This window comes from Nyctereutes procyonoides, unplaced genomic scaffold, assembly GCF_905146905.1.
Source record: "Nyctereutes procyonoides isolate TBG_1078 unplaced genomic scaffold, NYPRO_anot_genome, whole genome shotgun sequence".
In the NCBI taxonomy this organism is placed as follows: domain Eukaryota; kingdom Metazoa; phylum Chordata; class Mammalia; order Carnivora; family Canidae; genus Nyctereutes; species Nyctereutes procyonoides.
The window spans coordinates 5,921,398-6,050,166 of NW_026575151.1; the positions used below are offsets into that span (position 1 = coordinate 5,921,398).

At 38.9% G+C, this 128,769-nt stretch overlaps 3 protein-coding genes and 1 pseudogene across 16 annotated transcripts; 3 read left to right on the forward strand and 1 right to left on the reverse strand.

The window, feature by feature from the left end:
• Window positions 1-12,658: 12,658 nt before the first annotated feature.
• Window positions 12,659-30,354, forward strand: ABRAXAS1 (abraxas 1, BRCA1 A complex subunit). Of its 5 annotated transcripts, XM_055313073.1 has the most exons (10): window positions 12,740-12,799; window positions 13,255-13,336; window positions 15,100-15,190; window positions 18,776-18,812; window positions 21,744-21,810; window positions 24,427-24,620; window positions 25,633-25,752; window positions 26,702-26,786; window positions 29,317-29,431; window positions 29,817-30,354. In XM_055313073.1, the coding sequence occupies exons 3-10, from the start codon at window positions 15,160-15,162 to the stop codon at window positions 30,248-30,250; spliced, it is 1,083 nt and encodes a 360-aa protein (XP_055169048.1). In that variant the 5' UTR covers window positions 12,740-12,799; window positions 13,255-13,336; window positions 15,100-15,159; the 3' UTR covers window positions 30,251-30,354. The 5 variants fall into 5 exon arrangements, with proteins under 5 accessions (XP_055169046.1, XP_055169050.1, XP_055169048.1 ...); XM_055313071.1 differs by lacking the exon at window positions 13,255-13,336 and having other exon boundaries at window positions 12,659-12,799; XM_055313072.1 differs by lacking the exon at window positions 12,740-12,799 and having other exon boundaries at window positions 13,008-13,336.
• Window positions 30,355-33,715: 3,361 nt separating this feature from the next.
• MRPS18C (mitochondrial ribosomal protein S18C) lies at window positions 33,716-38,249 on the reverse strand. The gene is made up of 6 exons (XM_055313077.1): window positions 38,039-38,249; window positions 37,331-37,383; window positions 35,794-35,877; window positions 34,719-34,776; window positions 33,914-33,973; window positions 33,716-33,830 (listed from the first exon to the last, which is right to left on the reverse strand). The coding sequence occupies exons 1-6, from the start codon at window positions 38,136-38,138 to the stop codon at window positions 33,754-33,756; spliced, it is 432 nt and encodes a 143-aa protein (XP_055169052.1). The 5' UTR covers window positions 38,139-38,249; the 3' UTR covers window positions 33,716-33,753.
• A 402-nt stretch (window positions 38,250-38,651) lies between these two features.
• HELQ (helicase, POLQ like) lies at window positions 38,652-84,976 on the forward strand. Of its 10 annotated transcripts, none has more exons than XM_055313169.1 (18): window positions 38,652-38,953; window positions 40,117-40,834; window positions 44,483-44,661; window positions 45,260-45,460; window positions 45,891-45,963; window positions 48,201-48,298; window positions 49,348-49,446; window positions 50,908-51,053; window positions 54,686-54,925; window positions 57,599-57,740; window positions 58,691-58,795; window positions 69,229-69,451; window positions 71,180-71,337; window positions 72,530-72,628; window positions 75,446-75,619; window positions 76,700-76,813; window positions 78,186-78,320; window positions 84,741-84,975. In XM_055313169.1, exons 1-18 carry the CDS (start codon window positions 38,762-38,764, stop codon window positions 84,843-84,845), a joined length of 3,201 nt encoding a protein of 1,066 aa, XP_055169144.1. In that variant the 5' UTR covers window positions 38,652-38,761; the 3' UTR covers window positions 84,846-84,975. The 10 variants fall into 10 exon arrangements, with proteins under 10 accessions (XP_055169144.1, XP_055169145.1, XP_055169149.1 ...); XM_055313170.1 differs by having other exon boundaries at window positions 75,449-75,619; XM_055313174.1 differs by lacking the exon at window positions 76,700-76,813 and having other exon boundaries at window positions 84,741-84,976.
• Window positions 84,977-110,137: 25,161 nt separating this feature from the next.
• LOC129501757 (5'-nucleotidase domain-containing protein 2-like) lies at window positions 110,138-125,332 on the forward strand (annotated as a pseudogene).
• Window positions 125,333-128,769: the final 3,437 nt, after the last annotated feature.

Below are 128,769 nucleotides of genomic sequence, written 5' to 3' on the forward strand. Positions count from 1 at the left end.
GAATTTTCTAGTTTTCTTTCTGTTATTGATTTCTCTAACTGCATCCTATTGTGGTTGGAGAAGATACTTTGTATGACATCTATCTTTTTAAATCTGCTGAGACTTAAGTGCGGCCTAACACAGTCTTTACTGGAACATGTCCCATGTGCACTTGAGAAGAATGTGCAAACTCCAGGTGCTGGGTGAGGTGTTCTGCACCGGTCTATTAGAGCTACTTGGTTTATTGTGTTAAGTCCTCTCTTCTTCCCTCATTTATCTTTTATCTGGTTGTTTCATCCATTATTGTGAGAGGGGTATTGAAGTCACCAATTCTCATTGTAGAGCTGTCTATTTCTCCTTTCAACCCTGTCAGTTTTTGCTTCATGTGTTTTGCTGGTCTGTTGTTACATATGTAAATGTTTCTAATTGTTATATCTTCTTGCTGTGTTGAATTTCAATTAATATATAGTATCCTTCCTTGACTCTTGGAACCTTTTATGATTTAGTCTATTTTGTCTGATATTTGTATAGCAATCCCTGCTTTCTTTTGGTAACTATTTGAATGGAATATCTTTTTCCATCCTAGCTCCTGCAATATGTGTGCAAGCTGCTCCAACAACACATGTATATCTGGCTGCTGGGGGGCTGGGAATGGGACCCTGCAACTGCTACTATGCTAGGAGCTGAAATGGACCAATTACTCTAGGTAGATGGTATCAGAACTGAATTGAATTGTAGGAAACTGACTGGTATCTGAGAATTGTCTGATATGTGGAAAACCCACATATCTGGTGACAACTGTATTGACATCTATCTTTTTAAATCTGCTTTTTAAATCTGCTGTATTGTGTAGCAATAGTATGAGAGTAAAGGAGAAACATGCAGGATAAGTGTGTTTTGTCCATGCATGTGAGGGTTATGGGTTGAATTGAGTCCCCCAAATTCATCTGTTGAAATCCTAATCTCCAGTACCTCAGAATTTGCCTGTAGTTTGAAATAGAGAATTTAAAGGGGTAACTAAGTTTAAATGGGGCCATTAGGATAGACCCTAATCCAATATGAAAAGGAAATTCTAATGTAGACATGCACAGAGGAAGGACTATTCGAAGACACAGGGAGAAGATGGCCATCTCCAAGCCAAGGAGAGAGGCCTCAGATGAAACCAATCTTACCAACACCTTGATCTTAGACTTCTAGCCTTCAGAATTGTGAGGAAATACGTCTCTGTTGCTTAAGCCACTCAGTCTGTAGGATTTTGTTCTGGCAGCCCTAACAAACTAGTACGGTAAGCATAGACCATTTTGAAAATTTGGGAAACAGTCATAAAGAAGATCACAAATTATGGCAGAATTCTTTGAGTCCATGAATAAAAGTCAACAATGTACTGTAAGCTAATAACATTCTACGCTTATAGATGGAATAAAAATGTTTTCTGATTTTATCTTTTAGAAACCTTATAACTCTATTGGCATATTGTACTATACACTATGTAGTGACCTTGAGAATGACTTTGTATAAAGAAAATGTAGTGTATATACACAATGGAATATTATTCAACCATAAAAATGAAAGAAACTCGACCATTTGCAACAATATGGATTAACCTTGAGGGCATTATGCTAAGTGAAATAAGTCAGAGCAAGACAAATACCATATGATCTCACTTTATGTAGGACCTAGAAAAGTTGAATTCATAGAAACAGTGTTGAATGGTGGTTGCTGGGGCTGGGCAGTGGGGGGAAATGGGGAGATGTTGGTCAAAGGGTACAAACTGTCATAGTTATAAGATGAATAAGTTCTGGGACACTAATGTACAACATGGTGACTACAGTTAACAATACTATATTGTGTACTTGATATTTGTGAGGAGGTAAGATCTTAAGTGTTCTTGCCACACACACACACACACACACACACAAAGCCAAATATATGAGGTCATGGATGTGTTAACTAACTTTATTGTGGTAATCATTTTACCATATACATCTACATGAAATCACCACACTATATACCTTAAATTATACAATTTTCTTTTCTGTTTTCAAAGATTTTATTTATTCATTTGAAAGAGAGACAGAGAGAGAGAGAGGAGAAGCAGGGGAGGGGCAAAGGGAGAGGAGAAGCAGACCCCCATGGAACAGGGAGCCCTTTTCGGGGCTCAATCCCAGGGCCCTAAGATCATGACCTAAGCTTAGGTCAGAGCCTTAACCAACTGAGCCACTCAGGCATTCCACAATTTTATTTTCAATTATACTTCAATAAAGCTGGAGGAAAAAAGAATGACTCTGTTTTGACCTGCATTATGTTTATGCTGGATCACTGATTGGAGATTTAAAATAAAAAACACTGGCATGAATTTGGAAATGGAATCTTTGTGGCTCAGAGAGACCTTCACGGGTGATATGAAAAAGCAAGCACTCTGTCCATTTGGATCCTGAGATGCAGACACAAAAGCAGGATTAGATATGAGATAGCCATATTGGGGAAAATACCTGTGAAAGGTAAGGGAGAGACAGATGAGTAAGCAGGGAGAGGCTTCATAAAATCATGCATGTCTGACACCAGGGAAACAAGTAATGGAAGGAAGGAGGATCATGGAGGAGGAGTCTCAGATGCAAAACAAGTTAAGAACATCTCCACCAGGCTGATAGGAAATTCTTGAGCCAAAGTCCTCTGCCAAAGGAATCTGGTTTCTCATGAGGATGGGCCTTCATTAGTTTCTCCATTGTGCACGCTGATTGGCTAGGAGCTGCCAGGGTAGGGAAATGTGGCCACAGCATTCACAGAGTTACAGGTGGAGGTTTTCAGTCAACTCCCTCCCCCCATAGGTTCCCTTGAAGACTGACTGGAGTGGAGCATATCTATGGCCACACACCTTCAATCCCCTTTGAGAAAGTGTATAATTAATGATATGCTGTTAAGATAACTTCTATCTTCCTTTATGATACTTACTTATTTTTATGCACATTTGTTCAAAATTTGGTCCATGTCATGAGCACAACCATTGCTTTCTATATTCCTGTTATGATCCTTTTTATGGGAAAAAATGGTTATCTAAAAATGCAAATAGAAGTGTAAAAAAACACATGGTTTTTCCTTGAAATTATTTGAATTTGCATTAACCCACCCATTTAAAATGCCACATCTACTTAATAGAGATAAATATTATTGGGTCCCAATTTTTTAAAAAAGATTTTATTTGTTTATTTATTCATGAAGAGAAGGAAGCAGAGACATAGGCAAAGGGAGAAGTAGGTTCCCCACAGAAAGCCTGATGCAGGACTTACTCCCCGCCCTGGGATCACACCCTGAGCCAAAGGCAGACGCCCAAACTGCTGAGCCAGTCAGGTGTCCCTGGTCCCAATTTAAAAAAATAAAAAATATATTTATTTGAGAGAGAGAAAAAAAGAATAGGGAGAGAGGAGCAGAAGAAGAGAGAATCCCAGGTAGACTCTGCACTGAGTGTGGAGCCCAATGTGAGGCTTGATCTCATAACCGTGAGATCATGACCTGAGCCAAAACTAAGAGTCATTGGCTTAACGAACTGAGCCACCCAGGTACCCTCCTATGTCTCTTTTCTATTTTCAATGTCTCTTGGGTTTCTTTAAGGCTCTGCAAAATAACAGTAATAGCAAGAAATTATTAGAGGCCTAAGTCCAATTAAGGCATGTTGATGTGCTGGGATTGATATATATATATATATATTATAGAGTGTTCAACTAATCCAATAGCTGGAAAATCCAAAGGTTGGAAAGTCCAGTGGTCAGAAAGACTTTCAGTCACTTCAATTGTTTCAGAATAAAATTTAGGGATTTTAAAGTTCATTGCCAGATCATGGATCTTGATCCAAAGATCATGGAGAAAGATTCTGATACCAAGAACTATAAAAACTCTTGGCATTGGGGCTCCTGGGTAGCTCAGTCAGCTGGGTGAGCAACTCTCGGTTTCATCTCAGATCATGATCTCAGGGTCGTGAGACTGAGTCCCATCTTGGCTCCACTCAGTGCAGAGTCTGCTTGTCCCTCTCTCTCCTGCTCTGCCCCTCCACCCCCACCTCTACTCCCATGCACGAATGCATGTGCTCTCTCCCAAATAAAGAAATAAATAAAATCTTAAAACAAACAAATAAAGACTCTTGGTTCAATGACTCCAATCCAAACCCATTAACTAAGAGGCTTGATCAAGCTCTAGCATGTTCCTTTCAGACTAAGGCCATGTGTCTGGGATGACCACCCCTCTACCATGGAAAAGTTCAAGACTGCCAAAAGAACTTGCCATTTGTTTTAGCCAATACCTGATGATAGGCCCTTGACCCTCCTTTCTTAGAGCATTTACTAAAAAGGACTTCCAATTATAAATCCTTCCTCTGTCCCTTTGAGATATATTTGTATTTCCTATACCGAGGAATCTTTCTCAAGGATGCAAAAACCATACCTTTGAAATGTAATCATCAGGAAGGATAAGATCTTTGCCTCCCAGTCTTTTGGGGGAGAGAGGGAGCCTAATTTTGATAACTGTTAGTTAGCAGAAACAGATGGTCTAATGATATGTTGACCAACACTTATCTTTTTTATGTAATTGTTCACTTCCCTGACTCTGCTCAAGCCTGTACTTGCTCCCCTCCTTATTTCCTCATTTTTCCTTAAGAAAAAGAGAGAGAGAGAGAGAGATTTATTTATTTGACAGAGAAGAGAGAAAGAGAAATAAAGAAGGTGGGGGGAGGAGCAGAGAGAGAGAATCTCCAAGTAGATTCCTCATTGAGTGCAGAGCTCAACACAGGGCTCAGTCTCACAATGCATGCCCTATCACCCCTGCACAAAATAGAATGGATCTCACTTATTTCCCCTATAGTACTGGTTACTGAATAAGAGCTGCTTTTCCACTTTAACCAATGCCCAGCCTTGTTTATATTTGACGATACCCAATGCCATCTTTTGATATATATAGTGTTGGAGATCGATTTCCACTTTTGGAGGTCTTCTGCTTATGGAAACCACCTAATGAATCTCAGGATCAGATCTCCAGTGGAGCTAGATATCTGGGATCTCAAACACAGGTTGTTGGTATGGACTGAATGGTGTCCACCCAAAATGCTTATGTTGAAATGCTAACCAACAGTATCTCAGACTGTGATTATATTTGTAGGTAGGGTCTTTAAAGAGGTAATTAAGTTAAAATGAGGTCATTAGGGTAGGCCCTAATCCAAGTGACTGATGTCCTCATAAGAAGAGGAAATTTGGATATGCAAGAAGATCCTAAGGATGCACAGAGGAAAGACCATGTGAAGACACAGCAAGAAGGAAGCCATCTGCAAGCATAAGGAAAGAGGCCTGAGAAAAAACAATCCTGCTGGCACCTTGATCTTGGACTTCTAGCCTCCAGAACTGTGAGAAATCAATTTCTATTATTTAAGCCATGGTGTCTGTGGTATTTTGATAGTAGCCCTAGAAAACTAATACATAAAAAAAAGAAAGAAAGAAAGAAAGAAAGAAAGAAAGAAAGAAAGAAAGAAAGAAAGAAAGAAAGAAAAGTAATACATCTGGGAAGCACATTCCCACAAGAATACACATTGGAGCTTAGGAAACCTATATAAGGTCCAAAATGTTCCTTTGTAGTATGTTTTAAGGCTGACTTCTATTGGTGTCTCTTATATCTTATGGTAGTACATGAAGGAGGAGTATGTCTAGTAATGATAGTTTTGGAAATCTATCTCATATATATTGGACATATACTACGAAAATGGTATTTTGAAAATACTGGACAATATTAGAAATGTACCAGGGAGGAAACTGTTATGGCGGGAGTCAAACCAAGCTTCATGAGATCTTCCTATAAAAGTTTCATATGGTGAAAGTTTATGGAGAGTTTGAGGTAGAGATTGTATTATTATTATTCTGGAGTAAAACTTTAAATGAAGGAAGATTATGCATTTTATGAAATTCAAACTGTTTTGCTACTATACTACTGTATAGTAGATCATCTCATTTTATCTTCTTAGAGTTTGGGGAATGAGATGCACAATGACTTTCTGAAAGTGTCCTTCATAGTTCCTTAAGCATTTCACCTGTAAAATGGGGTGTTTTTAAAAATTATCCTTAATATAGTATATTAAAGGAATCCCAATGTTGAAAAAACAAGAGTATATATATTTAGCAAAATTTAGAGCATGACAGAAAAGTTTCAATATGACCAGAAAATTTACAAACTGCTATTCAAACATATTCAAAGATTTATAATTTGGGTAACTGGAGGAGGTCCATTTGTAAAAAATTTTTAAAGATTTATTAATTTATTTGAGAGAGCATGCATATACAAGCAAGGGAAGAAGCAGAGGGAGAGAATCTCAAGTAGATTCCCCACTGAGCATGGAGCCCAACTCAGAGCTCAGAGCCCATTGAGATCATGACTTGAGTCCAAACTAAGACACTGAGCCACCTAGGCACCCTTGTAATTTTTTTTAAATTTTTATTTATTTATGATAGTCACAGAGAGAGAGAGAGAGAGAGAGGCAGAGACACAGGCAGAGGGAGAATCAGGCTCCATGCACTGGGAGCCCGACGTGGGATTCGATCCCGGATCTCCAGGATCGCACCCTGGGCCAAAGGCAGGCGCCAAACCGCTGAGCCACCCAGAGATCCCAACCCTGTAAATTTTTAAAATAGTTCTAAAGTAGAGACTTGGAAATTTATTCATTTTCAAGTTTTCCTGAGTTATTTATGCTAATTATAGATAAAGCAAACTAAAATCAGGTTAAAAATTTTTTCAATGGTACTTCAGTATTGTTTGAATCAGTTTGTCTCTGTCATTGTGGATTATTCCTTACAGCATTTAGTTGTCCAGTTTCTTTAGTTGTATTTAATCTATTCTCAATCTTTGTGTTTCATGACATTGGCATTTATGAAGAGTACAGAATCAGTTATTTTGTAAAATGGTCTTCAATTTGAGTTTGTCTGTTGTTTCCCTGTGATAAAATTCAGGTTATGCACTTTTATTTTTTTATATTTTATTTAAATTCAATTTGCCAACATAAAGTATAACACCCATTGTTTATCTCATCATGTAGGTTATGCACTTTTAGCAAGAATATCACAGATATGGTGTTGTCTCAGAGCATCACATTACAATGCATCTGATCTTGTTTTGACTCTTTACTGGTGATGCTAACTTTTATTATTTGGTTAAGATGGTATTTGTAAAGTTATTTTTTCTCCTGTCATTCATAACTGTCTGTTACTCAAACTTTATCCACTAGTTGTAGTATCTGTTTCCTGTATTGATTATTATTATGATGATGATAGTTGTCAAATGAGATTTTATGATTTCTTCTACTTTTATTAGTTGGCATTCTACTGAAAGTAAGAGCTTTCTCTTACTTTAATTATTTGTTCATTAATTTATATCAGTTTGGACTCAAAGATTCCTATTTTATTTATGGGACATAATCCATTACTATCATAATTTTGATAGTTAAATTGCCTCAGATTTGGTCAGTACCACCCTTTCCCACCTGACTCTTATGTCAAGTTGACTATTTATACCATTCTTTGAGCCCATCTTTATTTTCTGGGATTAAAAAAAGTTCCAGGCTCATCTTGTATTTTCTCTGCTTCAGTCCTTGCAAGCAGCCTTTTCCCCAAGGAGTGCTAGATCCTTTCAGTGAAGAAAGGTACCAATTATCATTTTTTATAGTCTTTTTTTTTAAGATTTTATTTATTTATTCATGAGAGACACACACAGAGAGAGAGAGAGAGAGAGGCAGAGACACGAGCAAAGGGAGAAGCAGGCTCCATGCAGGAAGCCCTATGTGGGACTCGATCCTGGGACTCCAGGACCAATGCCCTGGGCCAAAGGCAGATGCTCAACCACTGAGCCACCCAGGGATCCCTATAAAGTCTTTTAAAAACAATTCTATTGTTTGCGTGAATCCAGTATTTAAACTTTTGGTAAATGATCTCTTTATGGTTCCATTGACCCAGTGACATTAGTACATTAGTCCTAACTAGTAATTAACTCTTATTTAAAATAATGTTTTTTAATCATAAGACAAGGAAGTGTTCCTAAATATGATATCTTAGAAAGATTAAGAACATGAATGGAAATTTTAAATAAAAGGTCTTAGATTTTTGTATTAAGAATGATTACCTTAAACACAATCAGAAGTTAAAAAGCATGTGAGAAAAAAATACTTTGAATATTTGACAGACAAAACTTAATACCTTTAATATATAAATGCTCTTTTAAATCAATAAGATATAAACAGCAATAGGAAAAGAGCAAATATATATTGATGTAATTTATGAAAGAACAAATAAAAATGACCAAGTAATGTCTCAGTTTCATGAGCAAGCAAAGTACCAATTATAATAATTGAAACTACCTAAAAGGAAATATTTGACCCATAACATTGTCAAAGACTCCATTTAGTGACAATTTTTTCAAGGCACTCATTTCTTATGAAATTGTAAATTACAACAGTCTTACTATAGGACAATTTGATGGTATGAAGTAAAACCCTTAGCAGGTTTTGGTTTTACAGTACCAGGTGTAGAGACTGCTTTTAGGCAACCAACTTGAGCAATGAAAATCTGAGAAAGGTAAAGGGGCTCACAGTGACTCCAAGGCTGAATATAAACAGGGCCATTAGGTGACCCACCTCACAATATCTATAAGCCCTAGCTGACCAATGGGCACAGGTAACAGGAAAAAAACAAACTCTCATATTTCCTCACCTGCTCCCCCTTAACTGTAGTCCCCCCCACCACCACCACCACTGCCTCCTGGCAGACACTCTCTCCTGTGCTGTACTGTGTGTGCTGCTCTCTTGCAGTGTATTCAATAAATTTCTATCTCCTTTGTTCTGCTTTGGGTGAATACTTTTACCTCCCATGCTGCTAGTGACCTGATCAGGTCGCCCCACACTATGTAGGAAAAGTGTCCCCTAGTCAGATATAATGTTGTTACAAAACAAAATTCAACTCAGTAAATTTTAAAGATCTTATTGGCTTTATTCAGCAATTCAGAAATCAGGGAGCATCCAATCTAGCAGATAGAAAAGAGTTCTGGGGAGCTGTACAAAATGAAATAGTTTTTTTTTTTTTAATTTTATTTATTTGGGAGAGAAGCGTGAGATCAGGGGAGGAGCAAAGGGAGAGAGAGAGAACCTCCAGCAGACTCCGTCTGCACTGAGCACAAAGGCCAATGTGGAGCTTGATCCCAGGACTCCCAGATCATAACCTTAGCCAAAACCAAGAGTCAGACGCTTAACCCACTCAGCCATCCAGGTGTCCCCAGAATGAAAGACTTTTCTGGCAGAAGGAAGCAGAAACAAGGAAGTTATACTAGACAAAAAAAAAGTAGGTTAGTTATTGCAAGGCTGCTTTCCTTTCGGTATAGCAGAGGTCTATCAAGCAAATTGCCTAACCAGTGCTAATTAGGCACTAGTTTAAGATTCCATCTCTGGGGGAAAAAAAAAAGATTCCATCTCTGGGAGAGCAGAAACTAAGTTAAGTTTCAGTTTGGGCAAGGGGCTTTGCAGAAATGACTCCACTTTAGGCCTGTTGTCTTGTTTTTAACAGTATCTTTTCCCATAAAACATTCAGATAAAGGAGACACAACCTCTTCACATAAAGCCTGTTGAAATATTACAATTTTCACTCAAACTTTTACCTTAATCCTATCAATTCTTACATTTCTGTATTCCTTCAATCTAATTACAGCCCACATTAGGGTTTTACCAACAGGTGTCGGTACCACAATGCATGTGTCTCCTGTGTCCAGGAATGTCTGATACTTCTTTTCTTCATCCTCCCACCATTTACCCATTCCTGAGTGTTAAGCTTTGGGTCCCAAGCCAAGGGACTCTGGCCCTTGTGCCAATTTTCATCTTGGTTCATCTACCTGACTATTGCCCCAGGTGATTCCAGGCCACATCTCTCTTTGGTTTCCAGCTTTTTAAATTTCTCCAAATTGGGGTAAATAGAGCAAACTTGTTTGGGGGTATTTTAATGTTGGGGAACTAGAAAGGGGTTCATTTGGTTCACCCAATCTTCAACACTGCTATATTAAAAACCTTTTTAACCCCATCAATGTCTTATTTCTTTCATTTTTAAAAAATGTTATTTATTTATTTGAGAGAACAAGAGATAGAGAGAAGGAGAGGGAGAAGCAGACTCCCCATGGAGCAGGGAGCCCAACAGGGAACTCGATCTCAGGATGTCAGGATCATGATCTGAACTAAAGGCAGATGCTTAACCAACTGAGACACCCAGATGCTCTATTCATGTCATTTCTTAATAACCATCTAAAGATTTCCACTTTACTGGGAGAGTTTTTTGACTCTGCCTTTCCCCATTTCCTTGTTAACTAATTTGTTATATTAGTCCCTGAAAGACCTATAAGAGGAAGCTGAGACAAATTTTATAAGGCTGCCTAGATATTTGCTTGCTTTTGCTCAGGGAAATCCCTTTAAAAAAAGATTATTTATTTATTCATAAGCAAGCAAGCAAGCAAGCAGAGAGAGAAAGAGGCAGAGAGAGAAGCAGGTTCCGTGCAGGGAGCCCCACCTGGGACTCCATCCTGGGATTCCAGGATCAGGCCCTGGGCTGAAGGTGGCGCTAAACCACTGAGCCACTCAGGCTACCAGTGAAATCCTATTCTTAAGGATTTGTAATGGAGGTTTCATTACTTAGGCATGATTGAATTATTGGCCATTGGTAATTAAACTTAAGCTCCAGCGCCTCTCACCTAAGAAGTCAGGAGTGGAGCTAAAAGTTCCAATCTAACCAAGGTCTGGTCTTTCAGGCAACTAGCTCCCATCCTTGCACTACCTAGCTCTCGCACCCTAAGAGTCACATTAGCAAAAAGATACTTCTATCACACTGGGAACTCCATGAGTTTTAGGAGCACTATTCCTGGATGCAGGGACAAAGACCAAATATATTTTTTATTATACCATTGCCATCCTGATGCATATGAAGTAGTATCTCATTGTGGTTTTGATTTATTTCCCTAATGATGGTTATCTTTTTATGTGCTTATTGGCCATCTGTGTATCTATTTGGAGAAATGTCTATTCAAGTTCTTTGTTCCTTTTTTAATTGAGTTGTACTGTTGTTGAACTGTAATATATATTACATTATATATATTATTATAATAGTATAATATATTATTATTAATATATAATTATAATTATATAATTATAATATAGCTATATAATATAGAATATTATATTATAAAATTATTATTTATATATATTATATATTATATGTATTATATATAATATGTATATATTCAGGATATTAATCTCTTATCAGATACTTGGTTTACAAATATTTCTCCAATTCTGTAGGCTGCCTTTTCACTCTCTTGATAGTATCCTTTGACAGACAAAGATTTTAATTTGGTGAAGTACAATTTGTATACTTTTTACTTTGGTGTCTGTGCCTTTGGTGTCATCTAAGACATCTTTGCTAAATCCAATGCCATTAAGGTTTTCCCCTGTTTTCCTCTAAGAATTCATAGTTTCAGGTCTAAATGTTGACATCTTTGATCCACTATGAGCTAATTGCTATCTGTAGTGTAGGAGGCGCCTATATTTATTCTTTTATATTTGTTGAAAACACTGTCCTTTCCCTAATGAACGATCTTGGCAACCTTGTTGAAAATTATTTGACTTTATTTCTGGTCTTTGGAACAGTGTTACATCTTATTTTTTAATACTTAAGATCATTACCATTCATAAAACAGAAATTAATTGAAAAACCTTTTCATAAACAGTAATTTTGCTTAAAAAAGGGGGGGCAAGATAATTTTAGGTAATAAACCCAAAATTCTATAAATCTGTTTTCAAGGTGTTACTCAGCCAAACATGGCTGCCACACAACAAAACCCAGAAATGTGCAATGCTAACTCGATTCAGTAGTCTGATATTTTTGCTGACTTTTAATCATTTAAGCTTTACCCAGTATTTGTGGGTGGAATATTGTCAAGCCCTGGTCATCCCACTCCCCTTACCATTGATATCAAATGACCCAACCCAGCGTGGCTTACATACCATTTAATGCCAGAACAATGCTTATCATCAGTGTATTCCTGGAATTACTGAGAGTCCTTAGTTTTCTAAAACTTAGCAAACCTTCAAGGAAACCCAAATCGCCCCACCCCGCCCCCACGGGATGGAACATCACTGAAGAGTTCTAGAAGAGACGATTTCTGACAGGGTACTAGTATTCTAGAAGTTTCAACGAGCAGAAGGCAGTATCATGCACTTTGAAACCATAAACACGGCACTTCTATTGTGCTATTGCAATGACACAAGCAACGCTTCTGTCCGCAGTGTTCGATCTTTACAATCTGCGTAAGTGCCGCGATCGCTCAGCAGCAGCGGGCCACCCAGACGCACAGGCGTCCCTACACCCAGCGGCCTTTAGGGCCAAGTCTGCACCTGCGCGGGCGCCGCTCTGGGGCTCACGCTTCGCCGCGCGGGAGGAACCCCAAGCGCCCGGCCCGGGTTACGCAGGACCCGCCTGGCCGCCGCCCCGCCCCCCGCCCCGCCCCACCAGCAGAGGGCGCCCACGCCCCCCCGGGCCCGCCCCCTCGGCGGCGGGCGCGGCGTCCTGTGCGCAGGCGCAGGCCCCGCCCCCCCGCTCGGCCCCGCCTCGCCGCCGCGACGCCGAAGGAGCCGGCCCGGCGTGCCCCGCCTCCGCCCCCTGGCCGGCGCAGCGCTCGCGGAAGCATGGAGGGCGAGAGCACGTCGGCGGTGCTGTCCGGCTTTGTGCTCGGCGCGCTCGCGTTCCAGCACCTCAACACCGACTCGGACACGGTGAGCCGAGGGGCGAGGCGGGCTCCGGCGTCGCCCCGGAAGAGGCCCGGCGCGCGCGCCCCCCCCAGCTGCCGTTGCCCGGGCCGCGCCCACGAGCCCGCCGACGGCAGCCCGCGCGCTCTCTGCCCTGGCGCTCCGCCCCCTGCGCCCCCTGCGCCCCCTGCGCCCCCTGCGCCCCCTGCGCCCCGCGCCGTCCTCGGTGTGCCCCCCCCGCCCACCCCCCCGCCCGCCTGGGCGGTCCCGGACGCGCTCTCCCTCCTCCTCCCCGCGGCGTTTAATTCCCCCCGACCGGAGGGTCCCGCTCGCCGCCGCTTCTCTCTTCCAGCAAGCAGTCCCCTTTTCTCTGGTGAAAGTTGGTTGTGGAAGGATGGCGAGTCCGCAGAGCGCTCTCCCAGCCGCGCCGGGAAGGGGGCCGGTGACCTTCCCGTTTCTGACGACCGGCGGTGGTTTTCCAGGACCGCCGGGCTTCGCGTGCGCGGCGGCGGCGGCGGCTGTGCGTGTCTGTGGAAGCGGCGCGCTAGGGAGCAGTCGTACAGGGTGCGTCCAGTCAGGGCCGCGTCCCGAACCTTAGTGGGCGAGAAAGTCTGACCTGGCAGAGCAGGTTGCTGACCCTGCTTGCAGTGGCACCAGATTGATGGAATTGTGAGGCCTCTGATGCATTCAGCTGTCATTGAAATACTTCGGTTTATCCTCGAGTATTAGTTACTCTTCTGCTTCTGCCAGGTTCAAAATCTCCGGGTGAAGTAGTATTGTAAGTACAGTACACGTCTTAAAAAAAAAAAAAAAAAAAGACTTTTGGGAAGTCAGAGAAATACTATAAAACTTTGAGCCTGAGAAGCAGTGTGTTCTATTTAAGTGCTTAGTACGCTAGTACAGTTTAGAAGATGCCATACCGAACAAAGCCTTCTAATTTCTGTTAGATGATTGTGCCCTTCACTTTACAAGGTCTGTTTTATCCAAAATTGCTTTTTGGCACCATCCTGATAAGGTTGGAATTGGTATCTTTCATGTCTACAATTTTATTTTATTTTTTTTTTTAAGATTTTATCTATTTATTCATGAGAGACACAGCGAGAGGCAGAGACACCGGCAGAGGGAGAAGCAGGCTCCACGCAGGGAGCCCGACGTGGGACTCGATCCCGGTCTCCAGGATCACGCCCTGGGCCGAAGGCGGCGCTAAACCGCTGAGCCACCCAGGGATCCCCCATGTCTACAATTTTAAATGACCTTGTAAAGTAACACGTAGCTAACAGCAGATATATGGCGATTTAAAATGTGGCGCTGTGGAAATTATTTTGGAATATCTTACTGCGAATATAAACAGAATGGATCCTTAGTCTCTGTAGCTTAAAATATTAGCCCTTGAGAAGTACCATGGAATTAGAAAGGCCCTTATTTCTTACATCTTTAAAAGGTGGTTTTCCGGATAGCTGTACTTGCATTGACCCTGCTTCCTTTCCCAGGGTTTGTCTAGAACACTGAACTATATAGAGTTCTGGATTTTTCCCCCTAGATTCCAGGAAAGACTCACATTATTGAAACATTCTGTTTGTGGTTTTTTTAACCACAACAGTTAAATGATGGTGGGTGGGGGGCAGCATTTTTAACTACTCATAAAGAAGTTAAAACCTTTATCGCCTCTTAAGCATATTGAGTCTTTAAATGTGCCAAGTAAAATATTTGAAAAATCTGAAATTCAAAGACCTCATTACTGTTGTGGCAAATGTCTGCATTTTTAAAACAAACAGGGCTCAACAGCTCCCCTTTTAGAAATCAGACTGAATTCCAGATGTTTAATATTTTGTACGATTTTTTATCTAAAAACGCTAATCATTGTGTTACTTAATAGCTCAGAAGCATCTACTGGCTGCTAGAAGAAGCACATGCCAGTAATCCAGAGTCCTAGTCCCAGAGACTAGTTACTTGGGATGTCCCGTTATTGGCGCTACTCCTATTTATGATTTCATTACTCAGAAAAGAGAGACTTCTCTGTTCAAGGCAAACTGCTCTGCTCCTCCTTCTTCAAACATTGTATGCTCATTCCTGGCTTTAAGCCTTTAGTGTTACAGGTGTGGTAAAATCATGGTATTTACAATCTCTTCTCATTTTATTATTTTATTTGCAGTCTCTCTACTGTTCATGTTTCCCAATTACACTGGAAGTGCACCTGGTCTTTTACATACCTGGAGCTGTAGCACACACTTTGTATACATTGTGAAACACTTGGGAAGTATTGGTTAGTTAAGTGAGTAGTAAGTCAATCACGGTATTCTATATACTGCTTATTTTTATCCTTATAGGAAGGTTTTCTTCTTGGGGAAGTGAAAGGTGAAGCCAAGAATAGTATTACTGATTCCCAAATGGATGATGTTGAAGTTATTTATACAATTGGTGAGTCATTTATTTCTGTGTCTCTTACATTTGGTAGTTTATGCTGAATGGGATCAGCATAAATTATTTTTTAAGTTGCTTTAAAAAATAAATAAAACATTTTAAAGCAGATTTTACTGCATTCATTTCTCAATGAAAATTATGGCTGTGGGCTGCTGAAGCAAGAGTGTGGGACATAGGATGCAAATAAGACTACTGTGGGGAAACAAGGATGGAGTAGCTCCTGCTCATATTTAAGTGTCAGGAAGATGGCCCAGCAAAAGGAGAAGGAACCAGCAAGCAAGACAAAAATAAATAAATAAACAAACAAACAATTCAGACAAAAACATTGAATGCTGCGGAAAAGTTGGAAGAGGAGAAATGAAAAAAAAAATGGTGATTAGATCACTGAAAACCCTAAGTAACTTGTGAATTGTAATGAGGGAAAGGCCAGCCTACAGAGGGGTTGAGGAGAGGGCCCTGAAGCACCTGCAGCAGATGGTAGCTATTCTCTCAGGAAGAAAGGGAAAGGAGAGCTTTAAAATGTATAGGGGGTTTTCTGATTATCTAACATATAATTTTTTCTAAGCATATTTTGAAAAACAATATTGGTGGTGTGCTATATAAAAAAAGTGGCATCATGACATCAGGTTGTGTCATGACCACTTCCCCATGTTAGACAATCCTGTCATTTTTTATGAATGCATTGTATTCTTTAGTGATTTCAGCAGTCCTTTAAATTATAATCAGTTGTTTACAGTTTTTCATTGTCCTAAGTTACACTACAGTGAACATCCTTATACATTTTCTACATTTGTTATACATAGATTCCTGGGGTTGGTATTATGGTGCCAAAAGGTATGAGCATTTTTAAGGTTCTTGATTAGTATTAGCAAATTGCTTTCCAGAAAGATTGTATCAGTTTATATTCCTGTATGTCATTTTTTGTTTGCCACTTTAAAAGGTTAAAAATGGAAGCATATGTGTAAATTTACGTATGTATATAAATGTATATTTATGTAAATACAGAAATTCAGTCTCATTAGACTCTTCTGTGGCAACCACTGTTTTATAATATTTTTTTGCTCATTAACAAAACATAAGTATATAAGTGTGTATATATTTTTACTTACACAAATGGGATTATACTATTCCCATTGGATAAATAGTTCCAAGATAAATATCTCTATGGATACTGTTCTGTTAGGACAGAATAGTATCATTGTGTATAGCCTGCCCTTCTTTCTAATGGCTCTATATTCCCACTGTATCTACGTTCCATCACTTATGTAATCGGCTATGAATGACTTGTTGTTAATACAAACAATATAATGATAAACAGTTTGCCTTGAGTCTATTGGAAAGTCAAATTCCTTGTAGACCATTGTCTTTGGAAAAGTCATGCTATCTAAAGACTCCACAATATGTAAAAGTGCCTAGGTCCCCATACTGTTCCCACCACTAGGTATTATATTACCAATCTTTTAATCTTTGCCAGTTTGATGAGTGAAAAGAAGTAATTTTAATTTGTATTTCTTAATTACAGACGAGGTTATGTGTTTATTACTTTGGGGGCAAGGACAGGTCTATATTGCACGCTTTGTATTTCTGCTGAAATATTTTGGTTATTCTTACTGATTTGTAATACCATGTTACAGCTTAAGGTAGTTGGCCTTTTGTCATGTGTTATCCATGTTTCTATAGTTTGTGATTTTACTTTGTTATTATATATTTTTTTTCTGTTCAGACACAGCTTTATTTTTTAGATTTATTTATTTGAGGGAGGGAGAGAAAGTCTTAAGAAGCAGGCTCTGCACTCAGGTTGGAACTGACATGGGGCTCAAATCTCAGGACCCTGAGATCATGACCTGAGCTGAAACCAAGAGTCTGGTGTGCTTAACCAACTGTGGCACCTAGTCGCCCCCAGACACAAGCTTTAGAAACCAACTCATGGTGCATATTTTCCCTCTAGCTGTAATTGGCATGCCACCCAGGGTAATCAAACATATTTTGAGGAGTTTAATTAAGTAGCCATTTATTGAGCAACTCCATTATGCTGTGAACAGTGCTAAGCTTCAAGGTATTAGGCAAGTGCTGTAGGAACATGTAAGTATTTGCTCAGATTATTTTAAAATGTTGGATCATTAACGAGTAAAATCCAAGATCTACAAATTACTATACTGCTTTGGTTAATGAGGTTTTCATCATTTTTTTATTTTCCCTTATCTATACCAGTGTATATTTGGCCAGTTATCAGTAACAAAGACTGTTTCTGTCAGTTTTGTTTTGTCCTCCACACAGGGATTTATCAGGGTAACATACATTTGCTAGAAGAAAAATGTCTAAAGAAAATGATCACTTTTCCTTTTTTAAATAGAATTATTTTTATTAATATACACATAAAGTTATTGAAATGATGATTTCATGATTTCATTCTCTCTAAAGATGGCACTTGCAGGTACAAACCTGTAGAGGTATCTCCAGCCTTCAGATGTTTACTTGAAGAGATTATTCAACAGTTTTGATAATGGGTTTCCTCATCTAGCTGAAGATTCACAGATTCTCTGTAATCAAACTAATGTCTTTGATTTAAGTGACTAAAAAAATTTCTAGTAATCTGGCTAGGATCTGACCAAGGAAGAGACACATAAATAGAACATGTCACAGGAACTATCTCAAATAGATGATTGTTGTTGCAGTGATCCAGAAAACTATGTCTGGTAAATTTGTTTTTTGACACAAGGGACACTTAAAAGTGGGAAGCCTAGAAGAACTTGTATTGTCTTTGTTGTTGTTTTTAAAGTAATCTCTTCACCCAGTGTGGTGCTCAGATTCACAACCCTGAGATTAAGAGTCACCTGCTCTGCTAACCGAGCCAGCCAAGTGCTCCAGAACTTCTATTCTCTTGATAAGTTTCTGTGTTACCAGATGTGGATGTTTCACTCCTGTTTTTCCTTGAATAATTTTGAAAGATCTGAAAGTTTGGAATGATCGAGGGGACACCATATTTATCTTGATGCTTTTTACAAGATTTATAATGGTGTCTTATGCAATAGAATTTAATCTTCATTGCACAGCATCTGCAGCTACCAGTATTTAGATGTATTTTTATTAACAAGAATAAAACTTACTTCCTAAAAGATACCATTTTTTTTATTCTTAGTCTATAGTTAATATTGACAAATCCTTTATGAAGGAACTACTTGGAATAACAAAAGATAATCCCTTTAACAGCTGTTGTTGTCAATGAGTAAAACTAGAGCATAACCTTTTTTAGAATTCAATGAAAATATACCAACTTTGAATTGATCTCTTGTGTTGCTGTTCATTATTATTAAACCTGTTTAGAGGGAATGTAGTGTTCTAGTTAAGCGTGAGACACTGGGTTTGAGTTTTGGTTCCACCATTCTTTCCGCCTATTACCGCATCTTTAAAACAGAAGAAGGAAATGATAAAACATCTGTCTCATAGGTTTGTTGTAAGGATTAAATGAGATCATGTTAAAGTACTTCTTTGAAGCTATGTGCTATTTATATATGAAGTGCTCAATATATACTATTTAAATGATAATTAATGTAATCATAGCACAACATTCCTTTTTTCCAGACATCCAGAAATATATTCCATGCTATCAGCTTTTCAGGTAAGTAGTAAGAGGCAGTAAATGATCCATTAAGAAAATTACTGTCTGTAAATGAAGTAGTTTTTAAAACAAATACCTTAATTATCCTTTTTACATAGTGCTACTGATAAAAAATAAAAGACTTTTAAAGGAAAATACCTGAAAAGTCACTTGTTCATTTCAACTCTAATAGTTCTTTCTCTGTATTTATATGCTTGCTTTAGCTGTTCTCCACACACTCTCTCAGGTACCAGTTTACCTAGAAGATTGCTTTTCTCACACCCAGCACCTCATCGCATATTATAAATTCAGTGACACATTCTCATACATCAACAGCAGCCCTCTTTCTACTCTTTTATTTGGCTTATTTCATCATTTGTCTTCTCACTTATCACATATTTATTAATCTTTTGTCTGTTATTTGATTAGGTTCTTTATCCAGCCTGCTTCCTGTTGCCTTCCTATGGTGAAAATTTGTGTTTTTAGTCCTACAGATAGTAATAGTCCTAATAGGCTATGATATTTTTAAAAACTTTTCACTGAGGTATAACATACATACAGAAAAGTACACACATAAATGAATTTTCATAAACACTTGTAACCATAATATGTAGTTTTGATGAAATAGCTTTGATTTCTATAAAACGTATTTGAAAAATCAGCATTACTATCTTATAGTCACACTGTATGTACACATTGCTAAGGTTGTGTAAGAATTGCAGTGGAGCATGTGGTAAAGGTGAAAAAGATCTGTGGTAAGAGATGACAGAAATGAAGACTTTGGTCTTAAACTGCTATACCAGAAAGAGATGAGCTTGGGATAGTGTTTTACATACAGTGGACATACAAAAATATTTGTTGAATGAGGGGTTCTTGGTGGAGACTCATAAAAAGTACTTCCTTGGGGTACTCTGGACCAGCAAAAGAATAGGAAGGAAGAGTGAAAAAAAAAAGTGATTCAATATTTACTGGCAACTGCCTTAAATAACTATGCCAACTTAATAAAATCTTAGAATGGAGGAAGCCTATCTGATTCTCAGCCTTTTAGCTTTACAAGATAAAGGGGAGGGGAGGCATAAGGAGAACCACCTGAGAAGGCTGTCATTCAGCAAAGTTCATGATATAACCAATGCCACAGAGCTGGTTAATGGTAGGGCAAAAACTAGAAGAATGAGGATTTCTTCAGTTCTAATCCAACAGCATACCATGGTGTTTCTTTCTCGTTTTAAATAATAACAGGTAAACATGTTAAAGCCTTTTGATACATACTTCTTGGAGTCCCAGTTGGATAAGCTTTAATACCCACTTTTTATGTACCAATACAGAGCATGGCAAAGTATGGCCCATTTTTATAGGGCCGTCTATGAATAGTTAACATTTTTTAAAAAATATTTTATTTATTCATAAGAGACACAGAGGCAGAGACATAGGCAAAGGGAGAAGCAGGCTCCCCACAAGGAGCCCGATGTGGGACTCGATCCCAGATCCCGGGATCAGGACCTGAGCCAAAGGCAGACGCTCAACTGCTGAGCCACCCAGGCATCCCGAATAGTTAACATTTTTTAAGGGTTGTTCAAAAAACAAAAAGAAAAGAGGAATATGCAGCAGAGACTGTGTTCAGCAAAGCCTAAAATTTACTATCTGGCCCTTTAGAGAAAAGTTTGCCAGCCCTGCTTTAATAACATTGCTTCTCAGTTTTCCACTGAAAAACACTGAATCACTTATCAAGAATCTAAAGGATAAACACCTGGAAAACAGTCCACTAAAACTAAACTTAGTCACTTAAAAAATTATGCATGAATTCTTCACAATATATATTTCTATATAAAAATGCCCCCATCCCAGGAACTTAACATAAAATCAGTACTTGCACAGAATGTGTACACTGTTATCCTATTATTTCTTGGTGTATTGCCTTATGTCTCAGTTTGAGAAGTGGGAAGTGGATCATGCTAGATAAATACAGGAATAAACTCTTGTATTCAGAGTATTCATGTTAGAATAAGTAGGTAAAGTGGAGGGATATGTTTGATCAGTTGAAATCCCCTTTGGGTAGGTGGAGCACTTCATTTTGCCTATTTTCTCATTAAAATTTTTTGATGGAAAATTTTTAATGTCTTTGTAAGTTTAAAAAAATCGCTTATTAGGATATATTTTTTTCAGTTTGACATAACTAAAATTTTCTGAACACATTAGAACTGCCAGTAAAAGCCTATTATGGTGAATATTCTTTATAAAGGATTTTGCATAACATATTTCACCATCATAGAAAAGAATATTGTTGATCACAGTGAATGTGAAAGGGAGGAAAACATTATCTGCAATCCCTGTTATTGGAGAGGGAAGAAAGCTGGAATAAACACTTTAGAAAATTTTAGAATTATCTTTCAATTCTCCCTACATCTTTGACTTTCCAACAGAACAAAGACCACAAAACTAAATCAGTATCTAAACCGATTGCTCCCCTCCCTCAGCCCCAAAGACAACTAACTCCTAAAGCACTTTTCAACTTGATAGAAGTAATAAAGCTTTTGGAATTTGCAGTGAATAAACTGTCTTTTTGTTGTTGTGCTTCATTACTCATACATTCTTTTGTATGTATCAACAGTGTAAAAAAAAAAGTTTTAAGTAAATTGTGAATGAACTGTGAACTGGCTATGCAGACTTTAAAACTTCTTATATTTAATGGGTAGTTTGTTTTAAGTTTAATGTGATGCCCAGACTTCTTGAAGTTTCTCCACTCCTTTTCCTTTCTTGTTGCTTATGGGCCTTATATTTCTACCATTTTAAGTTTGTTAATTTGAGAACTTTCTCTTTTAATATTTTTAGAACTTCATCTGACTAGCAAGTGGATATATGGATTTTGGTTTGGTAAGGGGTAACTAAAATTAAAAGTGCCAATAAGATCATATTTTTAGCCAATTTGAAATCCTTTTATTTTGGCTTTTACAGCTTTTATAACTCTTCTGGTGAACTAAATGAGCAAGCACTGAGGAAAATACTGTCGAGTGTCAAAAAGGTATTCCCTGACTTAACCTTTTGTTTTTTGTTTTTTTTTTTTTAATTTTTATTTATTTATGATAGTTACACAGAGAGAGAGAGAGAGGCAGAGACACAGGCAGAGGGAGAAGCAGGCTCCATGCACCGGGAGCCCGATGTGGGATTCGATCCCGGGTTTCCAGGATCGCGCCCTGGGCCAAAGGCAGGCGCCAAACCGCCGCGCCACCCAGGGATCCCAACCTTTTGTTTTTTTGTTTGTTTGGTATTTATTATTTTCAGCTCCTAAAAATGTATAATACTTTAACAACTTTGAAGCAGCATTTGTCTTCACAGTGTCCTTTAAAGCAGGTGAGGAAAGGCTTGTTCTTTCCAGAAATCCAAAGTTTTGCCCTGAGAGCAAAACTAGTGATTTAAAGTATTGATTTTGTTCTCATCCTCAGCTATTCTAATTAGCATCAATCTTTTCCTCTTCTGCATCCCTACCATATCCTTTGCTAGTATCATTGATCCTAGGACTTAATTCATTACTCTTTTTTTACATGGCTACAGTTACTAGCACTTAGCTACATAGAACCCTCCACAGCATTTTGGTGTTTATTTAAGACTTGTTGAGTGATCAACAAGTATTTTGTATTTTCCAAACACAATATGGGGAGGGGGGGTACTTAAAACATTTTGATCTCTGAATTGAGAATAAAAGTAGATTCAGTAAAAGAAGTTTTCTTTTCTTTTTTTAAGATTGTATTTATTTATTCATGAGAGAGAGAGAGAGGAAGAGACACAGGCAGAGAGAGAGCAGGCTCCATGCAGGGAGCCCTGGCCCAGGACTCCAGGATCACACCCTGGGTGGAAGGCAGAAGCTCAACCGTTGAGCCACCCAGGCATCCTGTAAAAGAAGTTTCTTTCAAAAAACATCCTTTGATGAAAATGCTTTGGGCTTTCCCCCCAATTGTATTTGGTTATTTAAAATGTACTTCTAGGGGCAGCCCCGGTGGCTCAGTGGTTTAGTGCCAGCCTTCAGTTCAGGGCGTGAGCCTGGGGACCTGGGATCAAGTCCCACATCGGGCTCCCTGCATGGAGCCTGCTTCTCCCTCTGCCTGTGTCTCTCTCTGTGTGTGTCTCATGAATAAATAAATAAAATCTTTAAAAAATAAAAAAAATAAAATGTACTTCTAAAACCTGTTTAGTTTTAAAAAGAGAATCCAGTGTTCCTGGGTAGTTCAGATGGTTAAGTGTCTGCTTCTTCTAGGTCATGATCCTAGGCTCCTGGGATCGAGCCCCATATTGAGAAGGGAGCCTGCTTCTCCCTTTCCCTCTGCCTCTCCCCCTTGATCATGTTCTGTCTCTGTCTCAAATAAATAAAATCTTTTAAGAAGTCCTTTTAATTTCCTCTGTTAAAAGTTGCTGAAGTTGTCATACACATCTCTAAGCAAAGTGGTTGCTTTTATAATTATTTAATTCTTGGTGAATGAGATTTATTTTTCCAGTTTAAAAAAAAAAAGTTTAGGGGGATCCCTGGGTGGCTCAGGGGTTTAACGCCTGCCTTTGGCCCAGGGCATGATCCTGGAGTCCTGGGATCTAGTCCTGTATATCGGGCTCCCTGCATGGAGCCTGCTTCTCCCTCTGCCTGTGTCTCTGCCTCTCTCTCTCTCTCTCTCTCTCTCTCTCTGTGTGTGTCTCTCATGAATAAATAAATAAAATCTCAAAAAAAGAAAAGTTTAATACTAAGAAGTTTGTTCAGATGTTAACAGTTTATAAAACCATTTCATATGATCTTACTCAATTTTGAAACCAACTCTGTTGGATAGGTGATAGCAGTTAAAAGTTGTTGGATTCAGTTTACTTATTTAGCAGACCAAGTACCCAAACAGGAAGTTAACTTGTTTTCATTGACATTTTCTCTATTTAAAGATTTGACTAAAGACTAAGATTTTAAGATTTTTATTTATTTGGCGGAGCTAGAGAGCATAAGCAGGAGGAGCTGTGGAGGGAGAGAAAGAAAAGGCTCTCTCTTGGATTGTGGGGCTCAATCCCAGGACCCTGGGATCATGACCAGAGCTGAAGGCAGATGCTTAACTGACTGAACCACTCAGGTGCCCCTAAAGACTAAGATTATAAAAGAGCAAAAATAACCATAAAGAAACTAGAGGAATTTGGAATTTTTTTTTCTCATGTATACTGAGTAAAATCGTAGCCCTGTAACTGAATGGAAAGTAATCTGACTGTAAGTCAGTTTGCCTACTTTATAAAAGTAAAGTGTTAGGGGTACCTGGGTGGCTTAGTTGGTTGGGCATCTGCCTTTGGCTGGGGTCATGACCTTGGGGTCCTGGGATCAAACCCTGCTCTGTTGGGTTCCCTGCCCAGTAGGGAGTCTGCTTCTCTCCTCCATCTGTTCCTTCGCCAGCTCATGCTCACTCTCTCTTGTTCTCTCTCAAATAAAATCTTTAAAGTAAAATTTAAAAAAATAAAGCGTATACTTAAGTTTGCACTTTGTTTACATATGTCCTAAATCTTGCTAAATTTAAGAAAGCCATTTTTAAGGCTGTCAACTTTATTGCTTAATTATGATAGTAAGACACATAATAATTGTAACCATTAAGGTATACACCTGATATTTTTCTGTATTTTCTCTCAGGCTGTGGTTGGTTGGTACAAATTCCGACGTCATTCAGACCAGATCATGACATTTAGAGAGAGACTGCTTCACAAAAACTTACAGAAGCATCTTTCAAGCCAGGAACTTGTTTTTCTACTGCTAACACCAAGCATAATAACAGAAAGCTACTCTACTCATCGGCTGGAGCATGCCCTATATAAACCTCAAAAGGGGTAAGTGTTGGCCAGTCACTGGCTATTTTCAGTTAATAAAAAAATATACCCTAAAAAAAATAATAAAATAAAAATAAAAAAGTATACCCAATGTTTTTTTTTTTTTTTTTAAGATTTTATTTATTTATTCATAGAGATGCAGAGAGAGAGAGGCAGAGACACAGGCAGAGGGAGAAGCAGGCTCCATGCAGAGAGCCTGACGTGGGACTTGATCCAGGGTCTCCAGGATCACGCCCTGGGCTGCAGGTGGTGCTAAACTGCTGCGCCACTGGGGCTGCCCTACCCAATGTTTTCATTTACTTTTTGCCTCTTATCAAATATTTTCAAATATTTTTGCATTACATTATAACAATAACCCTCTGAAGTTGGACTACCATATTTCTTTATAGATGGAAAAATGAAGGTTAGATAAAGAAATTAGAAGCCCAGTATGGAATGGGTTTCTTTGTTTTAGGCACTGAGGATTTGTTATTATTTACCATAAGATGGAAAAAATAGGTATACGTTAGATACTGGTTGCTAAAAGACATAGTATGGAACTAAGCCTTGGTATTTGAGCAGGTTTTCTCTAACCTCTGCAAGGAAGCAAGGTCGTTCTTGCTGACCCACAAAAATGAGTTAGCCACTCCCCCCCCCCCAGATTATATAAATAACATTCTCATGGAATATGAGGATTAAGTAAAAGAGTACCAACTAAAATTAGTTTTATTATTCATGGAAGACAGAATAAATCTCAACAATACTGCCTATTTTTACATGTTAAAATAGCCATTAAAGTACTATTTTCACACAACTATCTTAAGGCTGTGCACATTTCACCACTTTTAAAAGGCATTTGCCTCAAGTCAGTAAGTTTTATCTTGAGTAAGTAGTATAGCATGGGGTTTTTTTTGTTTTATGATCTTGTAGGGGATCTGTACATAATATATATAAGTATATATGCATTTATAATAGGTGGATAGTAATATTTCACTTTATTCTAAGTTTATACTTCTAAATTTTATTTCTTCAGGCTTTTTCATAGGATACCTTTAGTGGTGGCCAATCTGGGCATGTCCGAACAACTGGGTTATAAGACTATATCAGGTTCCTGTGAGTCTACTGGTTTTAGCCGAGCAGTAAAAACACATAGGTGAGATTCTTCAACTGCTTCCCCTAAATTTACTCCTATTTGTTTTTTAACATTAATTTTTTATTACATAGAATAAAAATGAAAGGAAAACTAATGACCATCTTCCTCAAGTAAACCAGAGTTTTTTTCCTTTCTCCACATTTCCTTCCAACACTTGTACATTTATAATATACAAAAAAAGGGAAGGGGGGTTGTTGCGTAGCCTGTGTGTGTCAGCATGTGTGTTCTAAGAATAGTAGCTAGTCTCAAAATAATTTTCTAAGGCAGCAATTTAGATTATAAAAAGGCATGAAATTAGACTGAATATTAAGTAATGACAGAATATGAGGCTTTATTCATAGGCTGTTAAGCTATAACTTTGTGTTTATTAAGGGAATAGTTAATATCAGAAATAACACTGGTAGTATAGAGGGCTTACTAGAGTGGAAATTTAGAATAAAGGACTAGATTTTTATTTATTTTTGTGTTCCATAAAGATTAACAGTTTTATAGAAATTGAATACCACATTTCATTGATTCTGAGGTGCAGTTTTACATTTATCTCAAATTGGATATTTTACAAACTATGCCTTCACCTTTTTTTTCTTTTTGGTATATAAAATAATGTTCCCACTTTGAATCAGTGATGACTTAAATTCATTTAAATATTTTAAAAATTGACTGGTCCCCATTGCCAAGAAAGAACCCCCCCCCCCCACTTCAGTATTTATTTTTACTTAACCTCTTTTGAGTCCTGGCAATAGTACTTAAGAGGCTTCAAAGTCTGCTAATGTAAAGACGTACGAACTAAGTTTTCTAATTGGCTTTGCTGTGAACAAGGAGGTTGACAAAATATGATCCCTACAAAACCAGTATAAAAAGAATCTTTTGCTCAACTACAAATAAGTTTTTCATTGTTGCATTAAAATTAGTTCTATATATTTGCCTGACAAAATGGTAATTTTTACAGCTCTGAATTTTTTACAGAAGATGGATCTTTAAAGGAGGTACATAAAATAAATGAAATGTATGCTTCTTTACAAGAGGAATTAAAGGTAAGTTAACATTCAAACACTTAAAGACTACTTCTAGAGTTCATATCAAATTGATAACTGAAATCTTTTAGAGACAACTTGACATTTATTTGGATTTATATTTTTGTAACAGTTTAGGTTCAGTAACAAAGACCTCAATCTCAGTGGCCTACAAAAACAAAAGTTGTTTCACTAACAATATACCTTGGCTGTAGTTTTGCTCCTGGTATAAGTGCCATCTTCATTCTAGGTTCCAGACTGAAGGAGCAGCCCTCATGTGGGATGTGGTCTTCTCATGACAATAGAAACAAGCAAAAAAGCTGGTAGAAATTCACAACAGCTTTCAAAACTTCTGCTCAGAGCTGGCATGTTATTTCCACTCACATTTCATTGGCCAGATTATATATCCCCATTTCGTGGTGGTAGTCAAGGATATATAATCCTTTTACAGGATAAAAAGGGAAGTAGTATTTGAGAACAAAACAATCTACCACAGTACTAAATTCTATCTCATTGTATCAGTTGAGAAGTAGACCTCAAGATGGGATTAGATATGTAAGAGATTTATTAGGCCTGAGAAGGATAAAGGGGGAGGAGCAAGAGCAGGCAGGGAGACTTGTAATGCTGAGTCTGACACCTGAGAAAGGAGAGAGTAAGGGAGGACAGGAGGTTAGAGAGAACTTTAGACTGCAGGGCTAGAGAGGTCTCAGCCAGTCTGATGGGAGTCTTAGCAAAGTGGTCCTACAGGGATGGATTTGTACCTAATACTCCTATTGGTTAAGAGCAGCCTAGGAGAAGTGTGGCTTTAGTGGTGGGCCCAAAAGTATGGTCGCTGGTACTGTTACTCAACTACTCAGATTTCCATTTAGAGATAGTATATTCCATGGCCACCATACTCATGGATATAGTACATGAAGATAATAAGTTAATACATTTTACACTACTAATATTGCACACTATTTTTTAATGTGAATAATACAGGAATCTTAGAGAAACATCCAGAATCCCATTGCTGTAACATAACTATTTTCACTTTGCCACATTTTCTAGTTTTTTCCAAATACATACATGCTTTTACATAGTTGACAGTGATGAGGACTTACAAACTTGTGTCATGATTTTTATTTTATGTCATTAAGCATTTTTCATTTTAAAAGCATTAAGCATTTTTGCTATATATTCTCCAGGATCACGCCCTGGGCCGAAGGCAGGCGCTAAACCGCTGAGCCCACCCAGGGATCCCCATATTCTGTAGTTATTTTTAATGGCAGTATATTTCATATAGCAATATATTAGAACTCCTATCTCAAAACTACTAACTTGGGCTAAAATAGGGAATGTAAAGGTATGTTACAGAAACTGTAGGCAGAAAGCAGCTGAGCTTCAGGAAAGAATTAGAACCAGGAGCCTGAATGCCATCAGAACTTACTTTTTCCCTTTTTGTCTATACATCGGTTTCCTTCATAGTCTGTACAGATGTTTGTTTATTCCTTAGCCAGCCAGAGGACCGCATTGAGATCTATTCAGAAGGTATTAGGATTTGCCAGCTGGCTATGAGGTAGCTCTGCTTGGGTCAGTTAGGGTGAAAGCTGGTCAAGGAGTTACTGGTGAACTTTTATGGCGTGGTAGACAAAATGGTGAGAAGTAGGCTGGGCAGATATCCTAAAATGTATCCATTTTAAAGCTAAGTGTGGAATAAAAAACTAACATTTTAAAACTAGATGTAACAACCTATTACCCAGTGATTAGAAATTAGTTACTTTTGATTTGGTATACTTAGAAACATTATCTTATATAAATTTATATTATTTACTTTAAAATATATTCCCAAATGAAATCAGAGTATTTAATTAGTTTTTAAAATTGATGACATGTAAGGCCAGCCTGCTTTTCAAAAGTAGTTTCTTTTATACTAATTAAAAGTCTTTAATAGTTTTCTTTCATAACAAAACATAGTTACTTTTCTTTATTGTCAGTTTCTTAAATGTTTGCAGTAAATATGCATCTCTCAAAATACTGTTATTTTTTTTCTTTCAAAATAACAAGGTTTTTTTTTTGGTTTTTATTTGTGTATTAAGCAGATAACTTGTATAATAAAGCTGTGTATAAATGGGAAGTTAATACATCTGGAAAGCATTTTATAAATATAAAGCACCATATAAGTGCTTGTTAAGTTCTTTCAGAAAATAGCAAAACAAAATAAAATATTTATAAGGGGCCAGTAAGGGGCACCTGGGTGGCTCAGTTGGTTGACAATTTGACTGTTGGTTTCAGCTCAGGTAATGATCTCATGGTTGTGGGATTGAGCCCCAAGTCAGGCTCCATGCTCAGTGTGGAGTCTGCTTCAGATTCTCTCTCCCTCCCACTCTGCCCTTACTTGTGTGCTCTCTTTAAAAAGGAAAAAAAAAAAAAAAGATCTTGAAAAAATATATATATATAAAGGCTAACAATACTTGAGACTGTGTCCACAAAGGATTTTCTATAATTTGTGAACCAAGTTGATTCCTACACAACTTGGAATTTTATCTATGCCCTTAATTTCATTTTGCAGAGTATATGCAAGAAAGTAGAATACAGTGAGCAAGCAGTAGAGAAACTACTAAAGGATGTAACCAGATTGAAACGGGAAATTAAAAAAAGAAAACAGGCACAAACCCAAGCAGCACGTAAGTAAAAAGTACACATCACTACCTTTTGTGCTTTAAAAGAAATTCTCACTGATGTGAACTATGGATGAGCTGGCTACAGTAACTGATGAACTTATCAACCTTAGGGTTAAAAATAGTAGTTTTATTAATACTTTTAAATCTTGTTAACAAAGAACTTGGTATTACTGTAGCTTTACTATATTGTTGATATTAAAAAATACAACTTAAATTTTCTTTTAGAATATAGTGGCATGGAAATTAGAATTTGAGATTATGCATACCACTTTTCTCAATTTAGAGGATTTGATATAACTGTTCAGTTGAAGTCTTTTTGACATTACCAACAAATAATACAAAAGCTTTGTAGAACAAATATTATTTTGAATTGTCTTATTTTGTTTAGGTGAGAACATCGAAAAAGACCCTCAGGAGAACATTTTTCTTTGTCAAGCTTTACGGACCTTTTTTCCAGATCAAGAATTTCTTCATTCATGTGTTATCTCCTTGAAAAACAGGCATATCTCTAAAAGTAGCTGCACTGCCAACCACCAGCTCAATGTGATAGACAACCTGACCTTAATGGTAGAATACACTGATGTTCCTGAAGCTAGCCCAGCTAGCGGCACACCACAGATGCTTAAACGTAAAGCTTTAGATACCGATGATGGATGGCAATTGAAGAAGTCACGGCTGTTAGAGATACAAAACAAACCATCTAAAACAGATCCTGATAGTAGTAATCAAGAAAAAGCATCCACAATGAGCAGCCCGGAAACAGATGAAGACATTGAAAAAATGAAGGGTTCTGGTGAATATCCACAGTCTCCTACATTTTGATCCTTTTAGGTCAAAAGGAGATTTTTAATTAGCTGAAGGGTAAAGCCATTTATATTGTTTTTACCAAATCCAGGTATTTGCAGAAATACATACATTCTAGTGCATTTATTTCTTAAAGTACTTTATTTTAAAACCATAACCTTTTTGCCCCCCCCCCTTTTAAAGATTTTAAGTAATTCCTCCACCCAACATGGGGCTTAAACCCACAACCCCAAGAGCAAGTCACACATTCCACCAACTGAACCAGCCAGGTGCCCCCTGCCCCCTTTTATGAAACTCTTGAGGGAAAAGCTTAAGTGATATTCTTTTAAACTTCTATAGCATTCTTTTTTTTTTTTAAGATATTTTTTTAATTTTTTTTTTTTTACTTATTTATGATAGTCACACACAGAGAGAGAGAGGGAGAGGCAGAGACAAAGGCAGAAGGAGAAGCAGGCTTCCCGCAAGGAGCCCAATGTGAGACTCAATCCCAGATCCCAGGATCACGCCCTGAGCCAAAGACAAGACGCTCAACCACTGGGCCACCCAGGCGTCCCACTTCTATAGCATTCTTTAGGATTGGAAAAGACTAGCCTTATTTTCATGATAGGAAAAGAAAAAAAAGATGTCTAAGGTAATATGAAGTGTATTTCATTTTTAAGTCATAATTCCTGCTCTTTAGGTTATAAATGGCTGGGGTTGCCAGATAAAATACCGGAAAACATGCAATATTAGGCATTAAAAACTTACTCATTGTTTAAGTGAATAACTGAATTTGAATTCAAATTATGGCAAAACTATAATGCAGCAGCACAAATACCTCTCCCTAGTCTAGAGTCCTCTACACAAAATTCAGTGAATCCAGAATTTGAGTACAGAACAAGCCTGGTAATGCAGTGTGTCTGAGATCAGCAGCTGGTCAAGTAGCTGAAAAGGCCAGTTCAAGTAGGGCTCAAAAATGGAACATATGTGTATATATGTATACATATGTCTATCATAGATTTCACTATAACATAAGGCAGAATTGTACCTTCATTTGCCAACCTTTTGTTGTAGAACTAGGAACTTTTCTGGGAGTATATTGTTGTTCCTATGTAAATCATATTCCTTACTTAACCTTTACAATTCCCAGTTTTAGTTTCTTTAAAGTGAATTAATTTAAAGAAACTTGAAAGCAAAGCAACCTAAGTACAAAACACTACTTTTTTCATTTCACAGCACCCTCCTACTTCCAGCCTTCAGTTGTCCTAACCACACCTAACTTGACAACTATTTTCTTAAAGCTATTTTTTTTACAAGCCTTTCAAAAGCATTTACTTCATTTTCATTGCAACAATAACTTTGATGCTTATACTTCGTTAATACAATGACAAACAAGTGACACAGGTCTGGGAACAAAATAGCTGACTCTTGGTAATGTAAAACTCAATAGGTTTGAAGAGTCATGGGCTTCACTATGATTTTTGATGATGTAAAGCCCCAGTTTAATTCAGTAAGTTGGTTAAGTGGAGGTTGGCTAACAGAGCTTTTATTGTGCTTTTGTATTTGTCTTTTCCATAATTGTGAGAATTTTCCATCAAGCCTATATATCTATGAAGCCTTCATGTTTTACTCAGTGGATGAAATACTGGACATAGACTTTGACCATTGCTTTTCTATCTGCTACTTCCTAAGTGACAACAAATTCATAGCTACTATCAAAACTGTCTTTTATCTGTGTTAACATGCGTTAGTTACCATGGGGTGCTAACGAAGCCCATGTAACAGTAGGGATGGCCTGTACAAATAATGAGTTTCTGTTGGGATTGCTTAACTGGTTGCCTAAGAAGCACTGTAGTGTAACATCACCAGGCAGAGGGGTAATATGTTGGCTGTCTGAAGCCTAATTTAAAAATAACCACAAACATCACTAGAGCATATAGAACACCACATAGAATGTAGATTAGGACTAAATGCAATAAACAACTACTAGAGGTCACCAGAACACAGGACTGCTGGTTGACCTGTGAGCTGGATTGAAGCAAAGATTCTTCACCCCCTCCTGTCTTTGGAATGTACATTTTGCTTACTGTTGACACACTGGGAGCTTTTCCAAGGACATAGACTTTTAAAAAAGTAAGGTGTTGACACCATTTGGGTTGTGTGTGTGACCGAACCCAGTTAAGGTCTCAGTATAAACTTTTAAGAGTGGCAGGCAGGTGCAGAGATCTACTTGCCTTGTGGCTACCCAAGACAAACTTCCTACGTAAGTTACCTGCCCCCTAGACACCTGGAGCTGTCTGCCACTTCAGTCCTTCCCTGCCCTCCATGAAGCAGTTTATAAACCAACAGATAAAACAGGCCAGACAAATGCAGAAGCAGTAAGTAACCAACATAAGCAAATGTCTTCTGAAGACCATAGCTTAAGATTTTTCGAAGACTGCTTACAAACACTCTTCAGAGTTCATTTTGTTAAAACACTGTATAGAATGTTACTTGAGTCATACTCGTACACAACAATTCATCTTTGAAGAAAGATGCTAAACTTTAAATCAGAGAATCTTGCTGAGGTCAGTCAATACTGGCCAAACTTCCATAATTAAGTTTCATGACCCACATTTCAGGGTATTAAATGAAAAGAAGGAAAGGGGTCCTTATCTCCCCCCCAATTATCATCTTTGGGCGATTAATTTGTATCACTGGACTAAGATACAACGACATAGTCCTAGACCATCTACCTATGGATCATTTTAAAAATGTGCCATCAGTTTTAGGATAGACTAGCCCAGGATTAAATGTTAGATCCTGTGACTGTGCTACTACCCATCCCCATGTAAGAGCTCTACAAAGGGAAGATCCATTGTCCTAGCCAGGCAAACTTCTATTTGTTAGTTAGAAAACCTGAGCAATTTCAAATCCACACCCTGTCACATGGAATTTGTACATTGATACAAGCATTCCACCTTCATGCACCCGTAACCCTTAAATCCTATTTATAAGACAGAATCTGGGCCAGATGGAAAATTACAATACAAATCATTCCTTCCATATTTAAAATCCCAATGAGTTGTTTAAGCTAACTGGGACCATTGTACAGTACCTATTTTTAAAATTTGTATGTATGTATGTAAAATGTAATAAGTATTAACGTTTTAAGTAATTTGTTTTCTTTAAAACAGTGAAGAGGAAGCTTTACTCAAATACATTTTCCTTATGAGATTTCAATTATTAATTAAAAACAATACTTGGGGATGCCTGGATGGCTCCGCGGTTGAGCATATGCCTTCCACCCAGGGCATGATCCTGGAGACTTGGGATCAAGTCCCACACCGGCTCCCTGAATGGAGCCTGCTTCTCCCTCTGCCTAGGTCTCTGCCTTTCTATCTCTGTCTCTCATGAATAAATAAAACTTAAACAAAAGCAGTACTTTGATAAGATTTAGCCTATTTTCTACCCAAAGTTTATTAAATCTTATCATTTGGATCAGTATTAGAATCATACAACCACTTACTGTAAAATATGTTTATTGATAAAACTCATGTAATTTACTCCCGATACTTGATGTTACAAACTTTAGGGTCTTTGAGAAATGCAGGATCCTTGTATGTAACTGGCATAAACCCTGTAAAAAAGATAATGAAAGTGCTTCACAAAAGATAATGAGCAAAGTTTTAATTAGCCCAATTCAGTTTTTCAGGTGCTTACCCATTATTTGAGCTCTCTTAATTGCTTTTGTGATTTCTTTCTGTTTCTTCCCACAAAGACCTATAAAAAATGCTTTCATATTCATAAAAAATATCAACACTCAAAAAATGCATAACAACTAGGGACACCTGAATGGCTCAGTGATTGAGCATCTGCATTTGGCTCCAGGTGTAATCCTGGGATGCAGGATCTGGAATCCAGGATCCTGCATCAGGCTTCTTGCAGGAAGCCTGGTTCTCCCTCTGCCTATGTCTCTGCCTCTCTCTTCTCTGTGCCTCATGAATAAATTAAATAAACAAATAGTCTTTTTTTTTTAAAAAAATGCATAACTACTTATCTTAAGGCAAGGTTGGAAAACCTGTAAATTAGCCAGGTGGTAAATATATTAGGCTTTGCGGGCCATACAGTCACTGTCATAATTACTCTGATGTAGCTCACAAAGCAGCCATAGACACAATGTAAACTAAGCTACTTACAAAAACATGGCAGAGCAGACTTGGCCGTAGCGTAGGCCCCTGGCTTGAATAAGTAATCCAGGAATTATTACAGTATACTGTAAAACATCAATGCAATTTTCTTAAGTCCTAATTTTTTTTACATGTCCACCTATAGTTAACTCTGAGCATAAGACGACATGTAAAATAATAATCCTTTTGGCTTACAAAGAGGCCTTCTCAAAGTACCTGTAGTATTTGGTCTACTATTGATTTATAGCACAACTTGAAAATTTGACAAAATTTTTCTTAAATAACAGAGGTAGATATGTATAATCTTTTATAAGTTGCTATAATAGAAAACAAAATACCTGTTATGTGCCTTCCATAAATGCATCCAGTAAATGGAGAAATAAACTGGGACAAAAGCTGTTTTGAGTTTTTTTTGGAGGAGAAAAAAAATTTACATCAATACATTTGTTTAACCTTGGTTATGTAAATTAAAGAATTATATATTACTTTCAAGTTATGTAAAGGTTTATTAATTTCAGACAAATTTCATGAAATAAAAATACTAAACTGTGCTCATTCTATTAATAGATCATCTTTTTAAATGAAAAAAAAAATGACTACTAAAGTTAACATCTCTTATCCAGTGTGTCAAGATAGATTGATGTGCACATTTTTTCAGTACTAAAGCTGTTTTCCTGACTTTTCCACAGATACTTTCCTAAAATACTATTGTTTCTAACAAGGCACTAAGCATTTCATCTGTCATGATAGGCTACTACATTGTGTCAGACTACATACAGTGAGGTCTTCAAGAGATACAGGTACATCAGGCCACTTGCCATAATTTATGTTTTACTAATTTAAACTCTAGTACTTTTCAGGAACTGGGCACTGTTCCTGGCACTACACATAATGCTCCTGATACAATGCACCTTTAAAGTTCTTGGCTTTGCTCCTAAGGCAGCTACTAACACTTTATGCTGTCTGTCAGTATACTAATTCCAGCACCATTCTCTCCCCCAGATTTGCCACTTTTAATTTGCTGAGCCCTGGACAATAGATAAAATTACATTTGAAGCAGTTATATCAGTAGTGTTATCAGTACAGAGATCAAATTTACCAGAGGAGCTTTTTCTAAACTGTTCAACTCTACCAACTAAGAGTCACTGTATAGTAAGCTATTGGTGACCCTCAGGGCAGACAAGGGAAAGAAACAATGACCTGAAGTAACAGTGGATGAGGGAGAGCCAAAGGGCTCTCATTTGAATAGAGATGCCTTATACATAGAAAACCATATTTGAAATTATGAAGTTACTAAAACAGGTGCCTCTACACAAAGCCTGTTATAAAACTGACTTGATTCTCCTTAGTTATGACTAACAAAGGAGCAAATCCTAAAATCAAATGTCATAGTGAAGTAAAACCATATCTCACCTGTACATTCTTATAATCCACACGTTTTCCACACAAGATACATTTTTTAAGAGGCTCCTTATAAGGATTTTCCATTGGAATGGGCTAAGATAAAGGAAAGAAAAAAAAATCGGATAATACAGCTTAATGTGTTAAATTTTTAAAAATTAAATCTTAAAGATACCAATTTTAATCTATCCAAAGGATTAGTTGTACCTTTCTCAATATGAAAAATAAATGCAACAGCTTGGGTTACAGAAGAAAAATTGGTGTTTCTGAAAAGGAATCACCATTTTAAAGATTTCAGTGTGTTCATATTTTGTACAAGTATTCTGGTTTGGCTAAAGAGGAATTAAATCATCAAGGAAGATTCTGGTATAAAATACAATCTTTGGAGAAAACAAAGGTTTATCAGAGAGTAACTTTTATGGCCCCAGATTGCTTTATACATTTATGTCATCCTTTTTGGTTTCTCTGTCTTCACTACCTATCTATAATCGGTATAGGCATGTCTCCAATCAAGAGATTCTTAATCTAGAAATGGCTTTAAAGCCCTTAGCAAAATTTCAACTGTATGAGACTGAGCGTTTTTTCTGAGAGCCTGTATTTCATCAGAACCTTAGGGGGAATTTATAATCTATAAAAGAGCTCTAGTAATTTCCTTTACTCTCCTGAACTATGGTGTGCATTAGATGGCCAAGAAGGATGCTCAAGGAACTAGAGGAGTTATGTGTTTTCCAACTCCTCAAACTTTCTTAATCTAATTTTTATGCAGGTCACACGTAATGACTATGTCTCTTCTTTACACCGTGCTAATTGCTTTGCATGGTTTGACTAGTGTCAAATCATCTTTGCAGGTGGCAAGAAAACCTACACTGGCCAAGTCCAATGCTAGTACTTGAAACCCATAAAAATATACCTACAGGCTAAAAGAAATTGTATTTAATATCCTAGTATAGAACTGTAATTTTGATCCTTCACTTACTCAAATACCCACTCCCCACTCCCAGTACTAAATGGGACAGAGAACTGAATCTACAATAGGGAAGAGAGCCAAGGCATAGGTATACATTGCAATTCCTCTGTTGGATATTCTGCAATTATTGCACCCACCAAAACTACCTTTTTTAATTTCCAAAGCACATATTCTTAAATTTAAGATCTAGGAAGAAAAATATGGTGTTAGACAAGTGATGCTTATTAGGAATCTAGGTTCTCTTCAAATCTCCTGACAATTCACTAGTGAATTATAATTTTTAATCTCAGATTATCCTAATTGTTTTGTCCTCCAGATGAACTCTATTCAAATAGTTAAAAAGTAAGGTAAGAGGGACACCTGGGTGGCTCAGTGGTTGAGCATCTGCCTTCGACTCCGGGCAAGATCCTGAAGTTCTAGGATCGAGTCCCACATCGGGCTCCCTGCATGGAGCCTGTGTCCCCTCTGTCTGCCTATGTCTCTGCCTCTCTCTCTCTCTCTCTCTCTCTCTCTCTCTCTCTCATGAATAAATAAAATCTTAAAAAAAAAAAAAAAGGAAGGAAGGAAGGAAAATAGTCTTACCATATCCTCACTGCTGGCTACCTGTTCATATTGTGAACAACTTCTCCAAAGCACTGCAATTAAACAGCAACAAACCAGTTATTTTTGTTAGCTCAGCAACTTCAGAAAGATGTTTAAGATGAACGTGCTTTCCAAGGCTTTGGGGGAAAGGCACGTATTTCTCCACCCCTACCACGTCTCACCAGCTCTCTTCGTGAAATTTATTTTCCCTTCACTCCATGGTTAGAGACGGACTTCAAGGCATATACTTACGGGGAAAGCAACAGAAAGGCACTGTTACACCAAAGGAAAAATGTAACAGACCCCCTAAAGAGCAGTTATTGACGAAGAAGATAAAATGCAGAAAAGAGAGCCCATTGAGAGCCCCTGTCACAGTGTCACCCTGATCTGGGACTTCAGACCGCTCCCGTGCTCCTGGGTGACTGGGGATGTCTCTTCCTTGCCAATTCTACCTGGAGCTCTCGGGCAAGTCCCTGCCTCTTTTTGAGAATCACGCGGTCAGTCTTTTCTGGACATTCACGCCTCCTTCTGCTCTTAAATACTAGCCATGGGTCATTAAAGATTCCCCCCTATCTTGGAGAAGCTCTTAATCGCCTCGACGCCTAGAAACCGGCGTCGTTTAGCTAACAGGAGCAAGTCCCCCAACCTAATCAGCGCTACGGCAGCAGCTGCAACGGCGCACAAGAGCGGTGGATATGGAAGCTGTACCCGCAGGAGTCCCAGGATCTGTGAGGCAGAGAGCAGCCTTTAAGCAGGGCGCCGACCTCTTCCTCCGCAGAGCACCGCACACGGCAGCCAGAGCCGCCATGGCTCCTCGCTCCTCCTCTTCCTTTCCTCTTTCCAAGTCGTCCTGACAAGTCCCCTCCGGTGCTCTTCCCCTGTTGGCCCGGTACTCGGTTCAAAGGTTCCGCCCGCCAACAAGAGAAGACTTGGGAAGGTTTCTTTCTTCTTTTCTTTCTTTTCTTTTTTAAGATTTTATTTATTTATGCATGAGAGACACACAGAGAGAGAGAGGCAGAGACACAGGCAGAGCGAGAAGCAGGCTCCGTGCTGGGAGCCCGACGCGGGACTCGATCCCGAGCCTCCAGGGTCAGGCCCTCGGCCGAAGGCGGCGCTAAACTGCTGAGCCACCCAGGGACCCCCTCGGGAAGGTTTTCAATGCGCCTGCGCAGCACCGTTGCTTTCTGACCCTCACCGCCACTAGGCCGAGACACTTCTGATTGGACAAGGAAAAGGCGGGCCCCACGCTCGTGCTTCCACTTCCGGTCTGGGAGCCGGCGTTTGACTTGTGGTGGTAGCCTCAGGTGGATGGAGAGGCGAGTGCCTTTCCCGTAGTTCCTGCCCGCGCCCTGCCCCCCACGCTCTCTTCCACGCGGGCTCGGCGGCCGGGTCACGCGGGACGAGGTTCGGGCGGGGTCCTTGGCGCCTGCCATGGATGAAGGTGGTGCCCGCATCCGCCGGCGGGTGCGTGTTCGCAAAAGGAACCGTCCCAGCCTAGGGAGCGTTCTTGCCGCCCCCACCGCGGCCGAGCTCGAGCCGGGCGATGAGGAGGAGGAAGGGGAGGAGAAGGAGACGGTGGTTGGGAGCCGGCGGGAGAAAGCCGTGGAGGTGGAGCCGGCGCAGGTACAATCTCCTCGGCTCCCAGATTCCTTGAGTTCCTTGTCTAATGGCCCGCTTTGGGGGAGATGATACAAACGCAGGTCTCCTGCCGCGCGTGCCCACTGAAGGAACGCGGAGACCGGCTGTAGAAGCCAGGGAACGGGAGACTCCAGAATCTTGGCCGTTCCCTTCCTCCGTGCAGACAGTGCATCAGCTGTCTCCTAGCCTTCATTTGCTTCCCTCGACTTATTATCGCTGTTAATCCTCACTTGGGAGGTATTGCTTTGCTGTCCTCTTATTTATTTATTTATTTATTTATTTATTTATTTATTTATTTATTTTTATTTATTTATTATGATAGACCTAGAAAGAGAGAGAGGCAGAGACACAGGAGGAGGGAGAAGCAGGCTCCATGCCGGGAGCCCGACGTGGGACTCGATCCCGGGACTCCAGGACTGCGCCCTGGCCCAAAGGCAGGCGCTAAACCCCTGAGCCACCCAGGGATCCCCTGCTATCCTCATTTTTACAGAGATATGAAAAGTAGACCCCAAGATATAACAGTTCATGCAGCAAATAAATGGCATGGTTGAGACGTACATCTAGATTTCCAAGTTACTGCTGCTCCTACTGTGAATGTGCCTCCCATTTATTGCACACCCATTGTGTGCTGGGTACTTTGTTAAGCTACATTATCTAGATTTGACAACAGAAGTCAGGCCCTAAGAAGTTAAACTACACTTCTGACTCCAAATCCTGTTTTCTCAATTCCAAATTCCTAGTAACAAAATCTCCTTGGAGTGTCCAGTCATACAAGCATGTTTTTGTTACAAGCCAGCGTCTGTAGATTGGAGTCTGGGCAGGGGAAAAGGTGCTGCAGTTACCAGAAACTTCTCATGAGATGACAGACCAGTAGATGGCTAATGGTCTTGCTACCTTTTAAGGATTTAGACCTGGTTTAAGAATTAGGATCCCAGTATCACCATACCCTAGGAGTGCAGCTTAGGCAAATCACTTAAACACTCTGAGCTTCCATTTCTTCATCTGTAAAGTGGAAACGATATTATCCGTTTCAGGATGATTTACATTTAGGTCTCTGATCCATGTAATTATCTACTTGGTGTAGCTCTACGTTGTAATTTTTATTCTTAAGCTAGAATTGACTTTAAAGCTTTTCGTTTTCTTTCCAGAATAATGACAGTGAAGAGGACATGTTTGGTGACTATGATAGCTTTGCTGAAAATTCTTTTTTAGCTCAAGTTGATGACCTGGAACAACAGTATATGCAAATTCCTCAACTTAGGAAACATGCCTCAGACCTTACCATTGAAGATCTTTGTTCAGGAAGCATCAAACACAACAAACTCAGCATTACTACTGTAGGCAACTTTACTGAATTAAAAGTGGATGAGCACACAAAGAACCAAAGTAGGCACAAAGATGTCTTTATTGAACCTGAACCTGATCTTTTGTATGATGTACCCTCTTCACAAGTTTTATACTTTGAAAATTTGCAGAAGTCTTCAAATGAATTGGGCGATCAATCTACTAAAGAGAAGGATTGGAACTCATCCTCTCACAAGACTGGGAATGAGGAATTACCCCAGAATAGCACAGAACACCACCAGCAAATTGATGATCCCTGTTCTAAAGTCGGAACTAGTTCAGAGGAGAATAGGAGAAAAAGTCTTAAAGAACATCTAAAAAGTGCCATGACTGGAAATGCCAAGGCCCAAACACCAGTATTTTCTAGAACTAAACAGCTCAAAGAGACTCTCCTATCTGAAGAAATTAATGTTGCTAAGAAAGCAATTGAGTCATCATCAGATGACCTTGGTCCTTTTTATTCATTACCCAGCAAAGTGAGAGACCTTTATGTTCAGTTCAAGGGAATTGAAAAATTATATGGTAATGCTTTTTGCTGAAATGAAAAAAAAAATACCATTATTACCATAATACCAGTGCAAGTCAATAGAAGATATGCTTCTGTGGTCCTATATCTCATCTTAAGACAGAATATCAATCCTTTCAACCTTCCATCCCTATCCTGCTGCTACTGAACCTCTTTCCTTCCCTTCATGGTCACATTCTCAATTTTTTTTTTTTTTTAAGATTTTATTTATTCATGAGAGACACCAGAGAGAAGGCAAAGACATAAGCAGAGTCTGGAGAAGCAGGCTCCATGCAGACAGCCCGATGTTGGACTCTATCCCAGAAACCTCGGGTCGCCCCCTGAGCCAAAGGCAGACACTCAACCGCTGAGCCACCCAGGTGTCCCACACTTCGCAAATTACCCTTGCTGCCTCCCTTTCCTCACCTTAAATAATTCCCAGCCCACTCCAGCTCTGGGTTCTGTGCTCTCACTCAAGATACAATGATGAGGGTATTTAAATCCATTGATATTTTTAGTTCTTACTTGCCTGACTTCTCAGTAACTTACATGACACAATTGACCAGACCCTTGAAACACTTGTTTCTGGGCTTCTTGACATTCTACTCCTGGTTTTTTCTCTGATTGTCTAGCTGCTTCTCTGTTTTCTTGGCTGGTGTTTCTTTAGCTCTGTCTTCTGTACCAAAACCTGAAGTTCCTTTGACTACTCATGTCCTAAGTGAGTGTCAATATTAGTAATACCATTGATTAAACTAAACATCTTTAGAGATAGCTGAAGAGTTACATGCAAGGAGATAGTATTAATAACAATATATGTTGTGATGTTTTTCAAAAATCTTAAGGCCTTGCGTATATTTCAGATATGTGTCATTTTAGACCAGGGACAGTTGCTGCCATCCTCAAAGATGAGCCTACGGACCAGTCACTTCATGAGTATTTCTCAAACTCCTATGTTAGTGCCTTATGAACCATATGAAAACATGGTTCTCACCTCAGGGAGAAGACAATCAGGTGGAAAAATAGAACTACAGGAAATAAAGTCTAATATAAGACTACAAGAGTCTAATAAATTCTAAATTGTGAGGTTTGCAGTTAAAGAGCTAAAGGTGTGTATTGCCCTTGAAGTAAGTGTTAACTTTCTTCCCTCTGCTTTTCTCCTTGCACTTTGTTCTTTGTTTAATCTGCATCTCCTGCAGTGAGTACCCTGAGGACAGGGCTCTCTATCTGACTCCTCTTTTCTTACGTAATTAGCACTGTGGCTGGCATGCTCTGGTAGGTTCTCACCTGCTGGGGTTCATCAGCCTAGTTATGAAGTCTGGTCCTGTCACTTAAACACAAGTTTTGCACTCTGAGCCTTAGCTCCTAATATATTAAAAAGGAATAATCATAACAATAATGGCTGTTTTGTAAGTTACGTTCTGTGTCAAGGATGTGCCAAATTAGACTGTGGTAATGCCTGTTAGTAACTATATTGGTAGCTTCTAAGTAAGAACTTCAGCAAATAAGTTTTTAAATCTCTTTTTACTTATAAATCTGGCTTGATGACATGACCGATTTAAAGTATAAATAGTGTGCCAGTTTTCATTGCACTAAAGCAATGGTTCTCAAAGTGTAGTTCCTGGACCCCAGCATAGCATCACCTGGAAACTTGTGATAGACATTCTCAGGCACCACCCCAGACTACTGAATCCACCTCTAGGGGTGTGACCTGGCAATTGCCTTTAACAAGCCCTCCAGGGGATTCTAATGTGCCAGATGTTTGAGAACCACTGAGCTTGAGAACCTCAACCTTATACTGTTATTTTTGCTTTTTTATCATAGAATTGCATGCTTAATGTGTTTTATATAAATGTTGAGAACCAAGTTAATATCATCTTTTTTAATGTGTGAAGATAAGTGATATCACTAAGTATTTGTTATTTTGGTCATTTTATACTTTAAAAATCTGAGTTGGATAAGATGCAGAAACAGTCAAGTTATATTTTCGCACAAATGTTTGCAGTTTCATATGTAATGGGTAATAATACCAGTCTGAAATATTTTTAATATGTATTAAATATTAAGCTTAAGTATTTTTAAAGTGGAAAAAAGTCATTTGCAAGTATTTGGGAATCCCCAGACTACAAGAAATTAAAGTCACTTGGCTGTCATTCAGATGTAACTATTTTTAACACCTTTGTAATATATTCTATAAGTCATTTTTTAAATTTAATTTTTTTGAAAAATGTAATACACCCAAGTCCAACTTTTTATGTATATATTCTTTTCTAATATCTGTACCACAATTGGGTTTATATGATCCGATACACATTTATGATCTTTTACCTAACTGTATATTGAACATGTCTAAAAATCAGTCTACTGCCTATTTTCAAGCTGCAAAGAATATCATATAATTGTGCAATAATTCATTTAACCTTTACCCCTTGATGGCTCTTTGTTATATATAAACACTGCTATGCTGAACATCTTACACATAATCTTTCTGTCCTTGCTTTTATTTCTATAAGTGTAGAGAGCTAGAACTGACAATGTGCAGTTCTGTTTTCAATACTGTTAGTTTGCTTCCCAAAAAGATGATGGTATTTTATGCTCTCAGCAACCACACACAAGAATGTCTATTTGACCCCAGTTGAGTCAGCTCTGGATTGTCCATATGTGGGGCTTTTTTTTTTTTTTTTTTTTTTTGTGGTAGTAGTAGTAGTAGTTACTTGTGTTTTATTTGTGTATTTATTCTGCCAACCCAGTAAATAACAGTTGAACATTTTTGCAGGTATTTCTCCCTGCTGTGAAATGTCTTATTATATCTTTTGCCCATTTTTCTAGTGATAGAATATTGATGCGTGTTTTAAAGACTTTTGATGATGCACATTATTAAATTAGCCTACAGAGTACTTAGACTAATTTTCACACTATGTTTTGGATCTGATGTGATCCTTTTCATCAATTCCACCTTGCTAAATTGTGGAACTCCTAGATGTGCTAGTTAATAATCTTAGTCCTTTATATTATTTTTTAAAGATTTTAAGTAATGTCTACATCCAACATGTAGAGATCTTACAACCCTGAGATGAATAGTCACATGCTGTACTGCCAGGCACCCCAATCCTAGCCTATTGTGGTTTAAATATTCTTATAGTTCAAAATGGTATTCAGACCAGAGTTCAGCTCCCCATGACAGCCAGTTGAATAGTCTTTCTTAGTGTGTATGAAACCTCATAGATTTTTGTTTTCCTCCTTTCCCTATTTCTATCTATGATATTGTTTGTGTAGATTAGGAACGGAAGCTTAAATAATCTTGCAGAACAAAGAGGAAAGAGAAGAAAGCCTTAGAATCCACACAGATCCTCATACTATGCTGTAGTTCCTCTGATGTCTCAGATGATGTCCCAGGCCACTTGGAATCTTAGACCTAAGTGTGCACCTGACAAATAAGTGGCCTAGTTGCCCACTTCACTGCCCAGGCCTGAATTAGAATTAAACTCTCACTGGCTGTGTCCACTGTGCCCTGGGGATGTTTGACATTCAACATTAATGTATAATTACACTCATCATTATTAGAAGATTGATATACAGAGTGGGATTTGATTTTTCCTTAGGAAACTTTATTGAGACTGAATTGTAGAAGGGAAAAGTAAAGCTTTTTTTTTTTTTTAATTCCACAGAATGGCAACACACATGCTTGACATTGAATTCTGTGCAAGAAAGAAAAAACTTAATATATTCCTTGCCAACGAGTGGTGGAAAAACTCTTGTGGCTGAGATTTTAATGCTACAAGAACTGCTTTGCCGGCGGAGAGATGTTCTGATGATCCTACCATATGTGGCAATTGTCCAAGAAAAGGTGTGATTCTTTTTTTTAACAAGCAGTATTTGCTAACATTTTCACATTCAAATATAAAAGCTAGCATAAATATAACTTTTTATTGACTGCGAAGAGATAGAGAATATATAAGGATGTGCAAAAGCAGATGTAAGACCTACCCAAAATCTCTTCTAATACTAATTACCTGTTGCAAAAAGAATTCTATTTTTTTTCTAAACTGGTGGATTAAATTCCACTTTAATATTGTTATTTAATATATTGATAGTTAGCCTTCCTTTTCAAGCATAAAGTAACCAATTATTTTATCAAAATAAGTTATTCTGGTTTTTTTTACATCAGAGGAGATAGTTTTAATTTACTTATGTAGTTAATTTACATAACTACGTAATTTAATTATGTAGTTTAAAAGTTCCATTCATTTTGTAAAGAGCCACACACATTAATTCCACACACATTAATTATGACATTTCTTAGATATATATGTCTTATCTATGACCTTGTTCTTATTCATTGGTATTATATGCTATTTTAGATTTTTAGAAAATCAACATGAGCACTTGATAATTGAGTTATTTATCGGACTTTTTTTGTTTGTTTATTTTAACTAATATTCTAGATTTCAGGTTTGTCAAGTTTTGGTGTAGAACTGGGTTTCTTTGTTGAAGAATATGCTGGAAGCAAAGGAAAATTTCCTCCAATTAAAAGAAGGGGAAAAAAGTCTCTATATATTGCCACTATTGAAAAAGGAAATAGTCTGGTGAACTCCTTGATTGAAACTGGAAGGATTAGTAGTCTGGGTCTGGTTGTTGTAGATGAGGTTGGTAACTACTTTTATAATTTGTCAATATTTTTTATTATACTAACATTTATTATTTATTATGTGTATCTGCTTCATACCTCTATGAAAATAAGTAGTTTATTTTATTAATACTGAATAATACATTTCATACTTGGTAATCTTAAATTCAGTTTTGTGTCAAGTATTTTTTGAAGAGTGAATATATGTGTATATATGTTGAATTTCATAATGGTACTTATGAATTCTAGATATGTTAGGATGTTGTGCCCAAACCTCATTAACCAAAATACCAGTGATATAATGCATATGTACTCTAGTTGCTATATCCAAAATGTGTAAGAGTTATAAAGCAAAGATTACTTCATTTCATATAAACACATGCAGGTTCTATATAGGTATTACATGCAAATTTACTTTTCTCCCTCCCTCCTTTTTTTAAATCTCAAAGTTGCACATGATTGGTGAAGGGAGCCGTGGTGCTATACTGGAAATGACCCTAGCAAAAGTCCTCTACACTAGCAGTAAGTATTTTTTCTGTTATGGTCACTAACTGATTTATACTCAGGAGGCCTATGAAAGACTTAATTCTATCGCTATCTGGGCTATGTAACCTAGAGTAAGACACGTAAGCTTCCTGCTTCGGTTTTTTATATCTAAAGTAAAGATAAATTTTTGTTGGAAGAATAGGTATATGAACAGAGTTGTGAACATGAAGGAGATTAACATTTGAGGACATCCCGTATTATCCTCAATTTACCAGCTATAAGTGTGTAGGCATATGACTCAGCCTTTCTATTTCTTTATCTGTAAAATGGGGATAATGATGGTACCACCCTGAGGGGATTGTTGTGAGGATTATATGAGTTAGTGTAAAGCATTCAGCAATTGCCTAGCACATAGCACTCAATAAGCATTTCTTGCCACTGGTATCATCATCATCATACCAATAAAGCAGTAAATGTAAGTGGTCACTTTAAGGAGCTATTTGCAACATCAGATGGTCTTTCAAGGTATCTGAAATATTTGCTCTAAATGTCTTCTTCCCTATCTATAGATATGCTCTTATAATAACTTATTGAGTTATATATTGCAATAGCTTATATATGGGAAAATTATTAACTATAAAGTTTAAATATTAAGAATTATTTTTAAGGGGTACCTGAGTGGCTCAGTCAGTTAAGCATCTGCCTTTAACTCAGGTCAGGATCTCAGTGTCTTGGGATCGAGACCCATGTCCAGCTAGCTCCCTGCTCAGTGGGGAGCTCTTCTACCTCTCCTCTTCATACTCTCTCCCTATCTCTGTCTCACTCAAAATAAATAAATAAAATCTTAAAAAAAATAATTATTTAAAAAATTTTGATAGCAGTGGTATTTAGGCACATTGTAGCACTTTATAATCATTCACTGAAAACATTGAGTTTCTACTTTGTGCCAGACACTATTTTAAGTGCTAAGGATATAGCAGTGAATATCACAAAGCCCCTGCCTTCATGAAACCTGTATTTTAGTGAAAGTGAGTAGACAATAAACAAATAAACAAGAAAATATATGGTGTGTCAGATGGTGACAAATTCTATGGAAAAATTATAGCCAAGGAAAGGAGGAGAATCATCACCTATTTGTCAAATCCAGTGTACACTGACTGTCCTGGTCTTATTTTTCTTCAGCATTTGGTTGTTTATCATTCTTATTTCCTTTGAATGCTGAAGTACTCTCTCTTGCTTTCCCTGCTGTCTCTATGGGGGGATCATGTGTTACCACTGAGAGATAGCATAGCATAATGGTTGAGGACATACTCTGGAGCTGGATTAAAATTCAAACTTACTTTTAACCACATATGTGACCTTGAGCAAGTTATATTAACTGTGCCTCTGTTCCCTTAGGCATCAAAAATAGATAATAATAGAAAGGGCAAAATACATGAAGGTAATTAAGAGGTACAAACTTACAACTATAAAATAAGTCATGAGTTGAAAGGTATAGGTTGAAAGGGAATATAGTCAGTAATATTGTAATAGTGTTGTAGGATGACAGATGATAGCTATACTTATTGTGGTGAATAGTGTGTAATGTATATAATTGTGAAATCACTGTGTTATATACCTGGAACTAATATAACACTGTATGTCAGCTTTACTTAAATAATAAACAAAACTTTATAAAATGGATAATAGTAATAGAACCTGCCTGATTGAACTGCTTTCCTATGGAAAGCAGCCATTTTATACTGCCCAGAAGGACATGCAGCTTCATGACTTTCATTCCACCTTTGTGGAAAAAAAAAAGTTGACAACCTGATCACAAAATCCCATAAGGGGATGATTTTGGCAAGAGTTCAGGACCTATTCAGCCCTGCATCCTACTCTGTACATCTGCCTATAGCCATACCTGTGGGACATATATTACAACTCTTCATAACAGTGGTCCAGATATCAACAAGCATATTTATACTCATTATTGTTGCTTAGAAGTCTTGGTAAAGAGCTGACCTTTTTGCCAAGGGTGAAATTTTGTAAAATTCCAAATAGTGACTGTCAAGATACCTAAAAGTTTTCAGCTTTTGATTGCCAGAATAATACTCTGCTTATATCTTCATATTTTTCGTACCTCCTCCCCACTCCCTCCTTTTCCAAATCACTCAAAAAGAATCCAGAACACAAAAAGGTTGCTAAGATTACTATTGTGTTAAACTTAATAACATTTTCCTCAATCTTTTTTGTTTGTTTTTTTGTTTGTTTTTTGTTTTTTTTTTTTTTAGAAACAACTCAAATTATTGGCATGAGTGCAACACTGAACAATGTTGAAGACCTACAAAAGTTCCTTCAAGCCGAATATTATACCAGTCAGTTTAGACCAGTATGTACCTAAGGTTTGCATGTATGGATATTTTTATATATCATCTTACTTAGAAAGAAAAGTAGCAAACATACTATTTAAAAAAAAAAAAGTCTATAGAGTAGTGAAGGGGCATAACTCCACCCCCATGGCTATATGTTAATAAGAGTTTATGTACAGAGAATGTAAACTGTTAGGGATCTTGGCTTGAGTCGCTACTGTATCTGTAGCACCTGGGACAATGCTTGGCCTGTGGACCTTAACTGAATTTTTATTGAATGAAATTTTCCAGATGCATTCTATTTTTCCACTCTTCTTATTCTGTAGGGGTGAATTTTTTCATTTGGCCAAAATTTAGTCACGTTTTGAGTTATTGGCCATAAAAACATTTATCTTAAAAGTTAAAATATTTTCAAATATTTATGCTTTGGTAGTTACAGTGTTCTTTTAATAAGTTAAGACTTCATGTGGATTTAAATTTAAGCCCATAATAATGGTATTCCCAAAAAGACTTAAGTAAATAAATATAATTTATAGTTATTTGAAAGTCACTTATAATGAACATATACTCTGCAGTGCTAGTGTGCATGAATTTTTGAGAGATATTTGCTGACTTTAATAGTCAAATTAGACACTATTCTTTCAAAAGTGCAATGAACTATTTATAAACATATTTGGCTACAAATGCTTAAATTAAAAATAATATGGTGGTATTTAGAATTAAAACTGGTGTCTGATAAGACAGAAAGTTTTAGATCTTGAGGAATAACACAAGACAATGTGAACATTGACTTATTTATACTTGTAACAAATACAAGTGTCTGGTTTTCTTTTAGCTAGTGGCTGTTTAAAAGTATTTCTTCAAGGATTTAATCCCTATTTTGATTGAAAAAGGAAAAAGAGACTTAAAGAAATGGTAAAAAAAAAAAAACAACTTTTAAATTGAGGCATGTTTTACATACCTTATAAAAGCTCAATTTTGTCCATTTTTACAACATTTTACAAAATTTAAAACTCTGGAAAGAGGAGGTTACATATGGTATTAACTATAAATGTCCTTCTAATTCAAGGTTGAATTAAAAGAATATTTGAAAATAAACGATGCAATATATGAGGTTGACAGCAAAGCTGAGAACGGAATGACTTTTTCACGTCTCCTTAATTGTCAGGTAACATTGATAACCCTGGAATTTGAGCTTTCCAGACTTGATGCCCTGGGGCACCACAAAAGATTCACAGGGTACTATGAGAAAGTTTAGATATTTAAGAGAAACAGCTGGTGCTTAACCTCTTTTGGACATCATACAAACTACTGGTTCTAAGTAGTTTCCAGTTTGGACATCAGATACACTGTATTCCTTTCTATGATAACATACCTTAGTGAAGTTTTTTGTTTGTTTGCAGTTACTGTAAACAAATACCATGTGAAAATCCATGTGGGACAGAAAAAGGGTAGTCATGTCCAATCTGATTCGAAGATTTGAAAGACTTCAGTGCCCAGTTGTGAACACATCCTGTTAGTGGGCTATTGTGGTTAAGAATGAAATAATATTTTCTTCATTCAACTGATGTGTGTTATTTATTCAAATGGCTATTAAATTGTGAGGAAATTCATACTTAAGTTGTCTATACCTAAATACCTAATAAACAAAGCTGTTAGGTATTTCTTTTGGCCCTGGAGCTCCATGAACCAAGAAAATCTGGAGACCTCTGCTTTAAACGTTTATTCATTCAACAACAAGTACAAAACAAGAAGAAATTTTTGTGGGCTATGTAGTTCAGGTACTGGGTCTGAAAACGTTAATGTCTGCTATGTTACTGTTCTGTGACTTATATAAAGGATATTAAAAAGGGGAGAAAGGGATTTTACAATAGTTTTAGAATTCTATAAAAATATATTATTCTAAATCTGTATCTTAGTTTTCAGTAAAGTTGAAAGAAGTGAGAGTTTTAAATGATTTTATATTTTTCTTTATTTTGGGTTCCTTGTGTCTGCTTGATGAATACATTTTCTATTTGTGAAAATATATCCTGTAGTATGATTGAATCTATGTTTATGAAAACTGCTAGTAATAGTAAAAGATATATCTTGTTTATGTGGTCCTTTGACCGTTACTAGGACCAATCTGTGTTTCTCTCTGTGGACTTTTTTGTTTTGCTTTGGTGGAGATGAACGTACAGGAGAGGCTATTAATAACATTTACTCTTTTCACTTCTTTAATTTAAAACCAAATATACCCTAAAACCCTAATAACCTAAAAGTGGGACTTAACATTTTGATGTTTCATCTGTATCTTATCTTTTCTTTTAAATGATTAGATTTGTTAAATGAGAAATTCACAATTACAGATAGTTTCCTTACCTTTCAAAGCACTCTGGTAAGGGGATCCCTGGATGGCTCAGCAGTTTGGTGCCTGCCTTTGGCCCAGGGTGTGGTCCTGGAGTCCTGGGATCGAGTCCCACGTTGGGCTCCCTGCATGGAGCCTGTCTCTGCCTCTCTCTCTCTCTCTCTCTCTCTCTCTGTCCATCTCTCATGAATAAATAAATAAAATATTAAAAAAAAAGCACTCTGGTAAGATGATAGGTTTTCATGGTTGCTAACTGCGTCTTTCCTGCATCTTGTTGTACAGTATTCTAATACCCTGAAAAAGATGGATCCGGATCACTTGGTAGCATTGGCAACAGAAGTTATTCCCAATTATTCCTGCTTAGTTTTCTGTCCCACTAAGAAGAACTGTGAAAATGTAGCAGAAATGATATGCAGATTTTTAAGCAAGTACGTTAATCTTTTAAAAATACTGTTTTATTTTATCATGATTTATATGCTGTGTATTCTGTTTATTCAACAAGCACTAATTATTTCTGGTAGAACATCATATTAAGTTGCTACTCTAGATTCTAAAGGCCTAACCTTGAAGAAAGTTTAACTATAAAATTCATAAATGTGAAATAGTCAAAGAAAAATTCTAAGGCTTATAAGAGAATGCTTTATAATGGCTTAGATCAATGATTATCAATCTTAACTGCAAATGAATCCTCTCAAGGACTTTTAAAAATCCTAGTCCCCACATTACATCCCAGACAGATCAGAATCTCTGAGGATGGGACCCAGGCATCATTATTTTGTAAAACTCTCCAAGCAGGTTCAACATGCAGCCAACATCAACCATTGGCTACAATAGCCAAAGGACCAGTCACTGATGACTGTGAATATGAATCATATCTTTAGTTTAGCCTTCTCTATAATATAATACTGCTGCCTTTGTTTTCTTAGTAAACCACGCTTAAGCTGTATGGACAGTTGAATTAAAATTCTAAAGTAATTAAGAAATGTATTAGTTTGTAACTTGATAGTATTTTAATATTGGCTCTGTATACTCCTAGAGATAAGTATAAAGTGACCTTAAGTATGAACAGTTCAGTTTTTTTCTGTACCTTTGTCCCACGTGTAGGTTTATTGGATTTTTCAGACTTCTTTTTGGCCCCTTAGCCAAGTCTGTTTCACCATAGACCATTATTACCCTGGATTCTAATCTAGTGAGTGCCTACCTCCCCTTCCAGTCCTACTCTCATGGATTGGTCTAAGAGAGTTAAAATTATTGACCAGCACAAAGACCTAGATGTTTGGGATAGAGTCAGGGAGTTTCCCATTGCATTAACTAATAGTCTGCCTTTGCAATGATGATACTGATTTTAAAAATCTAAGGAAATTAAATTATCGAGGTAGTCTCAGTAAATCATTTGTTTAGTAGAATAATTTAAGGGAATTTTAGCACTGGCTAAGTGATGTAGAAATTTAGAAACTAACATTTGACTGGGAGACATGCAATTTATTAGCTGTACCTCTGACTTATTTTGCTTTTTGATGATAATAGTTTATTTTGATCATAAATGTTGATGTTTAACATTGAAGCACTTGAAAATTTGGTTTTCCAGAATGCTTAGTTAATGAATTGTAATGGATACTTGCTACTTTTTTTTTTTTTTTTAAGATTTATTTATCAGAGAGAGAGAGCAAGTGAGCAGTCAGGAGGAGCAGAGGGAAAGAATCTCAAGCAGACTCCCTGCTGAGTGCAGAGCTGCAACTACTGCTTTCTCATGACCCTGAGATCATATCTGAGCCTAAGTCACAAGTCAAATGCTTAACAAAATGAGCCACCCAGGGGCCCTAATTACTTGATACTTTTTCTTAAAGATATAGGATTCGATACTTTTTGAAGGAGAATTTCCTCTAAAATATATTTTGCATATTACTGCTTTCATAAGCTGAATATTCTAAGTATAGTTTAGCATCCCTTTTTTGTGACTATTGATTAGAAAATGGTGAATAATGTTTTGAGCATTCTATTTGATATTCTGTAATTTACATGTAGATGAAGTAAAATCTAGAGCTAAATGGCTTCTGATCTGAGCAATATCTTTAAAACATGATTTCTTTAGAGTCCTGGGATATTCACTGTATCTTAATTATTTGCTTCCTTATTATATATGGCATGAGAAGCTGATATGGTAAAACCACTTGGGCAGTAGAATATGGCTCTATGTCTACTTAAGGGCAAAGACTGAAACTTTTGTTTTTAACTTTTGTTTTTAAGATTTTATTTGTTTTATTTGAGAGAGAGAGCAGTCAGGGAGAGGGGCAGAGGGACAAGCAGACTCCCCATTCAGCAGGGAGCCCCAGGTGGGACTCTGTTCCAGGACCCTGAGATCATGACCTGAGCCAAAGTAGGATGCTCAACCTACTGAGCCACCCAGGTGCCCCTGAAACAGATTTTTCCAAGTGATTATCTCAATCTCAAGAAAAATTATCATCTTTTTTATAGCTGTCACTACCTTTGACTTCTAAGAACGACTTTTAAACACTATTTGCCAACAACCGTCAAAGATCTAGTCCTATCACTTTCCTTGAAAATCTCCCCCAGAATGATACTAACACAGTGCTTTCTTAGTCTAGAATTCAGGCTGGGATCCAACTTACTTCTCCCTCCTTATTTCTTCTACTCTTCATTGACCTTGCAACTCATGTGAACTACTCATTGTTTAAGCTTTGAACTTCTCATTTTGTACCTTTGATCATGCTTTATCCTTTGCCAGGAAAGGTCGCTTCTCTGCCTCTTGTCACCTCTCTGACACTCATTCTTCAAGACCCAGCTCAGATCTCAATTTCTGCCATGTAACCATATCTTACCTGATCAGTTCTAACTAGTGTCTCCCTTATCTAAAATTATATGGTGATTATCCATATTTTCACCCCATGTAAGACATAATTTCTTAAGAATTGAGTTCATCCTATACATCCTTCCCAAGGCCCCACATGTTGACTAGAAAGTGGTTAACAGAGTCTGCTGTTCCCTCCTCAGCTGTCACTTCTAATTCTTGTGCCCATAACATCTGACCACTCTCTTGCCAATTCTTTATTGTTCTTTTATCTCCTTGTACCATTTCTCAGCTTCTTATGAAGTTATTGGCCTCCTACAGTTAACAGCAGACTAATAGAGCCAGAGCTTTCTGTCCTTTCCATACAGCACACTGAAACAACACAGGCTGTGGGTATAATGTGTACATCATAGACTATATTTTTTTGCTACTGGTATTCAGAAGTCAGTTCCTAATTAGTTTTACTTACTCTTTAAGTCCTTTCTCTCTTTTCAAAAAGGAATTTAAAATAATAGGTGCTTTTAGATACAGAGATAATGTGGGGTATCATTAAAACTTCTAAAATACTAATATTTAGGGACGCCTGGGTGGCTCAGTGGTTGAGTGTCTGCCTTTGGCTCAGGGTGCGATCCCAGGTCTGGGGATCAAGTCCTGCATCGGGCTCCCTGCGGAGAGCCTGCTTTTCCCTCTGCCTATGTCTCTGCCTCTCTCTCTCTGTCTCTCATGAATAAATAAATAAAATCTTTAAAATGCTAGTGTTCAGATAGTGTTTTACATAAATACAAATGATTTGATAGTATGTTTCCATTTTCAGAGAAGAAAATTTATGACTTAAATTTTTTTAAATCATCAATAAAAATGTATGTTCTAATGAAAAAAAAATAACTGTACCATCTACCATCTATAGCAGGTCTCTAAACCTAGCATCCTTGGATTCATAGGCAGTATAAGAATGAACTTCAAGAAGTCCATGTCCATGAACTTATAAGCAAAGTGTTATGTTTGTTATGTTTTTTTTTTCCTTAGTTTTAATCAGATTTTCACAGGGCTCTGTGATTCACAAAAAGGTGGAGAGACCTAATAGTTGATGGAATCAGAATCAAAATTCTAAGAACATTTTTATACCCTTCTGTTAATGAAAGTAATATGTTTTTCAATAAAGAATGTTCACGTGCATCAATTAAATTAAAACAGGCACTTTGTCACTGTAAGATTGAGGGTTCATATTTCTAACAGATCTTTTTTTCCTAGACAATATCTGAAACACAGGGAGAAAGAAAAACATGAGGTGATTAAGAACTTGAAGAATATCAGCAGTGGCAACTTGTGTCCCATTTTAAATCGCACCATCCCTTTTGGTGTTGCTTATCACCATAGTGGTTTAACGAGTGATGAAAGGAAACTCTTGGAGGAGGCCTATTCCACAGGAGTTCTGTGCCTTTTTACCTGCACATCCACTCTAGCAGCAGGTGTTAATCTGCCAGCTCGAAGGTAAGATATAAGTAGCTATTAGCTAGGCTCAGAACTTTTTAAAAATTCTTAGCTTGCCAAGAGTTTTGTTGTTCTATTTTTTCTCAGTAGTGGTTGAGAATTTATCAGATACTTTTTCATCATTTGCTGAGTTGATTGGTTTATTTCCTTTATCTTACTTATTTATTCATTTGAGAGTAGGGAGAGGGGCAGAGGGAGAAGGAGAATCTCAAACATACTCCATGCTCACCACAGAGCTCAGTGCGGGACTTGATCTCATGACCCTGAGATCACAACCCGAGCTGAAATCAAGAGTTGGCTGCCTGACCAACTGTGCCACCCAAGTGCCCTTGGTTTGTTTCCTTTAATATTTTAATGAAAAATAACTTTAGTAGATTTCCTGATATTAGAATTCCTTCTTTGGTGCTCTCCCTATCTGGTTTTGACAGTAGGGTTTATTTTTCTAATTGTAAACAGTTGGCAAGCTTTCTACCATTTTTTTTTAAATTTTTATTTATTTATGATAGTCACAGAGAGAGAGAGAGAGAGAGAGGCAGAGACATAGGCAGAGGGAGAAGTAGGCTCCATGCACCAGGAGCCCGACATGGGATTCAATCCCGGGTCTCCAGGATCACGCCGTGGGCCAAAGGCAGGCGCCAAACCACTGCGCCACCCACGGGTCCCTCTACCATTTTTTATGATCTGAAAGAGTTTATTTAACATAGAGATTTCCTTGAAACCTTAGAGAAGTGATCCATAAAGACTTCTGAGTCTAGTATCTTTTTTCAGAGTAGATCTTTGATTATCTTTTCATTATTACCAAAGCTATGGACCTGTATAGCTATGGGCCTTTGATTTCTGCTTTTTATAATTTTTATTTTAAAAATTTACTTTAAAATTTGTGATTTTTTTTTTCCAAACATGTGGGTGATTTTTAGAAATCATCCATGTTAAAAAACATATGTATCTTCTGCTGGATGTGCAGTTTTATACATCTCCAGGAGATCACATTTTTTAATTATGTTGTTAGCTCCCTCAGTTTTCTTACTGTTTGTGGTTCTGTGATCTGTCAATTTCAGAGAGTTGTGTTAGTCTCCCATTATTACTATGGAGTTGTCTTTCTCCTTTTTGCATTTCTAGAGGTTTTTGCTTTGTATTTCAAAACTGTTAAGGTATATAAAAGTTCATTTCAAATATCTTACGCTGAATCATATCTTTTATCAATATAATAGATCCTTGTTTTTTTTTCACTGAGTCATTTCACTTTGAACACTAGGATTACATTTTCTTTGCCAAGTATATCTTTTTCCATTCTTTTATTTTTGATCTCTGTCACAGATTAAATTTTCCATTTTTCAGACAATTGGAGGATAAAAAAGGAAGTTATATATCTTATTTTTCTTATCCCAGATGTTACTCTTAAAATTGTAACAGTTGTAATCAAACATGCTTTTCTGCCATTTTAGAATTAATCGATGACTGTATCCCCTCCTGAACATAACAATAGTCTTAACATTTGGGTATTCTCCTATACTGCCACTGTATGTTGCAACTACCTAGAATTTTACTGCCAGGTTTTCTTTCATCTTATAGTACATAATTATTTAAAACTTCCTGTCAAAAATAAATAAATAAATAAATAAATAAATAAATAAATAAATAAATAAATAAATAAATAAATAAATAAATCTTCCTGTCAATTATGCTTTTTACCACTGCCTCTTGTATCCCATGGCTCCCTTCCATGATTTATTTTTTATTTTGCCATCCTTGAATAATTATATTTATTATTTTTATTTTTTTAAGATTTTATTTATTTATTTGAGAGAGAGAGGGAGAGGGAGAGGGAGAGAGCATGAACAGGAGGAGTGGCAGAGGAGAGAGAGAGAGGGACAAGCAGGCTCTATGCTCAGAAGTCAGACACTTAACTGAGCCACCCAGGCGACACCCAGTTAGAACTTTTTAAAGTTCTTTCTGTTCCCTATTTCTGTCAGACATTTATTCTGTATATTCTTTGCTTTTCTTTTATACCCTTAGTTTTCTCCAAGTGTTTAATCCAAGTTATAATCTTGGCTGTCCTTGAGATTTGTAAAGGAGTAGGTTGATTAGCAGATAAATGACATAGGTTTCCTCTCACTTTTAAACAGGAAATCTGGCTATAGACTTCTATATACATGAACAGGGAAATGGCCTTATTTGTAGGTCAAAAACAGATGAAACCTGCAATTTTATGTAATTGACAGTAATATAAATAAATTAGTAAGTTGGTGATGCATGGTCAGATTTTTCGTTTATGGGGTATCAGAATCAGTCTTTGGAGACTGTTGCTCTAGTAACAATTTGAATTGTTTGAACGTGGCATTCAAACCATGGCCCTGGTAATTATTAGTTCTGTGGGTTGAGGTAAGCCTCTTAGTTTGCCTGTGCTTCAGTTAGCCTCTTTGTAAAATAAATAAATAAGTAAATAAAATAAGGTAAAATAATAAAGAACATTATTACCAAGAATTTTGTAAGAATTACTGATAATGTACATAAAGAATCTAGGACGTTGTTGGTTCTTGTTAAATAGCAGTTACTTATTATTTTGAGTTAACTGTCATTAAATTTAATATCACATGTAATGAAATTAAATTTTTAAAATAGATATTATCATAAATGGATTATTACTTTTAATTAATATTATCAATTCCATAGAGTTATTCTAAGAGCTCCCTATGTTGCTAAGGAATTTTTAAGGAGGAGTCAATATAAACAGATGATTGGCAGAGCTGGCCGTGCTGGAATAGATTCCATTGGGGAGAGTATCCTTATACTGCAAGAAAAAGACAAGCAACAGGTAATAATCTGATTGTTGTTGGCTTTTTGTTTTGTCTTTTTTTGTTCTTTGGTCTAGCCCTTTTATGATATCATCTTTTAAAAATTAATTACTAATATTGTTTTCTTTTTAAAGATTTTATTTATTCTTTATGAGATACACAGAGAGAGGGGGCAGAGACATAGGCAGAGGGAGAAGCAGGCTCCATGCAGGGAGCCCAACGTGGGACTCAATCCCAGGACTGCAGGATCACGCCCTGAGCCAAAGGCAGATGCTTAACTGCTGAGCCACCCAGGCATCCCACTAATATTTCTTTAAATAATGATTCTTTCTCCTCTGTGATTAAGAATTAGAAAGAGGGATCCCTGGGTGGCGCAGCGGTTTGGCGCCTGCCTTTGGCCCAGGGCGCGATCCTGGAGACCCGGGATCGAATCCCACGTCGGGCTCCCGGTGCATGGAGCCTGCTTCTCCCTCTGCCTGTGTCTCTGCGCCTCTCTCTCTCTATGTGACTATCATAAATTAAAAAAAAAAAAAAAAATTTAAAAAAAAAAAAAAAAAGAATTAGAAAGAGTACAACAAAAAGTATATTTATCTTTCTCCCATTTTCATGAGAACACCTGCTAAATTCTTGTTTGTCTTTATGTTCTTAACACCACCTGCTTCTATAAGATCTATACAAAATATAAAATTTTATATGGAGGGATCCCTGGGTGGCGCAGCGGTTTGGCGCCTGCCTTTGGCCCGGGGTGCGATCCTGGAGACCTGGGATCGAATCCCACGTCGGGCTCCCAGTGCATGGAGTCTGCTTCTCCCTCTGCCTGTGTCTCTGCCTCTCTATCTCTCTCTCTCTCTCTCTCTCTGTGACTATCATAAATTAATAAAAATTAAAAAAAAATACTTTGTTAAAAAAAATTTATATGGAACGCTTTATTTTTTTATAATAACACAAAACATTGCTTTAACTTTTATAGGTATTGGAGTTAATAAGCAGACCGTTGGAAAACTGTTATAGCCATCTTGTTCAAGAATTCACCAAGGGAATCCAAACTTTGTTTCTCTCTTTGATTGGTTTGAAGGTATTTTTCATTATTTCTAAATCTTATTACCATTACCCAAGAAAATAGAGATTTGAAAGTTATGAGAACTGTTAGTATGAAAACAAATGTTAGCTTCTAATCTAATGTGGAAAAGAGCAGTCTGACATGAGAACTCTGAACCTAGATTCATACATACCTTTTTAAATGCTTCGAGTTGTATGAAATATGAAAAATCAACAAATCATAACTAGGCATCACTACAAGTGAGAGACTTTTTGGATACTCTAGAGGATATAAGAAACTATAAGGACATAGGTCCTGATATGGGATAATACATCATCCCTGCCCTTGTTAAGAATAAGGTTCACCTGTAGCCCTATGATCATTCTAAGATATTGTAAACATTTGTGAAATCAGTATAGCCTTTATCAGGCAGAAAATTAAAAAAAAAAAGGACAGTAGGAAAACTTCTTTTTCTTAGACTTTAGCTCTCTTTTAGGATTACTCTTGAATTAAACTTGTTACTTTTTTTTTTAAGATTTATTTACTTATTTTAGAGAGTTCGCGTGAAGTTGGGGAGGGGCAGAGGGAGAGAGAATCTCAAGCAGACTCCCCACTGAGCAGGGAGGCCAAGGTAGAGCTCTACATAGGGCTTGATCCCATGATTTTGAGATCATTACCTGAGCAGAAATCAATAGTCAGACACTTAAACAATGAGCCACTCAGGTGTTTCAATGGTTATTCTTAAATTAAGTAAATTTTAATAGTGTGTCCAAGGTCATCTGGCCATAAAGTGGCAAGGGCAGGGTTTGAATTTGTTGTTCTACTACAAAACCAACCTATCATGCAGTCTGGGATGCCTGCATGGCTCAGCGGTTGAGCATCTGCCTTCAGCTCAGGGCATGATCCTCGGTCCAGGGATCGAGTCCCACATTGGGCTCCCTGCAAGGAGCCTGCTTCTCCCTCTGCCTGCGTCTCTGCCTCTCTCTCTGTGTCTCTCATGAATAAATAAATAAAATCTTTAAAAAAAAAAAAAAACCTATCATGCAGTTTACCTTCATTAACCTGAATAGTTTAGGTGAAAATACAAAAAGTAATTAACAAATAAAAAATACCATAAGTTTTAATTACCTTGTAGATAAATAATATTATTATATTCCCTGGCAGTTCAGAATAGTGAAAGTCTATAAGGAAGAAAAGGAATCAGTGCTGGGTAGTAAAGGAGATAGACATCTTAGATAAGCAGAGAGAAGGAATAAGCCATTCAAAGTACTTAATATAGAATTAATAAGAGAAAGTTTAAGATGGTGTGAGGTGAGTCAACAGACTAGATTCTATAGCTCTAGAGGAGAGCTGCAGATCCTGAAGAGCTGAAAGTTGGGTGGAAAAAATTAAGCCAGACTGTGTGCTGTATATTGGGAAAAATGGGAGAGTATGCTTAAATGGTAGACTACAGAGTTGTGACACTGTCATTCATCAGAGGGAATTCTAAAGTGTACTTCAGAATTCAGTTGAGAAGCAATTGTAGTAATCCATATATAATGTAATAAAGACCTGTAGTAGGAGGGTTGCCAAGGAGTTAGTAAAGGAGGAAGAGATCATGAAGATCATAAAATTATATATTAAATTATATATATTAAGATATATATTAGATAAGTTATATATAATATATATTAGATATTAGATAAGTTATATATTATATAACAGACTCAGAGAATTGATGAGTAATCTAAGATCATTCAGTGAATTATGGTTTTGATGGGACTATAATTTAAGTTCTGCCTTGCTGGATTGTACTCTTTCCAGTGTACCATCATATGTATGGAATATTCCTCAAGTGCACGTGAAATATTTCACCAACATAGATCATATTCTGAGACCATAAACAAGTCTCAATACATTTAAAAGGATTGAAATAATCAAATATAGTAAAGTGTCTAATGGAAATAATTATAGTATACCAACAATAATAGAGGGATATCAGGGAATTACCTAAATATTTGGAAATTAAGTAGCATACTTTGACCAGTGGTCAAAGTAGAAATCACAAGGGATATTAGAAAATATTTTGAATGGAATGAAAATGAAAATAGATATATCAGAATTAGTGGCATGAAGCCAAAGAAGTGCTTAAAAGGACATTTATGGCTTTAAGTGCTTATTAGATTAAAAGAAAGATCCAAATTCAGTAGTCTAAGTTTTACTTTAGGAATGAGGGAAGGGGCAAAGTAGAAAGAAGGAAATAATACAAAAAAAAAAAAAAAAACCAGAAATGAAATAAAAAGTAGACAAGAGAAAAAAATAATGAAACTACAAGCTAGTTCATTGAAAAGATCAGTAAGATTATTGACTGATTTGATCAGAGGGAAAAGAGAGAATACATAAATTACCAATATCAGGAATGAAAGGAGGGTCATCACTAAAGATCCTAGAGATATTAAAGGGATAGTAAAGAATAATCCTTGAGTAACTATCCTTGAATACTGAAAATTGAATTCAACCACTTAGATGAAATGGGAAAAATTCTTGGAAGACAATTTCCAAAACTGACTGAAAAAGTAGAAAGTCTAGTCCTATATCTATTAAAGAAATTGAATTTATAACTTAAAACTTCCCACAATGAAGAGTCCAGGCCCAACTGACTTCATGGTAAACTCTACCAAACATTTAAGGAGGGAAAACACATTCTTCCAGAAAGTAGAGGAAGAGGGAACACTGCTCATCTCATCTTATGAGACCAGCAGACAAAGACATTACAAGAGGAGAAAAGTAAAGGCCAATATCTGTGGTAAAAATAGTTATAAAAATCCTTATCAAAGTATTAGTAATCCAGCAAAACAGAGTTTATTCCAGTAATGCAAATTCAAAAGTCAATGTTACTATTCATTTGACATTCAAAATTCAATGTTACTATCCATTTGACAGAATTCAGCACCCATTTATGACAAAAACTCAGTAAACTAGGAGTAGAAGAGATTATATTCAACCTGCTAAAGGGTGTTTATTAAAAAAAAAAAACATCACACTTAATGGTGAAAGACTACATGTTTTTCCATCTAAGATCAGGAAAAGAAAAGAGGTCTGTTCTTACCTACCTTTCAGCATACATCAGAAATCCTAGCCAGTACAAGGCAGGAAGAAAAACGAGGGCATATAGATTAGAAAGAAAGAAGTAAAACTGTCTTATTTGCTGATATTAGGGTCAAGAAAAATCCAAAGGAAAAAAAACATACAAGAAAACTAGAGTGTCTAGGATACAGGGTCAATGTACAAAACTCAATTGTATCTACAAATAATACACTCACTACAAATAATTAGAAAAACAACTCCTTTCACAAGAGCATCAAAAAACATGCAGTATTTAGGGATAAATTTAATATATGTCAGATCTATACACTGAAAATTGTAAAACTGCTAAGAGAAATTAAAGGAGACCTAAATAAATGGAGAGAGATACGATGGTCAAGAATTAGAACAGTCAGGACACCTGGGTAGCTCAGCGGTTAAGCATCGGCTTTTGGCAGGTGATCTCGGAGTCTTGGCATCGAGTCCCACATTGGGCTCCTTGCGGGGAGACTGCTTCTACCTCTGCCTATGTCTCTGCCTCTCTCTGTGTGTCTCTCATGAATAAATAAATAAAATCTTAAAAAAAAAAGAATTAGAACAGTTTTGATCTGTTGATACTTCCTAAATTGGTATATAAATTTAGTGCAATTCCAGTCAATAGACTTGTTTAGTGGAAATTGAAGGCTAATAGAATTTATTTTGGAAACACAAAGTAGAATAGCCAAAATTAATTTTGTGAAAAAATAACAAAGAGTGTTCACACTACTTCAGGACTTAACTATAGAGAGGAGGGGCAAGATGGCGGAAGAGCAGGGTCCCCAAATCGCCTGTCCCCACCAAATTACCTAGATAACCTTCAAACCATCCTGAAAATCTACGAATTCGGCCTGAGATGTAAAGAGAGACCAGCTGGAATGCTACAGTGAGAAGAGTCCTACAGTGAGAAGAGTCCGCGCTTCTATCAAGGTAGGAAGACGGGGAAAAAGAAATAAAGGAACAAAAGGCCTCCGAGGGGGAGGGGCCCGCGAGGAGCCGGGCTGAGGCCGGGGCGAGTGTCCCCAGGACAGGAGAGCCCCGTCCCGGAGGAGCAGGAGCTGCACCAACCTTCCCGGGCGGGCGGAAAGGGGCTCGCAGGGAGTTGGAGCAGGACCCAGGAGGGCGGGGATGCCCTCGGGCTCCCGGGGACACTAACAGACACCTGCGCCCCGGGAGAGTGCGCCGAGCTCCCTAAGGGCTGCAGCGCGCACGGCGGGGCCGGAGCAGCTCGGAGGGGCTCGGGCGGCGGCTCCGCGGAGGGGGCTGCGGGGCGGGAGCGCGAATCCACCAGCGCAGGCCCCGGAGCACAGGGCGCCGGGACACAGCCCAGGATCCGGCCTCCCCCGGGACAGGCAGAGGCCGGGAGGGCCCAGGACAGCGAGGACGCTCCTGCCCCAAGCTGAGCAGATCAGCGGCTCCGCCCCGGAGCCTCCAGGCCCTGCAGACGGAGAGCCCCGGAGTTACTGCGGGGGCTGAATCCAGGCTTCCAGAGCTGGCCCCGCCACTGGGGTTGTTCCTCCTGGTGCCCCACGGGGTAAACAACCCCCGCTGAGCCCTGCAGCAGGCAGGGGCAGAGCAGCTCCCCCAAGTGCTAACACCTGAAAATCAGCACAGCAGGCCCCTCCCCCAGAAGACCAGCTGGACAGACCAGTGATACTCCCCCGTGTTCCAATACAACTTGTTTCTGGCCACTCTGCACTGAGCAAAATGACTAGAAGGAAAACCTCACCACAAAAGAAAGAATCAGAAACAGCCCTCTCTCCCACAGAGTTACAAAATCTGGATTACACTTCAATGTCAGAAAGCCAATTCAGAAGCACTATTATACAGCTACTGGTGGCTCTAGAAAAAAGCATTAAGGACTCACGAGACTTCATGACTGCAGAATTTAGATCCAATCAGGCAGAAATTAAAAATCAATTGAATGAGATGCAATCCAAACTAGAGGTCCTAACAACGAGGGTTAACGAGGTGGAAGAACGAGTGAGTGACATAGAAGACAAGTTAATGGCAAAGAGGGAAACTGAGGAAAAAAGAGATAAACAATTGAAGGACCATGAAGACAGATTAAGGGAAATAAACGACAGCCTGAGGAAGAAAAACCTACATTTAATTGGGGTTCCCGAGGGCGCCGAAAGGGACAGAGGGCCAGAATATGTATTTGAACAAATCCTAGCTGAAAACTTTCCCAATCTGGGAAGGGAAACAGGCATTCAGATCCAGGAAATAGAGAGATCCCCCCCTAAAATCAATAAAAACCGTTCAACACCTCGACATCTAATAGTGAAGCTTGCAAATTCCAAAGATAAAGAGAAGATCCTTAAAGCAGCAAGAGACAAGAAGTCCCTGACTTTCATGGGGAGGAATATTAGGGTAACAGCAGACCTCTCCACAGAGACGTGGCAGGCCAGAAAGGGCTGGCAGGATATATTCAGGGTCCTAAATGAGAAGAACATGCAACCAAGAATACTTTATCCAGCAAGGCTCTCATTCAAAATGGAAGGAGAGATAAAGAGCTTCCAAGACAGGCAGGAACTGAAAGAATATGTGACCTCCAAACCAGCTCTGCAAGAAATTTTAAGGGGGACTCTTAAAATTCCCCTTTAAGAAGAAGTTCAGTGGAACAATCCACAAAAACAAGGACTAAATAGATATCATGATGACACTAAACTCATATCTGTCAATAGTAACTCTGAACGTGAATGGGCTTAATGACCCCATCAAAAGGCACAGGGTTTCAGACTGGATAAAAAAACAGGACCCATCTATTTGCTGTCTACAAGAGACTCATTTTAGGCAGAAGGACACCTACAACCTGAAAATAAAAGGTTGGAGAACCATTTACCATTCAAATGGTGCTCAAAATATACCCTAAAAACTATAGAACACTTCTGAAAGAAATTGAGGAAGACACAAAGAGATGGAAAAATATTCCATGTTCATGGATTGGCAGAATTAATATTGTGAAAATGTCAATGTTACCCAGGGCAATCTACACGTTTAATGCAATCCCTATCAAAATACCATGGAATTTCTTCAGAGAGTTAGAACAAATTATTTTAAGATTTGTGTGGAATCAGAAAAGACCCCGAACAGCCAGGGGAATTTTAAAAAAGAAAACCATATCTGGGGGCATCACAATGCCAGATTTCAGGTTGTACTATAAAGCTGTGTTCATCAAGACAGTGTGGTACTGGCACAAAAACAGACACATAGATCAATGGAACAGAATAGAGAACCCAGAAGTGAACCCTGAACTTTATGGTCAACTAATATTCGATAAAGGAGGAAAGACTATCCACTGGAAGAAAGACAGTCTCTTCAATAAATGGTGCTGGGAAAATTGGACATCCACATGTAGAAGAATGAAACTGGACCACTCTCTTGCACCATACACAAAGATAAACTCAAAATGGATGAAAGATCTAAATGTGAGACAAGATTCCATCAAAATCCTAGAGGAGAACTCAGGCAACACCCTTTTTGAACTTGGCCACAGTAACCGGAGAAGGACAAACAGTGTATGTTCTCATTCATTTGGGGAATATGAATAATAGTGAAAGGGAATATAAGGGCAGGGAGAAGAAATGTGTGAGAAATATCAGAAAGGGAGACAGAACATAAAGACTTCTAACTCTGGGAAATGAACTAGGGGTGGTGGAGGGGGAGGAGGGCGGGGGGTGGGGGTGAATGGGTGACGGGCACTGAGGGGGACACTTGACGGGATGAGCACTGGGTGTTATTCTGTATGTTGGTAAATTGAACACCAATAAAAATTAATTTATAAAAAAAAATAAAATCAAATCAAAGAATGATGAAAAAAAAAGACTTACTATAAAGCTTCAGTAATCAAGGCAGTGTGATATTGGTGCAAGGTTCATATAGACCAATAGATCAATAAGTCCAGAATTAGGCCCACACATACATGATCAATTTTTTAAAAAAATAATTTCTGCACTCAACATGGGGCTCGAATTCAGTACTCCAAGATCAAGAGTTGCATGCTCCACTGACTGAGCCAGCCAGGCACCCCTATAAATGATCAAAATGATCAATTTTCAACAAAACTGTCAAGATATTTAAATGGACAGAGGATAGTTTTGTTTTGTTTTGTTTTCAATAAATGGTGCTGGAACAACTAGGTATCTATATAGAACAAAACCAAAAATTAATCTATACTCTTACCTCACTCTAATTTTGTCCAGAATAATTCAAAATGGACCATAGACCTAAACTTAAAAGCTAAAAATATAATTTCTAGGACATATAGGAGAAAATTTTTTGTTACCTTGGGTTAAGATTTCTTATGCAGGAAACGAAAAACATAAACCATGAAGGGAAAAATTCAATTAAATAGACTTCATCATAATTTTTACGATTATCTTCAAAAGACATTGCTAAAAAAGTGAGAAGGCCCAGAGGAAATATTCATAATGGATACATCTGACAAGTATGTATATGAGTTAGGACTCAGCAAAACTAGTGGAATTGGGAGGGAGTTGGAACTTCCCTTAGGATGGAAGTGCTCAGGTAACAGGGAGACTAGGAAAACTGACTTGGCCACAGGGATATGGTTTTCTCGACCTGGCAATACAAGATCTATGGGGCACAGACAGTTGCGTTTAAATTCTGTTTTAACAGTTGAAGTGCCCCAGTAAGAAATCAGGCAGCAGTTGGTTCAGGAGATTAGCAGGTAGGCAGCTGTTGTTCCAAGCTTGCCCATAGGAGGCAGAACTCAAGAAACTGGACCCAGTCAGGAGGATGCCAGGCCAGCAGGGTTCCTCTTACACCATGAAGTGGGGGTTCACAACAGGGCTCTAGTTGTGGAAGAATGCTGGAATTCTAGACATGGTGGAGAGCAGGAAAACCTTTAGAGCTGGAAATGAAGCAGAAGTCCTCCAGACAGAACCAATCAGGTGGAAGAGAAGTGAGAAGCAAGAGGCGTGAGGTCTGTGAGTTGGGCAGTGAGGTCAGGGCAGGAGGGTACAGATGAGCACCCCTGGAGAGACTAGGCCGGTGATTTGGTGGAGAGAAGGAAACTCTAGGAATTGATGAGAGAACGTAACAGTGGTTGGGCCATAGGATTCAGGGAGCCTCCGGTTATCATCTATTTATCACAGCCACACCCTGTTAGACACATTATGTATTTAATCTCTGATCTTTGCATACCTTTGAATTAAGTAATGTGACTCCCCTTTTGTAAAAAGAATCTGAGGCAAAACGAGGCAGGTAATATAGGCTGCTTGCAGCCTGCTCCCTGCACTGGCACACTGGGGCCCATGCTCCTGCAGTCTTCTGCCTGGAATTGTTCTGATCGTCCCCTAACTGGGCTGACTGCCTTGCATCCATTCTGCCATGCTTTCCCACATCCTCTCCAAATAACTCTTCACAGACTGATCTTGCCAAAGGAAACTCAGAATGTATTACCCCTCTCTCCTTAAAATTTGTCAGTGGTGGTTTCCATTGCCTTTAAGATTAAGCCCAAATTCCTTACCATGGTCTGCCGTGGTAGATTTGGCCTCTGCCTGTCTCCATCCTCATCTCTCACCAGCCTCCTTGCACTCTGCACTCCAGGTATACGGGCCTTTTCGGTTCTCAAGCGCGTGATGTTCCTTCCCACCCCAGTGCTCACTAAGTGTGAGACTCATGCATCTTCCCCACCCCATCTCCTGTCTCACCCTTACCCACATAACCATCGCTTCCTCAGGGAAGCCTCCCTGTGCCTCTGAGTCCAGTCAGTTTATTGTATCTTTATAGAACCACATTGCTTTAGTAGAACCTATCAGTTTGTAATTATATTCTGGTTAGTGCAGTGATTTGGCTGATTTTACCCCACAGGAATGTAAAACCTGTACAAGCAGAATCCATATTTATTGTTATTTGTCCCTGAATCCCAGTGTCTACCTAACACAATGCCTGGCATGTGGTTGGTGCTCTGCAAATACTTGAATGAATGAATGAATGAATGAATGAATGAATGAATGAATTGGTTGACTTTGGAGTTGGGCCTGGGTGAACCTGAAGGTTGGGGCAACAGTGAAGAATCCAGCTTTGAGAAGCTGTGGAGGCCAGAGGCAGAGGCAGTGGGTCTAAATCACTGTATCTGCAAGTTTTTCACAAAGGGATAGAAAGATAACATGATGGTAGCTAGAAGGATCAAGTAAAGGTTTTTTTTTTTAATATCCTTAATGTTAACTATAATCAATCAAGTAGAAAACAATTCAGCAGCTAAGTTCATCGGTAATCTACAAACTGAGTATCAGTCTTGAATACCTTAAAACTGCCGTTTTAGCCTCATTATATTAAGAAGGAGTTTTGGGTGCCTGAGTGGCTCAGTCAGTTAAGGATCCTACTCTTGATTTTGGCTCAGGTCATGATCTCAGAGTTGGGAGATCAAGCCCCACATTAGGCTCTATGCTGAGCATGGAACCTGCTTAAGCATGGAACCTCTCTCTGCCCCTCCTTCACCCACTTGTGCACACTCTCTAAAAATAATAATAATAATAATAAAAAGCATCAAACATTTTTTAAATTGAGTTTATTAAAAAGAAAATAATAGTAAATGTCTCTGCCTCATCATATTTTTTTAACTCTTATATTGGTTTAGTATCAAATAATTACTTAAGTTTTCCAGTTGAAAAAATATCATCAGAACTGTAAGAATGAGTGATACATTTATTGATTGACTGTATTTTAGTAGAACATGATGATTTCATTGAAATTGGCTAATATAAAATTATCCTAATTCAGCATTAACTTTATATCTGAATACCAAATGGAGGGTTGAGTATTACTTAATGATTGCCACTATAAGTTTTAAATAGTGACTAAGAGGGGGAGAGAGAAAGGCAGCAAAAGAACAGGAATGAGAGAGACAAAAAGAGAAGACTGCTATATATTTTTAGGTATATATTGGGAAATATTGCCTGATCCTGTTTCAGTGGAGACTTTCAGTTGTGTTTTGCACGTGTGTGGTGGTTTTTTTTTAATACAACTTTTATTGCTAAAGAATACTTTCACAGGTGGATGGAAAGGGGTAAAGGGAGGATTTCTGAAGGAGGCTGAGTGAGAATTAGTGATAATTGGTTGGAGAATAAACAAAGCACAGCTTTGGAGACACTGAAAAATTATTTAAAAATGTGAGGAGTTTTGGGTGAAAAATATGTAGATGTTTTCATTAAAAGTATGAATATGATAACTTTTTAAAATTGTTTCTTGTTAATTTTAAAATGCCTCTTATAAAATTATCTTTATATGTGCAAGTATGTTTTATGCTAATTTATTTCAGTAGCTTTGCGGTATGGAGATTAACATGCATTCAAAACGATGTCTTAAGGAAAATGTTCCAATGATGTCTTGAATTGTTTCAGATTGCAACGAATCTTGATGACATATATCACTTTATGTGTGGTACATTTTTTGGTGTTCAGCAAAAGATTTTATTGCAAGAAAAAAGTCTGTGGGACATAACCATTGAATCACTTAGATATCTGACAGAAAAAGGACTTCTACAAAAAGACACTATTGATAAGCCCAAAGAAGAGATCCAATATAGTTTTCATATTACAAAACTGGGACGAGCTTCTTTTAAGGGTAAGAGTTTACCTAAGTTTCTGAGGAAATGTGCCGGGAAAAAAAGAAGTTAAATCATTCCCTTCCTTTAAATTGGAACTAATTTCATATTAATAACATTAATCTTACAAGCTGTTATACTACTTTCGCTTTTAAAAGTTGAAAAATGGAGGCACCTGGCTGCCTCAGTCAGTAGAGCATGTGACTCTTCGTCTCAGGGTTCTGAGTTCAGGCCACATGTTGGGTGTAGAACTTACTTTTTAAAAAGGGTTTTTTAATAAATAAATAAAAAGTTGAAAAAGTATTGGGTTTTTTGTTTTTGTTTTTTTAGAGAGGAAGTAGGGAGGAGCAGAGGGGGAGGGGAAGAGAGAATTTTAAACAGGCTCCACACCCACCATGAGCCTGACCCATGGCTCCATCTCACAACCCTGAGATCATGACCTGAGCCAAAATCAAGAGTTGAACTGGCTGAGCTACTTAGACACCCTGAAAGATGTTTTGAATTACAAGTAATTTAGGATACTCCAGAAGTATTTAGAGGGAAAAAGATTATCATCCCCCTTCACACACCCCTCTACTAACAATCATACAAATCTTAATATCCTACCAAGAATAGCAATTTGGTATATGTCTTTTCAGACATATTCTGTACATTTCATTTCAATGCATAACATATACTTAATATACAAGTTTAAGATTTTTTTAAGCTTTTGTTTTTAAGTAAACAATCATTGGTTTTGTTCCAGAACTTGCTTTTTTCCTTAAAAATTGTTTCTTGACAGGGAATAGTTTTTTCTTAATGGCTACATCATAATTTACTTAATGAAAAATAATACATGTCTGTCATTTAAAAAATACCTTAGAACTCAGAATTATGTAATGGAAAATCCCATTCTCCTGTCCCATTTCCACCCTCCAGAGGCAACCACTGTTAACAATTTGATGTGTATTGTTCCACATATGATTATGCATACAGATAAATATGTATATGTATATTATATATGTATGTTTGTATGTATATGTGTATAGATTTTATATATATACATGTATATACATTTATGTTATTTTGTAGTTTATTTTTAAGATAAAGTCTAGTTGTAAGTATTTTTTGGCAGCTTTTCTTACTTAAAATATCAAGGAGTACTTTAACATGTCAGTCCCTTTAAATTTACCTCATTTTTCTTTTACTACTATAATCATCCATAGTCTAGATACTGTAATTTAATTAACCATTCCCCTATTGATGGACATTTGCACTGTTGTTTTTTTTTTTTTAATTTTTCTCAACTATAGACAAAACTGCAACGGGCATCTCTGTTTATATCTATTTTTGGGTATGTGTGGAAATGTTTCTCTGGGTTAGATTTCCAAAAACAAAAATTGGGTCAGAAGGAGTAATCTTATTAAATGTTGATGTATCAAACATTTGGAGGTCTGTCAAAATGACCTCCAAAATAGTTGTGATAAATTACATAAGAAGGGATTTTGGTGGAAGGATGAGTAAAATAGGTGAAGGGAATTAAGATTACGCTCATCATGATGAGCACTGAGCACTGAGTAATGTTTAGAATTGCTGAATCACTACATTGTACACTGGAAACTATAAAACTGTGTGTTAACTATGCTGGAGTTAAGAGATTTTGAAGACTTTTTGCTATGCTTAGGTAACTTCTCAACAAGACATTTTCAAAAATCACCTTTCTCCCCCTTTGGTAATTATGAAAGATGAAATTTTGATCTTTCTTTTAGGGACTATAGATTTGGCTTATTGTGACATTCTGTACAGAGATCTGAAGAAAGGTCTTGAAGGACTTGTTCTTGAAAGCCTTCTTCACCTGATTTATTTAACAACTCCCTATGACATGGCTTCTCACTGTGACCCCGACTGGATGATATACTTCAGGCAGGTGAGAATAGAAGGCTCTTCAGTATGGTCTGTCTTATTTATTAATGATGATGCAATTTTTATTAAGTGATTATTCACTTTTTTTCTCTACTAAAATATGTTTGTAATTGGGCCTTTGATGTGTCAGTTTTTAGAAGAGTAATATGGCAATAGCATTTTCAGTTTATGTCACTTAAATATTACTTTTCTGTTAAATATAAACATGTTCATTATCGAAAAAATAACAAAAAGTGCAGAAAAGAAAAGGGGATCATCCCTGATCTCATTCCCCGAAGATAGTTACTGTTATGTTTTAGGGGCCACTCCATTTTACGATGCCTACAATGTGAAGAAAACCATGAAAGCTGGGGTTTTTTGTTTTTTGTTTTTTGTTTTTTTTTTTTGAGATTTTAATTACATGAAAGCTCTATCGGAGCCAAGCAAAATAACTAAACTCAGTGATGTTAACTACCTGAGAAGCAATATCAGTTTTATCACTAACAGGAGGGTGGAGCTGGATCCTACTTGTTACAAAACCAGGTGGTAGAGTACAGTCTGTTAGGATTTTACTATGAACAGAGCAGATGCATGAACACATGGTAGGCAGAATTTGCAGGAAATTAATTTCTTTTTAATGTCATATTTTAAATTGTAACTAAGTTTTTTAAGTGGTCCTATATAATGCAGTTACTGTCAAAAGCTTTCCCTCCCCTTCTTCCCCGCAGACCTCTCAATATTAAACATAACCACATGGACCATGGAAACCATAGTCCATAGTCACAGTGCTTGTGATCATGCCTTTAAGTATTCTACTAAAATATGTTATGTTTTAATAATACATTTTTTGAGCTTTACAATACGTATAAGTAAAATTTGTGTTTTTTCATATCCTTTAAAACCATGATAATGTGATATCACAGGAAATATTAAATTTGGTTCAAATGGCAGATTTTTAAAAGTTACAATTTGAAAGGTGCCTAGGTGGCTCAGTCAGCTAAGCATCCTACTCTTGATTTTGACTCAGGTCATGATCTGAGGGTCGTGGGATTGAGCCCAGAGTCGAGCTCCACACTCGGTAGGGAGTCTGCTTGAAATTCTCCCTCTCCTTCTGCCCCCCTACCTCACCACATGCTTTCTCTCTCTCAAATAAATAAATCTTTTTTTTTTTTTAAGTTACAATTTGATTTTTCTCTGTTTACTCTTTTTAAATGTAGTTTAGCCAGCTTAGTCCAGCAGAACAAAATGTAGCTGCTCGTCTTGGAGTCTCTGAAAACTTTATTGGGAAGAAAGCATCAGGTCAACCTATAAAGAAGGTACCATAGTCTTTTTTTCTCTCCCTAAATAACCAAGTTAATTTAGCAGAATTAATGCTGTTGTATCATTGGCTTTTGTTGATTTGGTCTTTTTGTTTCATATTTTTTCCTTTAAATTAATATAATTCCCATTTTACTATTTAAAACATTTGAGGAGCAGAAATTTGGACATTTTTTAAAAGCAGTATTTATTTTTGAATGGTGTGATGGCCTTTTTTGTGTGTATACCTTTGCATTTCTGAAACACTCTGTCATGCACATGTAAGCTTCTTATCATAGGAAAAGGTAAACCCTATTAATCTATTTTTCTTAGGCTACTTATGGCTTATAAAAATTGTAAAATATTTATTAAATGTTTTTATGATAGTATATAATCCTGAAATAAGTTCAAGGGGAAAAAATGAGTTTTCTAGAAACTTGTTTTTTAAAATAATCTTTACACCCAACATGGGGCTTGAACTCATGATCCAAGATCAAGAGTCACATGCCCCTCTCACTGAGCCAGCCAGGCCCCCCTGACCTAGAAACTTTTTATTAGGCATTCTACTTGGTATTAGGGATTCTAAGATAGGTTCGGTTTGAGGTTTTTGTTGTTGTTGGGTTTTGTTGTCCTTAAAGAATTCCCAGTCTAGTTAGTACTTCAAGTACATAGAGCTCTGTAGAAGGTTGAAGTTGATAAATTAATGCCTTTTTGTATAATATTCTTATATTTTAGTGTTTTGAAATTTAGTCAACAAATATGAAGCAAGTGTCTAATACACTAACTTTAAGAGAAATGGAAATAATTTTTGGCAAACATGCTTCAAATTCCTTAAGTTAATATTTTCCACCTTATAATACACTTTTTATATTTATAATTTTGTTGGTAATCCAATTTTTATTGAAACCCAATTATCTTACCTGCCATTTCCTCCATATCTTTAAATTTACGTAAATATTACTAATTTCATTTTGAAAAGTGAAGATGGTGTCTACACACATTTGAATTGAATGATGCCCTGTCCTACGTACTGCTGAATCATAAAATTATAAATGTCGGTGTAGTACTTTAATGTTTATCTTATCACAGTATTTTGATTGAGTCCTTTACCTCAGAAATGCATACATTTTGTTTAGATGTTCAAAATGTTAAATAAAAATATTTCTTAAACCTTTTATATACAACTTTAAAATATAAATTAAAACAAAATCATATTAATTTGGAACTCATTATCAAATAATAAACATCTGCAAAATCTTTTTAGACTAATGCATCTTTTTAAACTTGAATCAATTTATTTTTGTTACATTTTAATGTAATATAGTCGATAAATGTTCAGCTGATTTAAATTCTAGAGAGCATATTTACTTAAAATCAGATTTATTTATACATTGAAAAAGACATTCCCACCTTTAAGTATTTCTTGTAAAAGATCTTGAAATTGGCATAAAGCATCTTATCTTGCCATGTAATATAATTAAATCATTTTTCTTAGCTTAGAAAATACATTCTAAGCAAAATCTACATTGACTCAAATTATAGTTAATAATGAAGGTACACTAAAATTGGGAAATTAAAAAGCAGTCTCTCCCTATTAGCAATTCAACTATCATGATTTTTCAGCTTAATACTTTTTAAAAAGTATCAACTCATAGAATCTGTAATTCATACAGTCTTTGATATGCCACTATAAGTTCTCATCCCATTCTTTTACCATCATTAGGGATATAATTTTGTATTTTATACCCACTTTTTCTATTTTCAGTTTATCCTTTCTTTCCTCTGATTTCAAGCATGAGTTACTCAGTTTCTAAGTTAGCTTGATATTGGCTATGAAATACTTTATACAAAAACTGACCACTAGATACTGCAAGCAAAAGCAGTTACACAGAAATTGTCAACTACAGGTAGCATTTTTCTCTTTCAGTGTTTTAACTTTGGAGACATTAATTATTTATCATGACCATGTGGAAATCATAGAATCTAATATTTACTTAGTTTACAATATGGACAAGCTTATTATTAACATACCTATCTAAATAAATGCATTTGTCTCATTACATTCACAAATATATGCAACCTATAATTACCACAGTAAATGTAAAGGGCTTCCCAGCTCCTTCCTTTATTCTTTTCCTAGGGCTACCCTAACAAATTAGCACAAACTGAGTGTCTTAAAACAACAGAAATTTATTCTCTCGAAGTTCAGGAGGCCAAAAGTCTGAGATCAAGATGGCTTCTTCTGGAGGCTCTGAGGAGGAAAATATGTTGCCTTTCTCCTAGCTTTTGGTGGTTGCTGGCAACCTTTGGTGTTCCTTAGCTTGTAAATGTATCCCTCAAGTGTCTCCATTGGATGTTGCCATCTTCACATTGCCTTGTCTATGTCATTCTGTGTCCTTTCCTCTTAAAAAGACACCTGTCACTTAATAAAGAGCCCTAATGGGTCCACTGTACATCCAGGATGATTTCATCTCAAGATCTTTAGCTAATTACATCTGCAAAGATTCTATTTCCAAGTAAGGTCACTTTCACAGGTACCACAAAAAGGTATGGGGTGGCAGACACAATTCAACCCACTACAGCTCCCCTGTAGAAGGGAGTTTAAGTTGGAAATAAATAAATAAATTGGAAATAATTTGGCTTATTTTCTTTTTTTTTTATATTTGGAAAAATGATCATCTGAAAGTACATATGCTAAATCTTAGTTTTATTTCTGTGGAAGCATTCTAGTCTGACTTTCCTGTCGTATAACTTCATTCACATTACCTTTTGTCCAAATTCAACATAAGCTACATTCTTAGCAGGTCCAGTACATAAATTTGTTTGTGTCTTTCTAGAAGGTGGACAAGGACATTGTCAACAGACTGTACCTGTCTTTTGTTCTTTATACCCTGCTCAAAGAGACCAACATTTGGAGTGTGTCTGAAAAATTTAATATGCCTCGAGGCTATATACAAAGTCTTCTCACTGGAGCTGCCTCATTCTCCTCTTGTGTGCTGCATTTCTGTGAGGTAATTCCATTAACTAGATGACACATGCCTTGTGCATCTTTTTGTTTTAATTGCTGCTAAACTCATAAACTGGTTAGTCATTATTTCTTCATTGTTCTACTAATACAGAGCGCTCAAAACTTATTTAAAATACATTTGTTGGGCAGCCCGGGTGGCTCAGCGGTTTAGCACCGTCTTTGGCCCAGGGCGTGATCCTGGAGACCTGGGATCGAGTCCCACATCAGGCTCCCTGCATGGAGCCTGCTCCTCCCTCTGCCTGTGTCTCTGCCTCTCTCTCTCTCTCTCTCTCTCTCTCTCTGTGTGTGTGTGTCTCTCATGAATAAATAAATAAAATCTTTAAAAAAATAAAATAAAAATAAATAAATAAAATACATCTGGTTTTTTCTGCTTATAAGAATCCTATATACTAACTTATGGTAAAGCTACAAAAATGACAGAATCACTCAAAATATATAGCAAACAAGTTGAAAGCACTTAGTTCCCCTACTCTTAGAACCATCACTAATAGTTACAAGTATTTAGAATCAACTCTTAAAACAACAGTTCTCCATTGATATAGACTGTGTAGGAGTATCTCTCATGGTGATAACCATGGGAAGTGTATAATATAATAAATGTCCATTTACCCACTCAGCTTTAACAGTTATTGATCCACGGCTTCCAATATTTTTATTGTCTTAAATACTGCTTTCAGTATTTTAAAGTATTGCTACATCTTGTATTGGAATCCTTCCACATGTGATATTTTGTCTTCAGGGTAAATTCCCAGAGGTGGGAATTGTTTTCAGTCATCTGGGAAAGAAAAACTATGCATTCACTTGCTGGTGTTTTGATTAAAAATGAATAGAACTCTTGTCAATCTTCAGTCTTCTTCCTTATCCCAAAACTACGTCATCAAATTCCTCAGTCTCTGCCATGTTTCCTTATGCTAATTTTGTTTGGAATTATTGTTCATCTCTGGCTTAATCAAGTTTCAGAACTTGTATCAGGGAACATCCTCTCTGAACCCCCTACCACGCCAATCAAACTTTGAAATAACTTACCAGATTTCAATTCCGTATATTTCTTTATATTCTGCAGGAACTTGAGGAGTTTTGGGTGTATAGAGCCCTTTTGGTAGAACTTACCAAGAAGTTGACTTACTGTGTAAAGGCAGAGCTAATCCCTCTCATGGAAGTGACTGGAGTTTTAGAGGTTAGTAGTTTCCCAGTTTCCCAACTGAGATGATTTCAACTAACAGAAAAATCAGATTTTACTAATTAAATAGTAAAAGACTTCTTCATAAAATAAGTCATACCACAGGTAAGTAAAAACAGCCTTATTCCTCATTTGTCATGAGAGGGTGTTTTGTTATTGTTGTTTTTTAATAAAGTGTTATGGCCTCCCAGAAATCGCTAGTAAATCTGGAAGCCGTCCTGATGGGGAAAAAAAAAATCACATTTGTGAAAAAAAAATAACAGTAGGGATAAAAATGAGACTCCCCAAGTGTATATGAAAAACAGTAGGGATAAAAATGAAACTCCCCATTTGTCTTTAGCATCTCTTTCTTCTTCCACTCCAATGAAGAATTTTACCTTCTGTCAGTTTAGATTCCCTGCTTGTTTCAGGAAGTAGTGATTCGGTGGGAACAAGGCTTATTTCCATTTCCTAAGGGAGTGAGAAGAGAGTATCCTTACCTGGTTTCTCAGCTTTCTGGGTTATGTTTTGTTTAAAGAGTTTATTTATTCATGAGAGACACAGAGAGAGGCAGAGACACAGACAGAGAGAAAAGCAGGCTCCCTGCAAGGAGTCCAATGTGCGACTTGATCCCAGGACCCTGGGATCACACTCTGAGCTGAAGGCAGATGTTCAACCTCTGAGCCACCCACACGTCCCACAGCTTACTGTTTTTAGCCAGCTGTTGATTTCAGCTTATTCTGTCATTCAGTCCTTCAATCAGAAGCATTTTTCTGCCCGGGAACACACACACCCGTGTTCCCCAAGTGCCCTAAGTAGATGGTGAAAACATTTTAAGGATATTGGACTAGAACATTGTGATTGGGTGTCTAAAATAATGCCCCTCCCTGAATGCCTTAATGGATTCCTCATTCCTGGTTGCAACACACATCAGTTAACTTAACGCTGCTCAGAGAGCTATCTTGCACTCAGATTGGAACCACCCAAATTTATCTTTTAAATTTTCTCAGGGTTGGGGATCCCTGGGTGGCTCAGCGGTTTAGCACCTGCCTTTGGCCCACGGCACGATCCTGGAGTCCCGGGATCGAGTCCCACGTCGGGCTCCTGGCATGGAGCCTGCTTCTCCCTCCTCCTTTGTTTCTGCCTCTCTCTCTCTCTCTCTGTCATTAATTAATTAATTAATTAATTAATTAATTTGAAATTTCTCAGGGTTCAGATGTGTTACCTCTTCTAATAACTTTGAAATGATTACTTCGAAATCGAATAATTGATTTCTTATTACCTAGTCTATTTCTGTCTCTTGCATGTGAAACTTTTCCCTTCAATAACACTTGATTATTTTTTCCTAATCTCAAATTCTGGCCCTAATGATTTTTGTAATACTTTTCAGGGTCGAGCAAAACAGTTATACAATGCAGGTTATAAAAGTCTGACGCACTTAGCTAACGCAAATCCTGAAGTTCTAATAAGAACAATTGATCATTTATCAAGACGCCAGGCCAAGCAAATGGTTTCATCAGCAAAGGTGAGCAAACAAACCATTTTTTACCCTTCATGATATTTTGTAATATTATCTCCTTAAACTCTGATCATAGAAGCAAAAACATTTAACTGTAGAAACAGAAGTGTATACTCACAATACTTGAATAGAAATAGTGCATCTGTTACAATACAAGGCTTGCCAAAAAGAGAAAAAGCACCTCTTAGAAATTAGGCCATCTCAAGAGTCCCCTGAAGTACAGGGAATGTGAGAACTTGCAGAATCCTGCCTCCTCACCCTTTTCACAGAAGTCCCTTCCTCAGCATCCCTGACATTTGGTCTTCCCACCTTTGCACGCCTTCACTGACAAGGAGTTTACAACCTCAAAAATTAGGTAGTTCTATTTTTGAACACTTGTAGTGTAAAGCACCCCAATCTAATGAGGCAACTGTTGCCTTCCTACAGTGTCCACCATTACATTATAAGTACTGCCCTCTAGAACTATTCTATTTTCTTTGTTCCTCTGGTAGTTTTTCACATATTTGAAAACAGCTCTCTTCACCTCCAAGAGTTTCTCTTTTCTGTTTTTTTTTTTTTTTTATTCACATTAAAGGATCTAGTTTTAGGCAATTTCTTTCCCAAATGACTGAAAACAATTCCCACCTCTGGGAATTTATCCTGAAGACAAAATATCACATGTGGAAGGATTCCAATAGAAGATGGAGCATTACTTTAAAATACTGAAAGCAATATTTAAGACAATAAAAATATTGGAAGCCATGGATCAATAACTATTAAAGCTGAGTGGGTAAATGGGCATTTATTATATATACTATTCTAGTTATCCTTTTCTAGATGGAGGCCAATTTGTCTTTTTGAGCTGTCCCCATCATTATTGGATTTTCTTACTTTTGGGATATATCTGTCAGGGTCTAATTATTAGGAACAGAAACCACACAGTAATTTGAAGAGGAAAGTTTAATATAAAGAGTTAGTAACTAGTAACCAAGGTGATTAGATGGCTTCTAAGGGGTAAACAGAACTTCATCAACCATGGGAAGGAATAATGAGAAGAGTGTCCACTCTCACCCCATGCCACCCACTGTGGATGGGAGTCATACTTCCTTGGAGAGGGTGTGGCTGTGGCTCACTGGACAGCAGTAAGTTCATTGTGTCGCAGCCAAGGCTGGCAGGCAGGAAGCTACCCACTAGGATGCCAGCAAAACTGCCAGGAAACTCCCTGGAGTGTGCTTGCCTGGAAACTAGCTTGAATACCCATGGAACATGTTGGAAAGCTGTCTGCAGGGATGCTGTTGAAACTCACTGGAATGAGTGCCACCAGATATTCAGCATCCCGGACTAGCACTGCAGGAGCCATAAGAAAAAGACACCTCAAAGCCAGGAAAGAGAAGCCCCTTCCTCCCACAGTCTCTCCAGTGCCCTCTATTGGCAAAACTTAACATTGTAGCAGCTGGCAAAGAAGAAATGTTGACAAGATCTAGCCCTAGTATCTATCTCCAACAGGACAATGAAGAATGATTTGGAGCTGAGAAACAATAAAATTAATAACTAGTACTCTTGCACAGGATGTTCCACGTTCAGTCTGCCTTGGTCATAGAATCAACCATTTTTCCAAAAAGCCCTAGTTCTTTTTGGTAAGGAATGGTATTTTAGAAACTTAAGTTTTAGGGGCAAATATGTTCATTACCGGAGAGAGATAACATTGTTTCTAGGTTCTCTTAGCAGAGAGAACCCATATAAGCCTGTATATTTTTTTATACTTACATGTAAATTATTAAAAGCAATGAACTCATACTGAGAACTCCAATTCTAATTTTTCCAGGTACATTCTGCTGCATAACAAAGTTTTACCTCAAAATTTAGTGACTTACAGCAGCTATTTTATGTTTTTTGGATTAGGAATTCTGGAAAGGTTTAGTTTGCATGATTCTTACTTGGAGTCTCCTTCGATTACAGTCAGGTTTTGACTGGGCTTGACTGAATTGGATATCCAAGATGGTTCACTCACATGACTGGCGGTCACGAATGGGGGCTGTTATCTGCCACTTTCAGCTGGAACAACTACATATAGCCTTTCTATGGGGCTTGGGTTTCTTATGGCAGCACAGTTTCAAGTGGAAATGTCCATAGAATGAACATTTTGAGAGATCAAGGCAGAAAAGGCAGGAAATCTTCTGAGGTTGAGTAGTGTCACTTCTGCTGCATACTATTGGTTACTAGAAGGCTGTTAAGATCAGCCCAAATCTAAAGGAAGAGGAATTAGACCCACCTCTACATGAGGGGAGTCCCAAATAATTTGCAGTCATTTATAGTGTCTGCCCTCTGGCCACAGGTTATTTACATTCCTCCCACATGCAAAATATACTCATCCCTAAAAGATTTATCCCTTCATGGCATCAGACTCAGGCTCAAGGTCCATTCAATATTTCTTCTAAATCAAGTCTAGGTGCAGGTGGTGCTCCTTGAGCACAATTTCACAGGTCACTCTGAAGATCTATGAACTAAAGAGGTACACATACAATGGTGAGCAGAGATAGGATAACTACATTATACTCCCATTCAAAAAGGGGGAAAATGTGTGGTATGTAGAAGCATTTCTGATATCCAGTCATGCATGCGTGGCTAGTTCCTTGATTAGGACTTAATTCTCCCTGGGAATGATTCTTCCTGGCTTTGAATTTTCTCATCTAGATCATTCTTTCTTTTCCATAAGTAGAGGCCCATGTTTGCAGCTGAATGGCTTTCTCCGTCTTTTCTCTGTCCTTAGAAGTTCAGGGCTTTCAAAGGTAACTCTGTCCCATTTTATTTAATCTGGTATAATTTCTTTAAAATAGTGTGTGTTTCTTATTTACCTATAGCTTAGTCCTCTTTCTTTCTTTTTTTTTTTTTTTAAGTAAGTTCTGTACTCAACATTGGGCTCGAACCCATAATCCCAAGATCAAGAGTTGCAAGCTCTACTGACTGAGCCAGCCAGCTGCTCCTAGCTTGGGTTTCTTATAGCATGGTACTGGGATATGGGAGGGAGCATTCAAGAGGTCTTGGAATGGTCTCATCCTAAGAAACCAATGCAGAAGCTGCAATTTCTTTTGACAGGCCATTGGAAATCATGCAGCATCATATCCACTATGTTCTGTTAGTTACAAGTGAAACACAGGTTCAAGAGAAGAATAGGTCTCATCTGTTAATGTAAACATCAAAGAATTTCTAGTCACCTTTAATCCACATTGATCCCACACTAAAGGACTCATTGTAGTCTTACTCTTCTCATGTTTTTAGTTCCTTTCTCTAACAGTGAGAAACCCAGCTCCTGTTTTCATCAATGTATTTGTTTTGCTCAATACTAGAATGTACTGCGAATAATTTCAGAATTATTAAAGCATACCATTGCAGGGCAGCCCGGGTGGCTCAGCGGTTTGGCGCTGCCTTCCAACCAGGGTGTGACCCTGGAGACCCGGGATCGAGTCCCGTGTCGGGCTCCCTGCATGGAGCCTGCTTCTCCCTCTGCCCCTCTCTCTCTCTAAATAACTAAATAAAATATTTAAAAAAAAAGCATACTATTGCGAAAAAACGAACTAAAGTTCAGTATTATTTACAGCTTTTTGTCTGTCATCTGAGAATATATAATTGAAATGTGTTCAAATGTTACTTTTTTAAAAAATCTGCTTCACCATGCTTATGTTACTCATTTGAAGAGCAGTTAGATTCTGTTTGTATTCTATTTGATTTCCCCCCATCCTTAATATTTTTTTTTTAGTATGTAAAACATGAACCTATTTTCTTAAGTTGAAATAATTTTACTAAGATATCTTCGTTTTCTTTTATTTCTGGAAGTTTCCTTGGATTGTAGTTTTTTTAATTAATTAATTTATTTGAGAGAAAGGTAGCATATACGTGCATGCGCACCTGCGAGTTGGGTGTGGGGGACAGAGGGAGAGAATCTCTAGCACAGCCCTTACTGAGCATGGAACCCATCAGGGCTCGATCTCACAACCCATGAGATCATGATCTGAGCTGAAGCCAAGAGTCAGACTCTAAACTGACCAAGCCACCCAGGCACCCCATATTGTAGTTCTAAGTATTAGTTCAATATGATCCACTGTTTGATTTTTTTCTTCTTAGCAACTCCAATTATATGTATATTGAATTTTCTTTGCCCATCTTTCATTTTTTATCTCTCTGGCCATTTTTACTTTTTTTTTTTTTTTTTAAAGATTGGTTTATTTGTTTGAAGGCAGGGGAGGGAAGGGCAGGTGGGCAGAGGGAAAGGGAGAGAGAACTCTAAGCAAACTCTGTGCTCAGCACAGAGCCCATTGCAGGGCTCAGTCTCACCATCCTGAGATCACAACCTGAGCCGGATACTTAACTGACTCTGCCATCCAGCTGCCCCTTTATTTCTTTGCCTCATTTTCATCATCTTGTAATCTTGCCCCCTACAACTATCCCCACTACCATCACCCTAATTAAGATTTATTATAATTTGTTCTTCTTTGGGCACTTTTTTAGTTTTTATTTCTAATATGATTTTGCCTATTTCTTCTTTCTTCCTTGAGTTTACTCAGCTTTTATGTCACTTCTTCTTGTTCTCGGTCCATTTCTGTTCTTAGTTTGGGGCTTATTCAGGATATGTTTTTCCCCCATATCTCCAAATGTTTATTTGGGAATATTTAAATCAATTTAGAATGTTGCTTACAGTTTCTGCTTCATAGTTTGCTTTCAGGAGAGGACATTTTTATGAGTTGAAGAGCTTTGATTCTCATTTTCAGTTTCCTTTTATGTAGTAATTTAGTATAATAAGAACTGCTTATGCCCCTGCATTTCTCAGACAGAGATGGCCATTTGGAGTGGTTGATGAGAATTCTAGTTCAAGAGTCTTCTGTCAGTGTAGCAAAGGTTAGTTTAATGAACAACTTATGGTGGGAGAAGAGTGCAAGGAAGAGTGTGTTCTTTGATTTTTTGAATTTCCTTATGTCCTACAGGACCCTAAATTTTACCCTTTATTTCTTTTTCCCCTCCCTGCTCAGCCTAAGGGGCTCCCCTCTCTTTTTTACTCATCTTCTCCCCCATAGGCATTGCCTTTCCAAGACTGCCTTTCTAGAGTTTCATGTACTTTAAGTCCCTTCTTATAGACAGTGCTTCAATCTACCAATAGTCTTTTCTCAGTATTTTTATACTTGGGATAGCCTTTCTCTCTCTGAAGGTGACAGTATTTACTCTAAGACCTTCTGTCTCCTTATTCTCCTTCCCTTGTATTTTTTTCCTCAATCTCACCTTGATCTCTGCAATCCCTTGGAGTGGGAGCTTGAGAAATGGTTCTACTGGAAATTGGCAGGTAGTCTTAACTATAATATGAAGGTGATAATGTTCTCTGTATTCTAGTAATGCTGGCACATGGGTTTTGTGCAGTTTACTTGCTGTTCTCATTGATCTGAGTAGTTTTTAGAGGATGTATTGGGAGATTAGTTTTACATGGTCACCATTACCTCAGCTACTGGAAAGCTTACTGATAGCATTTTAATCCATCCTATATATAATGCTGTATAATGCTATGCTTTATGTCAAATGGGTAGAGTGGGCTTTTTCACTTTCATTTTATGTCCTGTGAATTTTGCCTTGATATGATTTTGCTGAACTTTTTTGTTATAAAACTTTTAAAACAGAAGGAATGCAAATACTGCACCCCAGTATACACAACAACCAGCTGCAGCAAATACCCAAACTGTATTTTTGGTTTTTTGCTTTTTGTTTTTAAAGATTTTTTTTAGTGATCCCAGCACCCACTGTGGGGATAGAACTCACAACCCCAAGACCAAGAGTCTTACACTGAGCCAGTCAGGTGCTCCTTTTTCTGGTTTTTAAAAGAAAGAGGGAAAATCATTATTCAGCAAATATTCTTTGACATGTACTATGTGCCATGTTCATAAATACTTTCTTGGCTCATTATGTTTCTTTTGAAATTAGCTATGTTAATTTTAGGAGCTTGAATAAAACTTTTCTTTGAAACACTGATAGGAAAAAAAAAAAGAAACACTGATAGGTTTTTAAAACATAGCATACTAAACTTTGAAGAATAATAAAAAGTATATATAAAGGATAACATTTTAAGAGCTAATTAAATTTTTGCAAAATTGCCTTAAATTTTATAGATTAAAAGTTAATTTTTAAGTGGTTGAGTCTTCAATAAAACAAATCTTTGAGAGTATTAAAGCTCCTTTATTTTTGGTATACCAAATGCAATGATCAGCTAAAATGACTTTAGCTAAATGCTTCAGTTTCATTTACTATAATCGCTTGTGCTTAAGTGGCTATTTTTCAATCTCATTATTAGTTTTAATGTCTAGATTACTGATGTGCAGGGATTCAAGTATCTAATAGACAGTGGTAAAAATGTTAGCAGTTCTCTGGCAATGTATATTTTGGCCTCATGTCTTGATGTTTTTATTGTAGATGCTGTTACATGAGAAAGCAGAGGCTTTACAAGAGGAAGTGGAAGAGTTATTGAGATTGCCTTCTGATTTTCCCAGTATTGCAGCCTCTTCTGAAAAGGCATGAAGCTGTCTGACAAGCATTTTCAAATATGAATGATTTATTGTACATATTTTTATTAAGTATTCTCTATCATTTATAAATGAAAAAATACATTTTAATTATATATTAAGAACTGTGGATGATGTTTGAATATACCTCTCACCCTTCCCACTAATAATCCATCTTGTTCAATATTTGCACATTATCTCTCTGCTCAAAAATCTAGTGTCCACCACAAAATGAAATCCAACGGCCTCAACATATCTGCAGCTTACCTTTATAGCCAGACCTTTTATTATTCTCTTATACATTTTTTCATCAAACTAGACTATTTGAAATCCCAGAATTTTCCCTGGGATTTCCAAACCCTTCAGTTCCTAATTGTTTTATGCTACCCCTAGTATATGAAAAATTAGTTTAAAATGTACTGTATGGGGGCACTTGTGTGGCCTAGTTGGTTGATCATCCAACTCTTGATTTTGGCTCAAGTCATGATCCTCAGGGTGGTGAGATCAAGCCCCGTGCCCCCTGGCCCTCCCCCAACTCGTTTTCACACACATACTCTCTCACTCAAGTAAATAATTTTTTTTTTTTTTTAATGTACTGTTTGGGAGCACCTGCATGGCTCAGTGGTTGAGTATATGCCTTTGGCTCAGGTCATGATCAGGATCAAGTCCCGCATCATGTTCCCTGCAGGGAGCCTGCTCCTCCCTCTGCCTCTCTCTCTATGTCTCATGAACAAATAAATAAAATCTTTTTAAAAAAAATACACTATATGCTTCAAATGTCAACTACAAATTCTCAAATACTGTCTCCTCTATGAAATTGTCCAAGTCCATCCTCAATCCACCCCATACATGGGTTCTTCCCCTCCTCAAAGTATCCTGAGCCCTTCATTATGCTCATGGTTTTTTTCATACCACTCATTTGAAATCTCCTGGAGGGTCTAGACCTTTTTTATCATCTTTGTATGCCACATGGCACTCAGCCCGTCCTTCATGGAAAGTAGGAACCTGGGCAAAGAATGAACACTTCCCAAATTAACAATTCAAAGATTCTCTTTAAACACAACTTAAATATTACCTCTCTCCCATCCCTTTTTAGATTTATAGTTCAAATGTACATGGGTGGTTATCTATAGGAAAAAAGGTAATAACTAGCAATGTTTTTGAGCACTGGCCTGGCTTAAAGTTTTACTCGCCTATCTGAGACATCCACTGGAAACATTGCAAGAAGATCCACAGTCTGAGTTCTTTGTGCCTTAACATTTTAGACTATTAGAACCATCATTCACCTAGTAATTTCTATAAGCTAAGTCCTTCATATGACTGATTTAATCGTTACAACAACACTGTAAGGCCCATATTATTATTATTATTCCCATTTTACAGAGGAGTAAGCTAAGACACAGATAAATTAAAATAACTTTTCCGAAGTCAGGTACAAGTTAGTTGCACAGTAGAGATTCAGACCCAGGTTCTCCCATCTAAAGTCTATTCACCTAACATTCATACGATATTGTCTTAGTAGAATCTTCCCGTTGTATCCCTTCCTAAGTGTCCCTTTCCTGGCCTTGATTTTATCCCTAGCATTACATCTCTTCATTTACACTTCACCCTTCATATGAACCAAAGTATGGCATCCAGTGTCTTAGTAAAATCTTGGGCTTCACTACACATGTCCCATTTGTTGCAGCTAAAGAGGTTCTAAAAGAGAAGCTGGCTAGCCTGCTGGCCACTTGGGATGCACTCCTAGTGGTTCAGAGTCCAGTCTTCATTTTTTCTTGAATCCAGAAACCTCCATTTCATTAATCTGTCCAAGTAAGCAAGCCTGAAGGTAAGCCCCAATTCTTGCTAAACCAATTTACAAGAAACTGAGTAGTAACCTCGAATTAATTTATTCTTATTTATTTTTAATTGAAGTATAGTTGACCAACTTAATTTAGGATTAGAGATGGCAAGATTGTGGGGGAGGTGGAGGTGGCATGGAACCTTTACAGAAACCAAAATAGCTAGATCTGCAGTCCAGGATGACCTTCCCCTGCCCCAGTCAATGGTTCTCTAGGTTAATTCAACTAAAAGGCTGTATGAAGCGTAATGATGGGGACTTAGTCCTAAAAGATTTTAAAATGTAGAGAAATTTAAACACTAGAGAAGAAGGGAAAAGTAGATCAGTGGGAACAGAGTGAAAATAAAAATAGACACAAATACACTTAAGAATTTAGTTTATAAGAAAACGTTTTTCCAGTTCAAGTAACAGCAACCCACACAGATCTAGTTTACACAAAAAGGAATATTTAGTGATCACACTGTCAAGCCACAGCAGTGATAGAACTGGCCTCAGGACAACTAGAACCAGAGCCTCAGCACGATGGGGACTTGCCACCCCTTCTTGATCAGACAACTCTAGACTTCCTTACACATTCACGATCAAAGCAGATAAAGCTCTCTACTGCCAACCCCAAATTGAAAAGTTCCCTGGGACGGATTCTAATGGTCTGATTGGTCTTTTGCCCACCCCTGTGGCCAGGGTGTAGTGTTTTGGTTTTGTTTTCATTTTTTCAGAAGTCAGGGAGAAGGGGATGGTAGACAAAGAAACCAATAGCTACTACAGGCTATACTCCTGACTACTTGAGTCCCAGTGGAAAAGAGCAGTAACTTAGTGACTGGAGTTGGAACAAATGGCTACAATATGATTTAGAAAAACTGTAAGCTGAATTTCTACCCATCTCCTTAAACCTGATTCAATTTTAGGGAAATGAAAAGATTTGAATGTGAAGTCTTTGATGATGTCACCTGACTGTACTGAAGCACCAGGAATGTACCTACAGTTCCTTTACATCAGGCTTGAAAACATTAAAATTTCAGCAATTCCAATGTGTTGTCCACTTTTCCTTTTAGTTTTTATGTTTTGGGGGAGGGTCCGGGAGAGGGAGAAGCTATGAACCAGCTCACCCATTTCTAGGATACTTAACTTCCCCAAGATCTTTCTAATGTCCTGGTTTCTTTTGATTTGCCCTATGAGCTTCAACAAACCACCACCAAAAAAAGGCTTTTCTATTAGGTACATCAAAGTTTAAATCTTTTCAAACCCAGCTGCCCTCTCAATAAATATCTAAACTGATATTTTTTCAGGAAGGACTAACACAAGGCCCTCCTTCGCTTTATGCTTCCATTTGTAAGGATCACAAAAGAATCACTGAAGCTTTTGAACTACATCCCATTATGGCAAAGGTAACACACCAACAGTATGTAAGCCTTGTTATACTTGGTTTTCTTTGACAATTTCCAATAACTTATAATTACATTGATCAGTGTATATTTTCTTTCATTACTCTTAATGGTAATAAGGATGACAAGAAACTATCATTTATTGAGGGCCTTGTCATGTGCCTGCACTATTAAACATTGTGTATGTGTTATCTAGGCAATTCCTCTAGGCCATGTTATTTTTTCCTCTAAATATTATAAACAAAGAAAATGTGGCTTGACCTGAATCACCCCATTAAATGACAGAGCCTCATTCCTGGAACATGTTAATAATTCTTTTTTATTATTATTGTTGGGTGTATTTACATTAGGAGCTACCCTACAAGTGTTTGGAAAAGAGTTAGCTGATCAAGATGGCAGACTGAGCCTATGTATATTAGCCCTTCCTCCTGCCTAAAATCCTGTAAAATAATTAAAAATAAAAATTTGATGTGCTAAATTAGCACACTTCATTTCCTCCATTTTGCATTTTAAAAAGAATCTTTGATCCCTTTCTTCAGTAAATTGTTACTCAAGTGATAAGTGGCCATTTGGAGTACTTCAAGATGTGGCCAATTGTCTTTCAGGAAAATGTAAGTATGTAATGTGTAAAAACTTTGCTATTTAGAATTATAATTGACACTCTGGAGGAAATTAATGGCTTTGCTCTAGCTGAACAAAACACGTGACACAATTAAACCTCCCCCAAGATGAGATGCATACACAGAAACTGCAGGAGAAGCTTCAGTTTAAGGGTTACACTAAAACAAATGAAATTGGCAGCCCAAATTAATACACTGGTAGTATCTGGTGTTTAAAATTTGGTACATCCTATCTTCGTGTAGCTTTGTTTCCTCTGAATATATTTTTTATAATTTTGTAAAGGATTTTATTGTTTTGAGAGAGAGAGAGTATGCACACATAGAGGGCAGGGGCAGAGGGAGAAGAGCTGAGCAGGGAGCCCAACTTGGGACTCGATCCCAGGACCCTGGGATCATGACCTGAGCTGAAAGTAGATGCTTAACCAACTGAGCCACCCAGGTGCCCTTGTTTCTTCTAAGTATTTCAAATAATTAACCTGTTTTGGTTGTTTTAAGAATTTTGACTCAAAGCAGCCCCGGTGGCTCAGTGGTTTAGCGCTGCCTCCAGCCCAGGGCATGATCCTGCAGACTCAGGATCGAGTCCCACATCGGGCTCCCTGCATGGAGCCTGCTTCTCCCTCTGCCTGTGTCTCTGCCTCTCTCTGTGTGTGTGTGTGTGTGTGTGTGTGTGTGTGTGTGACTATTGTAGATAAAAAAAAATCTTTAAGAATTTTGACTCAAATACTGTATGTTTTCATTTATATGTGGAATCTAAATAAGCCAAAATCATAGAAACAGAGTAGATTAGTGGTTTGCCAGAGGCTGGGATGAGGGAATAGGAGGGATGGGGAGATTTTGGTCAAAGGGCACAAACTTCCAGTTACAAGATTTAAGTTCTGGGGATCTATGAACAGTATGGTGCCTATAGTTAACAGTACAGTATTATATACTTGAAAGGTGATAAGAGAGCACATCTTAAATGCTGTCACCACACACAAAAAGTAATTATGTGAGAGGTTGGAGATATTAACTAATTTTATTGTGGTAATCATTTTGCAATATATGTATGTATCAAGTCTTCACATTGTACACCTTACATTTATGTATGTTATATACCAATAATGCCTCAATAGACCTGGGGAAAAAAGTTTAACTCAAATGTGTATGATATCTGGTGTGGTGGACAGAATTAACACCCCACTACCCTACCCCAAAGATCCCTACTTCCTAATCCTTGGAAAGTATAAATATGTCATGTCACATGGCAAGGGGGAATTAGGGTTGTAGATGGAATCAAGGCTGACCTGGGGATGGGAATGTTATCCTGAATTATCTATGTGCCCCACTATAATCACAAAGGTCCTTATAAAGGAAAGAGGGAGTCAGGAGTGTCAGAGGCAGTCAGATGATATGATGTAAGAAACTCTTGCTGGCTTTGAGGGTAGAAGGGGGCCTCAAGTCAAGGAATACAGCCTCTAGAAGCTGGAAAAATCAAAGGAACAGATTTTCTCTTAGAGCCTCAGGAAAGAACTCAAGTCTGCTGACACCTGTTAGCCTACTGAGACCTTGAGACTTCTGACTTCAGAACTGTAAAAATAATAAAATTATATTGTTTTAAGCCAGAGATTTGTTGGTAATTTGTCACAGCAGCAATAGGAAACTAATAAATCTGAAAGTAGCATGGAACACAGTTGGAAAACCACCATTCTGGAGGACCCCTTGTGGATCACAGCACACGAACAATCTAAGTTAAATGTGTTATGCCTGTCGAAGGGATGATTTTATATTCCTGAAAACTGTAGAAGTTAACTGTGATAAATGCCTGCCATTTTCATTATTTTTTTTGAAAGATTTATTTATTTATTTGTGACAGAGAGAGAGTACAGTAGGGAGGGGCAGAGGGAGAGGAAGAGAGAATCTCAAGCAGACTCTGTCCTGAGCATAGAGCCCAATGGGGGCTCAATCCCATGTCCTTGAGATCATGACCTGAGCCAAAATCAAGAGTCTGATACTCAACCAACTGCACCATCCAGGTGCCCCACCTACCATTTTTATTAATCACACTTTCTCCAGTGCAAAGGTTTTTTTTACTTATGCTGTTAACAACAGCTTAAGTAAAATATAAAAGTCCTACCCCTGGTTGATTAAAACAAAACAATAAAAAACATCCAATTGCTGTGGACATTGGAAGTTTGAGTCCCTAACTCTGAGGAGTTTTATAAGCCAACTAGTCTATGACATTTTCCCATATCTTTTTTCCTCTCTCAAATAGGCATAGAGGGTGTTAGAGTAATAAAGAGATCTGTGTAAAACTATGAAAATGTATGCCAACAGAAAGGTAAGTATAAAGAACTAGGTGTTATAACTTACACTATACAACTTTTTTTTCTTGTGGTAAAATATAATATTGTCTGATCACACACAAAATTGGAAAAAATCCACAGGCAATAGACTGGCTCTTCATTCTGTATAAAATGCCATAACACCACTTCAATTTGCATATATTTATAAGCACTTTGAGCATTATAATAACAGCCTATTGCCCATCCTAGAAATGATGAAGGAATTTAACCTCATTTTGTTAAAATTTGTCAAAGCTGTTTGAAAGCTCAATGAATATGTGTAAATGCATTTTACTGAATGGTTTCAATACACTGAGCCTGATGCTTTGACACTGATGGAAAACATAAGGTGATTTGATTATTTCTTACATAGTTACATAAACCATGAGCCACTGATGTAACAGAATGAAACAAGGTACAAAAGACAAGTGCTTATAGACACTAGTGGGAGGTGGAGTTTTTGAGAAAGACCTGGTGGAAGATGTAGGCCATGAACAAGATGCTAAAAGGGCAGGAGAATTGTGAATGTCTGAGACAGAAAAGGAGAAGGGTATCTGGGGGAGGACAGTCTTTTAGCTGAGGTAAAGACAAAGTGAAGGCTATATGCCATACCATCTGGATATTTGAGCTCTTAAAAAGTAATGAGAAGCCAAACCAAACAACAAGCAGCAGAAAATGGTTTGTGTTGAGCCATCCCTGCTTTCTAATCTGATGTCCCCTGTGATCAATGAGAGGCACTCATGAAACACCTGACAGAGGTGTGTGCATGTGGTCACGATATGGACAGAGCTGTATGGAGATCAAATTCATAAACTTAGTCTTGTTAGCACTGTGGTCTGGCTAAACTAACCTTTGCTCCCTAGGGAAGATACAAGAAGATATGGATTTGGCCTTTGTCAAAAATAAGCCAGATACTAGGATAGACTTTTCTCAGTAAAACCACTGTAATGGAGAAGAAGTTCTAGTGTGAACAGAGTTCAACTTCTGTCCATGCAGAGGTGACGGGTGTTTTAAAGCTAAGATGAAGGAGTAGGGAAGGAAATAAGTGCGAAACCCAGCAGACTGGGTTTATTCATCACTGCTTATCTGGAGGAGAAGCAAACATCTAGTATCTTTGTGACTGGAGATAGTGGTGCAAGTTAGAGCAAGTTGCCCATTGCCTCGGTGGGAGAGCAGGAGTTGTTGTCCTGCATGTTTGCATTTCCACAGGTAGCTCTGGGTTCTTGAGAAGGTGGTGTTGGGTGGTAGAGGGTCTGCATCTCAAAGCTGGGGAAATGTTTTTTAACCTCCATGTATTTGTGGTCCTTCCAAATTTTTTTCTTGTGGTTGACTTCTATTATGGCCTGAAAATATGCATGGTATGATCTCAATCTTTTGGTATCAGTTGAAACCTGATTTGTGATCCAGTATGTGATCTATTCTGGAGAATGTTCCATGTGCATTCAAGAGAAATGTGTATTCTGTTGCTTTAGGGTGAAATGCTCTGAATATATCTGTGAAGTTCATCTGTTCTAGGGTGTCATTCAAAAACCATTGTTTCCTTGTTAATCTTCTGTTTAGATGATCTGTCCATTGCTGTGAGTGGAGTGTAAATGCATTTTAGTCCCCTATTATTATTGTATTATTATCAATGAGTTTCCTTAATTTTGTTATTAATTGTTTTATATATTTGGCTGCTCCCAAGTTGGGGGCATACTTATAATTATTAGATATCCTTGTTGGATAGATCCTTTTATTATGATGTAGTGTCCTTCTTCATCTCTTATTAGTCTTTGGTTTGGGTTTTTTAAAAATATTTTATTGTTTAATTATTTAAGAAGAGAGAGTGAGAAAGAGCACAAGCAGGGGGAGCAGCAGAGGGAGAGGGAGAAGCAGGCTCCCCACTGAGCAAGGAGCCTGATATGCCACTAGATCCCAGGATCCCGAGATCATGATCTGCCAAAGGCAGATACTTAACTGATTGAACCACCCAGGTGTCCCTATAGTCTTTAATTTATTTTTTTAATTTTTATATATTTATGATAGAGAGAGAGAGAGAGAGAGAGAGAGAGAGAGGGAGGGAGAGACATAGGCAGAGGGAGAAGCAGGCTCCATGCACCGGGAGCCTGACGTGGGATTCGATCCCGGGTCTCCAGGATCACGCCCTCAGCCAAAGGCAGGCGCTAAACCGCTGTGCCACCCAGGGATCCCCCCTACAGTCTTTAATTTAAAATCTAGTTGGTCTGATATAAGGATGGCTACCCCAGCTTTTTTTCATGTCTGTTAGCATGATAAATGATGCTCTATCCCCTCATTTTCCATCTAGAGATGTCTTTGGATCTAAAATGAGTCTCCTGTAAGCAGCATATTGATGGTCTTGTTTTTTTTTTTTAATCTATTCTGATACCCTGTGTCTTTTCATTGAAGCATTTAGTCCATTTACATTCAGAGTAATTATTGAAAGATATGAATTTAGTACCATTGTATAACCTGTAAAGTCACTGTTCCTGTATTGTCTCTGTTCCTTTCTGGTCTGTGTTACCTTTGGGCTCTCTCTCTCTCTTTTCAAAGGAGCCTCTTTAATATTTCTTGTAGGGCTGCTTTACTGTTCACAAATTCCTTTAGTTTTTATTTGCCCTGGAAACTCTTTATCTCTCCTTCTATTCTGAATCAGAGCCTTGCTGGATGAAATATTCTTGGCTGTATGTTTTTGCCATTTAACATGTTGAATATATCATGCCAGTCCTTTTCTGGCCTCCCAGGTCTCTGTGGAAAGTCTGCTGCCAGTCTTACATGTCTACCCTTATAGGTTAAGGACCTCTTGTCCCAAACTGCTCTCAGAATTTTCTCTTTATCTTTGAAATTTGTAAGCTTCACTATTTTTTGTCAAGGCTTGACCTATTTTTATTGATTTTGAGAGGGTATTATACTAACCAAAACAAGTCATAGAAAGACAAAAACCATATGATTTCACTCATCTTTGGAATTTAAGAAACAAAATAGATGAACATAGGGGAAGGGAAGAGAAAAAAATAAGATGAAAATAGAGAGGAAAGCAAACCATAAGAGAATCTTAACTCTAGGAAACAAACTGAGAGGGTTGCTAGAGGGGAGATAGATGGAGGGATGGGGTAACTGGGTAATGGACATTAAGGAGGGCACTTGAAGTAATGCTCTCTGGATGTTATGTGCAACTGGTGAATCACTAAATTCTACCCCTGGACTAATAATTCAGTATATGTAAGCTAGAACTAATTTTAAAAAAATGTTGAGGATATTACCTATTTTGAGTGGGGGTATTCCTGAAGCCTCATTTTTACCAGGTTTGAACTGGAACAAACAGTAATTCTCTGAGCAATTTTTTCAAGTAGATACTTTAAAGGGCTCTGGGATTACCCTAGGGGTGCAGCCTTGAGCATTTAGAAATTATGTTAGTGTTTGTTCAGGTCTTTTAGTAGGGGCTTCCTGGAGCTGGAGAATAGATGAAATCATCTGTGCTGAGAGTCTGCAGGTTTCATAGGTCAAAGTTGAGGCCTTGTCAAAGAGAGAGCCCTGAGAAGCCTGTCTGAAGTGTGGTCAGAAAACAAAACAAAAAAAAAAAAACCCTAAAAAGCAAAGAAACAAAACACATACACACACACACACACACACACACACACACACACACAAGTGTAGTGAAGGAGAGGACTTCCGTCACTCTTTAGTTATGTTAAAAATGCACCACTAACTCACTTAAAAAAAATGCCATCATCAATATTGATATTTGGTTTCCTTCTATCTATATTACACAACCTTAGTTCTTGGTTCTTTTTCTCAGCGTGATCACAGGGGAGTAGGAAGAGAGTTTTGCATAAATAATCCCAGCTCTACACATAGCTTTTAAATCAACTTTCAAGACCCCTGTAGCAGGAAGAAGCTGAAATGACCTTGAACAGCTTCCTCTATCCCTCGCTTGGGCCTGAGCAGGTGCAGTTCAGAATGACCTCAAAGGGGCTTGAACTTTTATAGGCAACAGGCTTCACTTTAGCTGTTCCAGCCAGTGCAAACATACTAAATCAAAATTAAATGTTAATGATGGTGGTGTCTGTGCCACTCTACTGGGGAAACTAAAATGCCAAGAAACGAGGCTCTAACAGCTGTCAGTAATTGGGTCACTGCCTTCCCCTGTGCCCTGGCTTCCTAGATTTATGCCAACTCCCACTATCATTAATGGTCCTGCTGCCAAAAAGACTCGCCTTTGCCAGGATGTTGGGCTGGAGGAACATGTGTTCTTGCAGGAGAAGCTGAAAGTCCTTGAGAGAAGCACAGAAGAGGGCATGAGTCCACATCCACACAGAGAAAGGGTAAGAACCTTGTGATGCCTCCCTAAATGGTAGAAGAACAGGAGGAACAAGCTCGGCAGTTGCTGCATCTGTCCTGTTACTGAGGGTAGTGCATACTTTGTTATCTTTTTCTGCCAAATGAGCAGATTCCAGAAAGTGCTGCCAAAACTTCTTTCTTGTCAAGAAACTCCTTTCTTATCAATTTGACAGAGAGAAAGTCTTTCCCATTATTTATTCCAATGCGTGATTTGGGATGTTTCTGATTCATAATAGCTGATGATTTCATTCATAAATAATGGTTGATTGGATATCTATGTCTGATACAAGCCACTAAGCAGGCTAAGACCAAAAAATCCCATTCCAGACTTTTGCTCTTACATTGTGAACTTCAGTGATCTCTGGAGAAAGAGAAGGTGAATCCCAGCCTTGGAACAGGTGCCCTGGCTGGTCCCTGCTAGAACTGTAGTGCAATTGTTCCACAGGTACATTGACTTCATTCCATATCTCTGGGAATGCTTGTCACATCTATGTTGTGAATTAAGAAGCTTCCAAGTGTTATTTGGGTGTTTTATTTAGATAGTTTAGTTTGGTGTTGCTTATAAACCAAGATATCGGTAGTTTTCATGTATGTGACTGTTGAGGGCATGGTGGAAGTCTCTCAAATACAAAGCTCTGCTGGCTATTTAGGTAGTACCACTAAGTCACTTAAGTAGACCCAGCAGTGAATCACTGGGCTTGCTGTTTGACCGGTGGGCATTGTTTCCTTCACAATGAAAGACTTGGGAAGAGGCTAATGGTAAAGTTGTATACCACAGGAGACCACAGAAAAAGAGGCCCATCATTTGCCTGTTCTATTCCCTGCTTCTTTCTTCTCTGAATTTGAGAGCCTGCAATCTGGACACTTCCATTTCCCAGGCTCTCTTGCCCAACTGACCCTCCAAGGTTAAATCTATGGAGACTGAAGGGAAGGAAAAAGTTTTTCTCAACCCACCAGGGTCCCTGGCTGGGTCTGAAAATTAAACCAACGGGAACAGATTAATAAGAGAAAAGCACACAAATTTATTTATTTTTTAAAGATTTATTTATTTACTTATTTATGATAGACATAGAGAAAGAGAGAGAGAGGCAGAGACACAGGAGGAGGGGGAAGCAGGCTCCATGCCGGGAGCCCGACGTGGGACTCGATCCTGGGACTCCAGGATCGCGCCCTGGGCCAAAGGCAGGCGCTAAACCACTGAGCCACCCAAGGATCCCCCCACAAATTTATTTAATATAGGTTTTATGTAATGCCAAAGAAACAGTTAAACCTGAGTATTTTTATGGTTTAATGAAGAGTGGGCAGTTGTATAGAAATGTAACAAGTAAAAGAGTATGGGATAAGTATAGTAGAGAAACTTAGTAAGGCTTGTTTGTTCAGATACTTCCCCATGTCCCTTTGTCTTTAGAGATAAGGGTGTTCCTTTCCTGGGGTAAAGGGAGAGTACTTCTCACATGGGGGTTTTAATACCTATTTTGGAAGAAGGGCTCAGTGACCTTCCCGCTTCTGTTTTCTCAAACTCCTTCAGCTTAGAATATTCAATATGCTACGTGACATATTTGCAGGTGGCGTATCCTGAAACTGCCTTCCTCTGGAACCCCAGAGTTGGTATAAAGATTATCTTAACTTGAAGATATTTGATTCAACAGATATCATAAGAAGCCCCCTCAGAACTTCTCTTACCTGACTAAAAGGAGAAAATTCTGGGGTGCCTGGGTGGCTCAGTTGATTGGGCGTCTTCCTCTGGTTCAGGTTATGATCTCAAGGTCCTGGGATCGAGCCCTGTGTCAGGGCTCCCTGCTCAGTGGGGAGTCTGCTTCTCCCTCTGCCTCTGCCCCTCTCCCTGCTTATACTTTCTGTCAAATAAATAAATAAATAAATAAATAAAATCTTTTTTAAAATAAAAGGAGAAACTTCTGAGAAATTTAATTTACATAAATTCCCTCTAGGGGTGAGTCTGTTCCCAGGAGAGAGCAAGAGTAAGCCCACCATATTTCCCCTCTCTAGGGGAATGTCATGGCAGAAAGACCACCTGCACCCGTATAAACAGACATCACCACACATTTTCTTATCTCTTATTTGTTCTCCTAAAACCCATTTGTCTTTCTTAAAGAAGCCTATTTGTTCCAGTAGAAGCCTTTTCTTCAGCCTCCCCCTCCCTTACTAACTTAGGTATATAAACTCCCAAATTCTAACCTCCCCTTTGAGTTACTCATCAGAACATTCTGGCGTGTAAACTAATTGCACACACTAACTCTGCCTTTTCTTTTGTTAATCTGCTTTTTGTCAATTAAATTCTCAGGGCCCCCGTTATTCAACCTGAGAGGATAGAGGAAAAGTTTTTCTTCCCCAATTTCTCCAATAAGAGGCACCGGTAGGAGGTTGGACAGCATCTCTGGCCATGGTTCCCCCAAAGTTCCAGCTTCTGTCAGGTAGCCCCTCCTCAGTCTCAGCTCCTCTGGCAGTGTGGGTAGTTTTGTCAGGGAGCAAGACCTCATACCCCATTCATGGTCCTTCTAGCCAAACTAAGAATCAAATTGACATGAAACAGATTAGCAGAAGAAACAAATCAAATGTAATAGTATAAACACAGAGAATCTACATAGACATGGAAACTCCAAAGACAGTCAGGCAACATGAAGTGTACATGTCATTCTGAACGAAGCAGAAAGGGACAGGGGTCTGAGTCTTTCCTTAAAGGGAAGAAATGCAATCTTCAGGAAGAATGAAAAAAGTAAATGTTTAGTAAACAAATGTTTGCTGGGCCACTCAGAAACAATGGGACATAGAGGATTTTGATCCAACAGGCCTTGCTAGGTTCCTCACTGTCTACCATGATTAGTTCAGAGTATATATAGTTGTCTATGGTGAAAGCTCTATACCTGAAGCAGGTCCTCTATCTAAATTCTTTTTAGGCAGTTATTTGGGGATTGGGGTGGTAAAAAGCTTTTCCTGAATTGGCTGGGTCTTGATTGCTTTTAACTAAAAATAATCTTTATGTTAAAGTAGTCTATCTTGGGGTGGCCTGCCCTTGGCCCCTACAGTTCGCCCAGATGATAGTAGCTCTGGCTTCCAGCCTCTTGGTACCATCTTCTCCCTAATGGCAGCTTTCTGCTATTGCTAATATATGGCTTGTTCCTCCCTTCTTTCTCCTCCATCCTTTCTTTTTTTTTTTTTTAAAGATATATTTATTCATGCAAGGCACAAAGAGAGAGAGGCAGAGACACAGGCAGAGAGAGAAGCAGGCTCCCTATGGGGAGCCTGATACAGGACTCAACCCTGGGACTCCAGGACCACCACCTGAGCTGAAGGCAGATGCTCAACTGCTGAACCACCCAGGCGTCCCTCCTCCATCCTTTCTTTGACTTTTCAACTCTTTCAACACTTTGTAAGCAGTTGCCTACATCACATTCCCTCAACTGAATTATCTAGGATAGATTCTGTTTTCCAAACTGCATTCTCTCTGATAAACAGCCACAGCTCGGTCTTCCTCAGCAACATCAGGGACCTTCCATTGCCTTCCATCCTTAAACTCTTTACAGGAACAGGGAATCCACTGATGTTTTGAAGACAGCAGGAACTTGGGAACCATTGTCTGGCAAAGAAAGGGATAATTGAGGTGTTAGGCCATGGCATGTGTCCCTAGCTATGAGCAGGGAAGAATACAGAAAAAGGAGAGATGGACTCCAAACAATTAAGGGGGAACAAATGAGCCCAATTCCCAGAATCTGAACACTGCTAAAAATCTCCCTCTAATCTTACTACAAAAATCAGGACATCAATTTAAGACACACACAGATCACTAATTGTGGTCCCCATTGAAGCTGTCTCATGTAACCCGTACTTTTGAGGGCCTGATGTATGCTGCAGAGGATACAAAGATGAATCTGATGGGATCTGGCCCTTAAGAAACATGTAACTTAGTAGCAGAGAAGACATTCTCATAAATAAACCATAACAAAAGTGATGAGAGAGGAGCTTCAGGACAAAAGTAGATTAGTGCTGAGGGAGATTAGAAGAAGATGTTAAGTGGCACCTGGGTGGCTCAGTCAACTAAGCACCCTCCTGTGGCTCAGGTCATGATCCTGGGGTTCTGGGATGGATCCCTGGGTCAAGTCCCATGTCAAGCCCCTTGCTCAGCAGGGAGCCTACTCCTCTGTCTCTCTCTGCTCCTCCTCACCCCCCCCACTCTTCCTCTCTGTCACTTTCTCTCAAATAAATAAATAAAGTCTTTAAAAAACCCAATGTGTTAATAACCATTTATGAAAATTAATAAACTCATACCGATACAATATTAATGAAGCAAAACTTTATTAAATTTCACCAAATGTTCCAATAATGTATTTCCAATATTTTTTTTCCTGTTCCAGGAACTGAGATTTATATTGCATTTAGTTATCATGCCTGCTTAGTTCACTTTGGTTCCTAACAGTTTATCGGTCGTTTCTTGTTTTCATGACCTGGACCTGAAGAAGACCAGTCAGTTATTTTGTAAAATGCCCCCACATGTTAGTTTGTCTCATGTTTTCTCATGATTACACTGAGGTAGTCCATTTTTGGAAGAAATATCATGTGGTACAATATCCTTCTCGTATCATATCAGGAGAACAACGTACCGTCCTTCATTATTGTTGGAGATGTTTCCTTTGACCACCTTAGTTCAAGTGGTGTCTGCAGATCTTGATATTGTGGTTAGTACAGTTCCATGTCCATCCTCTACTCTCTAGAAGTGAGTCACTAAGTCTACTTAGTTCATAATTAAGGGGAGACAAATTTAGCTCCACTTGCTTGATAGCAAAGTATCAAAGTATTTGTGGAAATATGTTAAAACCACCACAGAAATAAAAAAAAAATATTTTGAGGCAAAATTTTTGCAACTAAAAAGAGAGAGAGGATTAATATCATGACTCTCATCCCCCTCCTCCACCCCATCCATTTGGGAAGAAAGGAGTGCATGGAGAGTGTGTGAGTACTGTGTGAGTGTGCTGAGTGTGCCAGTTGCACACTAACTTCCCAGCCCCAGCTTCCATGACTCACAGTAAGAAACGATTCAAAAGCAGTGGTTTCAGACTTGGCTAGAGCCAGGGCTCAAAGTGTGTCCTCAGGATACTGTCCCCTGTTACCCTAATTCTCTTCCCCCCAGATTGCCTCCATTCTCAATCAGGCTCCCCCATGATGGTGGCCAGATGGCAGCCGGCAGGATCATATCCTCTCAGCTAGGCAAAACCATCCAAAAAAGGATTCCTCCTTCCTCTTTTTCAGGATAGCTCTGAGAGGGAGGGGGAGCAGCAGGTTCCCCACTGAGCAGGGAGCCCGATGCGGGACTCTGGGATCATGACCTGGGCTAGGGCAGCCATTTAACCGACTGAGCCACCCACGTGTCCCTTGTTTTGCTTTGAGAGAGAAAGAGAGCTTTTGTTCACAGGCCTATAAACACCAACCAGGGTGGGGGATGAGAGGACAGGGGCAGAAGTGGGGAGAAAAAGAGAACCTTAAGCACACTCCCCTCTGAGCACTGAGCCCACGGTGGGCTCGATCTCACGACCCCAGATCATGACCCGAGCCGAAATCAAGAGTCAGATGCTTAACAGGCTGAGCCACCCAGGAGCCCCAATCATTTGTTGAAGCCAGTACTTTTCAACAGAGGGTGATTCCCACCCTCACTCCACTGGGGGCATCTGATTATAACTGAGACATTATTAGTTGCTGTAGTGTTACAGGGTTACTGGGTTCCTGTCTCACGGAGTCAAAAATGAATCTCATGGACACAAAAGGGTGAAATGAAGTGAAAGTTTACAAGGTGCAGGTGAGAACAGAAATAAAAGAAAAAAGCTCTCTTGAGTGAGATGGGTCCCAAGTGGGTTGCCATTGAGGGCTTTGAGTGGCAGTCTTTTATTGAGAACTGACCAAGGAACTTAAATCTTCTTGATGCCTCTCTCACTGAAAGCACCATGTTTACTTTTTGTTTGATGTTTGGTAACTTTCAGTGGTCCAACTGTCACTGTCATAGAGATATCCCATCGCTGTCGTTTAGGACAAACAAGGTAGTCTCCTCAGTCCCGTTATGTTCCCTTACCTCTGGTTTTGTCCTCAGCATTTCCCAACATCTGGGATTTCTGTGAGTCTGGTCACGTAGGCCCCTGCCTGAGCCTTGTCAGGAGAGTGGGGCAGAAGCAGGGGCTCCTGTCTCTCTCAGCCTATTCCTTAGCACTTTCCTCACTCAACAGGTTGGGGAGGGGGTTATCCTACTGGCATCTAGTGGATAAAGAGGCCAGGAATGCTGTTAAACATCCTACAATGCACAGGACTGTCCCAACCACATAGAATCATCTGGCCACAAAATGTTAGTAGTGCCATGGTTAAAAAACCCTAGCCTAGGCAATCAGAAAAAGAGTATGCTTCTGCTGTTTTGCAGAAAAGGAAAAACTGCATACCTGATATTTGCTGAATTACACCCCCCCACTGCCCCCCACCCCCCCTACCCCCCGTTATCTGACACACAGCAAGTGAATTGAGAAGTCACCCCACAGTATGTGTAAGGGCAGGTAAGGGGCTTAATTCTTCCTTTTGGAAACAAGGAAACAAACCTTCCTTTCCCTTTTCTTTCAGAATTTCTTTCTCTGTTTTCTCAAATGTATATAAATCTTTGTAATGGCTAAATAAGCCTCTTGCCAGTCTCACGACTCAGGAATGTTTTCCGGAGGACAGAGGACCTGGAGCCATCTCTGTGAAATGTAATCATCAAGGAAGATCATGCCCTACCTCCCAGTTTGCTAGGAGAAGACAGGCCTAACTTCAACTATCATCTGACTTCAAATTGCAAAACCTACCGAATGTCACGGGTGCGATCACTCACTCAGCCGTAAGAGAGCAAGATTTCCTTCTGTCTTTGCCATCTTTAGCAGATGGCCTGAGATGTGCATCACATTCTGGCTTAATGCTTATTCAATAAAAAAAAATTTTTTTTCATTCTCTTTGTAGAGACGTTTTCTGCGTCATGAAGACATTTCATCTTTAATTATATTTCCCCAACAAATGCCAGTTTATTAGAATAGTTAAAAAGCAAAATCTGTCAAAGATGTGAACACGCATTTCTTATCTTTTCCTAATAAGGCTATTTGACACCAGTTTATTCTTATTTTCTTTTTATCTCAATTCAGTTCAAGGTTAAGTTTTCTGTTAAGTGTTCTTATAATCTGTCCTTAACCAAATTATAATAAACATTAGTATTGTTTTCAAATAAGTAGTATGTGATCTTAAAATCACCTTTGTTTCAAAGGACATTTCACTATTTCACATTCCTTTCCAAGAAATCATTCTATCCTTTCCTTTGTTAATTTCTTCTTTCCTTTGTTGATAGGAGCTGTGCTTGATAAAAGCAGCACCCAGAGCTAAGCTCTAGTAAAAAGTTGTGACCAGCTGGGGTATTTTTGGCAAATAAAATAAAATGAGTTCTGGTTTCAGGTTTGGGAGGCAAATGTTCAACCTCTGCATTAAAAAAACCAAAATTCAATTGAGTAAATTTTAAAGATCTTATTGGCTTTACTCAACGATTCACAAATCAGATCACATCTAGCAGATAGAAAGGAGCTCAAAAGAGCTGTACAAAATGAAAGACTTTCATAGGCAGAAGGGGGCAGGACAAGGAAGTTACTAGCAGAGTGGATTTTTTGTGGCTAAATCACCTTCCTTTTGGGGACAGCAAGGGTCTGTCAGGCAGATTTCCTCTCTAGTGCTAGTCAAGTGATTCCAGACTGGTTCCAGACTCCATTCCAGGGTGAAGACAGGGTTTGAGACATGACCTAAGCATAAAAAGGAGTCCCCAGATGTTGGGTAAGGTCATCAAAAAGAGGTGACCTCCAACAGACCCCTTTGCTAGACTGGGGCACTTGGAGACACCCCGTCCTTGGAATGTGAGTTCCACTTGCTTTTCCCACTCCTAGAGGCTGCTCCAAGGACATAGTGTTGAGATGGTGACATGATGTCAAAAACACCGGTACAGTTACGTTTGAGCCCAGTTAGGGCCTCTTTATAAACTCCTTAAGATTTGGAGGACAAGTACGAGGGTCCATTCATCTTGCTGCCTCCCAAGATGAACTTCACATCTAAGTTCCCTTTGCTGTTCTTAAAATTGCCACCTCCCAACCTGGAGTGACCTGCCTCTTCCTTTGGTCTCTCCCTGCCCTGTGAGTACTGGGGCAGGTTTCAGATTACACTGGGAAAGCTCCCCAGAGGGTGGTGAGCCAGGATGAGAAAGATGAGACAGTGCTTTTGTGAAACCAGAGAAGTCATTTTAGACGCCCAGCTACTTGCCCAGGTCTGTGCCTCCCTGGCCCAAGCACATGCTGGTGGAATTCCCCAGGAGGTGCTGAATTACAAAGAAATGCAAAAATCTCAGTGGTTAAGGATGTCCAGGGAACAAAACGAATGCAAAAACTAACAGTCTCCACCAGGCCTGGAAATAGTCATATCAGATCAGAGACAGTAAGTCAGCGCTGTTTCAAAAGTAAGCAGGGCCCAGCCCCTTCCCATTGTCCCACTTTCTTCTGCCTGTTATATTAAAATCTCCACCCAAGGAGGAGCGCAAACCTCCCTGACATAACATACAATGCACGCATAGTCATGTTTCCGTAAAATGCACGCACAACTTCATGCCTACCTCAACATAAGATGACAAAACTCCCCTTTCTGAAGATTTATCTTAACTCCAAATAAAAAAAACCCACTCACGCCTGCTCCAGGAGTTATGGCTTTGGAAGTTACTCCTTGTGATCTTCTTACATGCTGCAAATAAAATTCCCTTTGTGTGACAACTTCATTTGGTATAGTCTCCGCCTGTAACTCACCAAGGAGCAAACTCACGTGAGTTCAGTTACAATTGTGGTTACATTTAGTTAGGTATTAAGTCTTGGTTTAGCGATGTGGGTTTGCACAAGTGACTCCATTTGGGGCCTGTTGTCTCTTTCTCTCTCTTTTTTTTCAACACTTACGTCGACTACAAAATCCGAGAAGAAATGACTCTACCTTCTAGGTGACCAGCGAGCAAGGAATGTTGAATATGCAGTTAATGTTTAAAAAGCCATGTCAAATCTGGATTGAAGGTAAAAAAAGAAACAAAACAACAACAATACAAAAAAAAAAAAAACACCAGCAAACGAGAGTGGTCTAAGAGAAATCGCCTACCTTGTATTTCTAATTGCTTACTTTTGTTTTTAAAATGTTTATTGAGAAAGAGCCTTTTTATTATAAAACTAATATTCAAAAAAAAACCTAATATTCGCTGCTGAAAATTTACAAAATAAGGATCCCCCCCCCAAAAAAAAAGGACATTTTAAAATGTCTTCATCCAGAAATAATTCATGCTGACACTTTGGTATATATTCTTTCCTTCTTGCCTTGGGAGCTTACACATTTTAATGATGTAAATTACACGTGCTCCCTGTTCGTTCTGTGTAAGGGAGAAAAGGGTCACTGCGGACATCTATGGTTCAGACGTGGTTCAGCAGTTGCTAGAAGCTGTTGAGAGCAATACTGATCAAACTGTTTTACTGCAGAATGATCCATCCTTATTAAGATAATGTTCCAGGATGTTTGTATTTGTACATAGTGGAGCCACACAGCCAAAAATGAAAAAAAAAAAAAAAAGACTTCTTTTCCAAACCCTTCGTAGCAAAGGAAAGACTTTTTCCTCTGCTCGCTTAGGTTTAGTGCCCAGGGCCTGTGAATTAAACTGACAAAGGACAGATTAACAGAAGAGAAAGGTTTATCAGTATGCACACAAGAGCCAGTAAAAGAAGTAGCTGGCTAGTTAAATGGTTAAAGACTTGTATGCCTAACAGCTTCTATGGGAAGAAGAAATAGACTCCTCTAGCAAAAACAAATGGATTTTTAGGAGAACAAATGGGAGATCAAAAAAATTGTGAGAATGTTTGTTTATACATGTGCAGGTGGCCTTTCTATCTTCTTCATGGCCTTGAAACACCCCTGGAGAGCGGATATATAGAAGACTTATTTTGGTCCCGCTGCTGGGAGTAGAAACCACGGCTAGGAGAATTTATGGCAGCCTCATTTCTTCCTTAAAATAATCTTCATACCAACTCTGGGGGTTCCAAGTGAGTCCCCACACCTTCAAAGACAGAAAAGCAATGAAAGGGTTGGAAGCAAACACTTTCTAAACCGTGGCACTGGTCTGGGTCTTTTATTCCCACAATTCCACAGGTTAGTTTCAATTAATTCTATTTTAGGAATAGCAAAACTAGAGGCTCGAGGAGCTAAGTAGTGGGTCCAATAATCTGAGCCAAATTGTATTTGAGAGTCTAGAACCATCCTACTTTTGTTCAACAAGCTTTTGGCAAGTGAGTCCTATGTGGCAGGTTTGATACCAGGCACTGAGGATGCCAAATAACAAATTGCTCCTCCCCTCAGGGCATTGCCCAGGTTAAGGAAAGCGAAGCAAAGTGATGATTATTGTGTAAAATGTAACAAGTGTTGTGATAGAGACGGGTCCCCTGCACACAGGTAGAAACAGGTGCTATAGAACAGCAGAGAAACACCACTATCAGCCAGCTGACACCCCTCCGGCTGAATCTGGCCTTCACAGGTCTCTTATTTGACCTATATAACCATTATGGTTGGAATTGTGCCCTCCAAAAAGATTTGTTGAAATCCTAACCCCAAGACATCAGAAGGTAATCTTATTTGGAAATAGGTCATCATAGAAATAGTAAGACAAGGTCTTCATGGAATGGGGTGGGCCCTATGTCCCATATGGCTAATATCCTTCTGAGAAGATGACATGAAGACACAGGAAAGAATGCCAGGATGGAGGCAGAGACTGGAGCAATGTGTCTACAAGCCTTCTCTCAATTTCCTCTTAGGAATGATCCTGCCCTAAGAGAGCCTCTTGTTATGAGTGTTCCCTTTGGGGGAGCGTCTTTGGTTAGGTTCCCCAGAAGCAGAACCTGAGATATGAATTCACGTTCAAGTGCTTTATGGGGGAAATGCCTCAGGAGCAGCGGAAGGGGGAAAGCAGGACAGAATAGGGGAATAAAGTGAAGCAAGCATGTGGTCTCCATGGAAGCCTAGCTCAGTCTAATAACCCGGAGATGTCCTGGAGCACATACTATGATACAGAGTCGGTCTCCTTTGAGGCTGCTTGGACCCTTCCTCATCAGTCAGTCATCAGACAACTCAGGGATGGGCAAGAGGGTAGCAGAGCTTCCGGGCAGGCCAAGTCTGCACCTACTCGCTGAGGGCAATTCTCTAGCTAGGGCAGCAACAGTGGGTGTTATGAGGCCCCCCACTCCACCCTGCCTCACAGTAACAGTAGGAGAGTGTGTCCACCTGCTGGGAAAAGGGATCTGGGCCCTTCACACCAACCACCTCTACCGCAGGGAGCCTGCTACTGCGCAGTGCTCTTCCACCTGAGCACTTCAGTGAGAAAATGATGAAGTTCTGGTTGTCGAATCTGGTCTCAAAGGTTATCAACGTAGCCAGAGCTTCTCTTTTGTCCTCATGACTTTTCATAATGCAAACTAAGTAGTAATACATTTTCATAAAAACATTTAAAAATTATATTTATAAGGGCATCTGGGTGGCCCAGGGGTTGAGTGCCTGCCTTCGGCTCAGGTCGCGATCCTGGAGTCCGGCGATCGAGGCCCGCATCTGGCTCCTGGCATGGAGCCTGCTTCTCCCTCTGCCTGCGTCTCTATGTGTCTCTCTCTGTGTCTCTCATGAATAAATGAATAAAAGTCTTTGAAAAAATAAAAATTAAAAAATAAAAAAGCTACATTGATATTTTCAATTAAAATATATTTGAGGGCAGCCCCAGTGGCTCAGCGGTTTACCACCGGCCTTCTGCCCGGGGTGTGATCCTGGAGTCCCCGGATCGAGTCCCACGTCGGGCTCCCTGCATGGAGCCTGCTTCTCCCTCTGCCTGTGTCTCTGCCTCTTTCTCTGTGTGTCTCTCATGAATGAATGAATGAATGAATGAATAAATAAATAAATAAATATCTTTAAAAAATAAAATATATTTGAAAACAAATTTCCAAGAAATTAACAAAAAAATAGAATAACATCTATTCTAGATGTTATTTTATGTAAAATCTATTCTAGAAAATAAACTATTTTCTAGAATAATATTTTCCAAATAATATCTTTTTCACTGTTCTAAAGCGAACACTTTGTCATTATTATCCGCAGAAGATAGAGAGGACAGTGTGCAAAGCACCATGTAAGGTCTTTTCCCATTCTATTCCCCATTGTGATTGATTTCCAAAGTCAGTTTCAAATCATGGGCTCAGCCTTAATTTAGGATGTTAGAGCTGAGTGAACCTGTCAGGCACTGAACTCATTTATACTCAACCTTGCAAAAAACAAAAATCAAACTGCTCACTGATATTACGCACTTCCTTTTGTCCTTTTTCTTTTTATTTTTTTTGTCCTTTTTCTAAAAAGATACTATTACTATTTATTTATTTATTTATTTATTTATTTATTTATTCAAGAGAGAGAATGTATGAGAGCACAGGTAAGGGGAGGGCAGAGGGGGAAGCAGACTTACTGATGAACACCCTGCTCCCAGCCTGCTGCGGGGCTTGATCCCAGGATCCAGGGATTTCAACTTGAGTGGAAGGCAGATACCCAACTGACTGAGCCACCCAGGCATCCCTAAAGATATTATTTTTAAGTAATCTCTACACCCAATATGGGGCTCAAACCCACAACCTGAAGGTTAAGGTCACATGCTCTACCAACTGAGCCAGCCAGGCAACCCACATACTTTCTATTTCTGTACATTAGGAAATAGCTTTGCATTACTTGTGTTGCTGGATTTTTTTTTAGCTTTTAATTGTGCACTTACGTGTTTCAGAAAAGCTATTCATTTTTTCCTAGTGATCAATTAAAAAAGTACTAAAAATAAGAAAATATCATCATCCTTATGGGACGATTTTAGAAATTATTATGTTCTAAACTTTTCAGGGACCATTGCCATTTAAAGGATTAGTGGCAATTAGTGAAAACCATAATATGGTATATTTAATGAAACTGTCACTAATGTTCTATTTAGTTATATCTATTTTTGTGAATGAAACAAATGCTTTAAAATATTTGTCAACTTGATGACACAGGTAAGTCTGGTGAGCAGATTGGAGCAGAACACGGTGGAGCTGAGTACTAGTGATTTCTCGGTAGTGCCCGATCCAATGGCCTGCTCTCAGGCTTCATTTTGTTTGATCTCTTTGAAATGCCTAATTCTGTCACTCTTTCCCCTGCTCTCATTATTCTCAAGTGCTGTTAAAACACTGATTCTCTTCTCTGTGCAATAAGCCATATTCTCTGTTTGAGCCTGCTTCTCCTCGGCGCTGGCGTACACCAGGCTGCGCTCCCTCTCCTCTTCACTGTAATCACAGGAGTAAAATGCATGCTGCTGGTCTCAGTTCCAAATGCCCACCCCTAAATTACCTTTCTCCAGAGGTTTGCATGAAACTCTCATACCCGTCTACAGGTTCACAGCCAGGCCTCTAGAAAAGCTGGACCACAAATCAGAAAACCCAAACCCCAGATTTACTCCCTGTGTGAGCTTGAGTGTATCACCTTGCCTCTCTGAACCTCAGTTTCCAAATCTGTAAAATGGGGATTTTAAAAAAGATTCATTCATTCATTCATTCATGAGAGACACACACAGAGAGGCAGACATACCAGCAGGGAGAAGCAGGCTTCTTGCAGGGAGCCCGATGTGGGACTCCATCCTGGGTCTCCAGGATCACACCCTGGGCTGAAGGCAGCGCTAAACCGCTGAGCCACCCAGGCGTCCTGAAAATGGGGACCTCTGTCCTGCCTTGTAAGATCATACATGAGAAAACACTGTGTAAAAGAATAACTCTTCTTTATCAACATCTTACAAAAATGCTGATATTATTGAGGATATTTACACTTACTATTTCATTTGATTCTAACAAGAACTCTTTAAAGATATATTCTTATTTCACAAAATGAGAAAAATTGGGGCTTAGAATGCTTAAGTATTTTGTCCAAGGCCACAAAGTTGGTCCCAAGGACAAGACTAAAACCTGTGCTTGGCTCCAAAGCCCACCCCCAAGTAACAGTGACAGAGACTGGTACTGACAATTTTAATAGAAGGATAGTGCAGGTTTATAATATTGGCCTGGGGCCTGAGGGCCACACCAGGAAAACTAGCCAGAATGAAAGAAGCTCCAGGGAATAAAAAAGGAAGGACACAAAGTCATCTTTTAGTCATGACAGGTGGAAGGGGCACAGTGACACCAGACACTGCTGCCATCTCCATAGCAGTTGCCAAAAATAGCTATTTGTTCCAGATTCAGAGTCCCAGGTGAGCATCAGATGGAGGGAGCCTGGCACATACCACCCAGCCCAAGAAGAAGGAAGATGCAGGGACTCAGAGGCACGTCAGAAGCAGGGACTCTTCCATTTCTGCACACACCTCTACAGATGTGTGCACACACGCATACACACACAGTCCCTTTCCATTCCTTCCTCCTCAGAGGATGAAGCATTTTCTCTCTGGTCTAAGGCTAATCATTTCTGAGCCAGATAATGTCCCATTCTCTCCATCTCTCTGAATTCAGCCTCTCCACCTCCTCTTGTTTCCAATCCCTATACAGAGGAATTCACATTCCCCGACCATCCTCAAGAGTCGCATGCACGTAATGGAGCAGCTGGCTTCCACCAGAGATTGATGGTCACCAACTTTAAATGGGGCTCAGCCCTGCCCATGAATCACACTACATTTTCTGACCAAATAATCCCTTCTTTTATTTACCAGAATGGCTATTTCAAACCTCCACACCCATCAGATCTCTGAACGATGTAAGGATACACTGCCCTCTAGGATGGAGAGAAAAATCTATTTTATCTGTCTCTGATGCAAAGGGCAAAAAATTTCACAGGCTTCAACTACTAAGTGGGACAAAATGGAGTCTGGAGCCCAGGGAACAGCAGAGGAGACCAGGGCAAGGAGGGAGCTAGATTTGCAAGTGACCATCCTAAGCTGTTTCCTCATAGGCTTAAGGATGACCCAGCTGAAAACATGCGCTTTCCCACTCTTTCTGGTACTGGTCTGAACCTATATATATGTCTTGGGTGTAAAGCAACATAATTATATACAAATATTTACAATATTATAAAAAAGATACCATCACATATCAAATGGAAAAGGGAAGGCATATTCAAAAGCCGATGTCAGAAGGCAACCTAGGTGGCTCAGTTGGTTAAGTGCATGACTCAGGTCATGATCTCAGCAAACTGGGATCAAGCCCTCCACTGAATTCCACCTGAGCTCAGCAGAGGCTACTTCTTCCTCTCCCTCTGCTCCTCCCTCTGCTCATGCTTTCACTCTCCCTTTCTCTCTAATTATCCCTCAAATAAATAAATAACTTTGTTTTTAAGGTGATGTAGGAATAAATAATTAAAAATTTAGAGAAATAAAAACTATTTAGGTTTTTGCTTGAATAATACCAAAATAAGTTTGAGAGAGTTTTTTTTTTTAAGATTTTATTTATTTGAGAGAGAGATAGTGAGAGAGCACGAACAGGTGGCAGGGAGAGGGAAAAGCAGACTCCCCAAAGAGCAGGGAGCCTGACACAGGGCCCGATCTCAGGATCCTGGGATCATGATCTGAGCTGAAGGCAGATGCTCAACCAACTGAGTCACCCAAGTGTCCTGCTTGCAAGACTTTAATTATATAAATAAATAGGACCAAAAATTAAGGGGTACCTGGATGGGTCAGTTGGTTACAGCATCCAACTCTTGACCTCAGTTCAGTTTGTGATCTCAGGATCATGGGATCCCACTCCTCAGGGAGCCCTGCATCAGCTCCAAGATCAGCAAGGGGTCTGTCCCTCTCCCTTTGCTCCTCACCCCACTCACGCTCTCTCATAAATAAATAAATAAATAACAAATAAACAAATAAATAAATAAATAAATAAATAAAATCTTTTTTTTAAAAAAAGAAAAAATTTAAAGACTATAATTGAAGAATTGAACCAAAAGATGAGCATTGTTTGACTACATAAAATGTTTTAACTCCTGTATCTAAAACTAAAGTTAGATTTGGAAAAAATGTATTTGGTATGAAAGATGTCAAGACAATAGCTTTATTGGCAAAGGATGCTGTTATGTGCTGAATTGTATCCTCCTAAATTCATATGTTGAAGCCCTAATCCCCAGGACCTCAGAATATGACTATATTAGGAGATAGGGAATTTCAAGAGGTTATTGAGTTAAAATGGGGTCATTTGGGCGGGCCCTAATCCAGTGTGGCTGGTTCTAGAAGAGGAGATTAGAACTGAGAAACACAGTGGGAAGGCCACCTGAAGACACAACCGTCTACAAGCCACAAAGAGAGGCCTCAATAGAAACCAACAGTGTCAACACCCTGATCTCAGACTTCCAGCCTCCAGAATAGTCAGAAAACAGGTATCTGTTTTTAAGCCCCCCAGTCTGTGGTAATTTTTATGTCTTCCCTAGCAAACTCATGCAGACATGTAGAGATCTTTCATAGAAGAGAATAGAGTTAATACACAAAAGAGACACCTGGGTGGCTTAGCGGTTGACCTAGTCTACTTTCGGCTCAGGGGGTGATGCCCGTCCAGGGATCAAGGCCTGCATTGCGCTCCCCGTGAGGAGCCTGCTTCTCTATTTCTTTACCTCTTTCTTTGTGTCTCTCATGAGTAAATAAATAAAGTCTTTAAAAAATTAATGCACAAAAGTACTCAATGCCAGAGGGAAATCCTCACGAAAGAGATGCCTTTTGAGTTTGGTTCTAAGAAATGAAGGGGAATTGTTGACAGCCAATGGGCTTGTGATCATTTTTCAAAGTTAGTTTGCTTTGTTTTTAAAGAGAAACACTTTGTATTTTGCCAAAAATGAATAAATTTGAATCACTAAATTTTAGTAATTTTGTATGGATGAAATAAACACAGGCAAGAAACTAAATGAAGCGTTGTTCAAACAAGAGGTGCGTCAGATACAATCTGGAAGCTGTCCCTATCACTTTGATAGGGTTTTGTAGTGAGCTAATCTTTGGGTAGCAGACGACAGATTCAGTGCATTGAATCTATTTGTGCTGAATCACTGTTGCTGTGGCATCTTTGTCGCGGTGAGCCCTGGGTCTCAAGCCGGCTGGTGGGGATGGACGTGGTGACAGCCCTTTTGCTGCCTTCCACACTGCCTCGAAGGCTGCAGGGGTGGGAAAAAAACAGAAGTGTCGCTTTGCTTCCCAGCGTTCCTTGCAGCTGGGGTCTAAGCACAAAATCAAGTCCACCAAGAGGACGCAAGCGCAGCTCTACCGCTTCTTGCTCCTGGTGTGACCTGAGTAGGTCTCCTCTCTAACTCAGGGTCCTTGTCTGCATAATGGGGGCAGTAGTAACAGCTTTTACCTCGTAGGATTGTTGTGAGGACTAAGTGAGTTAAGTCACATAAACTGCTTGGACTGGTACATAGTACTGGGAAGTGTTAGCTTTACTCACATTTAATAATCATTGTTGCTATTTTGAAGGTGGAAGCCAGGTAGAGGCCACCTTCCTACTGCGCAGCTGTCTTCCTCTGGCAGGTACTGTCCTGGAGTTCTGATGTCCCTCAGTGGCTTCATGGATGTCCAGAGACAGCTGGTCCTGGACCAAGGCTAGAGTCTTTGTTTGTTTGTTTGTTTTTTAAGATTTTATCTATTTATTCGAGAGAGGCAGAGGCACAGGCAGAGGGAGAAGCAGGCTCCATGCAGGGAGCCTGATGTGGGACTCGATCCCGGGACTGCGGGATCACACCCTGAGCCGAAGGCAGATGCCCAACCGCTGAGGCACCCAGCTGACCCAAGGCTATGGTCTTTGAAAACTATGAGTCCCACTTCAGCCTCTGATTCCCTGCTGAGCCAATTCTACAATATGTTCTTGAGCTTCATCCCAGAGGTCCAGTCTAGGGCCCTTCTTTGTAGCCCCAACAATTCTGTAGGTGCTTACTTACCCTTTTGAAAATCCCTTTCTGCAAAATATACATGGAATGGCATCCGTTTCTGACAACTGGATCATGCGCGATCCACCACGTGAGCCCTTCTCAGTTTGCCTTTGCCCCAGTTACAGTTGTGAAAATAAACAAGGAAACTGGCTTAGGAAAAGGCTTCAGGGATCTGTGTTAGTACTGGCAAAGTCCAGCTTTTATTTATTTATTTTTTTAAAGTCCAGCTTTTAAAGCGAGTTTTTAATTCAGTGCTTTTCTGCTAGATCAGATTCCAAGGAAGATGGCTTGTTTAGACCAGCTAAACAAAGATGGGGTGACCACACTCCATCTTCCCATAGAGCCCCAACAGCAGAGAAAGGAGAGGAAGGGAATTTACATGTATTGGCCATCCCTCTTCATGTGTCTGGCACTCCTCTAGAGGCAAGAACCAATCTCATTCATCCTGTATTGCCAATATTGGTATAATCTATTATACACTTATTAAATGTCTGCTAAAAGATCTGAACTGAGCTGTGGAATAGAGTATATTACAGAATTCACAAATCTCCACTGGAAAGGAAAAGTTTCTGAGGAAATCAAGGGGAAATGATGGTGTGCTTATTTTTATGCAATTTTCACTCTGGTATTTTAAAGTGAACTTACTGTGCAGTTTTTAAATTTTCAGACAGGAAGTTCCCTTCCTAACAATGGTAGAACCTAATAAAAACTCTCTGGACTGTGATCTTTCTTTCATTAAGATTGTATTACTCTCTCTTTTTTTTTTTAAGATTTTATTTCTTTGTGACCGAACAAGTGGGAGAGGGCAAGAGCTGGGGGGAAGGGCAGAGGGACGAGGAGAGGTAGGCTCCCCACTGAGCAGGGAGCTGATGTTTGATTCCAGGACCCTGAGATCATGACCTGAGCAGAAGGCAGACTGAGCCACCCAGGCGCCCAAGATTTCATTACCCTTAAACAGGCTCACTTCATTTCTTTCATTGTCACAATATACATCATCAATACCATGACTTTAATGTCCTCATGGATGGCTTTTGTGGCACACACACAGAGAGAGAGTTATTTTCATTTTAAAAATTAGTATTCAAATTATTCAAAATCTATTTCTTAAGCTTTTAGGAAACCACAGTTTTATTTTTTTTTAAGATTTTATTTATTTATTCATGAGAGACACACAGAGAGAGAGAGAAAGAGGCAGAGACACAGGCAGAGGCAGAAGCAGGTTCCATGCAGGGAGCCTGATGTGGGACTCGATCCTGGGACTCCAGGATCACACCCTAGGCTAAAGGCAGGCGCTAAACCACTGAGCCACCCAGGGATCCCAAAACCACAGTTTTAAAAAATGTTTAACTCTCTTGATAAATCCAGACAACTTAAGCACTCACCTTAAAGAGGGATTATTAAAGTGAGTAGATTCCCTCAAGTATTTACAGCTATATTTATACACTGAACATATTTGATTTTTCTTTCAAGTACTGCTTAGACAAACAAAACTTTCTATGCTCTTAGGTAAGTTAAAATCTAAAAGATTAAACTTATAACACTTGAACTTAAAATCATGGGCTGAATCAGTTGCTCAATTATACATTTAGTTGGGAATCACAAAGCTGAAATATTAATCTAACAGACCCAAATCTCTTAAACCCTTAAATACCAAATAGGTACAGTTTCTTTCACCTTCAAATATTCATGAATAGGTGTGATTTTCCTAAACATTCCTATACTTAACGCTTTCTTATGTTGGAAGACGCTTACTCACCAAGGAAAAGGTTACATTGTCCCACACTTTGGGTAATTACCTTCTCATATCCTTGAAATGTTACAGAACAACCAGAAGATTCAGCCTGGACAATGAGCCTGGATTACAGACCTCAGGGTCTCCTTTTCTCACAACCCAGACCTAGGATGAGTTCCCTTTTATAATTACTATAATTTTCTACGCTATAACTTAATGAGGAGGTGGTCAATAACAGGAATGACCTTCAGTTTTGAGACTGGCACAGTGTCTAGGACCTACGATACTTTTAGGTGCCTACAAATATACTTCCATTTTAATTTAATTTATTTATTTATTCGTTAACATTTTAAAAATTTCTAGTAGGCTCCATGTACAATGTGGGCCTTGAACTCACAACCCCGACATCAAGAGCTGCATGCTCTACTGACTGAGCCAGCCAGGCACCTCTGAATTTCTTTTAAAATCAGAAGAAAAATATTAATGTAATAATAGTGAATATATAATTCCAAGCCAAGCTTGGATTATATTCATCTTTATACCAATGCAGCAGTAGAATACAATTTCTAATATTTTTTCTCACAAAGGCAAAAGTGCCCCAGAGCCTCTGAAAGTCATAATGTAACCCTGACCATGTGAGTTTTATCATATTCTTAAGCACTTTTTTTAAAAGATCGTTATTCATTATTCATGAGAGACACAGAGAATGAGAGGCAGAAAGATAAAAAGAGAGAGAAATAGGCTCCTGGCAGGGAGCCTGATGTGGGACTCGGTCCTGGGACCTAGGATCATGCCCTGAGCCGAAGGCAGATGTTCAACTGCTGAGCCACCCAGGCATCCCAAGGTCCTGATTCTTAATTTACAGAACTCTGACACCCCACCTAGACAGGGCCATCATGCAAATGCATTTGGCATTTCTTTGGCTCTTCAGATATTTAAATATCTGAATCCACAGCACTATGTATTCTTTTTCTATTTTTACTATCTGGCATACAACCCTTACATATGGTAAAATGCTATACAATTAACTAAATTTTGGACAGTCATTTCATAAAGGAAGCTATTCAAATGGCAAATAGGCATATAAAAAACACCATTAGTCATCAGAGAAATGAACATTAAAACCACAATGAGACAGGATTATATGCCCTGTCCTGTCCGGGCACATACAGCTACTATTTTTAAAACTGACAATGCTTACTTAATGTTGGTGGGGATGTAGAATTACCAGAACTCTCATACATTGTTCATGGGAATGTGAAATGGTACAATCATTTGGGAATAACTTTTGGTGATTTCATAACAACCCTATGACCCAATAATTTCACTCCTAGCTATTCACCCTAGAGAAATTAAAATATATGTCCACAAAAAGACAGAGGTGAGGGTATTCTTAGCAGCTTTATTCATTATTTTAAAGATTTTATTTATTTATTTATTCATGACACACATACACAGAGGCAGAGACACAGGCAGAGGGAGAAGCAGGCTCCATGCAAGGAGCCGGACTTGGGACTCGATTCCAGGGCTCCAGGATCACCCCACCCCCTGGGCTGAAGGCGGCGCTAAACCACTGAGCCACCCAGGCTGCCCTAGCTGCTTTATTCATATTAACCCCAAACTGGCAACAAGCCCAAATGCCCATCCATAGGAAAATGGATAAACAAACTGTGATATAATCATACAATAGAAACTGCTTAGGGGGGAAAAAAGAAAAAATGAACTTTGATATGAGCAACAGCCTCACTAATTCCCAAGTTTCTCTCTTTCTCTCCCTCTGCCTCCTCCCCCGTATTCTCTCTGTTTCTTTCTGCCTCTCTCTCTTTCTCTCTCATAAATAAATAAGTAAATCTTTTTTTTAAAAAGATCATGGGCAAACAGAGAAAATATAAAATGGCCAATAAGAACATGAAGAGATGCTCAGCATCATTTGTCATTAGGGAAATGCAAATCAGAACCACAGGAAAATCTCACTCCACACCTACAAGACTATATTCAACAAGTGTCCAAAAGGATGTGAAAACATTAGAACCCTCACATATTGCTGGTGGGAATGTAATATTCAACATTAGAGTTCTCATATGATTCATCAATTTTATTCCACTCCCAAGGATTGAAAACCTATATCCCCACAAAAATTTGCATACGTGTTCACAAAAACATTATATATAATAACTAAAAAATGGAACAACACAAATGTCTGTCAACTGTTAAAGAGACAAATACGTGCGATATGTCCGTACAGTAGACTATTATTCAGCCATGAAAAGGAGTAAAGTACTGACTCATGCTACAACATGGAAGAACCTTGAAGACCCTGTGTTAAGTCAAAGAAGCCAGACACAAAAGGTGATATTTTATGATTCCGGTGTATGAAATGTCTAAAATGGTCAAATCCATGGAGACAGAAAGTAGATGGCAATTTAGAGTTGACTGCTGACTGGGGTAATGAAAATGTTCTGGAACTAATGTGGATGGTTGAACAATCTTGTGAAGATACCAAAAACTATTAAATCATGCACTTTAAAAAGGGGAGTTTTGGGCAGGACCACAGCACACCTGCTGCCCTGCTCGGCCCCCAGTGGCCCTGCTGGGTGTCCCAGGTCCAGGCTCCCAATGCCCAGGATGGCCCAACCTCTGGGGGCGCTGCTTCCCTCCCCTGACCTGTTTTGCCAGCGCACCGGGTGGTTTTGGCCTCAGCAGGACCAATAAACGTGCTCCCGGGTTAAATAAATAAATTAAATAAATAAATAAATAAATAAATAAATAAATAAATAAATAAATAAGGGAGTTTATAATATGAGAATTATACCTCAATAAAAAATAAGATGGATTGATAGAGGGATGGTTGGATGGACATAACATAGCGAAATGTTAATTGCAGCATTTAGATGGTGGTTATATGGGTGTTCACTGTATAATTCTTCCAACTTTTTTATGTGTCTGCAAATTTTACAATACAATGATGGAAAAATCATGAGTAGTTAACAACTTTTAAGATTTTCTATCAACATGTAACAAAGACCTTTTTTAGAAAAATAAAAAGCAGGGGCACCTGGGTGACTCAGTTGGCTAAACATCTGCCTTTGGCTCAGGTCATGATTCAGGGTTCTGGGATCCAGCCCTGTGTCAGGCTTCCTGCTCAGTGACAAGCCTGCTTCTCCCTCTCCCTCTGCAGCTCCCTCTCTGCTGGTGCTCTCTCCTTGCTCTCTCTCAAATAAATTAATAAATAAAATCTTTTAAAAAAATAAAGATGAGTACAAGTTTGGGAAACTGAACTATGATGAAATGTTACCTCTCAGGCACCTCATACAATCTCCTTTATGGATTTGGTTTTCAGCTTTTGGAAACGAAAGCTTTTTTTTCTTTCCTTGCTTTTCAACCCCACTCCCCAAGCTCCATAATGAGCCTAGCTGGCTACTTGTTCAAAAGACAAGACTAGAAAGAAGAAAAGAACAATGAGAGGTTGGTAAAAGGATGCAAATTTTTAACTATATGATGAATCTAATGTAGATCTGAGGATCTAATGTGAAACATGGTGACTATAGTCAATAATGCTGTATTGTATAATTGAAATTTGCATAGAGATTAGTCTTTAAATGTTCACACACACAAAGATAACTATGTGAGGTAATGGATGTGTTAGTTAACTAGATGGGGGAGTTTTGTCACATTGTACACTTTAAATATCTTACAATTTTATCACTATACTTCAATCATACTGAAATTAAAAAAAATTCAAGGACACAGAGGAATATCTATGAAACAATGTTTCTTAAAATGTGGTCCATAATCCATGAAAAGTCCAGGCACCTTTGTAAGGGCAAAACTCTTTCCATAATAATACATAATAATTTCCATTTTCATTCTCTCGTAAGAGTATACGGTAGTTTTCTAGAAGCTACTTACATAATGTCATAATGGATTGATTACAGAAGTTGGTATAAGAGCCCAGCTTTTTTCTATTAAGTTAGATATGAAAGAGATTTACAGAAATGTAAAACAATGCCACCTGTCACACTAATTTTCTTCTTTTAGAAAATATAGCTAAGGTGCCTGAGTGGCTCAGTAAGTTGGGCTTCCCAATCTTGATTTTGGTTTGGGTCATGATCTCAGGGTCGTGAGATCAAGCCCCACGTCAGGCTCTACCCTGGATGTGGAGCCTGCTCAGTATCCTACCTCCTTCCCCCCTGCCTGCTTACTCTCTTTTCTCTAAAAAGAAAAAAAAAGAGAGGAAAATATAGCTATTTCTCATAAAAATAGTATTTTATATTAATATGAAATGAGTGCATTATAGTTATTTTTAAATGAATTAATAAATTTTTTAATTTATCAGGTTTTTAAAAAATTTTATTTATTTGAGAGTGTGCAGGAGCAGGGGGAGGGGCAGAGGGACAAGCAGACTCTTTATTGAGCACAGAGCCCACAGGAGAATTTGATCCCAGGACTCTGAGATCAAGACCTGAGCTGAAGGCAGACACTTAACTGAGCCACCCAGGTGCCCTAATTTATCAGTTTTAATTTAGTACCCTAAATATCACAGATATAATGCACAAAAAATTCTTTGGGAGTCTCAGTAATTTTTAACTTCATTAAGGTGTCCCGAGATCAAAAACTTTAAGAGAGACTGCCAAAGTTTTATTGTGCCATATGTCTAAATGGTGGAGAACTCTGCAGCCATTGATATGGTACATGAAAACATATTTACTAAATGAAAAGATATCCTCTTTATTATTAAGTGAGTATGATCCCCTATTTAATTAAAATTGTGTGTATATGGGAGGGTGTGTGTATCCATAGGAAAAATGTATGGAAAGATACATACCAATTAATGCTAATTATTTCTAGGTTGTAAGATTATGGAGATATTTATTTTCTTCTGTGTTCCTTTTCTATACGTACTAGCTAGAAAATATTTATTGTATTGAAAAAAACACATAAAATTCACCATTTCAACTGTCTTTAAGTGTACAGTCCAGTAGTGCTAAGTATATTCACATTATGCTAACCAGATCTCCAGAACTTTTTCATCTTGTAGGTCTGAACCTCACCCATTAAACTACTCCCATTCCCCACTTGTTCCAGCCCCTGACAACTGCCATTCTACTTCTCATCTCTATAAATCTGACTAATGTAGGAACCTCATATAAGTGGGGGGTTCACTTATCTTGCAAGGTTCCTCTATACTGTAGCATGTGACAGGATTTCCTTCCTTTTTAAGACTCAGTAATATTCCATTGCTAGGACATACTTCCTTGCATCACCCATCCAATGTAAATTTGATTTGCTTCTAGATATACTACTTTTTAACAAAGAACACAGATTCAGTTTATAAACGGAAATAAGACAAAGCCATTTCCATTTTGGGAAAAGACAGCACATGCTTCCTCATGACACGCAGGTAACAGAGATGCCACAAGCATTCCAGACCTATTGCCCTGCTGCAATAATTGTTTACTCATGGGCGATCTTACTTCGCCCCTACCCATACCCACCTTCCTCCTCTTGCTGAGTTTATTTTGAAACAAATCCCAAAAACTGTGAGTTCACAAACACTTTAGTCTGTAGCACTAAAAGATAAGGAATCTTGAAAAATAGCCACAATCCCACCTTAAGAAAATTAACAATAACTGGTTTGATACCATTTACTATCTAGTTCATGTTTCCCCAATTTCTTCATAATTTTTAAAATAAAGTTTATTTGTCTAAGTTGGAATTATAATAAGATTATTTCTAGCATTTTTGAATAGGCTCTTTAATATGAGTTTTTCCTTCAGAAGTAAATGCACATTTGGGCTGCTTACATCTGAAGAATATCAGATCAAGGATAAAGATTTGTCTCTATCAGCACACCTAATCATTTCCTTACCTGCTCACAAATGAAGGGACTTAATGAGAACCACGTTTCTCACCCACAGTATTTTCCATTTTCTATTCATCTTATGAACTAATGATAAAGACTAATGCAGGGATCCCTGGGTGGCGCAGCGGTTTGGCGCCTGCCTTTGGCCCAGGGCGCGATCCTGGAGACCCGGGATCGAATCCCACGTCGGGCTCTCGGTGCATGGAGCCTGCTTCTCCCTCTGCCTATGTCTCTGCCTCTCTTTCTCTCTCTCACTGTGTGCCTATCATAAATAAATAAAACTTAAAAAAATAAAAAAAGACTAATGCAATATTTAAATAATCGCAAATCATGCCTGAACCAACTATTCAATAAAAGTTATAGAAGCAATTGCCTACCTTAACTCATTGACCACTCAACATGCACTTCGGCTGCAGTCTGGGTGCTAAGAGTAGCCATTATAAGGCCTCAATCACTCCCACTAAATCTCTTCCACTGCAAGGACTACTTCCTACATACCCCACCTTCCATATTAACTCCTTATCTAGAGCCAACAAAGCAGGAAGTACTTTCATCCCACTTCATAGCTCTTCTTTCTTTTTTTTTTTAAGTTTTAATTTTAATCCCAATACAGCTAACATACAGTATTATATTAGTTTCAGGTGTACAATATAGTGATTCAACAATCCTACACATTACTCAGTGCTCATCAAGATTCATGTATTCTTAATCCCCATATCTATTTCACCCATCCCCCTACCACCTCCCCTTTGGTCCCATGTGTTTATTCTCATGTTATATATATATATATATATATATATATATATATATATATATATATAAAACACATCTTCTTTATCCATTTGTCAATGGACACTTGGGCTACTTTCATTATTTGGTTATTTGAAATAATGCAGCAGTAAATACAGGAGTGCAAGCATCCTTCTGAATTAATGTTTTTGTATTCTTTAGGTAAATACCCAGTACATAGCACTTATTTCTTGAGAGAGCCCAAAACTACCTGATTCCTGGTCAAAAGTCAAGAACAGAGTAGAGTCTTGCCTACATATATATTATATAATATGTGTAATAATGTAATACATAGTATGTATATGTAACACATAATATTAAGATAGGACTCCTCCTCCCTATTCTCCTCACCACAGCCACTTCCTTATTTCCAGTGCATTTCCTGGAACTCTTTCTCTATGTTTATATTATTGGAGCCTGAGGGTAACCATAAATAATATCTCACTTAATTCACCTTATTATGCCTTTGTGTCATAAGTATAATTATTAGGGTCTCCAAGGCTTTCATCATCCCAGAGAAGGTGACCAAAAATTAGGCAGTCAGTTCTCCTCTGGGGACTTTGGATAATCCTTCCGGCTACACCATAATAACCCACCTGGTTATTGTATGTGTGTGTGACCACTGGAACTTCTGAGTCATTCTAGGGACATTTCCTGCTTTCTCTGATATCCTCTGGTTTACTTACTGGTTCCAAGTAGCCACTTTCCTACAGACACAGAGAAATACGTATTTATAGGGCATATATAAAAATCAACTTTTTTTTTAAAGATTTTATTTATTTATTCATGAGAGACATACAGAGAGAGAGGCAGAGACACAGGCAGAGGGAGAAGCAGACCCCACGCAGGGAGCCCGACGTGGGACTCAATCCTGGGTCTCCAGGATCAGGCCCTGGGCCGAAGACAGCGCTAAACCGGTGCGCCACCGGGGCTGCCCCTAAAAATGAACTTTTAAAAAATATTTTGTTTATTTTACTGAGAGAGAAAGAGAGAGCAGGACCAGGGAGCAGGGACAGAGGGAGAAGGAGAAGCAGACTCCCCGATGAGCAGGGAGACTGACTCGGGGCCTGCTTCTTTAGATCACTGCTTAACCGACTAAGCCAGGCAGGCATAAATTTTTTTTCTTAAGATTTATTTATTTGAGAGAGAGAGAGAATGTGAGTGGGTGGAGGGGCAGAGGGAGAGGGAGAAAAGCAGACCCCACACTGAGCCTGGACTCCAAAGTGGGGCTCAATCCCTCCACCCTGAGATCATAACCTGAGCCAAAATCAAGAGTCGGTGGCTTAACTGACTGAGCCACCCAGGTGTCCCTAGACATAAACTTAATAGCAGAGAATGTAGGTTTATTGCTCCTTAGCTGAATGCTTGGTACATGGTAAGCATCCAATAAATATTTAAATGACTAGACGAACAAATATGTAAGAGCACCTTGAAGAACAGCATGCACTCAATACATGTTAACATCCCTATTTCGAAATTCTAGCACATATTTGCTTTTAGTTTCTCCTTGTTTTAGAGTATAGCTTGAGAACCAAAAAATAAAAACTAAAATTTAAATTTAGTAAGTCTAACCAAATATCTTTAAACAATATAGTTTATGTGAACTATTTACACAGCCCAGAAGGATCAAAAAATGCTTAAGAAATTACCACCCCCAAGGGAGTTCTACATCAAGAAAATCTTAATTTTCTATACAGTTGAGTATAAAGATCATTCTTTTCTTTTTTTAATTTAAATTCAATTAGCCAACATATAGTAGTACATCATTAGTTTCAGGTGTAGAGTTCAATAATTTATCAGTTGCATATACCACCAGTGCTCATCACATCACATACCCTCCTTAATACCCGTCACTCGGTTACCCCATCCTTCCACCCACCTCCCCTCTAGCAAGAGTGTCTCATGGTTTGTCTCCCTCTCTGATTTCTTCCCATTCAGTTTTCCCTCCCTTCCCCTATGAAGATTATTATTTCTGAAGATGCACTGAAATCAGCCTGTTGTCTTACAGGTGTTTCTAGTAGTTCACCGGGTAAACCTTGTGTAAGTCCCTAAAAACCCAATGCCATTGGAGAAAATCAATCCAGAGGCCGTATAGAAACCACGTTACATAGTCGGAGGGGAGGACTGGCCGACGGGCCGCTGGCTGCCGTGCAGGGGCCACCGCGGGCCCGAGCCGCCCGGTCCTCGCCCTCCTGCCCTGGCTGCGGCCCCCACCCCGGTCCCGGCGCCGAACTCAGCGCACACCTGTGGGCGTGTTACCAGGACATGGGGAGGCTGGCGCACGACCTCCTGCCCCCCCCCCGCCCCCCAGGTCTGCAGTCTCCTGAACCCAGCAGCCATCTCCGCCAACAACGAGATAAGCCTGCGTGACGGGCAAGCCTACGGCTTGGACCAGGACTACACGCTGGCCCAGGACGCTGCCCGTGCCGCGCTGGTGGCGCACTAGCAGTACCCAGAGGGGATCCGCAAGGGTGACGACGACCCAGCTTCGCCGAGGCCTCCGCTACCACATTCACAAGAGCCTCCTGATGAAGACTGATGCCGTCCCCTACGTGCGGCTGGGGACGGCCTCCAGGGGCCTCCAGCCTGTGCCGGTGAGGAGGTGATCGGCTTATAGGGGGGCACCGGCACACCCCTCTGTACCAGAGGAGCGGCTTCTACGGCAAGGGTCCCTCCATCAGGCAGTTCGTGGACATCTCGCTGCCGTCCTGCGTGGCAGACCACTTTCGGGGTCACGGCCTGGAGTTTGACCAAGCGCATCTCTACAGGGATGTGCCGGATGCCATTCGAGACGTGCACGTGAGGGGCCTCGTGTGCCAGTGGACTGAACGGGATACGGAGAAGTACATCCTGGGAGGGGACCAGACCTTCGCTGGCCTGAGCCGCCTGGTGGCACGTGGCAAACAGCTGCTCCTCATCCCCAGCAGCCCTTCCAGCGTCGTGGACAAGCGGACGAGGCACACGGTGGGTCCCGACTGGCGTCAGCTCTTCCACGCCGTCACCGTCCAGGCGGACAAACCCAGCTTCCTCACCGACCGCGCAAGCCTTTCCGACAACTCGGTGAGAAGGGCTCCCTGCCCTGGGGCCGCATCCCCCGCCTGAGAAGGGAAAACCTACCGGCAGGGACACCTGCAGGACCGCCTGCGCCTGACCGAGCGGCGGGGACCCCGCGTGCTCTACCCCCGAGACCACCTGTACAGGGCCCCGGCGGACTCCTGCCGCGGCACGGCTGGCGACCGGGTGCCATCACCCCCGAGCTGCAGCGCGAGATCCGCACCATCTACACGGAGCGGGCTGCGGGGACCTGCCAGGAGGCCGAGTCGGGCAGGTGCCGGCGCCTGGGTGGAGGAGCGGCAGGACCGAGGCCGTCCCAGGGCCCTGTTCAACGCTCCCTTTGGGAGCACCTGCGGCACCTTCCACACCCCCGCTGACTTCTCCCGCGCCTGTGCGCTTCTCTGACCTCTACACCGCCTCCCTCCGCTGTGCGCTCAACTACCCGGTACACCGCACCTTTACCTGTACCCACGCCGCCCGCCCCTGCAGCGTGAGGCGCCGCTCTGGATGGACCAGCTCTGCACCGGCTGCATGAACACGCCCTTTCTTGGCGGCAAGGCCCACATCCGCTGAGGGCACCTTTATTGTCCACAGCAGGTCCCAACCCCTCCTGTCCCACCCACACTGGGCTCCAGTCCAGGGTGGGCAATAAAAGTGGTCTCCCTCTTGAAAAAAAAAATGAAAAGAAAGAAAGAAAGAAAGAAAGAAAGAAAGAAAGAAAGAAAGAAAGAAAGAAAGAAAGAAAGAAAGAAAGAAAGAAAAAGAAAGAAGAAAGAGAGAGAAAGAGAAGAAAGAAAGAAAGAAAGAAAGAAAGAAAGAAAGAAAGAAAGAAACCACTTTATAATTATTAAAGGATCCATATGAACTGTGCTAGTTCATTCTAAGATTTTTATTTCTTTTTTAAAAAGATTTTATTTATTTATTTGATGGGCGAGAGGCAGGAGAGAATCATTTTTTAAAAATTTATTTATTTTCCATTTAAAAATTTAAATTCAATTCGTTAATATATAATGTATTATTGGTTTCGGAAGTAGACTTCAGTGATTCATCAGTCTCATATAACGCCCAGTGCTCATTACATCACCTGCCCTCCTTAATGTCCATCATTACAGGCCAGTTACCCTGTCGCCTCACTCTCCTCCCCTTCAGCAGCCCTCAATTTATTTTCTATGATTAAGAGTCTCATGGTTTGCCTCCTCTGATTTCATCTTGTTTCATTTTTCCTCTTTCCCTATAATCCTGTTTTGTTTCTTAAATTCCACATATGAGTGAAATCATATAATTGTCTTTCTCTGTTTGACTTATTTCTCTTAGCGTAATATATTCTAGTTCCATCCACATCATTGCAAATGGCATGATTTCATTTTTTGATGGCTGAGTAGTATTCCGTTGTATATATGCATGTACATACCACATCTTTATCCATTCATTTATCAATGAACATCTGGGCTCTTTCCATAGTTTGGCTATTGTGGACATTCCTGCAATAAACATTGGGGGGCAGGTGCCCCTTCAGATCACTACATTTGTATTTATTTTAGAGAGAGAGAGAATCTCAAGGAGACTGCTGAGTGTGGAGCCCGACATGGACTTGATCTCATTATTGTGAAATCATGACCTGAGCCAAAAACCAAGAGTCAGATACTTAACTGACAGTGCCTCCCAGGTGCTCCCTGAGAGAGAGAATCTTAAGCAGACTTCATGCCCAGCATGGAGCCTGATACAGGGCTTGATCCACCACCCTGAGAACATGACCTGAGCCGAAATCAAGAGTTTGACATTTGACCGACTGAGCCACCCAAGCACCCCTGAAGATTTTTATTTCTAATTCATTATCGTCACATAATTTGTGAGTTACCAAATCTGTGTGACGTATATTTTATAAGATTATTGTGAAGATTAAATGAAGTACCACTACTAATAAAAACATATCTGTCGAACATCTACTTCATATTGCATATGGAGATGTGTTACATATATTAAGTAAATTCTCAAAAAAAGCATTGTGAAATATGCATTATTATTCCCACTTACAGATGAGGAAGTGGGGGCTCTGGGAGGTGGAAAAAGTGGCCAAGTTTCCACAACCTTTCGAGATATGGGGCTAGGAAGCATGTAAAAGGGCTCTAGCTAGGATGTACATAAGCTGGAACTTGCTATAAAAAATATAAGGTGTCTAATTACAAAGTGTCTCTGAAAGGATAACTTCTATTAATATCACTGCATATTCTTCCCTCCTTGGTGTCCATATTGTCCTCTTCTCTGGCATAATGGATCAAACCAACTTAGACCCAGAAGCCAGAAACTCAACTGCTCTCAACCACAGATCATCACATGTGCAAGTTGCTTTTCTTCCCTTCCTCATTTATCCTTTCTCAGTTTCCATATTAGTAATTTGTATGTGGACTGCATCGACCCTCTTCTCAGGATGTCACGAAGACTCGCTGTTTAGGAAGCTTGCAATGATCCACTTTTCAAATCACCCAAATATTCCAAAGAAGTTGTTGTGAGTTTTGCCCTTCGGGGTGGTATGTAGGACCAATGTCATGGCAAAGGCAGAGAAAGAGCCTAGGCATCTGCTTTTCTGCCTCCGTGTCTACCACCCCATGATATCCTGGCAACGTGGTATTTATGTATGAATTTTTTTTTCTTAGATATAGTTGCAGGATATAAACTTGATTCAGGTTGCAAAATAGTAACTGATACACACACACATACACACACATACACACACACACACAATCTCCAAACTGTCACCTTCTTTAACTAACTGATTAACTTTTAAGTTGCCTAAGAATAGACAGATCTATGCAAATTAGAGATGGATTTCAAAATAATCCATTTTTATTTACCTATTTTTTAAAGTAAGCTTTACACCCAATGTGGGGTTTGAACTCATTACCTTGAGACCAAAAGTTGCATGCTCTACCAACTGAGCCAGCCAGGTGCCCCCAATCCATTTTTTATTTATTGCTTTATAGGTGGTGCAATCTCAGTAGAAAATTCTTTTTAAAAATATTTTATTTATTTATTCATGAGAGACACAGAGACACACACAGAGAGAGAGAGAGACAGAAGGTGTGTGTGTGTGAGAGAGAGAGAGAGAGGCAGAGACACGGGCAGAGGGAGAAGCAGGCTCCATGCAGGGAGCCCAATGTGGGACTCCATCCCGGGACTCCAGGATCACGCCCTGGGCCGAAGGCAGGCACCCCACCGCTGAACCACCCAGGGGCCCCCTCAGTAGAAAATTCTAAGGGTTCTGGTGTCATTTGTTCACTGAACAAATATTTATTGGATGGTCAGTAGGTGCCAAGCACGATGCCATGAGCTTTAGTGAGTGCACCAGACAAGATGAAGCCCACCTCCGCTTTCATGGAGTTTAAATCCAGCAGACGAGGTCAACGTGGGAGCAACAGTCACAATACCAGCAAACGTGCTAAGTTCTAGCCAGTTCAGGATGCAGTGAGGGTGTGTCATGGGGATTTTCAGCTGCCTGGCGTTTCAGGCACAGCTTCTTTGAGGAAGTTCTATTTCAGCTGAGACAGGCTGCCATCTGCGCAGGGTTGTGTAACTGTCTTCACATCCCAACTGAAACACTTGGACATATTAATGTCTTAGAGCCTGGGTCCTCATGTGTAAACCGAGCACAATGCACACTTGGCAGAGACGTGCAAATGAGAGAGAATGCAAGTAAAGCATCTCTTAGGGCATCAGGCATAGAGTAAGCCCTAAGTGCATCCTGCTAGTCACAATTCTATACCCATGTAAGGCATCGAGGGAAAAGTGAAGGAGTTTGCCCAACAGCTAAAGATAAATTTACAGAGGGGAAATTTGGCAAAAGCTCCAAATTCAAGAGACAGTCACGCCCCGAGCTCAGGCTTGAGTTTCAGGCGCTGGATATCTGATACTTTAAGACTCTACCAAGTGCTGTTTTCAGGAGAAGCTGGTAGGGATTTTTGACGGCCCATCTCTTTCCAGCCGTCCGCAGGCCAACGCCCCGTCCGACTCCT

Coding starts and splice junctions, on each gene's coding strand:
- ABRAXAS1 (XM_055313071.1), top strand. CDS start 12,713: ATGGAGGGCGAGAGCACGTCGGCGGTGCTGTCCGGCTTTGTGCTCGGC. Junction 18,813..21,743: donor CCATGCTATCAGCTTTTCAG/GTAAGTAGTAAG, acceptor TGGCTTTTACAG/CTTTTATAACTCTTCTGGTG. Junction 24,621..25,632: donor CTATATAAACCTCAAAAGGG/GTAAGTGTTGGC, acceptor TTATTTCTTCAG/GCTTTTTCATAGGATACCTT.
- MRPS18C (XM_055313077.1), bottom strand. CDS start 38,138: ATGGCGGCTCTGGCTGCCGTGTGCGGTGCTCTGCGGAGGAAGAGGTCG. Junction 37,384..38,038: donor AGATCCTGGGACTCCTGCGG/GTACAGCTTCCA, acceptor GTTTAATTGCAG/TGCTTTGGAGAAGTTGTTCA. Junction 34,777..35,793: donor TGGATTATAAGAATGTACAG/GTGAGATATGGT, acceptor AACTCAAAACAG/CTTTTGTCCCAGTTTATTTC.
- HELQ (XM_055313169.1), top strand. CDS start 38,762: ATGGATGAAGGTGGTGCCCGCATCCGCCGGCGGGTGCGTGTTCGCAAA. Junction 45,461..45,890: donor GTCTGGTTGTTGTAGATGAG/GTTGGTAACTAC, acceptor TAAATCTCAAAG/TTGCACATGATTGGTGAAGG. Junction 71,338..72,529: donor GGATGATATACTTCAGGCAG/GTGAGAATAGAA, acceptor TTTTAAATGTAG/TTTAGCCAGCTTAGTCCAGC.